Source organism: Podarcis vaucheri (assembly GCF_965113315.1).
Source record: "Podarcis vaucheri genome assembly, chromosome: 2".
NCBI lineage: Eukaryota > Metazoa > Chordata > Lepidosauria > Squamata > Lacertidae > Podarcis > Podarcis vaucheri.
In genome coordinates, this window is record NC_138760.1 from 19,308,152 (window position 1) to 19,424,362 (window position 116,211).

Below are 116,211 nucleotides of genomic sequence, written 5' to 3' on the forward strand. Positions count from 1 at the left end.
CCATACTCTCCAATATTTCTCCAATGAAAATAGGGACATCCTATTCCATGATAGTGAATAACAACAACAACAATAACAATGTTGTTGTTGTTTAGTCGTGTCTGACTCTTCGTGACCCAATGGACCAGAGCACGCCAGGCACTCCTGTCTTCCACTGCCTCCCGTAGTTTGGTCAAACTCATGCTGGTAGCTTCGAGAACACTGTCCAACCATCTTGTCCTCTGTCATCCCCTTCTCCTTGGGCCCTCCATCTTTCCCAACATCAGGGTCTTTTCCAGGGAGTCTTCTCTTCTCATGAGGTGGCCATAGTATTGGAGCCTCAGCTTCACGATCTGTCCTTCCAGTGAGCACTCAGGGCTGATTTCCTTCAGAATGGATAGGTTTGATCTTCTTGCAGTCCATGGGACTCTCAAGAGTCTCCTCCAGCACCATAATTCAAAAGCATCAATTCTTCGGCTATCAGCCTTCTTTATGGTCCAGCTCTCACTTCCATACATCACTACTGGGAAAACCATAGCTTTAATAATAATAATAATAATAATAATAATAATACCCCACCCATCTGACTGGATTATCCCAGCCACTCTGGGCAGCTTCCAACATAATGAAACATAAAACATTAAAAAAACCTTCCCTAAACAGGGCTGCCTTCAGATGTCTTCTAAAGATTGTGTTGTTACTTATCCCCTTGGGTTGGAGTTTGCATAACTCCATACCCTCCAACATTTCTCCAATAGAAATAGTGATGTCCTAAGGGAAAGTGGGACATTACGGGTTCAAGTCAGAACCTGGGATGGCTTCCGTAAATCCAGGACTGTCCCTGGAAAATAGGGACACTTGGCGGGTCTGCGTTTCCCTTGTGCATTATCTGACTAATAACCCACAACTGAGCTACCTGCCTTTGAAAAGTATTTGAGGGAACTGAACACAGAATAAGCCTGTGGCCAGCGTTGGCTGTTTCATGGATACAAATGGTTTGGCATTACAGGGCATTTCACACATTACACAGGAAACATTAAGAGAGCCTACTGGATCAGACCAAAGGCCCATCTAGTCTAGCATCCTGTTCTCCCATTGGACAACCAGATGTCTACAGGAAGCCCGCCAGCAGGATCTGAGCACAAAAGTTCTCTCCTTACCCGTGATTCCTAGCGACTAATATTCGGAGGCCTCTGACGATGGAGGCAGAACTTAGCCATTGATAGATCCATGCATTTTCTCAATCTTTAAAAGCCATCTAAGTTAGTGACCATGTAGACCTCCTTTTTCTCTATCCTGAATCTTCTAACAATCAGCTACTTTAGATGGCCTCTGATTCTAGAATCCTGAGAGGAGAACAACTTCCTATCCACTTTTCCCATATCTTGGATAATATTATGTCTTGCTTTTTCTTGAAACTAACCCCTCCCAAGGGTTGTAACCTTCCCTTGAGGGGAAGCCGCAGCAGCCCCCTGATTGTTTTGGTTGCCCACTTTCTGAAACTTTTATCAGCTCTACAATTCCCCCCTTTTAAGGTATCGTGAGCAGAATTATGCAGAGTATTCCAAGTTTGGCTTCATAGATTTGTAGGATGGTGCTATGATATTGGCAGTTTTAATTTCAATCCCTTTCCTAATGAAACGTGCTCTAGATCATTGATGAACACATTAAAAAGCACAGTCCCAATCCTTGGAGAACTCCACTTTCCACCATCTTCCATCTGAAGAACTCTTCTTTATTCCTATTCTCTGCTTTCTGGACCTTAAGCAATTCCTTCTCCTCTTATTCCATGACTGCTAAGCTTTCTCAGAAGTCTTTGGTGTGGGTACCTTGTATAAAGATTTTTGAAAGTCGAAGTATGCAGTGTCAGCTTCTTGGCACTCTGAAAGAACTCAGAAAAATTGGTGAGACGGGAATTATCCTTCGCAGCAATGCTCATTCTGTTTCAGCAGGACTTGTTCTTCTATATGTTTGGTATTTCTATCTTTAATAATCCTTTGCACCAGTTTTCCTGGAGCAGACGTTAAACTAACCAACCTGTAATTTCCCAGATCCCCTCTGGATCCTTTTTTAAAAATTGGTGTTACATGGGCCAATTTCCAGTCCTCAAGTACATTGGCTGATCTTAGGGACAAGTACTTGTTTTTGGAGTTCAGCAATTTCACATTTGAGTTCTTTAAGAACTCTTGGGCGGATGCTATTCAGACAACACAATTTATCATCTGTTAGGGCTAGAACTGTAGCTGTCACCAACATTTGCCTAAGTAATAGTAATAATAATAATATTTTTTCCCAGACTCTCTACTTGAGAAACTTCAGGCACAGGGATCTATTTACCTGACATCTTCTGCTGTAAAGGCAGGTGCAAATAATTAATTCAGCTTCCTTTTCCTCCTTTATCACACCTTTGATTCCCTTGTCATCCAAAGATGATCTCCTGCCTCTAATGTATTTGAGTAATTTGTTGGTGGTGGTCTTTGGGCTTTTAGCAATGTGCTTCACAAAATACTTCTTTTTGCATTCCTCATTGCCTTCTTGCATTTATTTTGTCTGGGGAGTAGACAATTAAGCAGGGAGTAGACAGAGGGTAGCAATGAACTCCCTGTTCAAGTTTTCATTTAAAACAGAAACTAGCTTTTATTTGGTTTTATACTGAACTGAAAGCTGAAACGTGGACTTGGACTGAGACCTACTGTTTGGCTTCAGCTTATATACTGCACTTAACCTAAACCAGGACTGCTCATACTGAGAAAGGTTGCCATATTTGAAGAAGTGAAAATCCGGACAAATTGCTGCTTTTCGGAAATTTTCCCCGATATCACTTCCACCATTGAAATCTTGGTAATATTGGGAAAATCGGGATGTATGGCAACCCTAATAATAAGGCTTTTAAAAGTGAAACCCACTCTGTAGTTTTAAGTTACTCACACTCTATTTTTTCAAAAAATGAACTAGTTTTTAACAGATTTTAAACTGAACTGAAGGCTGAAACTTACAGCCGTGGCCTTCCCCTGTTCTTTAGCATGTATGCTATTCTTTTTTTTTATTCAAAAGCCCCCAACCCTTTTAACCTATAAAACAGAACTTGTTGTAAAAGCTGTGTCTACCTTTTGGATTCTCAGTAACTAGATCTGTATTACGTGGAACTATGTACTTGCAGTTTTCTTTCTGCATCTTTCTCTCTTTCACCCCACATCCAAAATTGGGATTCAACCTAGGTTTCTGGTTTAGTGTGGCCCCCTCAAGATTTTCCCGCTAAGGAAGAGGTAGCTCCCATGCTTTGATAGAGTTGAAAACTTGTTGTTTAGTTGTTTAGTCGTGTCCGACTCTTCGTGACCCCAAGGACCAGAGCACGCCAGGCACTCCTGTCTTCCACTGCCTCCCACAGTTTGGTCAAACTCATACTGGTAGCTTCAAGAACACTATCCAACCATCTCATCCTCTGTCGTCCCCTTCTCCTTGTGCCCTCCATCTTTCCCAACATCAGGGTCTTTTCCAGGGAGTCTTCTCTTCTCATGAGGTGGCCATAGTATTGGAGCCTCAGCTTCACGATCTGTCCTTCCAGTGAGCACTCAGGGCTGATTTCCTTCAGAATGGATAGGTTTGATGTTCTTGCAGTCCATGGGACTCTCAAGAGTCTCCTCCAGCACCATAGTCCAAAAGCATCAATTCTTCTGCGATGAGCCTTCTTTATTGAAAACTAGGTTTCTGAGCTGAAAACTAGGTATCGGCTCTTAGAGTTAACGCCTGAGCTCTTACATTTTTGCAGGATTCGGCTCCTAGCACATAGTGCCCCAAATGCTGCCCCTTTTTGCAGTTTAAGCTTTATTAAATAGGTTGGTATTTAGCTTTCTAGACACCCAGCTGTTTACCTCGATGCTTTGTCACTGAGGCGACGATGCTTCATCATCTGGGAATCCTCTCTTGCCTGTGGAACGGTAAGAACACCCAGTTTGCTAACCTTTATCTTTCTCCCCATCAGTGGTAAAGCAGCCCAGGGTGAAGGGTTTGATTTCTGGGCAAATAGCAAGGAAGGAAAGGGTGAAGTACCTGAGTACCTTGTGTTCTGCTCCTCGTTTCAGCCTCCTCACAGCTGCTTTCCATGAAAACGCCGAACTGCCCATCACCTGCAGGTTGGTCCTTGTGGCTTACCCACCAAAAAACGCAAATGTGTGAAGCCACCCACCAATACCGAACCAACATTTACATGCCGGCTGATCTCTCACTCCCTTAGAAGTCACTGGAGAGAACCAGTTACAGATAGGTAGCCGTGTTGGTCTGCCATAGTCAAAATAAAAAAATTCCTTCCAGTAGCACCTCAAAGACCAACTAAGTTAGTTCTTGGTATGAGCTTTCGTGTGCATGCACACTTCTTCAGATACACTGAAACAGAAGTTGCCAGATCCTTCTATGTAGTGAGAAGGTGGGGAGGGGTATTACTCAGAAGGGTGGTGCGAATAGGAGATTGGCAGATAGCTGAGATGAGCCTGTTGACGACTCTTAACGACTGTAATAGGTCTTACAGGAAAAGGCAAGGGGTGAGAAGGTGAGAAATGGCTTAGTCATGTATAATGAGATAAGAATCCAATGTCTTTGTTCAGACCAGGTCTCTCCATGGTTTTAAGTTTGGTAATGAGTTGCAATTCAGCAGCTTCTCTTTCCAGTCTATTTCTGAAATTCCTTTGTACTGAAATTCCTTCTCACTATATAGAAGGATCTGGCAACTTCTGTTTCAGTGTATCTGAAGAAGTGTGCATGCACACGAAAGCTCATACCAAGAACTAACTTAGTTGGTCTTTAAGGTGCTACTGGAAGGAATTTTTTTATTTTGACTGGAGAGAACGTGGGTGACTCTTTGTGGCAATCAAGACCACAGCATCCTCTCTGCCCAGATTTCATATTGGCACCGGAGTTTGACCGGTTTTGATGCAACAGCTGCACTGTTGAGCATCTTCTCTAAAAGCCATGAAACAAATATATGCCCCCCTCAGTGTCAAAACTGCAACTTAAGTGAGTGCTGGGAAGCCTTCGGTCTCCCTACACTCTCTCAGCAAGGCAATTGCATCTGATAGCACTTTATCTTGGTTTTAATTAACTAGGGCTGTTACTCTTCCGGTGACACAGTTATGGGCGCTGTGGTTGTGGCGGTTTTCTTCTTGCATATATAGTAGTGGTATCTTGGTTCTCAAATGGCTTAGTTGTCAAACAAATTGGCTCCCAAATGCCACAAACCTGGAAGTAAGTGTCCCGGTTTGCGAAGGTTTTTCGGAAGCCGAACGTCCGACGCGGTTTCCGCTTGAGTGCAAGGAAGCAGCCAATTGGAAGCCACATCTTGGTTTTCAGATGGTTTTGGGAGTTGAACAGACTCCCAGAATGGATTAAGTTCAAGAACCAAGGTGCAGTGGTACCTCGGGTTACAGACGCTTCAGGTTACAGATGCTTCAGGTTACAGACTCTGCTAACCCAGACGTAGTAGCTCTGGTTAATAACTTTGCTTCAGGGTGAGAACAGAAATCGTGGGCGGTGGCGCGGTGGCAGTGGGAGGCCCCATTAGCTAAAGTGGTACCTCAGGTTAAGAACAGTTTCAGGTTAAGAACGGACCTCCGGAATGAATTAAGTGCTTAACCCGAGGTACCACTGTATCCATTCTCGCCAGTGTTATTTCCATGGGAAGAGATGGTCCCTGTTCTATAAGGGCTCACATTTCCTTTCCTTTCCATTTGCTTCAACTCTTTGATTGACACCTCCAGAGGGTAGCAAGGTTTGGCGTTTACCAGGGCCCCAAGACCAGCGGAGTGCCCACTGCTCTAACCATACTACCATTTCCACTTGGAATTGTAGAGTTGGAGGGAACCCCAAAGCCCATCTAGTCCAGCCCCCTGCAATGCAAGAATCTTAGCTAAAGCATCCATGACAGATGGCCATCCAACCTCTGCTTAAAAGCCTCCAAGGAAGGAGAGTCAGACACTGTTCCACTGTCAAACAGCTCTTACTGTCACAAAGTTTTAGTCGGAATCCCCTTTCTTGTAACTTTGGTTCGAATTCTACCCTCCAGAGCAGGAGACAACAAACTTATCCACTCATCCATGAGACAGCCCTTCAGATATTTGAAGATGGCTATCATATTTCCTCTCAGTCTCCTCTTTTCCAGGCGAAACATACCCAACTACTTCAACCATCCCTCATCAGGCTTAGTTTCCAGACCCTTGATTATCTTGGTTGCCCTCCTCTGCACATTCCAGCTTGTCAACATCCTTCTTAAATTGTGGTGCCCAGAATCAGACACAGTATTCCCGGTGTGGTCTTGGCTCCTCCGAGCTTCTATTTTCCCCATGGGGCAAAACCTAAAGGCACACAAGCAAATCTCTCTTCCTCTCCACCCCTCTTTTCCTCTTAGCCATATTGGCAATAAACAGTAATATTCTGGAGACAGAAATTAAACTAGCACTTTTCTGAGGCTTGATTGGGAGCTGTTGACACCCTTGCTGTCAGGCTTTTCCATTGACTCGTAAGCTTTAAAGATAATGTGTGAGTTCAGAACAAGATTGAACACACGCAGGTCAGGAGATGGATAGTATTGCAGTGGAGCTGGGGGTCAGTATAATGCACTTCAGTTGTGTTCTGGAAGAAACAATTGGCAGCTTCCATGCCATGCTATGAAATTCAGTAGCTTCCGTCAATTGGCTGGATGTACCCAATGCCATTCACCCTCTCTGTTTTCTAATACCAAGGGTGGATCTTACCACAGGGGGGGAAACCACTATAAATAAGTCAGAAATTAAATTGTTATAACAAAAGAAAAAAAAACTCTATGTAAAAATCACATAGAATTTTTTTTGCTGTCTGGCGCCATCTGGTGTCTCATGTTTATAACGCATTCAAAGCGTTGTGGGTTTTTTCGCCTAATGTAGCTGAGTCCCAAATGTAATTTATGGCACAGATTCCTGAAAAGAATAACTCCACAAGAACCAAATTTCTGTTCCTCAAGCAAATCTGCAGAAAACATTGGCGGTTGCTTGGAACTTAGCAAACCGCTTCTGGCTGATTAAAAAAACTCAGAAACTGCCAGAAATGAGGGAGGGAGCAAAGCAACTTCTTCAAAACAAACAAACAGACAAAAAAAAACCCCGATCGTGCAAATTTTGTAACTTTTTGGTAAAATAAGCAAACGTTCGTGTTGGTTTTGAGCACCAAATTTTGCATTCCTTTGCATGGAGCATAGTTTGCGTATGTAGCGCTTTGGAGAAGAACTCCCCATAATTTATCTAGAGGTAATTGTGGTAGTATTAGCTGAAAATGGACTGTGTGAAAGACAAGGCTATCTAGCCTGGCTAGAGGACTGCCTCTCAGAACCAAAGGTTTATGTATCCTGGGCTGTTTTTTCCATTCTCGGGACTTCTCTTTTTAAGACATGCCTAGGATGGCACGATGTAAGGTGAAGAAGATGCGACTTCCTTTGTAATGAACATTGCACATCTCACCAACTTAGGGGCACTGCCTTTTTTTTTAAATTGCCCATGAAATAGTTCTGGGGTATGTAGGTGAGCAAATGGAGTTCACGGGGTTGTTGTTTTTTAACCCTTGCCTGTCCCTACAGGTGAGATGCAAGTGCTCACGGAGGTGAGTTTGGCTCATTCACACTGATGGGCGGATAGATGCCGATTGGACATCTGGCCCCTTCTTAAAAAATCAAATTATAGCACTTTTGTGCTTCTGCTTCTTTAAGGTGGAGGTGAGAAGGAACCTAGGAGCAGGTTGGTAGGGTGAATGCAGGATTGGGTTTACAGAGGGGAAATGGGGCTGTTCTATTACTGAAATAATAATAATAATAATAATAATAATAATAATAATAATAATAATAATAATTTATTTCTACCCCGCTCATCTGGTTGAGTTTTCCCAGCCACTCTGGGTGGCTTCCAACAAAATATTAAAAATACATTAAAAGTGAATGATGAAAATGGGATTATTAGTTTAGGGCAGCCTTTCTCAACCTTGGGTCTCCAGATATTATTGGACTACAACTCCTATCATCCCTGACTGCTGGCCCTTCTCACTACAAATGATGAGAGTTGTAATCCATCAACATCTGGTGACCCACGGTTGAGAAAATCTGGTTTAGGGGTGTGGACAAGAGGAAAACATTTTGGGAGAATTGAGTTTTGGAAAGAAAAAATGAATTTGGGGGAATCTAATTCAAGAGGAAATCATTACAGGGGCCCATAACTTGTGCTTGGGTTTCTTTTCTTGGGTGAGTTGTCTGTCAAATTCACTGATTTACTTCTGCAGAACTGATGTGCTGCTGCTGCTGCAGTAGCAGCAGCAGTGTGAGATTTGTTGTTTGGGACTCAAATTCTTCCTATTTCCGCTTCCAACAGCCGTGATCTAGATTCCTTTCAGGAGGCTTACAAAGAATCAGGGAAAGAAAGCAACAGACATCCCTGATTCTTTGTGCCCAGAATGCTGGTATACTGTCTCCGAGCATGGAAGCTCGTATTTTTCTGTCACAGTTGATAGGAGGATTTTGCTATCCACAGGTAGGGCTGGAGCAGGTAGAAGGAAGTGCCGGGTAGATGGAGCAAAGAGTCTGTGCTTAGCAGAGTAAGGGGGACTAGCCATTACTAGTAGCATTTTGGAAACACCAGGATGAGTGACAGGGGAAAGGTTAAACTGCTCCCATATTTACACCATATCTGTGCTTGTTGTGGACTTGTATACATTTACACAAGTCACATCTGAAGAAGTGTGCATGCACACGAAAGCTCATACCAAGAACTAACTTAGTTGGTCTTTAAGGTGCTACTGGAAGGATTTTTTTTATTTTGACAAGTCACAACAGTCACTAATAACTTCAGAAAATTCTGGTTGTCCAAATTTTGGTCCAACCTTACGCAGTCGCTATGTGTTGGAACACACTCACACTGCTGCCAAAAGCAACAGTCTTTTTGCTCATCGTAACTACCATATGTTTTGCTCTATAAGACTCACTTTTCCCCTCCTAAAAAGTAAGGGGAAATGTGTGTGTGTCTTATGGAGCGAATGCAGGCTGTGCAGCTATCCCAGAAGCCAGAACAGCAAGAGGGATTGCTGCTTTCACTGCGCAGCGATCCCTCTTGCTGTTCTGGCTTCTGAGATTCAGAATATTTTTTTTCTTGTTTTCCTCCTCCAAAAACTAGGTGCGTCTTGTGGTCTGGTGCGTCTTATAGAGTGAAAAATCTGGTAAATGCTTTTGACTGCTTAGTTATATGATTGTGTGTGTGTGTGTGTTTAGGCAGTGTCTCGAGAGTTCTAATATGAAGTCACAGGCTCTTTGAAAAGCTGTGGAAAGGGAGCAAAGTGTGTCTGACTGAGCATCATTTTTGTGCTTACTGACAAATGTTGAAGTGTGCCTCACACTCATTTTTGGCATGCAATTTGCTGTTACACCTGTGAAAGCAAGCTAGCTTTTGAAAACAAGAGTTTCAATGCCTGCTGGTCTCTCTCTCTCTCTCTCTCTCTCTCTCTCTTATACCAAAGCCTATATCTGCTCCTTACCTACATGTCACGCGCTGAAAAATCACACACTACCAAAAATAAGCTATGAGGCTGTTGCTCAGTGATGTGCTTTAAGCATGTTGCCAGAAACAGCCCCTTCAAACGTGTGTGGTGGAGAGCAAAATCCACCAAAAACACACAGACTCGCAGCGTGGTAATTTGATGAGTGAAGCCACATTTCGCGATCTCATAGACCCACTCTGACCTCTGCATTTAAGGACCACTTTTATCTCTCCCTGCCAATTAGCAGTTTCCCAAATGGTTCAGATAAAGTCTGAGGCTCCTTATAAGCAGTGCTATTTTATTTTCTAGGAAAAGAGGTCCAGGAGCTCGCCACGAACTTCTCCCTTGATCTCTTAGAGTGGCAATGGTGCCCATTTGAGAGGCGCTGGAGCTCCCAAAAGCCCTGCTTGTATTTGATGAAGATCAGCAATGCAGAAAGCTCTCCCACCACCACCAATCTTTCTGAGCAATGTGCAACTAGACGCAGGAGAGAGTCTTGCTTGTGTCCTAGATTTCCCAACAGTTCTGGCCGGAACTCTGGGACAATGGATTTTGCATTCTAGAATGCTCCCCTCCCCAGAACCTTCTAGAATGCGTAAAAGTTCCTCAGCAAGCACATCAGTGGGGAAAGGAATCTAAAAAGCACCACTCATTGTTTCTAAATCACAGATGGTTTTTTCCCCCGTTGCGTCCACTCCAACAGTAATAGTGGAAAATCCATCATCATTAAAACCCTACGATGCTGGTAAAATTTAGACGATTGGTTTCTCCAAAGGGAGATTTCCTTTGGAAAGAGGGCACAGTCTCTTAATATCAGTCGGGTGCCTTCGAATGTATCTCATAGGTATTCCTAGCTATATACCTCAGGAAGATTGCCTCTTTTTGTTTTATTTTGTTCTGCTCCTCCAAAAAGTGGTACTGGAATTTTGAAGACTTTTTTTTAATTTTTAAATCGTTTTTGACTTTGTACATCCTCTGTAACCATTTCTACCTCATTTTGCAACATATTGTACATGAAAGTATTTAATTCATGTCTTATTAATGTCTGAAAAAAATGCGTTTGAACTGTAATGGTCTACCTCAGAAAATACTGTATTTTAAAAAGAAAAGTATTTCACAGTATTAAAGAGATTACATGGAATGGAATTGTGTTGTATCGTTTTTGTTTTCTAAATTTGGCTTATCACTCTGTCTTGGATTTTTCTGATTTCAGTAATGGTGCTGAGAAACATCCGTGGGGAATGTTGCGCTCTATTGCATGAATAAATACACACTGAAAACATCTTCAGGAAGCAGTTTGATAGAGTAGGAGCAATAGGAAAAAGAATTTTGCACATGTAATACAAAGTTTAGGGTTTTCTTCAACATACAGTGGTGCCTCACAAGATGAAAAGAATCCGTTCTGTGATTCTCTTCATCTAGCGGTTTTTTTGTCTTGCGAAGCAAGCCCATTGACTGATTAGAGGATTAGCGCTATTAGCGTCTTTTAGCGGCTTATCAGCTTATCGGATCAGCTGATAAGCGGCTTAGCGGTTTAGAAAAAGGGGGGGGGGAAACCCCACAGGAACTCGCAAGACATTTTCGTCTTGCGAAGCAAGCCCATAGGAGATTTGTTTTCCGAAGCACCTCCAAAATGGAAAACTCTTTCGTCTAGCGAGTTTTCCGTCTTGCGAGGCATTCGTCTTGCGGGGCACCACTGTACTGTCTCTGTCAGCTGTTGCAGTTACACTTGTAAAAAATAAGCTTATAGATAACAGTGTACTCTTGTGTTCTGCGATCCTTATAAAAGCAATATAAACTCAAATATTCAGGAGATCCTAAAAGTTAATGAAGCAGGACCCCCGGGAGATGGACTCATTGCATATAAGTCCAAAGGTCTCACTTCAAAGCAGAGCATCGCAGGAGCATCAAAAGGAGGTAGATATACTCATGTGTATTATAACCCTTGGCATATTTATTAAAAAATGATCTTCTGAATTCAGTGGGAATTCAGTGTGTTTAGTTCTGTACTTACAAAAAAGACACAAGTGCAGTTGGATCATACGCAGTGAAATTCACCCCAGTTATCTGTCACTCATATCTGATTTTCTGTATTTACAATGCCTCTTTCCCAAGCTCCATAATAATAATAATAATAATAATAATAATAATAATAATAATAATGCTTTTGCGAGAGGAGAGAACCTAATTTACACAACAGGTTGCGGAAGTCAACGCCTGTGTGGGTGGCGCTGTGGGTTAAACCACAGAGCCTAGAACTTCGAATCCCCACAACGGGGTGAGCTCCCGTTGCTCGGTCCCTGCTCCTGCCAACCTAGCAGTTCGAAAGCACGTCAAAGTGCAAGTAGATAAATAGGTACCACTCCAGCGGGAAGGTAAACGGCGTTTCCATGCGCTGCTCTGGTTCGCCAGAAGCGGCTTAGTCATGCTGGCCACATGACCCGGAAGCTGTACGCCGGCTCTCTCGGCCAATAAAGCGAGATGAGCACCGCAACCCCAGAGTCGGCCACGACTGGACTTAATGGTCAGGGGTCCCTTTACCTTTACCTTTAGGACACTTATGGGTCATAAACACACTTCCCTCTCCAGAGCAGTTTTGCATTTAAAGGCAAGCAAATGAGCAAATGAGGAACATTTTAAATGAATAAAGTGGTCTTTTAAAAAATTATTATAAAATGATGTCTGCCTGAATTGATCTGCTTGATCTGCTGGTATGTACATCCCTCATGAGGGACATGGGTGGCGCTGTGGTCTAAACCACTGAGCCTAGGGCTTGCCGATCGGAAGGTCGGCGGTTCGAATCCCCGTGACAGAGTGATCTCCTGTTGCTCTGTCCCAGCTCCTGCCAACCTAGCAGTTTGAAATCACACCAGTGCAAGTAGATAAATAGGTACCACTGTGGCGGTAAGGTAAACGGCGTTTCTGTGTGCTGCTCTGGTTTCCATCACGGTGTCCCGTTGTGTCAGAATCAGTTTAGTCATGCTGGCCACATGACCCGGAAAGCTGTCTGTGGACAAACGCTGACTCCCTCGGCCTGAAAGCGAGATGAGCGCCGCAACCCCATAGTCGTCTTTAACTGGACTTAATTGTCCAAGGGTCCTTTACATCCCTCATATACAGTGCCGGATTTACGTTTAAGCTAAACAAGCTATAGCTTAGGGCCCCAATCTCTTGCCGCCGCCCCCCCCCGCCCAATTTCACTATTAATATACTTCTTCTTTATTGTATTTCACTTCAACAATTACTTTGATAAAATACTTATTTTGTTATGTGCAAATGGCTTTAGATACCTATTAGTTCCATAAATTACCATACAGCATATATTCAACCCAAAAAACAGTGACAATTTGTTGTTGACAAAGGACAGCTGGATATATAAAGGGCCCCATTACCTTCAGTAGCTTATGGCCTCATCGAACCTAAATCTGGCCCTGCTCTGGCCCTAGACTGCAAGCCTAGGAGGGCGGTGGGATCATAGTGGCTGAAGAAATCGTCGTGAATTCTTTCTTTATAATAAGCTCTTCGCCACCCTGACTTGTGGGAAGCGCAAGTATTCTTCATTTCATTTCTAAACCGCTTCCTAGCAAAATCCCCGAAGCCATTTGGCAACATAGACACCCAACTACCAAAAGGTACACAATGACTTTCAAACAGCTAGAGTTGTAGACTTTTGTCTTACCTCTTTGAACATCCCTCCCCACATTTAGGTGGTTGTGTGAATCAAAACCAAACAAGCAAGCCAAGCCTCCTTAAGAAAGAGAGATACAAAATCTGGGTTGGGGGTCTGGGAGGTTTCATGTGCAGCCGGTGATCTGCAGTTGGGTCTCCTGGCTTGCAAATTGGGGGGAATGAGGGCAAGATCCAGGAATCCATATGATGGAATGCTGCTGCCCCCTGGCGGCACAACTACCAATCAAAACAATAAAGATATTTGCTTATACCAACCTCTGTAGTTCCTAGACAGAAAAGTACAGTCATACCTCGGGTTACAGACACTCCAGTTTGCGTTTTTTTTCGGGTTGCGGACCTGCCGTAACCCGGAAGTACCAGAAAGGGTTACTTCTGGGTTCCAGGACTCGCACATGTGCAGAAACACTAAAATCTCACTTTGCGCATGCGCAGAAGCACCAAATCGCAACCCGTGCGTGCGCAGATGCGCCACTGCGGGTGGCGAACACCGCGGGTTGCGAACGTGCATCCCGCACGGATCACATTTGCAACCCGAGCATCCACTGTATGCGGAAACAAGCCTCTCAAATCCTGTCACCTTGCTGATGAGTGCTGAAATTTGGAGGATTGTTCCAAAGTTGTTCCAAAGGGTCTGGCTCCCAGTGGAAATAGACCCAGTTTCTCTATCTAGTCCCTACTAAGGACTTTTGGTTTTGCTGCTACTGCAAACGTTGGCAGCATTGTCAACTGATTGCGTCCTCTGAACAAAGCCTCAGACCTCGTACCATGGCAGTGCTGGATTTACATATAACCTAAACGAGCTATAGCTTAGGGCCCCACTCTCTTGGGAGCCCCACAAAAATTTAAAGGAAAAAAAACACCTGGATGTACATTTCCAAAATATAAGATAAAAAACAAATTAAATAAAACCTACACACAGCAGCAGTGTTTTGTGTTGTGTAGGCCCCTATGATGTACCGTGTTTTTCGCTCTATAACACGCACCTGACCATAACACGCACGTAGTTTTTAGAAGAGGAAAACAAGAAAAAAATATTCTAAGCGAAACAGTGAATGTATGATTTTTGTGGTTCATGCTGTGGCCACAGACATGTGATCTGACGGTGGGTTTGGGGTAGCCCAATGCAAAAATCCTGAGGATCCATGTGGATCCATGCTTTGTAACCACGTTTTTGCGCCATTGTGGCCCCACGAAACAGTGGGTGCGTGTATTTTTGGGTGCAGGCTGTAGCCATGGACATGCTATGTGATCTGATGGTGAATTTGGGGTGACCCAGTGCAAAAATCCTGAGGATCCATGTGGATCCGTGCTTTGAAACCACGTTTTAAGTGGGGAGGGAAGGAAAAGCACTCAAGGGACAAGGAGCACACGTGGGGGGGGTGGAGAAGGATGCTGCTAATAATGCAGAAGAGGCTCCTCTCCGGCTTTGCTCCTTTAGAACAAGCAGGCTCTGCATCTCTCCCTCCTCCCCAGCAAGGAAACCACGATAGTAACCACTCTGAGACAAATCAAGAAAAATTGCGACCAACACTTTCCCCCAACAAGCGCAGTGAGGTCAACACACACACACACAGAGAGAGAGAACTGGCCCTAAAGTCGCAGGGCGCTGGAAGTGGCAGGGTCGCTGGGAGAGTGAATGGGAAGCAAGAGAAGGAGAAGGAACCCTCACACACAGAGAGACACAAAGAGTGTCAATTCTAAAGTCACAGGGGCGCAGGGAGAGCGCAGGGGCGCAGAGAGAGTGAACGGGAAGCAAGAGGAGAAGGAGCCCTCACACACACAGAGACACACAGAGTGTCAATTCTAAAGTCGCAGGGGCGCAGGGAGAGTGAACGGGAAGCAAGGGGAGAAGGAGCCCTCACACACACACAGAGTGTGGATTCTAAAGTCGCAGGGGCGCAGGGAGAGTGAAGGGGAAGCAGGAGGAGGAGAACGATAGCTCAAGCACACACACACACACAGCCCCAACAGTGCCTAATCCAAAATCGGACAGCAAAAAACTGCAGGCAGGGACAAAGAGCAGGGGTTGTTTTAAAGCAGCCAACTCCCGCTCTGCTTCTCTCCCTCCTCCCCAGCTCCGCTAGCTGACAGGAGCCGCTTACACCCGCTTTGCTGTTTCAAAGTGAGCCACGGACTGCTCACGACTGCAGCAGATTCCCCCGCCATCTGTAGGCATTCGCTCCATAACACGCACAGACATTTCCCCTTACTTTCTAGGAGGAAAAATCTGCGTGTTATGGAGCGAAATTTATGGTAAGTAATGGGCCCCGCCTGCTAACCTGCTCCCTAAAATATCACTGTTTTGCTCTTTTCTATATATAGGGTAAAAGGGATGCGGGTGGCGCTGTGGGTTAAACCACAGAGCCTAGGACTTGCAGATCAGAAGGCTGGCGGTTCGAATCCCCGCGACGGGGTGAGCTCCTGTTGCTCAGTCCCTGCTCCTGCCAACCTAGCAGTTCGAAAGCACATCAAAGTGCAAGTAGATAAATAGGTACCACTCTGGCAGGAATGTCCTGTTGTGACCGACTCTGGGGTTGCGGCGCTCATCTCGCTTTATTGGCTGAGGGAGCCGGTGTACAGCTTCCGGGTCATGTGGCCAGCATGACTAAGCCACTTCTGGCAAACCGGAGCAGCGCAGGGAAATGCCGTTTACCTTCCCACTGGAGTGGTACCTATTTATCTACTTGCACGCTGACGTGCTTTCAAACTGCTAGGTTGGCAGGAGCAGGGACCGAGCAATGCGGGGATTTGAACCGCCGAACTTCTGATCGGCAAGTCCTAGGCTCTGTGGTTTAACCCACAGCGCCACCCGTAGCTTAGGGCCTCATCAAACCTAAATCCGACCCTGGTACCGTGGTGTGTGGGTGAGCTGGGGAACAACACCTGCACTTAAAAATAAAACAAGAGACTATTCAGAGAAATTCCTCTGCAAAGTGGCCTTTCTCTCTGGGGCCAAGGGAAAGCGAGGCAGAGAAAAATGGCTGGACTTCCTTCTTCAGAAAAACGGATTCTGCAAAATGTCTCCGCTCCAGGTCCTTCCAGAGCTGCTCTCTTCTCATCTCTACTTCGGTTATTTTATGTGACACCTGAATTGGATCCTTTGTTCTCCTTAGGAACCGCATCTCCTGACCAAACAACTGTCTGTGTGGTGGCCGAATCGTGCTCCACCAACCTCGGTGCTGGCAACCAGTTGGTGTGCAGGCCCCATTTAAAGTCCTGGCCTTATGGGGCTCAGGAACCCACTACCTCAAGGACAGCCTCTCCCCACACAAACCAGTCCAGACCATCGGACCCCTTTCTCCGTGCACCCCTCTGAGGGAAGCGCCGAGAGTGGTGACTTGAGAACAGGCCTTCTCAGTGGTGGCTCCCATTTATGGAAGGCTGTCTTCAGGGAGGCACTTCTGACACCATCGCACTCTGTTTTTAGGCAGCAGGAAAACTAATTCTTTTTTCCCCAGGCTTTTGGATCTTCATGTTTAGTTTTAGTGAAGAGGGGTTGAGTTGGATTTGGGTGTGTGTGTGTGTGATATCTCTTGATTGTTTTATTCTTGTTCCTTTTTTACCCTTGCTTCTTTTTTTCTGGGGGAAAAAGCCTAATAAATATTTTTTTCTTAATCTACCTGTGCTAATTTATTTATTATTATTATTTCTTACATTTACATACCAACCTGTATTTTAGGTTGTTTAATTCTTGTTTTTACCCTTGTTTATTTCCCCCCCTGTGAAACAATGCCTAATAAATATTATTATTACTCTATCTGTGCTAATTTATTACATGCAGGCAGTAGATTATTATTATTTCTTAATAATGTACATACGCCTTATCCTCACAACAGCCCTGTGAGATAGATTAGGCTGCGAGGGAACGACTGGTCCAAGTTCACCCAGTGAGCGTTATGGCTGAGTGTGGCCTCAAACACTGGCCTCCCAGGTCCTAGTCCAGTGCTCTAACCATTACACACCACAGTTTATGTGAAAGAACACTAAAAAATGACACCCCACTTTACCGGAGAGGTAAAATCCAGCACTCTGCTGCCTCACTCACTGTAAGGTGGTGATCAGTTATTATGTGTCCTTGCTGTCATTTCCCAATACCTTTTCCCATTGCTGGGTTGGTTAGAGTATAATGCTGATAAACGCCAAGGTTGCAGGTTTGATCCCCGTATGGGGCAGCTGCCTGCTTTGCAGAGGGTTGGACTAGATGATCGTCAGGGTCCCTTCCAACTCTACAATTCTGTGATTCTCCTGCCATCCAGATACACAGTTCTTTCAACACTCCTCCTTTCAGTGCTCTAAAGGACAGGTTTCCAAATGCCTTGAAATCAGCCGGCGGACATGAATGGAGGGAACCAGGAGAATGGACCAGTTGTGAGCTTTCGATAATTAAAAAACCTTTTGCTAGCTAGGGGGAGAGATCTACTTCTGGCCCCTGACGCAACGGCCAATGAATGCCAGATGTGCAAAGGCCACAATTTTGCCTCAACAGAGGCCTCTTGTCTCTCCGCCACACCATCCAAGCTACAAACTCGCTGGCGGAAGAATGTGCGATCGAACCCCCTGCGATGTGCAAAATTATGGGCCGCGGCATTTCGTCTGCAAGTATCGCACCCAATGAACTATTTCTCCCAGGGAAAAGGAAGGCCCAGAGGGATCGCCTTAATTGCGACTCAATTAAATAGCATTTTTCGAACTTCAGCCCAGCTTGAAGAGAGAAGTGTTTCAAAAGCGCTTCTCTGCCCTTTGGAATCTATGAATGAAATTCAAGGAGGGGACCCTTCGTGGGCCTCTTTGCTCAGTCACAAACCCTGGATTATTTGTTTTCATTCCCCAGCAAGGCAGTAACTTTCTTTTTCTTGCTTTTTTTAAGTGTGTGTGGGGTGGTGGGGGAGATTCTTTGCAGGGAACAATGAAACCACTGTGCTTTTCTGAGAGGCGCTCTGGAGATTTACAGGAAAGCGCTTTCCTACAGCTAGTAGAAGTTCTCCATATATCAGACACACACATACACACACACACAAATCCAAGGGTGCAATTAGAAAGATGCAAGAAACATGAACTTCTTAAAAGATCACAACAGGAAACATCTTCCAAGGCAAGAATGCCCACTTACACCACAAAGAACTCATAACCCACCTACTTTCAGCAGCCAGAAACACCATAACCAGACACTGGAGAAACCTGTCAGGAGTAAGCAGGGACCAATGGTACCAAATAGTATGGGAAACAGCCCTACTAGAAAAATCAACCAATAAACTGAAACTGACATGGGGACAAATAGAAGAAGACGCCTGTTATATACTGAGTTGAATAGGATCCAAAATACAGCACTCTGATTGGTCCTAGAACAATAGGATTCAGAATGCAGCAGTCTGATTGGTCCTAGAACAATGCAGCAGTCTGATTGGTCCGCAGGAGCCACCCAATCCAGCTCCAGGTGGAAGTGACTCCGCAACCTGATTGGCCTACAGGAGAATCCCGGAATTAGCCAATCATGTGCGGCCCATTGTGTAAATTATGTATATAAAGCAGATATTTTGGGGGAACACTCATTCCTCTTCACCACTATGAGCTGAATAAAGAGCATGAAATCCACTCTCAACTCTGAGTATATTTCACTGGCGATGAGGATGGGATCCCGCTGAGCTGACCGCCACACACAGCACCGCTGCACCACTGCCTGCTTCATCGCACTGTGTATCCAGGCTTCAGCTCCGGGACCCAAGGAACTCAGAATGGCAACCGACAGCAGCTTTCAGCGCCTTCGCCCCTTTATCACACACACAGCCCAACAAGACAATGACAAACATCCACCAACAGCATACAAATCAGTATGGCTAACCTGATCCAAAACACCTACCCACCCCACTCACACATGAAAACAAAGACCACCACAGCCAACCCCAAATGAACAGCCACACCCTAGGCCAACCCCAACCTCTCTCACCACCAAAGGAACACAAGTGAATAGCAGAGTACCTGCACAGGCAATGCTGACACAAAACCCCACATATATTAAGTAAAATAGAAACATCACATCGCCACCCCACCCCCACTCATATTTCCCCCCGCTCCACCTCTTTCCCTCTTTTCTTCCTAATGTCTCAGCAAATGAAACTGATTTGTAAAAATGTTACATGGGGGAAAAAACGAGAGAGAGACATTGCACATACTTTTGTAAATCAAGAAACTATTTAATAAAAATACCATATTTTTTTGCACCATAACACTCACTTTTTTCCTCCTAGAAAGTAAGGGGAAATGTCTGTGCGTGTTATGGAGGGAATGCCTATGGGTGGCATGCCTACGGATTTTCCTCCTCTAAAAACTACGTGCGTGTTATGGTCGGGTGCGTGTTATAGAGCGAAAAATACGGTACATTTTTTTAAAAAAGATCACAACAGCGAAATAGTGGCTGAAAGTGGTCATAGGAGAATACTGTGCCTGCCCATGCAGAAATACAATATTTTGGGAGGCCAAATACTACACCTCCCCTTGCACCTTCTATTTTCAACGCTTGAATTTGGATTCTCTTCTCCCTTCGTGCTGAGACCGTCACCCTATAGACACAGACCCTCCAAGTCTCCCCGTTCTCCAGCGACAGTCCTGGATATACAGTCCCGGGTTCTGATTTGACCCTGGAAAGTCCCACTTTTACTTAGGACGTCCCTCTTTTCATCGGAGAAATGTTGGCGGGTATGTGACTCCTGAGCCAACAAAATAAGGAACTATACAACCTTCAGAAGACCCCTGGAGGCAGCCCTGCATAGGGAAGTTTTCCTAAAATGTTTTATTATGTTTTTATACATGTTGGGAGCTGCCCAGAGTGGCTGGGGCATACCCAGTCAGTTGGGTGGGGTATTAATAAATAATAATAATAATAATAATAATAATAATAATAATAATACAGAACCTCTACTTGCCACCGCATTTATTTGGGCCCGATCCAAGTTGCGACCGCGGCAAACCAGGAAGTAAATACCAAGTTTGTCATGATTTGTGCATGCGCAGAAGCACATGTGCAGAAGTGCGCTGCCGCCAAATGCACCTGCACACAACAGCACTTCTACCAGTGACCTGGATCGACTTATGGACGGACCTCCGGAACTGATTACAGTGGTACCTCAGGTTACATACGCTTCAGGTTACATACGCTTCAGGTTACAGACTCCGCTAATCCAGAAATAGTGCTTCAGGTTAAGAACTTTGCTTCAGGATGAGAACAGAAATCAGGCTCTGGCGGCGTGGCGGCAGCGGGAGGCCCCATTAGCTAAAGTGGTGCTTCAGGTTAAGAACAGTTTCAGGTTAAGAACGGATCTCCGGAACGAATTAAGTACTTAACCTGAGGTACCACTGTACGTCCGTAAGTAGAGGTTCCACTGTAATATAAAAATAAAAATGGAATACAAGAATCCACCAACAGCATATGAATTAATATGGCTAACTTGATTCAAACACACACACACACACACACACACACCCCACTCACACACGAAAACAAAGTTCAACACAGCCAATCACAAACAAGCAACCGCACCCTAAGCCAGCCACAATTTCTCTCACCGCCAAAGGAACACAAGCGAATAGCAAAGAGAACTTGACACAAAAACCCACACATACATTAAGCAAAATAGAAATATTGCCTCCTGATCCCACCCCCACTCGCCTTTCCCCCCTCCACCTCTTCCCCCCTTTTTTCTTCCCAATGTAACCCTAACATCTTAACAAATGAAACAGACGTATGGAAAATGTAACTTGAAAAAAGAGACATTGCGCATACCTTTGTAAACCAAGAAAACGTTAATAAAATATTTTTTAAAAATAATAAAAAATTAAAAATAAAAATGGAATAGGGTGTCTCTATTTTCATCAGAGAAATGTTGGCGGGTATGTGATTCTGCCCCTGGTATGGTGACCAGGTATGTACACAGCATTTTACCTGCGGCTTCACCTCGATGGGCGGTGTATAAATATAATAATAATAATAATAATAATAATAATAATAATAATAATAATAATAATATAGTAGCTCATGTGCATTTTGGTGCGTGAGCATCTCCTTTTGGGTTTTCATTTCTTTCTGCGGCAGAGTTTTTTTACACAAACGTTTTCCTCCATCTTTTACTTCTTTCAGCAGCAGCATTCCAGCTATCTCTTAGAGAAATTCCCATTACAGGAATAAACACCATTTGGTTCTATTTCTCAGAGCCTTTTATTATTTACAAAACTTTACACTGGTCTTTAATAAATAAATAAAAAGCAAATAAAGCAACATAATCTTTTTCTCTTTTAGCCATCCGGCCAGAGACCTAATGCTGACTCATTCACATGCTTAGTGTCATCAGCAATCCTGGTCACCTTACCTGAATCTATGGCATCATGGCCAACAGCCAACCCACCTCGAGAGTCTTGAACTGGAGAGAAGATCATTTATAAATAACCAATAAATAATAAAATTATCAACTTTTCTCTAGGTAGGATAAATCTTCGGCAGAGTACTGCCGCCTGCTGGTTGATAAAAATTACAAGGTTGAAAACAGTCAATCTCACCCAGGATTCCTCATCCTCAGCCCTCCAGATGTTTTGAGACTATAGTTCCCATCATCCCTGACCACTGGTCCTGCTAGCTAGGGATCATGGGAGTTGTAGTCCCAAAACATCTGGCGGGCTGGCACTGCCTTATATCAAGTGGTTCAATTACCTCAGTGTTGTCAGCACTGACTGGCAACAACTACCCCAAGATCTGAGGCAGTTTCCTTCAGGGCCGAGGAATCTCCAACAACTGCTGAACTACAAGTCCCATCAGCATCAGTTAGCGTGGCCAATGGTGTTGGGAGTTGTAGCTGAGCTCAGCCACAAGCTCCTCTCCCCGTAGGAAAAATGGAAGTGGACTTCCGCCTCCGTTTATGACATCAGATACTCAAGGAGATTTAAAATTCCAAAGCAATTGCTCTGCGATATTCCGAGAGAGACGTCCCCTGTTCTGGGAGTTAAGCCAGGTAACCCTCTCTCTTTGTCCCCAACTTAAAATCGCTTCAAAGCCAGCCTTCCCTCAGAGCCGAACCTTATATGTAGAGAAAGAAGACAAGATCTCATGATGTTTTATTTATTCATTTCACTACATTTCTAGCTCTCCCACCTTTTCCTCCAAGGATCTCAAAGTAGCATAAATGGGTTCCAGACCCTCCCAGTGTCCCTATTTTCCTGGGACAATCCCAGGTTTACAGAAGCTGTCCTGGTTTCCGATTTGATCCCAGAATGTCCCACTTTTCCTTAGGACATCATCCCTCTTTTCATCAGAGAAATGTGGGAGGGTGTGGAGTTCAGTAACTAGACAACCTTGAGAAGACATCTGAAGGCAGTCCTGTATGGGGAAGTTTTTTTTAATGCTTAATGTTTAATTACCGTATGTTTTTATATGTTGGAAGCTGGCCATAGTGACTGGGGCAACCCAATCAGATGGTTGGGGTATAAAGAAATATATTATTATTATTATTATTATTATTATTATTATTATTATTATTATTATTATTACTACTACTACTACTACTACTACAGTGGTACCTCGGGTTACGGATGCTTCAGGTTACAGACACTTCAGGTTACAGACTCCGCTAACCCAGAAATAGTACCTTGGGTTAAGAACTTTGCTTCAGGATGAGAACAGAAATCACGCAGCAGCAGTGGGGGACCCCATTAGCTAAAGTGGTAACCGTATTCTTCTTCTTCTTCTTCTTCTTCTTCTTCTTCTTCTTTTTCTTCTTCTTCTTCTTCTTCTTCTTCTTCTTCTTCTTCTTCTTCTTCTTCTTCTTCTTCCATCTCAACTACTACATCATATCCCAGAAAGATTTCAGACAATCATGATGGCCAGTAATTACTGTAGTCCTGTTTATTCCATGGACACCCAAGTTCCTGCCATTCTGCAAAATTCACACACTCCACAAACACAGTTGTAAAGGCACTCAGCTGGCAAATTCCCCTTCTCAAAATAGGACACCTTTGCAGTAGAGAAACCGTGGGTGTTTTGTGCGTGCTACAGCACTGCAGAAACACAGAGAAATTTAATTCTCACAGCAACCCTTTGATGTAGGTTACTTTGAAAAGCAGTGACTGGCCCAAGATAAGCGAGTGGGCTTCAGGGTTGAGTGGGGATTTGAACCCTTGTTCTCGCAACCCTCTAGTCCAATCCTCTAAGCAGTACTCCACACAGGCTCTTTGCTCCCTTCTCCAGACAGATACCCATCTCTTTCCTCTCCTGGCTACTCTCTTCCATAGCTGTCAACTTCCAGATTTGAAAATACAGTGGTACCTCAGGTTAAGTACTTAATTCATTCCAGAGGTCCGTTCTTAACCTGAAACTGTTCTTAACCTGAAGCACCACTTTAGCTAATGGGGCCTCCTGCTGCTGCCGCGCCGCCAGAGCCTGATTTCTGTTCTCATCCTGAAGCAAAGTTCTTAACCTGAAGCACTATTTCTGGGTTAGCGGAGTCTGTAACCCAAAGTGCATGTAACCCGAGGTACCACTGTAAGGGATCAGCAGCCTCAAAAATAAGGGATCAGCAGCCTCACCTGTCCCAGGCCCTCCTGTCTTCCACTGCCTCCCGCAGTTTGGTCAAACTCATGCTGGTAGCTTCGAGAACACTGTCCAACCATCTCGTCCTCCTGGTTCGATGTTACTAGTGAGCAAAGTTACCCAGTCAGGATTTGAATCTTGGTCCTAACTTTGGGGGTTAAGTTTCTATTTAGCTGTCCATCAATACTGACAAACCTTATCTCCCATTCATCTCTCAGACCCCCTTGTAAATCTAAAATACTGACCTCACCACATCCTGCTGTAAAATAATTCCCCAAGTTAATTACACATTGGGTGAAGGTAAGTGTGTGAAGCTACAGCATTCCTACTATCAGCTTAAGTGACACATTCTCTCTCTCTCTCTCTCTCTCTCACACACACACACACACACACGCACGTACACACACACACACACACACACACACAGCCCCTCCGAGGCAAAGGCCCAAAGGCAGAAAGCCCAGCCAGCAGCCAAACGAAGCCTCAAGCGGTGGTTCCCACAGCGCAGCAACCCGGCAAAGGGATGCAGCAAGGAAAACCACTGTCACCTCTCCACTGGGAAGCGCTGAGCAAAGGCGAGTCCCCAGGCAATGCGGCCGATTTGATCGGCACAAGGCATGCAAGCTCCACCCCCCAGTCGTTCTTAGACTCCTTATTGGGCAGCCGAGCAACGCAGTCGAGGAGCCTCCCTGGCCGGCGGGGAGCCGGGATGGGGAGGAGCTGCTTCCTTTGAAATCTGGGAAATTTACGGGATAGCAACCATCTGGGATAGCAGCGGGAAACGGCGCTGGAATGAGCGAGTTTCCCGCCAAATATGGGAAGGTTGACAGCTATGCTCTCTTCTCTCAGGCTCCAGGACTTCCTCAATGCTGATTCTCATCGGAACAGCCCTTTTCCTCCTGGTGCATCCTGCCTGGCCCGACGACACGGTGGCCGACGACATTGGCAGCCACATGATGGGCCGCATCTCGGAGCTGCTGTCCCCCGAGGAATGCCAGGCCTTCTACGCCAAGCTCATTGGGCCCGAGGAGAACGTGAACGAAGAGCTCCAACGCCTCTCGGCGGAGAGGAACCCCATTCGCAGGCGGCGGGAAATCGCCACCACTGAGGCCTGCAAAGCCACCCTCAACGGCTGGCTGGAGACGGAAGGAGACGCCATGTATTGGGACCGCCTGTCGAGGGCTCTCCAGGCCGTCGGGCGTCCCGACGTCTCCCTGGAGCTGGGCAAGAACCTCAACCAAGACAAGAGTCTGGAGATCAAGAAGAACGTGGAGGGATATCACAAGACGGTCCAGCGCTTGACCTCTTCGCTGCTCCTGGAAGAGAACGAGATGGGTGGGAGCGAGGGGCTAGGAGGCCGGCTGCGGAGAGAGGGATCTCAGGCCCAGCTGGAAGAGGGGGACTGGGACAAATTGGAGCTGATTATAGAGAGGAGGCCCCTGCCGCCATACAACAGGAGTCTCTTTCAGTGGGTCACTCCACTGGTGACGGGGGTCGTCGGGGGATTCCTCACGTCCTTCGTTGTGGTGGCTCTAGCCGTCTATTCTTTCTTCTGGATCCTGAAGCAAGAAAGCTCCACCCCCACGACGCCCAACTGGGACTCTGTACCCGATATGATTTTTCGCTCCCCTTCGCCCAAGCGTGGGGCCATCTACTACTCATTTCAGCAATTTGATGATCTGGGGAAGCGCGGTGGTGAGACAGAAGATTACGGCGATGACGACGATAATGAGGAAGACTGGGAGAAAGAACCCATTGTTAGGTCTTAAGTAAAGTCAACCTTACTGCAACTTGCTTTATGGAGAATGTAGATTAAAAATAAAACATGTTTGCTTAAGAGGTCCAAAATGTGTGCTTGTTTTACAGTAGCATAACAATTGCCATGCGGGACACGGGGGGCGCTGTGGGTTAAACCACAGAGCCTAGGACTTGCCGATCAGAAGGTCGGCGGTTCGAATTCCCGCGATGGGGTGAGCTCCCGTTGGTCAGTCCCTGCTCCTGCCAACCTAGCAGTTCGAAAGCACCTCGAAGTGCAAGTAGATAAATAGGTACCTCTCTGGCGGGAAGGTAAACGTGTTTCCGTGTGCTGCTCTGGCTCGCCAGAAGTGGCTTAGTCATGCTGGCCACATGACCCGGAAGTTTACGCCGGCTCCCTTGGCCAATAAAGAGAGATGAGCGCCGCAACCCCAGAGTCGGTCATGACTGGACCTAATGGTCAGGGGTCCCTTTACCTTTTAACAATTGCCATGTTGAGCTAGGTCATTGTTCTGATGATGATGATGATTTATTTGTATTCCGCCCATCTGACTGTTTGCCCCAGCCACTCTGGGTGGCTTCCAACACACATAAAAACATAATATAACTTCAAACACTGAAAACTTCCCGATACAGGGCTGCCTTCAGATGTCTTCTAAAAGTTGTGTAGTCCTTTATCTCCTTGACATCTGATGGGAGGCAGCATAAAAAAAACCCTCTGCATGAAAAAAACCTCTGCATGCTAGGTCAAATTTCCAAACACTGTCCTGGGTTACTTAATACCCAGTGTAATCTCAGCAAGACATGAAATGCATAAGATGACAGAAGTCTGGTAGTATTATTAGTGGCACAGAAGGGGGGCTTTCAGTAGATGCTCCCTACATGTCAAATTGCTCCTGCCAGAATTCCCTCTCCTCTTGAAGTAAAATAAAGGACTGTCCTCTTCCCAAGTTTGATCAATTCCTCCTCCACCCTTTGCTCTGAACAGGGCAAGGAGAAGCAGCCGCCAGTGGCGTAGCGTGGGTTGTCAGCACCCGGGGCAAGGCAAGTAATTTGCGCCCCCTAACCCGTGGATTTGCGCCCCCTAACCCTAACCCCCAGATGTTGCGCCCGGTGCGGCCAGCCCCCCTGCACCCCCCACGCTATGCCACTGGCAGCCGCAATGAGAAAAACAAATCAAAACTGAAAAGCTCCTATTTCCAAGCTAAATGTTACTAGCATGCTCTTACAAACTTATTTAAGTGGGGGTGCAATGGAGCGGATGCATTCTGCATATGTAGAAAACAATCACTTTAAAAAAATCTAATCTCTGGCATGTAGTATGTGCAGAGTTAAAACTTTTAAGAGTGGGATTTTAAACCTATTGTTTCAGCTGTAATAATAACAATAATCCTCTCCAAATAACTTATTTACTGGGTGGTTTAAGATGGGCATCCTTAAAGCCAAACTACAGAGGAGGAGATACCAACTGAGTCACAATCAAAGGCAGAATTAAAGTCGCTTCAACCTAACTGTTTCAGTCGATAAAAGTCCTCTTTAAGCTTTTCTCGTCAATAATTGGAAAAGCACAGAGATTTCTTTAAAGAGAAGGAAAGAAGTAAAACAAGTGGGCTTGCGATTTGTGATTAGAAATGACCACACGATTTTGCAAAAATATATTCTGTAAATAGTGGAAATATACTCTCACAAATGTTATGAGAATCTTAAAAGAAACGTTCTGATCAGTAAACCTTTGGGTAGAAACCCTCAGCGCTCTCGGAACGCGCCAAATCTCGAGTTTGAATTTGATTGGCCGATTCAGCCTGCCAGTCACTCACCCAATCGGGGGGATAAGAGGGTGGAGCCTAACTGTTTCATGCTGAAGTTTTCCCTCCGGTCCGATTTCACAATACATAAACACAAATGCAACGCCCAGCCGCTTCACTTCGGGGGAGACGCCGGAAGGAGTCAGTCATGTCTGGTCGTGGCAAAGGAGGCAAGGGGCTCGGCAAAGGAGGCGCCAAGCGCCACCGCAAGGTTCTCCGCGACAACATCCAGGGCATCACCAAGCCCGCCATCCGACGCTTAGCTCGCCGAGGCGGAGTCAAGCGCATCTCGGGGCTCATCTACGAAGAAACGCGCGGCGTCCTCAAGGTATTCCTGGAGAATGTCATCCGCGATGCGGTCACTTACACGGAGCACGCTAAGAGGAAGACTGTCACGGCCATGGACGTGGTCTACGCCCTGAAGCGGCAGGGACGCACTCTGTACGGCTTCGGAGGCTAAACTCCGTACTGAAAATAATCGCTTTCAAAAGGCCCTTTTAAGGGCCAACCACTTTCTCACTCAAAAGAGCTTTATCGCTTCTTTCGAAGCAAATGTGCGTATCTGCAATTTCATGATGTACCTAAAGCCCAATCTTGCCACAAACTTAGAAGGCGGAAGCTGCGTTTTTAAACTAGTGTGCCCTTAAACTGGAAACTACAAATCTTGGGAGCGCGGAGCAATTAATATTCCTTCTGAATAAACCTAGAAGCTGGCTTCAGGGGTGGTTTTGAGCACTGCATACATCCCACCAGAGTCCCACAGACGCAGCCATGCAAATAGCTGATTGGGGCGGTGTGGGGGGGGGAGAGAGGTGATACGCTACATGGACTTTCACGTTTGCACCGCAGAATCGCTGTTCCTATGAAAAACTGCTTCACTTAACCTTAGTGGCTTTTACTAAGAAACTAACAGATTCGAGAGAGGAACAAATGTTTGTAACTTACACCTGGAGCCTAAAATTTTGCTTTAGCTGAGGTGCCTTTTGGCTACTAGGAATGCATCTCACTAGTTGGTACCCCGTGGGCTTTCTCTTTTATAAATTCACATTAATCGAGGTAACTGGCATATTTTTGTTGTTTTATCTTGTGTTTTTATGCTGTAAACCTCCGAGATCTAATTTTTTTAAAAAGCGGGGGAAAGAAAAATTAAGCAGTTTTAGTTTATCAATTCTTCGGGTATGTCTCAGGTACCCCAGTAAGATTCATTTTACATGGCTATAGGGACGGCTAAGGCGGCATATATACTGCGAAAGTACGAAGCGATTCACACAATCGTGGCAGAAATGCGACTTCAGCTTTTTTCTTGAAGGAGTGGCGGCTCTAAAAAGAGCCTTTGGGTGGGTGGGTGGCGGAAAGGGAGAGCGGCCGGCTGCGGCTCCCTTTTAAGCCCTCTCGCCACGGATGCGGCGCGCCAGCTGGATGTCTTTGGGCATGATGGTGACCCGCTTGGCGTGAATGGCGCACAGGTTGGTGTCCTCGAAGAGGCCCACCAGATAAGCCTCGCTGGCCTCCTGCAGAGCCATCACTGCCGAACTCTGGAAGCGCAGGTCGGTCTTGAAGTCTTGGGCGATCTCCCGCACGAGGCGCTGGAAAGGCAGCTTGCGGATCAGCAGCTCCGTGGACTTCTGGTAGCGGCGGATCTCGCGCAGAGCGACGGTGCCCGGGCGGTAGCGGTGGGGCTTCTTCACGCCGCCTGTGGCCGGAGCGCTCTTCCGAGCTGCCTTGGTGGCCAGCTGCTTGCGCGGAGCCTTCCCGCCAGTGGACTTGCGAGCGGTCTGCTTGGTGCGAGCCATTCCTCCTTGCAGCAAATACCAACCTCCCTACCTTCGCCTTCGCCGGGAGTCAAAATGAGCAAGCCGCCTTGCGTGCGGACCATTTATATAGCTCTCTCTCTTTGTTCTGATTGGCTGAAAATAGCCATGTAGCCGTTGGAAACATTTGAAATTCCCGGGCTTGTTCGCGATTGGGTATTTCCTTCATTCTCCCCTGTTACGTCAACCCCCCCGGCATAAGAGATCAGAAAGGGTAGAGTCACGCACACACCGCCAGCTTCCGATTTGATATATTAAAATCTTGCTTTGCGAGGGTCTGAATTCGAGTCAATGGAGCGCCAGGCGTTTCCAATCACATTCAGTCGAGTTATTGGTTTGGCAGGCGTTTGAAGGGACAATTTAAAGAAGCTAGTGTTTTGTTGCAATCTGCTCCCATTGACAAAAGGCAGGGCGAGGGGCGGGGACATAAATTTCACCACCATTTGGAAACATTGCTTAGCAGCCATCCTGATTACAAACTACCCCGGAAGTGATCGGATTTTTGTTTTGGAGATAGGAATTCAAGAAACCGGCAATCGACTTTGCTAAGTGGATTACAGGAAAACAGAGGGAGGCGATGAAGCCCTTTGCTACAGCAACTGGTGTGACGAAAGGGGTCGCAATACTTCTCTTTTTCCCCCCCGGAACGGGTGGGAAAGTATCCAGTGGGGAATAAAACCGGGCTACTGCGAATTCCCCCCCCCCCCAGTCTGCAGTTTCCTTAAATTAAGAATAGATCATGGACCCCCAGCTGACGTGTACCTTGGTAGTTTTTGGAAAGTGTTGAATATTGGGCATCCAATGTTGCTTAGAAACTGCAGGCCTGTGACAACTAGTCTTTGCTTCAGCAGTCAGCAATACGAGGCTAAAAGCGACGGACTACAATGGCAGGGTGAATTTCGAGTGCTTCGTGAACTAGGGCAGGCAGATACATTTCTTACTCAAGACCCAAGTGAGAAAGCGCAATAGTCTTCTGGATTCAACCTTAATCTAGAGCAGAGCTTTCCAAACTTTTTATGTTGGTGACACAGCAATTCAGCTTTACTAGCGAACTCTTTTTAAGTTTGCGCGACACGCCTACATACTGTAGCCGGCACACTAACGTGTCGCGAGTTTGGAAAGCTCTGATCTAGGGTGTGAGGCTTTAGCAATATGAACTCATGAAACAAAACAAGAAAATGGCGTCCGAAGTAACCCGGAAGCCCTTTTTCGACAATTTGGAATTGCTAGTCTAAAGACTATTACTCTCAGTCTTTTTATACTGGCTTGACCCTCTTGGATAACTTAAGAGCCTTAGTCTAACCAAATCAAGTTTCTCTAGCCGCCTGCTTTTGTGTATAAAAACGCACTAAATATCTTGCTTATTTCTACTTGCTCGATTTTAGCAAACCAGAATCGCAGCTCCTCTTTTGACACCGTGGGTGGCTCTTAAAAGAGCCGTTTGGTTTTCAGGCTGCTCGAAAAGTTTGGAGCCTTTACTTGTTTTTCGCCTTGTGGCTTTCGGTCTTCTTGGGCAGCAGCACAGCTTGGATGTTGGGCAAGACTCCGCCTTGCGCGATGGTCACTTTGCCCAGGAGTTTGTTCAGCTCCTCGTCATTGCGAATGGCGAGCTGCAGGTGACGAGGGATGATGCGAGTCTTCTTGTTGTCTCTGGCCGCGTTGCCCGCCAACTCCAGGATCTCGGCGGTCAGATATTCGAGCACGGCAGCCATGTAAACCGGAGCCCCGGCGCCGACTCTCTCGGCGTAGTTGCCTTTCCGAAGCAGGCGGTGCACGCGGCCGACCGGGAACTGCAGGCCGGCCCGCGAAGAGCGAGACTTGGCCTTAGCCCGAGCTTTGCCTCCCTGCTTCCCGCGTCCAGACATAGCTGAGTTCTTCTCTGAGATCGAATCCGACGTACTACTCGCAGCGAGCTAGAATTCGGAAAGGGAGCTTTCAGCTTTTTATGCGTTCCATTGACTTGTAAATCGCGGCCCGTGATTGGCTGGAGAGACCATCGGGTTTAAACCAACCAATGAAAAGCAAGATTCTCGTTTTTGATCAATGGAAAGAGCAGCCAAAGCAGGCTTCCAATAGGAAACGTGTATTTTACAATCCTGTCTTTTACATATGTAAGAGGATGATGCCGAGGCATTAGCTATTCGCGGGTAAAATATAAAACCTTTTACTGCGACCGACCGAAAGAAAAACAACTGTGAGCAAACTTTTTTCTTAGTCTGTGAAAGGTTCACCAAATATTCAACAATCAGATCATATTCACATGCTCCCGCTCATGTGTCTTGGATGCTTTAATAATAATAATAATAAATTTTTATTTATACCCCGCCCTCCCCCGCCAGACCCAGGCTCAAGTCGGCTAACGCCAGTAAAATTACAATAAAAACATAATGGGGGGGGGGGGAGAGACGACCAATTTAAAATACAGGTTAAGATACAATTTAAAATGCAGCATCATTTTAATAGTAGCCCATAGTTGAGATTCCTGCGTTGCAGGGGGTTGGACTAGATGAAATTTGTGTCCCTTCCAGTTCTATGATTCTAAGTGTCCATTTTAACACATCCTCATCCTCAATCCTTCGTTTCAGCCAGAGGCGTGCATTGAATGAGGCAAACATGAAATCCACCTAGTTCCTGCTCCCTGCTCATAAAGCATGATTAGGTAACTAATCCATGGGAATGTCTTTAAGTAAATTCCCTAAATAAATGTTATCTAACATACCTGATTGCTTTTATGCACATCACGCAGCACGGATCCTTATAATGACTGTGCTCCTATCCTGCTTTTGGGAAGGGCAAATGAATATATCGTCAGAAGTTAAAAAAAGGGAGGGGGGAATAAGTGAATATCCGAAAGCAGAAATATTTCATGTATCTATACAAGGCGCTGCATTAGGTGTCCTCTAAACAGGCAACTTAATGCTTTCTTCATAATGCTTTATTGGCATGGAAGTTTGATTCCCATATGGGACAGCTGCAGGGGATTCACTAGATCAGGGGTCAGCAAACTTTTTCAGCAGGGGGCCGGTGCACTGTCCCTCAGACCTTGTGGGGGGCTGGACTATATTTTGGAAAAAAACAATGAATGAATTCTTATGCCCCACTGTTATGTATTCAACTCAGTACATAACACCCACAAATAATTCAGAGGTGCATTTTCATCAAAAGCACATATTCTACTCATGTAAAAACACCACAGGCCCCACAAATCACCCAGAGATGCATTTTAAGTAAAAGCACACATTGTACTCATGTAAAAACACACAGATTCCCGGACCGTCCGCGAACCAGATTTAGAAGGCGATTGGGCCAGATCCGGCCCCAGGGCCTTAGTTTGCCTACCCATGCACTGGATAATTGTCAGGGTCCCTTCCAACTCTACAATTCTATGATTCTGTGATTAATGAGGCCACACAGGTGGCGCTGTGGGTTAAACCACAGAGCCTAGGACTTGCCGATCAGAAGGTTGGTGGTTCAAAGCCCTGTGATGGGGTGAGCTCCTCTTGTTTGGTTCCTGCTCCTGCCAACCTAGCAGTTCGAAAGCACATCAAAGTGCAAGTAGATAAATAGGTACCACTCCCGTGGGAAGGTAAACGGCGTTTCCGTGCACTGCTCTGGTTTGCCAGAAGCGGCTTAGTCATGCACGCCACATGATCCGGAAGCTGTCTGTGGACAAACGCCGGCTCCCTTGGCCAATAAAGTGAGATGAGCGCCGCAACCCCAGTCGGTCACAACTGGACCTAATGGTCAGGGGTCCCTTTACCTTTACCATGCATTTTGTAACATTTGCCACACACACACACACTGATTGGCTGATTTGATAATTTCACCATTTCATTGGTTCAAACTGTGTACAACTTACAGATAGGTAGCCGTGTTGGTCTGCCATAGTCAAAATAAAAAATTCCTTCCAGTAGCACCTTAAAGACCAACTAAGTTAGTTCTTGGTATGAGCTTTCGTGTGCATGCACACTTCTTCAGATACTTCTTCTTATCAGATACTTATCTGAAGAAGTGTGCATGCACACGAAAGCTCATACCAAGAACTAACTTAGTTGGTCTTTAAGGTGCTACTGGAAGGAATTTTTTATTTTGTGTACAACTTGAAAGAGGCAAATGGGGAACAAAAAGCAAGACTACTTCCCCTGTGGCACCTCACTCAACCCAGCTCATTTATTTACTTATACCCCACCTTTCCTTCAAGTAATTAAAGGCAGCTTACAGCCCGCCCTTCCCACCCCCCACCCGGTAAGGCAAGGTAGGTTAGGTTGGCACCAGTCACTTCGTGACTTCGCACTTTAGCCTTGGTCTTGCATCTGACACGATCATTACACCACACTGGCTCTAGAAACCATTTGAGTTTTAGAACCTTCCCAAAGGGCAACTAGATTAGTGTATTTTTTGCCGCACGTTCCTGGATTAGGGTCCATCCCGGAAGTGGGGAAAAATTCTAAAGCTTTAAGCTCTAAAGCAGTGTCTACAGCTCTTTCTAAGGAAGATTTGAGTGGCCCTTAAAAGAGCCTTTTGAGAATTATTATAATGTGCTGTGGGGAGCTTAGCCTCCGAAGCCGTACAGAGTGCGTCCCTGCCGCTTCAGGGCATAGACTACATCCATGGCCGTGACAGTCTTCCTCTTAGCGTGCTCCGTGTAAGTGACCGCATCGCGGATGACGTTCTCCAGGAAGACCTTGAGGACGCCGCGTGTTTCTTCATAGATGAGCCCCGAGATGCGCTTGACTCCGCCTCGGCGAGCTAAGCGTCGGATGGCGGGCTTGGTGATGCCCTGGATGTTGTCTCGGAGAACCTTTCGGTGGCGCTTGGCGCCTCCTTTGCCGAGCCCCTTGCCTCCTTTGCCACGACCAGACATGACTGACTCTTTTCGACCTCTCCCCCGAAGTGAAGCGGCTGAGCGCTGCGTTTCTGTTTATGTATTGTGGAATCGGACCGGAGGGAAAACTTCAGCATGAAACAGTTAGGCTCCACCCCCCCTTATCCCCCGATTGGGTGAGTGACTGGCAGGCTGAATCGGCCAATCAAATTCAAACTCGAGATTTGGCGCGTTCCGAGAGCGCTGTTGGTTTCTGCCAAAAGGTAGAACATTTCTTTTGAGTTTTTAAAACGTATTAGACATTTCCACTTACTTATAGTTTGCCTTCCTTGCCGTTATTGAGGCGAAACACCTAATGGCGCTTATGAAACAGCAAGGTTTAAGCAGTGTTAATTCTGCCATGATATAGCTCAGTTCTCCGTCGTTCCACATGGTTTGATTTCAAAGATGTCCGTACTAAATGACGTTATGAAAATGTTATTTGGAGAGGATTATTATCATTAAAAGAGTTTGAAACTTTGGGTTTAAAAATCCACCATTAAAAGCAGCTGGCTTCTCTGCACATATACACCAGAAACTAGATTTTAGTAACTGGTTACTTTGTATGTACATTTAGCGGTTGGCTGTAGTGGTTCAAAGCTTATTCCAAAGATCAGCAGTCAATTCCTTTCTAATCTTTCTCTCTCAAAGCTCCTTGAGCCCAGAAAAAAAAGGGGGGTAACCCCAACAGAGTAGTACTCAGATACCAGGCTTCTATTGTACCCTACTTTCCAAGGTCTGCAATAATTGCTTTTGCAATTATAACAGCAATAATTGAAATACTTTATTGTCACTTGTACAATTTGAATACAGTGGTACTTCGGGTTACATATGCTTCAGGTTACATACGCTTCAGGTTACAGACTCCGCTAACCCAGAAATAGTACCTCGGGTTAAGAACTTTGCTTCAGGATAAGAACAGAAATCGTGTTCTGGTGGCGCAGCAGCAGCAGGAGGCCCCATTTGCTAAAGTGGTGCTTCAGGTTAAGAACAGCTTCAGGTTAAGAACGGACCTCCGGAACGAATTAAGTTCTTAACCCGAGGTACCACTGTACAGTGAGATTCAGCCTGCCAGTCACTCACCCAATCGGGGGATAAGGGGGTGGAGCCTAACTGTTTCACGCTGAAGTTTTCCCTCCGGTCCGATTCCACAATACACCCCCCCACTCAGCTCTCTTAGTCCCCTTGTTTACTGACGCACACCCACCAAACCTGAAATCAGTTGCCCTGTTGTTATCTTTTCATTCAGCAGCCTAACAGCCCACGGATAGAAGCTGTTCTTTACCCTGTTGGTGCGACTAATCCTGCTTCTATATCTTCTGCCCGAGGGCAGGAGATCAAAAAGTGGTGGCCAGGGTGTGACTCATCACATGCTGCAACACTAAGAGTTTTTATAATTTCCAGTATTAGAATGCAGCAATCCCCTAAGCCCAGAGGTTTTCAACCTTTTGGGGTCCATGGATTCCCTTGACCAACAACCTTCTTTCTGCAGCACCCCTGTGGGGCTCAGGGGCCCAGTTGTGTCACCCCTTTGCAAACACCCTCCCTTAACACTCAGCCTCATCTCCTCTCCCTACTCCTCGGGAGTCTTCTGGGTAGCCGCAGATGCCACCCCTGGTCTCTGAGCGCCACTCCCTCCTGCCCCAAAGAGAGCTGCCTCCTCACTCTGCCCTACAGGGGCCTGAGAAGAACCCCCTGGCCAGCCCCCCGAGGCACCATTCACCTGGGGAGATAGCTGCAGTAGCTGTCCTGGCTACAAACAGGGGTGCAAGCCTTTGGGAGGCAGAGGCGCAAGAAGGCATCAGAAGAAGGAGGGAAGGAAAGAGAGACAGAGCCCAGGGTTGCCCGCAGCACCCCTGACCATCATTCAAGGCACACCAGGGTGCCACGCGGGTGGCGCTGTGGTCTAAACCACAGATGCCAAGGGCTTGCCAATCAGAAGGTCAGCGGTTCGAATCCCCGTGACCGGGTGAGCTCCCATTGTTCAGTCCCTGCTCCTGCCCACCTAGCAGTTCAAAAGCACGTCAAAGTGCAAGTAGATAAATAGGTACTGCTCTGGTGGGAAGGTAAACGGTGTTTCCGTGCGCTGCTCTGGTTTGCCAGAAGAGGCTTAGTCATGCTGGCCACATGACTCGGAAGCTGTCTGCAAACAAACGCCAGCTCCCTCAGCCTATAGAGCGAGATGAGTGCCGCACCCTACAGTTGTCCACAACTGGACCTAATGGTCAGGTGTGATAGGAATTTTGAGGTCTTAGATATATGGTAATGTTCATAAGTGTACCAACCAAACCTGTACATAGATCAGCACAGAAAGACCGACCTGGAAGCATTTTGATTCCTAAACTGAGCAAATGTTTTCTCTGCAAGGTCAAAGTGGGAAACCTCCCCATTTTCTCTTTCTTCGCAAATCCTGTCTTAAGGGCACATTCAAGATATGAATAGGGTGTGAGCCTGTGACCTGGCCCAGGAACTAAGTATTTATCACTACAAAAGACTAGCCAGGCAATCCAATCAAGTAACCTGCCAGACAGGAGATAAACAAGGACAGGAGAAAAATAACATTCACATTTTTGTTTAGATCGCCTTTTTTGTGATATAGGTATGATGTATCTGAGGGGTGGTCTTAGGTTACACCCCTTCTGTGACGGATGTATGATGTTTCTGGGGGTGGTCTTGATCTACAGGGTGGCAATTTCAAAAGTCTTTATAAGGCCTTGCGTGCCATTTTTCTGGGTTCCTCTTCCTCTCCTGCGTGTGAGGGGAGCACCCTGTTGCAACAGTTCAATAAAGATCAAGCTTACTAGCTGCTTTGCTTCTCAATATTCTCTGGTTGGCCTCTGTTATCTTCTCCTACCAATAGGGAACCTATGTAAGGACTCTATATGGGCTCTTGGATACCCCATAAGGGAAAAGGGCAATTTTTTGTTTACAACACAGGGGTACCTTTACCTTTAAGCACAGGACCCAAAAGAAAACCAACAGAAAAGGAGAATATCTACATTTAACCAATTGGAAGCCAAGTTGCTATTTCTATCCAATGGGAATGGGGGCAGTGCAAGCCACTCCATTCATATCCATCAACTGTGAGCCCCAGTGATGGAGTTAACCAATCAGACAGCTGGAATTAAGCTGCTTTCATGTGCATGTTGAGTTAGTATTGTACAAGCACTCCTAGGCTAGTATGAAAATTCCTGCGGCGGCTTAAAAGCTGAAAGTCCGATGCATCAAGTGCATGAAATCCAATCTGCTAAATATTGCACACATGTTTATTGGGGGCTGGGAGGAGGGATACGTAGCGAAGTGAGTTTAGGGGGAAGAAATCATCATCATCTACGACCAGGCAGCGACTGTCATCTAAAAGCAAAATAATTTCACTGGCCAATTAAGAAGTGCATTGTTCCCACTGACTACAATTACCTAACTACCCTGAAATAAGAATAAAAATGGGGTCCCGTCAAGGGGTTCAGCTTCTTAAGGAAGACTGGACCTTCGGGGAGAGCGTACCTTTTAAGGCTCAAACCGATCGGGAAATGAACAGAGACCAGACCAGGATGTACAAAAGCAAAGCGGCTATAAATCTGATCTTTATTAAAGCTGTTGCAACAGGGTGCTCCCCCCAACCCCACAGAAGGCGGGGGAGGGACCCAGGACAAAGGTGTGCAAGCCCTTATATAGACAATTTTAATTCCCCGCCCTGGAGTCCAAGACCACCCTCAGAAACATCATACATACATCACAGAAAAGGCTGTCTACAACAGAAATCTGAGTGCGTTGTTTTTTTTTTTTTCTTTTGTCTGCTAGGTTGCTTGCTTGGATTACCTGGGCATCCTGGCCACTCTTTTGTTACTCAGTTCCTGAATACAGGTCACAGGCTCACATCCAATTCATATCTTGAATGTGCCCTTAAGACAGGATTTGTGAAAGAGACATTGGGAGATTTCCCCTTTCCTTCGACCTTGCAGAGAAATATTTGAGGTCATTTTGGGAGAGAGAAAATGGTTTCAGGACTTTGCTGTGGGTTTCAGACATGTGGTTTGCATATTTGTATGTGTTTGCTTGGTACATTTAGGAACATCTATTTTATATATATAAGTCCTTCAAATTCTTATAACAACCCCCCTAACCATGTGTACATGTGACTGCCACACTTTTTGCCTAGGTTTTAGTTCTCTTAAGACTGAAATTCTTTGCCTCTCACTTGCCTTTGCCTTCTCCCCAGTCAAAGACGGTGAAGCAGATCCACAGACGTGACTGGGGTCAATGGGGAAATTGCACACTCCAGCCGCCGACACAGTTGCACTGCCTTTTGCATGCCACAGCCCTTGGTGCAGTCGCACTGCATCATGTCTTTGGGGCATGGCAATTTAGAGCTCATTTGCCTAAAATTAGGGCAAGGATCAATGCCTTACACAACCTTCATGACAAAGCAGAAATTGAAACAATGAAATACTTTGTTGGCCTTGCTTTTTAGGTGTGAGGAAATTGCCCTGAGGTGTTTGTATGCCACTGCTTGGGTTTTTCCTAATCTGGTCTACTTCCTCTGCCTTCGATAGCAGTTTACACAGACACTGAACGGGCATAGCATTTCCTGAAAGCATCTCCAGACCAGATAAAGGTTTTGCTTCTCAAATGCCTATGCCTTTTTGAGGCATAGGAACAGGGACTGTAAAAAAGATTTCCACGACTAAGAAAGGATAGAACACCCCACAGGCTGGGTCAGGCAATTTTGAACTTGCAGAACCCGCCTCTGAATAGGATTGTCTAATAACCTGTAATCTAAAGGTAATTGTTCTTAAAACAACAGCTCCAGAATATAGAGTGCATTGAATAGTGTCCTAACTAAATGAGCACAGGTTTGCAGCCATGTATCACATACCCTCCAAAAATAGAGATGTCCTATTCTATTATCATTGTTGTTGTTGTTGTTGTTGTTGTTGTTGTTGTTGTTGTTATTAATACCCCACGTGTCTGACTGGGTTGCCCCAGCCACTCTGAGCGGCTTCCCTCCAAGATTTATCTGATGAAAATAGGGACGTCCTATTCAATAATAATAATAATAATAATAATAATAATAATAATAATAATAATAATTTTATTATTTATACCCCACACAACTCACTGGGTTGCCCCATTTACTCAGGGTGGTTTCCAGCATATATAAAAGCATAATAAAGCATTAAACATTTTTTTAAAAGCTTCCCTATACAGTGCTGCCTTCAGATGTCTTCTAATGTCTAGTTACGTATCTCCTTGTTTTAGGGGTTACATAGCTCCATACCCTCCAATATTTCTCCGATGAAAATAGGGACGTCCTAAGGGAAAGTGGGACATCCTGGGATCAAATCGGAAACCAGGATGGCTTCTGTAAATACGGTACTGTCGCTGGAAAATAGGGCCACCTCTCTCCATTGTTTTCAATGCATTTTGACATGCCTAGCTTTGCATAGGAATGGGCATGCAGACACGGAACAGTTTCGGGACATGTCGTTGGTACACACCATTTAAAGCACATGAACCACTCAGATCCCGGAAACTGTAGTTTAGACCTCACAGAGTGACAATTGCCAGAACCCTTGACCAGTGGCGTAGCGTGGGGGGTGCAGGGGGGGGCCGGCGGCACCGGGCGCAACATCTGGGGGGGGCGCTCGCACTCGCAGCTCTCTGCCCCTACCTGGCTCGAGTGCTAAAATCCACGGGTTGGGGGGCGCAAATTACTTGCCTTGCCCCGGGTGCTGACAACCCACGCTACGCCACTGCCCTTGACAAACCACATTTCCCACTTTCCCAAAGGATCTTGGAGACTGTAGTTTAGAGCTGCACTCCCCAGTACTCCTAACAAACTGTGGCTTCCAATGTCCTTTGGGGGCTGTCATGTCCTTTAAATGAATGGTCCGTACACAAAATAAAAAAAATTCCTTCCAGTAGCACCTTAAAGACCAACTAAGTTAGTTCTTGGTATGAGCTTTCGTGTGCATGCACACTTATTCAGATACACTGAAACAGAAGTTGCCAGATCCTTCTATATAGTGAGAAGGTGGGGAGGGGTATTACTCAGAAGGGTGGTGGGAATGGGAGATTGGCAGATAGCTGAGATGAGCCTGTTGACGACTCTTAACGACTGCAATAGGTCTTACAGGAAAAGGCAAGGGGTGAGAAGGTGAAAAATGGCTTAGTCATGTATAATGAGATAAGAATCCAATGTCTTTGTTCAGACCAGGTCTCTCCATGGTTTTAAGTTTGGTAATGAGTTGCAATTCAGCAGCTTCTCTTTCCAGTCCGTACACAGCCGTTGTTACTTTCAATGGTATTTGTACAGCTTTAAAAAGTTGGGTGAGCTAGAAACGATTGTGTTTCTTTTCTTTACAAATAAATGCTAGTCAATAAGAAGAGCAAGTACATAATTTCCTGCTCCCTCCCTCCTTAAATAAAATAGTTCAACCCTATCGAACACATGTGCCCGTGATTGCATGAGTTGGGGATTTTCTGTTCTATTTCCTCTTCATAAAGGAGGTCAGGGAAGCAGAGCAAAAGTGATTCCTGCTCCACCTGTCATTCTGTAAACAATTCAAGGTTCTTTTCTTGAATCTCCCCACCTCTTGGTTCCTACTTGAGAAAATGCTAGATGTTGAAAGAAACTGTCTGGTCCTCTTTGCAGATTGCCTATGTCACAGTCAGGGCTGGATTTAGGTTTGATGAGGCCCTAAGCTGCTGAAGGTAATGGGGCCCTTTATATGTCCAGCTGTCCTTTGTCAACAACAAATGGTCGCTGTTTTTTGTGTTGAATATATGCCATATGGTAATTTATGGTATGTAATAGGTATCTAAAGCCATTTGCACATAACAAAATATGTATTTTATCATAGTAATTCTTGAACTGAAATATATTTAAGAAGAAGTACATTAATAGTGAAATAATTATTAATTGGAAAGCTTTGGTTTTGGAACAGACTCCCGGAATGGATTAAGTTTGAGAACCAAGGTACCACTGTATATAAAGGTAAAGGTAAAGGACCCCTGACAGTTAAGTCCAGTCGTGAACGACTCTGGGGTTGCAGTGCTCATCTCGCTTTACAGGCCAAGGGAGCTGGCATTTGTCCACAGTTTTTCCAGGTCATGTGGCCAGCATGACTGAGCTGCTTCTGGTGGAACCAGAGCAGCACACGGAAACACTGTTTACCTTCCCGTCGGAGCTGTACCTATTTATCTACTTGCATTTTTTGTGTGCTTTCGAACTGCTAGGTGGGCAGGAGCTGGGACCGAGCAACGGAAGCTCACCCTGTTGCAGGGATCCGAACCACCAACCTTCTGATCAGCAAGCCCAAGAGGCTCAGGGGTTTAGACCACAGCGCCACCCGTGTCCCCCTGTCCCACTGTATATAGAAATAAGAAACCAGTGATATTTTAGGGAGCAGGCTAGCAGGCCATTACTTACATCAAAGGAGCCAACACAACCCAAAACACTGTTGCTGTATGTAGGTTTTATTTTATTTGTTTTTTATCTTATACAGTGGTACCTTGTGTTAAGTACTTAATTCGTTCCGGAGGTCCGTTCTTAACCTGAAACTGTTCTTAACCTGAAGCACCACTTTAGCTAATGGGGCCTCCCGCTGCCACCGCACGATTTCTGTTCTCATCCTGAAGCAAAGTTCTTAACCCGAGGCACTATTTCTGGGTTAGCAGAGTCTGTAACCAGAAGCATATGTAACCTGAAGCGTATGTAACCCGAGGTACCACTGTATTTTGGAAATGTACATACAGGTTTTTTCCCCTTCTAATTTTTTTGGGGGCCCCAAGCTATAGCTTGTTTAGCTTTTACATAAATCTCGCACTGGTCATGGTTCCCAAACTGTGGTCCTCAACAGACCACCAGTGGCCTGTGAGCTTCATTTGGGTGATTTGCAGTATATCTGTGAAGAACACTTACCATAGAACTCACATTGCAATCCAATAAAATCCAATAGAAGAAACGGAGGAGGCAATAAAAATGCAATTAAAAAACATACAGCATCTACAATTGCTACAGCAGGCAGGAAAAAATGGTCTCCTACTACCCTCAGCGATTTTCAAGTGGTCCACACATGGGGAAATTTGAGGACCATAGGAGCCAACTCCTAGGGGCCAAGGTCCCTTTGGCTCCCCCAAAAGAATATTTGAGATGCCCCCCCAAGTTGATGGACACTGCCATTCAAATGGTGTGGGTGCACTGTGTCATGTGATCAATTATGCCAGGTACGGCTTACCTGCCCCCTCCCCAATATTTTATTCAAGTTGGCACCCCTGTTGGAAACCATTGGGTTCTTGTGTTTCTCAAACACCTAAGTAGACAAAACTCCTCTAGTAATTTTGTGGAAGAAGAAATTTCATCAAGGGTAGTTTTAAATTATTATTGTATCATATCATATAATGTTTTGTTGTTTAGTCATTTAGTCGTGTCTGACTCTTTGTGACCCCATGGACCAGAGCACACCAGGCACTCCTGTCTTCCACTGCCTCCCGCAGTTTGGTCAAACTCATGCTGGTAGCTTCGAGAACACTGTCCAACCATCTCGTCCTCTGTCGTCACCTTCTCCTTGTGCCCTCCATCTTTCCCAACATCAGGGTCTTTTCCAGGGAGTCTTCTCTTCTCATGAGGTGGCCAAAGTACTGGAGCCTCAGCTTCAGGATCTGTCCTTCCAGTCCGCACTCAGGGCTGATTTCCTTAAGAATGGAGAGGTTTGATCTTCTTGCAGTCCATGGGACTCTCAAGAGTCTCCTCCAGCACCATAACGCAAAAGCATCAATTCTTTGGCGACCAGCTTTCTTTATGGTCCAGCTCTCACTTCCATACATCACTACTGGGAAAACCATAGCTTTAACTATACAGACCTTTGTCGGAAAGGTGATGTCTCTGCTTTTTAAGATGTAAAAAAGGTAAAATACCTTACCTTTATAATATAATATCATACAAAGGCAGCCATGCAGATCTATAAGAAGCTCCAAAACCCATAGATGGGCAATATATTTTATGAGGGTCAACCAAAATATGGTGAATTATTGCAAATGCCTTTGAGTTAAATATGCAGACTGAGCACATTCACATTTTCAAACGATTATTTAAAACATCCTTTAGCTATCTAAATCAAACTCAAGACGAGAGAGAAAATTTTAGGTCCTTTCCTAAAACCCAGACATTTCCTTCACCATTTCAACCCATTTTCTCTATCTGACGGCATGTGTACAGCTGCTGTGTTCATTATTTGAAAATAATATGGGATATTGGATGCTGATGTTCTGTGTCAGGACTTAGCAGCATTAGATTTTTTCCAGTTTGGGGCAAAAACGCTCTTTTCAGCTGTGAGCATACTTTCAATCATCATATATATATATATATATATATAAAGGTACCCCTGCCCGTACGGGCCAGTCTTGCCAGACTCTAGGGTTGTGCGCCCATCTCACTCAAGAGGCCGTGGGCCAGCGCTGTCCGAAGACACTTCCGGGTCACATGGCCAGCGTGACATCGCTGCTCTGGCGAGCCAGAGCCGCACACGGAAACGCCGTTTACCTTCCCGCTGGTAAGCGGTCCCTATTTATCTACTTGCACCCGGAGGTGCTTTCGAACTGCTAGGTTGGCAGGCGCTGGGACCGAACGACAGGAGCGCACCCCGCCGCAGGGATTCGAACCGCCGACCTTTCGATCGGCAAGCCCTAGGCGCTGAGGCTTTTACCTGCGTCCATATATATATATATATATATATATATATATATATATATTTCAGAAGTATTGCTCTTGGAGAAAAAACAGATTTATCTTCTGTAACATTTTGTCAGTAATTCTCATTCCAAATGGTTTTGCAACTTTCCAGCTCCACGAAATACGGTGGAGAAAATCAGCCTCTTTCATCTTTTTCCTACATCTCAAACATACATTACATTTGTGTCTGTACATTTCATTCAACCTTTGCCGGCTCGCAGTACCCACTGTGAGATTATCTTACAGAAGCTTTCTTTAAATGCCACATTCAATGTATCCATTAATCCCGCTTTATAAATATATTTCCATTTTTTTCCCCCAATCTGAGAAACTGATTTTAATATCTTTCCCCATTGCATCTTGAATTTATTACGCTTAGATTCCACTTCCATCAGTATTTCATAAATGCTTGCCAATACACCTCTGCTACATCTAAAATGGCCTAATATGCCTTTGCATCTCATCATTTAACGTCTAACACAGTTCGGTAACGTAAATGTCAAATGTTTATGCGCATGCACTGAAAGTTTGGGGAACTCATTCTGGACTTCTGCAAACCTTCCCCCATCCCCCCAAATATTGCATCTTTTATGCACATCCCAAACAGTTCCTAGGGAGAAGCAGAGACAAGATTGCATCTGATTGCCTACCCACGGATGCTTACCAAAGTGGAAGGTGGGGCAATTTTTTTCCTTTGTCAGGTGCAGACAGAGGCATACCTAGGTCTAGGCCAGGGGTCTGCAACCTTTAAGACAAAAAGAGCCACTTGGACCCGTTTCCAAAGAAAAAAAAAACTGGGAGCCGCAAAACTCGTCATTATAAAAATAACTTTTTTGTCACTTTTTTATTATTTCTTTGTTTGACCCCTCAGATTTACTCCTCCTCATAGAAATAAACGTTAAATTAACAAGTTACCTTTTTGTGTGTGTGTGTTCTTCACTCCCCTTCAAAACAGTGACCAGCGTACATGCCCCCTTTCAATGCAGTGACCAGCGTACATGCCCCTTACAATGTAGCGGGCGGGAAGGTGATGTTGGGACGGTGCGTGACTAACACACGCACCGCCCCCATGCGACATCACAGCCAGTACAGCGTCTGCCACAGTGGGGAGTGTCGGGGCGCACAATGCGTCTCCTCCCCTCGCTAGTATCTGCCCCGGAGCCGCAGCAAAGGTAAAAGAGCCACATGCGGCTCCAGAGCCGCAGGTTGCAGACCCCTGCTCTAGGCTGATGCCTGCCTAGGGTGGAGGCCCAGGGTGTGCCTCTTGCACTCTGGCTTGGAGTGGCTAGGAGCCAACCCACCCGTGGACTCCCCAGGGCTGCTCCTCTGGGCTGTCTGCACAAGGGAGTTAGGGGAGGCAGGCAGGCAGGCAGGCAGGCAGGCAGGCAGACAGACAGACAACAGACAAACAGAGGAGGGGGTGGAGGAGGAGAAGTACCTTGCATTAAAAAGGGATACAGTGGTACCTTGGTTCTCGAACATACAGTGGTACCTCGGGTTACAGACGCTTCAGGTTACAGACTCCGCTAACCCAGAAATATTACCTCGGGTTAAGAACTTTGCTTCAGGATGAGAACAGAAATCGTGCTCTGGTGGCGCGGTGGCAGCAGGAGGCCCCATTAGCTAAAGTGGTGCTTCAGGTTAAGAACAGTTTCAGGTTAAGAACAGACCTCCAGAACGAATTAAGTTCTTAACCTGAGGTACCACTGCAATCCATTCTGGAAGTCCGTTCGACTTCCAAAACATTTGAAAACCAAGGTACAGCTTCTGATCGGCGCAGGCGCCCAAGAAACAATAGCCGACAACCGCATCGGACGTTCGGCTTCCAAAAAACGTTCAAAAACCAGAACACTTACTTCCATGTTTTCAGCGTTCAGGAGCTGAAATGTTTGAGTACCAAGGTGTTTGAGAACCGAGGTTCCACTATACGGGTTGCAAATACTTCAGGTTACAAATGCTTTGGGTTACAAACTCCGCTAACCCGGAAGTAGTACCTCGGGTTGAGAACTTTGCCCCAGGATGAGAACAGAAATCGTGCGGCGGTGGGAGGCCTCACTGGCGAAAGCGTGCCTCAGGTTAAGAATGGTTTTGGGTTAAGAACGGACCTTTTGAACAAATTAAGTTCATAACCCAAGGTACCACTGTATTAGTGATGAGGTGATAACTACCTAACACCATACCCTTCAACATTTCTCTGATGAAAATAAGGACGTCCTATTCCATCATCACCATCGACTGAATAGACTCGAAATTAGTTGTGGAAGGCAAACCATGTTAAACCAAAATTGAGCTACCAGCTCTGGGCATTGTCTGTTAGAATCTTGCCGGCAAAATATATTTACATTTAGCTTTGTAATGTATTTGCATAAGGATTCCAGCATATTTCTAGGAATTCATGTTTATAACCAATTAAAATCCATCACAGTCCTAAGGTGAACGTTCCGATTGCTCCTTGTGAAATGGAATTCTCCCCTTTTCCTGCTGCCCTAAATCTGTTCTTCCTCAACCCTGTCGGAGCAGATCTGTGGGGTGGCAAGGGGCACACACAGCGGGAGAAAAGGGGGAAAGCCCTGTTGCACCAGCAGTAATCCTTGCACCTGCAACTCGATGCACATCAGCCCCCCCTAAAGATGATCAGCAAAGGAAACCGGTGGTCCTTCTGTTTATGTTATAATCCCTGCCCCAGTGGGTTGCTAATGTGCAAATTCAAACCTTGATTAGGTGACCAAATAAGCAGCACACAACCTTATAATCAGCTCCCCATTCCAATTTAGGTCACCTCCAGACCGTCAGTATTTAGTGGGTGGGATTCAGTCACACACCAGAAATTTAGATTAAATTAAATTAAAGCGGGTCAAAGCACTCGGTCACGACAAATCCACTTTTTTTAAAAGGGGGGGTGTAGTTAGGAAAGGGCTACTGTTGACAACCTTAGTTATTCAACATTCGTTCTGATTTGCTGGCACAAAGCTGACTATAAAAGTTAGACTATAACCCCACCTACATTTTACATGTAAAGCAGTATCCTGCCAATTTAAACAGTCATTGCTCGCCCTAAAGAATTCTGGGAAGTGTAGCTTGTTAAGGGCTCTGAGAGTTCCCAGAACTGTATCAATCAATTAATTAATTATCAATTAATCCCTCTTCCCAGGGAACACTAGCAGCTGTAGCACTGTGAGGGGACATTATAGTGATGTTGTTGCCAGTTCCTGGTCCCTCAGCCTTCTTGATGAATATTAATCTCCCCAAAGGGGCTGTCTTAGCATTTGAAATGGGAATAACCTATTCAGAATTACGGCTATCTTTGATTCGGTATTTCCCTGGGCAAGAAAGTGATGCCCAGATTACCCCTTTTTCACCAGTCTGTCCTCGATACGATAATCTTTATTGTCATTGTCCCATACAGAACAACGAGATTGAAAAAATCTACAGAATTCGTCCTAACAAGCCCTGCCTCCTCTCCATGGAGCTCTCAGTCACAGCGTCTGCACACGCCGCCATCTTAGTAGCCTTTTTCCTTAATAATATGGAGCATTTCTTGTAAGAAACAGGTAGTTACTTGGTTACGCCTAGGACACCCAACTGGATAGGAAAACAAAAGTAGCCACAAGAACTTGTTAAAGGCAGAGGTGTGGTGGTCTGGGATCACAGGGGGTTGAAGACCCATTACTGTAACAGGGTCCCCGTCTCCAGCATCCTAGAGCCCACATAATGATATAACAACAACAACATTATTATTATTATTATTATTATTATTATTATTATTATTATACTCCGCCCATCTGGCTGGGTTTCCCTAGCCGCTCTGTGTGGCTTCCAACAAAGATTAAAAATACATTAAAACATCAGTCATTAAAAACTTCCCTAATGAGGGCTGCCTTCAGACGTCTTCTATATGTCAGGTAGTTGTTTATCTCTATGACATCGGATGGGAGGGTGTTCCACAGGGCGGGCGCCACTACCGAGAAGGCCCTCTGCCTGGTTCAGCATGAAAGGGAACCTTTTCATCACTGAACAGTCTTCTCACTCTTTGTGCTGAATGGAGTCAATCAGAGTGAAATGGGGTGAGCTGGAAACTGAAGATTGGCTCCTAGGGTCACTCTGGAGAAGGCACTTTTGGAGTAGATGTGCAGAGTTGCCCCCTTAGCATTAAAAAACAAACAAAACCTAAGTTGTGTAATTTCTTCCTGTTGTTGTTCTCTGGGTCTGAGGATGACAGGCTGCACAACTGAAATGTTCGATAGTTGCCTCCATAGGTAGTCCAACTTGGTGATGGTGATTATTGGTTATTGACAGTGATATGGAGAAGGGCCATAGTCATAGCTGTCAACCGTCCCTTATTTGGCGGGAAAGTCCCTTATTCCAGCGCCGTGTCCCGCTGCTGTCCCTTATTGATGATGTCCCTTAAATTTCCCGGGTTTCAAAAGAAGCGGCTCCTCTCCCTCCCTCCCTGCCAGCCAGGGAGGAGGGAGGCTCCAACTGTGTTGCTTGGCTGCGTTGCTCACCCAATAAGGAGTCTAAGAACGACTGGGGTGGAGCTTGCATGCCTTGTGCCGATCAAATCGGCTGCGTTGCCTGAGAACTCGCCTTTGCTCAGCGCTTCCCAGCGGAGAGGTGACGGTGGTTTTCCTTGCTGCATCCCCTTTCCCGGGTTGCTGCGCTGTGGGAACCACGGCTTGAAGCTTCGTTTGGCTGCTGGCTGGGCTTTCTGCCTTTGGCTCGGAGTGGCTCAGAAGTTGAACATACCTGTGCTCGGAAAATCCCTTATTTTGGCTGCTGATCTCTTATTTTCGAGGCTGCTGGTCCCTTATTTTCAAATCTGTAAGTTGACAGCTATGGCCATAGCTCAGTGGTAGAGCATCTGTGTTGGATGCAGAAGGTGCTAAGTCTGGCTAAGAGAGAGATAGTCCCTGCCATAAATCGTGGAGAGCCGCCATGTTTGTCATTGCATGCAACACTGAGCTAGGTGAGCCAAAGGTATGACTCACTAGAAAGCAACTTCTAACGCTTCCACGGAGCAGGTCCTCTTCTGTTAGCTGCTTAGGTTCTGGTGTTGAATAACCTTGTTCTGTAAAAACTTTGCAGCCCTGCAATGTCATCTCTCAGTTTCACATCCTGGCTCATTAAGCCTTGTGTGTTTGCGTTTCTCACACTGCGGGTTTGTAAATTGACTTTGTCACGTTGCACGGAGAGGTGACATTCCTTCTACTTCCTGTCTCTGTGCAAGGACTGAGGCTGCACTGCACACCAAAGTCTTGCACACCACCTCAATCTCTGAGTGGTGCAAGATTCCAGGGGTTCCTGGCACTTACCCGAAGTTTGTAAGGTTCTGACCTTGAAGGACCAGGTGCACAGCCTGGGAGTCATTTTGGACTCCCAGCTGTCCATGGAGGCGCAGGTCAAATCTATGTCCAGAGCAGCTGTCTACCAGCTCCATCTGGTACGCAGACCAAGACCCTACCTGCCCACAGGCTGTCTCGCCAGAGTGGTGCATGCTCTGGTTATCTCCCGCTTCGACTACTGCAACGCGCTCTACGTTGGGGCTACCTTTGAAGGTGACCACTCATTTTTAAAAAATATTTTACTTTAATTTTTTAACAGTGTTTTTATACATTCACATCGTTTTCAATTGTTACACTCCTGGGATTACTTAGAACCCTTGGACTCCCCCCTCCCCCCCCCCCGGTTTCCAATTTTTCCATATATATATATATATATATATATATATATATATATATATGCATCTAATTACATTTTTCTGTGGGACACGGGTGGCGCTGTGGTCTAAACCACTGAGCCCTGGGCTTGCCGATCAAAAGGTTGCGGTTTGAATCCCCAGAATGGTGTGAGCTCCCATTGCTTGGTCCCTGCTCCTGCCAACCTAGCAGTTTGAAAGCACGCCAGTGCAAGTAGATAAATAGGTACCACTCCGGCGGGAAGGTAAATGGCGTTTCCGTGTGCTGCTCTGGTGTCGGTGTTCTGTTGTACCAGAAGCGGCTTAGTCATGCTGGCCACATGACCCGGAAATACTGTCTGCGGAGTGGACAAACTGCCTGATATACATTTTTAAAATGCTGTAGGTGGAAGTGAGACAACCTTGATAGTTGATGTGCATCCCAACTCTGTGCTGGAATAATTAAATAAGCTGCTAGAGCGTTTGCATATGGAGGATGCAAAACTCAGAATGGCTTTTTATTACCCTAAGGAAGGGTGGTAAGGGGGAGAGAGGCTTATGTCAGCAGGTATTTGCTCTCACATTTTAAGCTGTTCTTATTGAGATTGTCTAAGCCTGCTGCTCTCCAGTAGGTTTCCTGTTGACAATGTATAAATCGGATAAGCCCTTTGTGGGGTAAGAGGTGTTCCCAATATATGGGAATGGCTAATTCTGCACAACAAAGTTACAAACTGTATCGGTGCAACAATATCTCATTCAAATGAGCTGGTGTGGTAGCTGAGCTGCTAGCATGGGGGATATATGGGACATGTTAGTCGACACCATGGGTAGGAAAACTAAGGCCCGGGGGCCGGATCCAGCCCAATTGCCTTCTAAATCCAGCCCGTGGATGGTCCGGGAATCAGGGGGTTTTTTACATGCACAGAATGTGTCCTTTTATTTAAAATGCATCTCTGGGTTATTTGTGGGGCCTGCCTGGTGTTTTGACATGAGTAGAATGAGTGCTTTTATTTAAAATGCATCTCTGGGTTATTTGTGGGGCATAGTAATTCGTTCATTCCCCCCCCCAAATATAGTCCAGCCCCCCACCAGGTCTGAGGGACAGTGGACTGGCTCCCTGCTGAAAAGGTTTGCTGACCCCTGGTCTACACCAAAGATGGAGTACTTGTGGATCTTCAGATGTTAGATTCCTAACCCACATCAGCCCAGCATGGCCTGCAGTCAACCATTCCTTCTTTGGAAGATTGTTTTCATTCTTAAGCAAGCACTAAAGGTATTTCAGCTAGGTGGCCCAACTTTGGTCAAAGTTGGGTTTGTTCTGTAACCCAACTTACATCTGGCAAATGAATTTGTGGAATAAATTCAACGTGTAAAACACGTGGAGTTTCAACAATAGTGGCCAGCCACCCAACTTTACAATCTAACCATCAAGTTAGGGAAAAGGGCTCTCTTTGTTCAACTCTTGCCAACATTACAGATCTCGACAGCAAAGAATTAGAGGTCAGATGGAAGAGAAAAATATGGGCTATAACGATAATAAACAAAATGAACTATGAACAACATGGTGAGATATAAACCACTTGGAGATGGCAGGAGACATTCCATAGAGCTTTTAGAAAAGGTAAAAGGTAAAGGACCCCTGGGCGGTGAAGTCCAGTCAAAGACGACTATAGGGTTGCAGCACTCATCTCGCTTTCAGGCCGAGGGAGCTGGCGTTTGTCCACAGACAGCTTTCTGGGTCATGTGGCCAGCATGACTAAACCACTTCTGGTGCAATTCAACACTGTGATGGAAACCAGAGCGCACAGAAGCGCCGTTTACCTTCCTGACGCAGCAGTACCTATTTATCTAGATAGATAGATAATTTATTACAGTCGACACCAGCTCACATAACATAACACAATAAAAACAGCGTTCATAAAGATAAAATATACAATTGGAGCAGATTGCAGCAATAGCTCATGAGTTAAAATTTAGTTATATACATACACCCGTACAACTGAGATTTGGGCTACCATAAAAAATTGACCCTGAGGCTCCCCAAGGGGCAACTTCAGCATTTCCCTAGTAAGCTATTTTATTCTAGAGGATGATCTGTGCCTACAAATCTGGGCGCAGAATCTGGCTACCAGCCATCTTGTCTTATAATCTTTGCCTAAGAGGAGAGAATTAAGTTTGTTGTTGTTTTTGTTTAGTTGTTTAGTCGTGTCCGACTCTTCGTGAGCCCATGGACCAGAGAACGCCAGGCACTCCTGTCTTCCACTGCCTCCCGCAGTTTGGTCAAACTCATGTTTGTAGCTTCAAGAACACTGTCCAACCATCTCGTCCTCTGTCGTCCGCTTCTCCTTGTGCCCTCCATCTTTCCCAGCATCAGGGTCTTTTCCAGGGAGTCTTCTCTTCTCATGAGGTGGCCAAAGTATTGGAGCCTCAGCTTCAGGATCTGTCCTTCCAGTCAGCACTCAGGGCTGATTTCCTTCAGAATGGAGAGGTTTGATCTTCTTGCAGTCCATGGGACTCTCAAGAGTCTCCTCCAGCACCAGAATTCAAAAGCATCAATTCTTCGGCGATCAACCTTCTTTATGGTCCAGCTCTCACTTCCATACCATAGAGGTATTTATATCAAGCTAGGCACACAGGGGTCTCCTTACAACTCTTAGCACCTTTAGCGAAACTACAGTTCCCAGAATTCTTGGGGGGGGGGCGGAGCCATGACTGGTTAAAGTGGTATGATAACTGCTTTAAATATATAGTGCATTGCTTTGAGTAAACTCAAAGCAAAAATTTGCATTAAAATGGGATGGCTATAGAAGATACATTCAAAAATACAATAATAGTTTTGACTCCGTGCTAGCATTCGAGTGATAAAGGAACTAAAAGGAGGTGGACAACAATTAAGGATTTATTATGTTTTCAGAATGTATTGGAAAATTCATATAGATTGTTTTGTGTACATTTGATGGTAAGATAAAATATGTGCAAATGGACTTGAAGTTGAAGAAAAAAATTTGTAAGATAAAAGGGGGGAAAAATATTTACTTTCATTATTATCATTTTGTGTGTGGGTGTGGGTGTCTGCACATATGTGTGTCTTTGTATGGAATGTTTGGGAGGAAATAAGACGGTAAATAACAAATAACAAACTAAATATTGATGTATGTAATTTTTATTTCTTAATTATATTTAGTGGTAGTATGGTTGTATTGTTTTTGTAACATAAAATCATTTAATATTTTTTTAAAAAAATAAATAAATATATATATATAGTGCAGATGTGACCTGCACTTCAGACAGTGTGCAGGTACACAAGATGGCCTCTTCGGCTGACCTGAGTAAACAGGCAGTGTGGTGTAGTGGTTAAGAGCGGTGGACTCGTAATCTGGTGAACCGGGTTCGCGTCTCCGCTCCTCCACATGCAGCTGCTATGTGACCTTGGGCCAGTCACGCTTCTTTGAAGTCTCTCAGCCCCACTCACCTCACAGAGTGTTTGTTGTGGGGGAGGAAGGGAAAGGAGAATGTGAGCCGCTTTGAGACTCCTTCGGGTAGTGATAAAGCGGGATATCAAATCCAAACTCTTCTTCTTCTTCTTCTGTGAAAGAGGTAGCAGCCACGGGGCAGGGTAGGGAGACTGCCTCTCTCCCCTCTCGCACTGTGCTAATCTCTAGCAAGGGCAGGCTGCCTTGCCAGTAGCAGGTACATCCTTTGCCGCCGTAAAACCTCTTCTTTATGACGCAGCCCACCAGCCATTCAATGACATGACTGTAATGGCTCTTTTATCAAAACTGGAGATGTGTGTGACCTTCAATTTTTCTTTCTCTTTATTTTTTTTTAAAAAAAACCTTTTTCGAACAGGCGCTGTATCTGTTTGTGCTGTCTTCAGTATCGCCAAGCATTTATTTCTGGTGCGTTGAAAGCCAGGGAGTGTGTCAGCTGGGAAATGAATCAAGAAGCAAAGGATTCTTCACAATGGAGGCTATTTTGACAAGTGTGAGAGAGACAATGTTTGCTTCGTGATTGCTCTGTGCAGCCCTTAATGTTTCCATGGTTTTATATTCCTATATACTAGCACAGCGATATTTTATGAGACAGCAGCATATAAATCCTTTTATAATTATAAGAAAAACATATATGCTGAGGTGAGATTTGGAGACTTCCTGGTTCTCATCAACATTCTCTCTCTCTCTCTCTCTCTCTCTCTCACACACACACACACACACACACACACACACACACACACACAATGATGCTCACACACAGACCTTTCTGTTTAGGCGAGTCTCTCGGCAATCCACCCTGCTGTTTCCTCTCCAGGAAAAGCTTTCTTTTCTTTATTCCGCAAAAAATTATATCTGCAATAAAACCTCCCTGTGGTTTACAAGGAGAATGAATCATTTAAATTATCAATAAGCGGCAGCTGAAGACAGGGTGTTTAAAACATTAGAAGCGGAACTGAAATCGATAGTCAGCTAAAACGAAATTAAAACGCATGTGAACTTTATAGCACGTCTGGATTGTCTTTCGCCTAAACGGAAGGATTTTAAGGAGGTGCCGAGTTCAGAAGGTGCCTACTGGCTGTCAACAGGCAGGGAGTTTCCAAGTAGGCACTGCCACCCTAAAAATTTGATTCCTTACAAGTACAGAATGAAATGTTACAGATAGGTAGCCGTGTTGGTCTGCCATAGTCAAAATAAAAAAACTCCTTCCAGTAGCACCTTAAAGACCAACTTAGTTCTTGGTATGAGCTTTCGTGTGCATGCACACTTCTTCAGGTATCTGAAGAAGTGTGCATGCACACGAAAGCTCATACCAAGAACTAACTTAGTTGGTCTTTAAGGTGCTACTGGAAGGAATTTTTTTATTTTGAGAATGAAATGTGTTGTGTTGCCTCTCCCCGTGTTTCCAAAGGGGGAGCCAGCAGCCCACAAATTTCCCAACATCTCCATCCCTTCAGGAATGTGGGCGGTGCCATACAGAGAGGTGGAAAAATAAAGGCTGCTGTGATATAAACCTGAAGTTTCCTGGTCCAGCCCAGTACGTTGCAAACACTCGCTTGTTTTCTTAGTGCTTGAGCATCAGGAAAGGAATCAAGAAGCGAGGCAGAATCCACACACAGAGCTGTCTTCCAACCTCTTTTCAGGATGTGGAGGGAACTGCGGATGGTGGCTTTTTACCGGGCTGTCTTTGCAGAAATCCTGGCCACCGCCATCTTTGTCTTCTTCGGCCTGGGCTCGGAGTTGAATTGGCCAGAGAAGCCCTCTGTCCTGCAGACTGCCATCACCTTCAACTTGGCCGCAGCCACCGCTGTCCAGATCGCCTGGCACGCCAGCGGATCCCACCTCAACCCAGCAGTGACCTTGGCCTTCCTGCTTGGCTCTCGCATATCGTTGGTGAGGGCAGCCTGCTATATACTTGCCCAGATGGTCGGAGGCATTGTCGGAGCAGCTGTCCTTTACGAGGTGACCCCTGAGGACATCCGAGGAAGTTTAGGCACCAGTACGGTACGTCTGTTTCCGTTTCTGTCTTCTGAATGTTTGCCGTTGTCGGGAAAGGCGAGGATGAGGCAAAGCCTGTCTAAAACAGCCAGTCTGTACCTGGGATGTTTCTGTTACTTTTTAAAAAAAATAATATTTCATTAGAAGAATGTCATTCATAAAAAGAGAAGAAAGATGAGAAAAGGAAGGAAGGAAAAGAAAGAAAGAATATAGTTACATCACCATACCTTAATATACAGATGTGTGTATTTATGGTCCAGCTCTCACTTCCATACATCACTACTGGGAAAACCATAGCTTTAACTATATGGATCTTTGTCAGCAAGGTGATGTCTCTGCTTTTTAAGATGCTGTCTAGGTTTGTCACTGCTTTTCTCCCAAGAAGCAGGCGTCTTTTAATTTCGTGACTGCTGTCACCATCTGCAGTGATCATGGAGCCCAAGAAAGTAAAATCTCTCATTGCCTCCATTTCTTCCACTTCTATTTGCCAGGAGGTGATGGGCCCAGTGGCCATGATCTTAGTTTTTTTGATGTTGAGCTTCAAACCATATTTTGCACTCTCCTCTTTCACCCTCATTAAACCCTCATTAAAAGGTTCTTTAATTCCTCCTCACTTTCTGCCACCAATGTTGTCTCATCTGCATATCTGAGGTTGTTGATATTTCTTCTGGCAATCTTAATTCCATAAATCTAAGAGATTGGCAGCTTTGGTGATGGTATACCGTGGTCCCACGAAAGCTCTTTCACTATTTCCTCTTCCTCCTCCCCAGGTGAGGGTCAACGTCTCATCCGGACAAGCTGTGTCCATCGAGCTCATTTTGACATTGCAGCTGGTTCTAAGCTATCTTGTGTCCACCGATAGCAGCCGAAACAAAGGTTCTCCAGCTATCATGATCGGTGTCTCCGTTGCCCTGGGACACTTAATTGGGGTAAGTGGAGGCCCTGGGGCAGTTTAAAAACTACAGGGGATCTGATGAGCAAAGGAAGAAGTAGCTCTTGCTGATGACCAACTAATCTGTAGAATGCTGGAAGGAGATGCTCAAATTACACAGAGTACTCCTGTCCAATGCAAAATAAAAATCAGAAGGGAAAGTTATGTTTAACTAGGTGCTCATTAAAGAGCTGAATGCTCTTTAGAAGCAAGGTGTTAGGTAAAGGGACCCCTGACCATTAGGTCCAGTCGTGGCCAACTCTGGGGTTGCGGCGCTCATCTTGCTTTATTGGCCGAGGGAGCCGGCGTACAGCTTCCGGGTCATGTGGCCAGAAGGACTAAGCCACTTCTGGCGAACCAGAGCAGCGCACGGAAACGCCGTTTACCTTCCCGCTGGAGCGGTACCTATTTATCTGCTTGCACTTTGATGTGCTTTCAAACTGCTAGGTTGGCAGGAGCAGGGACCGAGCAACGGGAGCTCACCCCGTCGCGGGGATTCGAACCGCCAACCTTCTGATCGGCAAGTCCTAGGTTCTGTGGTTTAACCCACAGCACCACCCAAGTTTAAATAGAAAACGTGTTAATTTTCTGACAAACCGCCCAGGTTTACTGGAGGGATTGGTTTATAAATTGCACACAGAGGCAGTGATAAATGGCAATTTTGTTTTGTTGTTTCGTTTTATTGGGGGAATAGTGGCAGCAGGCAGGCCCAAGGCATCTTCACACCCACCCCATGGCGCCCCTGAGTGGCAGTAAGAATGAGCCCCAAAATCCTATGATCATTAGCATTATGGGCCTCCCCGACTGAGAACTTAGAGACATAATCTAGATATGGGTTAACTCTCTAATGGGTGAGATCCTGGAGAGTACCTTACCCAAAGAGTGCAGAGAACACCACAGATTGCAGCGTGTGGATCTTCCAGACATGTGCAGAACTAATGTGAGCCCATTGATTACAAGAGAAGGGAAGCACAGCAGCAATTCTGCCAGTAGCCTAACCTACTCCATTCTCAGAAGTCAGTCACGAGGTGGGGAACCTACAGTGGGGTCTTCTGATCAGGGCTGGATTTAGTTTTGATGAGGCCCTAAGCTACTGAAGGTAATGGGGCCCTTTATATGTCCAGCTGTCCTTCGTCAACAACAAACTGTCACTGGTTTTTGTGTTGAATATATGCTATATGGTAATTTATGGACCTAACAGGTATCTAAAGCCGTTTGCACAGGTTGCCATGCAACCAGTCCATGCAGAATGTAGGCACCCTGTACAGTGGTACCTCTGGTTGCAAACGGGATCCGTTCTGGAGGCCCGTTCGCAACCTGAAAAGAACGCAACCTGCGTCTGCGCACGTGCGGGTTGCGATTCACCGCTTCTGCGCATGCACGTGACATCATTTTGCGCATCTGCGCATGCGCGAGCGGCGAAACCCAGAAGTAACCCTTTCTGGTACTTCCGGGTCGCCGCGGGACGCAACCTGAAAACGCGCAACCTGAAGCAAACGTAACATGAGGTATGACTGTATATAGAAAAGAGCAAACCAGTGATATTTTAGGGAGCAGGCTAGCAAGTGGAGCCCATTACTTACATCACAGGACCCTACACAACACAAAACACTGTTGCTGCTTGTAGATTTTATTTTATTTGTTTTTTATCTTATATTTTGGAAATGTACATCCAGGTTTTTTCCCCTTTACATTTTTGGGGGGCCCCAAGAAAGTGGGGCCCTAAGCTACAGCTTGTTTAGCTTGTACGTAAATCCGGCATTGCTTCTGATGACTAAAGTCCTAATGAGTGAGGGCTCATCCGGACTTCCTATTCTGCCACATTCCTAGGCACAGGTCCAAGCTTTAAAGTGTTGTGTCCAGCGTTTTCCCTGTGAAGACCCACTCTTTATCTCTAAATTGGAACAAATGGTAATCCGTGGGGAACCTGAACTGCTGTTTGCTCTGATTTAGCATTAAAGAATGGATTTTCATGGGGGAAAGCACGGGGGGGACGACGACAACACAAAAAGAAGCACACACCTGTGCCTAGAAAGCATATGGCAAAACGTAATTGTGGGTGAGCCCTGACTGTAGGTGACTTGTAGAAATCTGGATCCGGGGACCTGCTATAGCAGGGATGGGGAACCTGTGGCCCTTCAAGTTGTTTGTGAGAATCTAGCTCCCATCAGCCTCAGCCAGCATGGCCAGTGGTAAGGAGTGATGGGCACTGCAGTTCACCAATATCTGGAGGGCTTCAGGATCTCCATCCCTGAGCTCTTGGCATGTTTGTTTTCTCCAAAATTAGTGCAGCTCGAAGTGGTGCATCTGATGCCCTTCACTTTATGGAGATTCAGAGAAGGGGGGAGGATGAAACTGGAACGTGTCCAGAGGAGGGCAACCAAAATGGTCAAAGGCCTGGAAACGATGCCTTATGAGGAACGGCTAAGGGAGCTGGGCATGTTTAGCCTGGAGAAGAGGAGGTTAAGGGGTGATATGATAGCCATGTTCAAATATATAAAAGGATGTCACATAGAGGAGGGAGAAAGGTTGTTTTCTGCTGCTCCAGAGAAGCGGACACGGAGCAATGGATCCAAACTACAAGAAAGAAGATTCCACCTAAACATTAGGAAGAACTTCCTGACAGTAAGAGCTGTTCGACAGTGGAATTTGCTGCCAAGGAGTGTGGTGGAGTCTCCTCCTTTGGAGGTCTTTAAGCAGAGGCTTGACAACCATATGTCAGGAGTGCTCTGATGGTGTTTCCTGCTTGGCAGGGGGTTGGACTCGATGGCCCTTGTGGTCTCTTCCAACTCTATGATTCTATGATTCTATGAACCCTGCAAAATATGCTTGTCCGGACACATCTCTTCCCATTTCTCCTTCCTAGCATTACTACACCACCTGTTCCATGAATCCAGCCAAATCCTTTGGCCGTTCAGTTGTAGTCGGGAATTTTACAAAGCAATGGGTAAGTCGCCTCCTTTCTGACCCTTTTGCCCCTGTTACCTTGAAGCCAGAAGGGAGCGGGGATTGTGTCCATGGAGTGGAGATTCAGCCACCACCTGGGATGGCCCAAGGCCTAAAAGAGGCCCCGATTCTCCTCACAGAACCTATATAGGAGAGCCCATATGATATTGAGCGACAGAATAATCTGGCCACAATAAGGAAATTTTATCCATGGTATGATTATTGCCCACCTAGTCATTTGACACTCCGGCACCCTATTTGCTAAATTTAACAATTCCAAAATACAGAGGTGCTTTCACTTTCGCAAGATTGTATATACAGTACTGCCTTTGGCTGTCCTTGAGGGTCGATTTCAAAAAATTCCTCTGCAAAAACAGTTAAATGTATTGGATGAATGTGGCCTAATTTCCCTGGATCAGGGCCCCTTCCTTTCATTATGATTCTTTTCTACCCCTATGAAGTGGGAACAAGTGATGTTTTGGGTAAATGAACTGCAGCCTCCTCTAGCCTCCCATCAGCACAAACTGTTTCTTCTCTTTGTCCCTGCAGATATTCTGGGTGGGGCCACTGGTTGGTGCAATCCTGGCCTTTGTGCTTTATTCCTTTGTCCTTCACCACGACCCAAAAACCTTTGCGGAACGACTGGCCATTCTCAGGGGCAGCTATGATGCAGAACCTTCGGAGAACGAGAAAGACCAGCCGACAGACTCTGTATCTCTGCCCATGCCCAGCCTTGTACATAGACTCTAGACTCCTAGGAGCATGCCATGGAAGAACGTCGACGGCTCCTCCTGTTTTTAGGAAGGACTAAGTGAGAAACCACTCTTCTCTCTCTGGCCACGAGAGGGCTCCAAGTGCCTTCTCACTGAAATCTGAAGTCAGGTTGCATATGCACGGTGCCAAATTTGCAACGACTCTTTTAGCGAGAGGAACGCCAGACAATAGGAATGGATCTGTGGTGTTGTATGGCCAGCAGGAGGCACTGCGTTAACATGCGTATGCAATGCAGGGGAAGGGCAGAGAGGAAGCCAGTTCAGAGGCCCATCGCTTTCGGCGCCCAGTGACTGTGAACGCTGGCAGCTAAGGTAGCAATGGTGGTGTTCTCGAGGTTTAAGTCTGCCATCATCTGTGCAAAACCAACTAGACCAGGCTTCCTCAACCTTGGCCCTCCAGATGTTTTTGGCCTACAACTCCCATGATCCCTAGCTAGCAGGACCGGTGGTTAGGGATGATGGGAATTGTCGTCTCAAAACATCTGGAGGGCCGAGGCTGAAGAAGCCTGTACTAGATTGTGAGCAGTAGAGTCTCGACTCGCAGACTTTTCAAGTGTCCCAGGGACAGTCCCAGATTTACAGAAACTGACCCGGTTTCTGATTTGATCCCAGAATGTCCCACTTTCCCTTAGGACAACCCTATTTGCATTGGAGACACATTGGAGGGGATGCGACTTTCAATGGGGCCTCAGTTGACGAGGGTGGCGCTGTGGTCTAAACCTTTGAGCCTCTTGGGCTTCCCGATCAGGAGGTTGGCAGTTCGAATCCCCACGGCGGGGTGAGCTCCCGTTGCTCTGTCCCAGCTCCTGCCAACCTAGCAGTTTTAAAGCACACCAGTGCAAGTAGATAAATAGGCACCACTACAGCAGGAAGGTAAACGACGTTTCCATGAGCTCTGGTTTCCGTCACGGTGTTCCGTTGTGCCAGAAGCAGTTTAGTCATGCTGGCCACATGACCCAGAAAGCTGTCCGTGGACAAACGCCTGAAAACGAGATGAACACCGCAACCCCATAGTCGCCTTTGACTGGATTTAACTGTCCAGGGGTCCTTTACCTTTACCTTTTGCAGTGGTGCCCCGCAAGACGAATGCCTCGCAAGACGGAAAACCTGCTAGACGAAAGGGTTTTCTGTTTTGGAGGTGCTTCGCAAAACGAATTTCCTATGGGCTTGCTTCGCAAGACGAAAATGTCTTGCGAGTTCCTGCGGGGGTTTTTTCCTCCCCCCCTTTTTCCCAAGCCGCTAAGCCGCTTAACAGCTGATCCGCTAAGCCACTTAACAGCTGATCCGCTAAGCCGCTTATCAGCTGATCCGCTAAGCCGCTAAACTGCTTATCAGCTGATCCGCTAATCCGCTAAGCCGCTAATGGGCTTGCTTCGCAAGACGAAAAAACCGCAAGACGAAGAGACTCACGGAACGGATTCTTTTCGTCTTGCGAGGCACCACTGTACCTCTACTGGTGCAGTCACCCACCATATAAATCACCACAGATTGTACATGGTGCAAGCTCATACATTCTACTGAGCGCACCAGTCTCTTTCCTTAGCTTACTGTCAAAGAAGCATCAGGGATGCTCTTAGCTATGGGCGTTTATTGCCATCATTGGTAGTCTTTTGCACCTGCTGTGCTCTTCATGACTCCATGTATGCAATGTTAGCCATGCTCAGCAGAGATCCATTTAAATTAATGGCCATGACTAACTAAGGTTTACTAATTTCAGTGGGCCTACCCTGGGAAAAACTTAGCTGGGTACAACACTACATTTCCAAAGTACTTCCAGAAGGAGCGTATCTTTACGGGATGCCATGCCCTTATCACAGCAGCAAATGGAGTGGTTTTCTAGTCGTAAGACCTTTACTGCTGGCACGGCAGAAGGACAACGATTGAAGGAGGTTCTGCTGTATACTTTGCTGTGCATAATATAAGCCAGTGAAGCCGAATATTCAGGGAAAAGAAGGAGGGGGGGGAATTAAAGCACCGTGGGTTAAACCACAGAGCCTAGGACAGAAGGTCAGCGGTTCGAATCCCCGCGACAGGGTGAGGTCCCGTTGCCCGGTCCCTGCTCCTGCCAACCTAGCAGTTCGAAAGCACGTCAAAGTGCAAGTAGATAAATAGGTAAACAGCGTTTCCGTGCGATGCTCTGGTTCACCAGAAATGGCTTAGTCATGCTGGCCACATGACCCGGAAGCTGTACGCCGCCTCCCTTGGGCAATAAAGCGAGATGAGCACCGCAACCCCAGAGTTGGTCATGACTGGACCTAATGGTCAGGGGTCCCTTTACCTTTACCTTTTATCACACAAAGAGACTTAATATGAAATAAAAAAACCCAGTCTAAATTAGCTAGTTGCATGTTATATACTTAAGCAAAGGCAGTGAAGTATAGGTGGGTTCCCACGAGGCAAGACACAGTGATAACAGCAAGAACCTTTGTTTAACTACTAACAGACCTGGGCAACAGGGGCAAAGCAACCGCTTATATACATTTCTGAAGGCCTGGGCTACTCCCACAACCAATGTGATTCGCTAGCTAAACTTCCAAGCTGCGAATCATAACTCAAGATTTTAAGGGCCAATAGCAGAGGCCCAAATCCTGAATTGTTCTGTGATTGGATATCATGTATCGAATCAGAACACAGGGCTCAGAATCCTTAGTCCAGACTCAAGCTCAGGCAAACACAGACCACTGAATACATAACAGGTGGGTTTCAGAGCACGAACAGAGTTTCTCACAGAAAGTATGGTCTGACTGAGTACCTTTTCAGAATCCTGGTTAGTTGATTTCAAGAGACCGAAACCTGAGAGTGAAGCCTCTCATTTTTGTGGGAAATCTGAGAAGTAATACAAAAGGGTCCTTTACAGAGGTAGACTATTGTTTTGTTGGTGAGTTATTCTCAGTCTCTGATGGTCTCTGTGGCCAATCGGCACTTTATTTAGAAGTTAGATCAACCACCTTATAAACCCTGCACTTAAAAGGGCTAGCCAGTTCTGACTAGAATCAATGTAAAAAAAAAAGGAGGGGTAGATTAACTTGAGGGTGTTTGTTGGGGAATAAAAACAAAACAAAACAGGATGTCTGTCTGTTGCAGATTTCCAGAGAACTGGCCTGATTGGAGATCTTTTAGGGGACACTGCTGATCTTTATAGGAATATAGGATTTGTCATTCTGCCTTCCACCCAGTGAGAAAATAAAAGTGATGTAATTAGTGCTGTATTTGTCCATTGTCCCTCCAGAATAATAATAATAATACAGTAATAATAATTTATTATTTATACCCCGCCCATCTGGCTGAGTTTCCCCAGCCACTCTGGACGGCTTCCAATCAAGTCTTAAAAACAATACAGCATTAAATATTAAAAACTTCCCTAAACAGGGCTGCCTTCAGATGTCTTTTAAAAAGAAGATAGCTGCTTATTTTCTTCGCATCTGAAGGGAGGGCGTTCCATAGGGCGGGCGCCACTACCGAGAAGACCCTCTGTCTAGTTCCCTGTAACCTCACTTCTCGCAATGAGGGAACCGCCAGAAGGCCCTCTGCGCTGGATCTCAGTGTCCGGGCTGAACGATGGGGGTGGAGACGCTCCTTCAGGTATACAGGACTGAGGCCGTTTAGGGCTTTAAAGGTCAGCACCAACAACTTTGACTTGTGCTCAGAAACGTACTGGGAGCCATTGCAGATCTCTCAGGGCCGGTGTTATGTGGTCCTGGCGGCCACTCCCAGTCACCAGTCTGGCTGACGCATTCTGGATTGATTACAGTTTCCGGGTCACCTTCAAAGGTAGTCCCACGTAGAGCGCATTGCAGTAGTCCAAGCGGGAGATAACTAGAGCATGCACCACTCTGGCGAGACAGTCCGCAGGCAGGTGATGCAGACTCTGCTGAGAGAGACCTCAAAGGTTGGGGATGATGTTTCCCTCCAAACACAGCACATAGAAATGCAAGTTCCTTCCCCACTTCTGTGCACCCAGATATCCCTGCAAGATGCTGGCAAACCCTCCATGTTATGCTGGCCACCTTATTTCCATCTGTTTGCTTACAGCCGTTTCCTGATACACATAATGGAGCAGGCAAAGCTTTTAATGGCACAGTGATAAGTGCTGGGAGAGACACTTCACTGTCTTAATTTCTGTGTGTCAGGAAACTGCTAAAAACACAGGAGTTGTGCCTGTGTTGTTAACCCTGCGGCATTCATTTCCTGTCAATCGTGGTGATGGGTGTTTTGCTAGAATGCAGCACTCAAGACATTTAGAAGATGGGATCTCAAGACAATGTTGCTGTTTACATAACAGCAAGACTCACAGCCATTGGGCATTTCAACTCCTGTTGCATTTCCCCAGAATATTAGGTCTTGGCTGGGCTGGGCTTTGCCTGAGGGTAGATATATTCCTTCTAAAATGAGCAAATGTTTTGCTTTGGAATCAAAATGTCCAAGGGCTGGAGAAACCCCCATATGAGGAAAGATACAAACTTTTGACGCTTTTCAGTTGAGGGACATGGTGTTGTTGTTGTTGTTGTTTAGTCGTTTAGTCGTGTCCGACTCTTCATGACCCCATGGACCAGAGCACGCCAGGCACTCCTGTCTTCCACTGCCTCCCGCAGTTTGGTCAGACTCATGTTGGTAGCTTCGAGAACATTGTCCAACTATCTCGTCCTCTGTCGTCCCCTTCTCCTTGCGCCCTCCATCTTTCCCAACATCAGGGTCTTTTCCAGGGAGTCTTCTCTTCTCATGAGGTGGCCAAAGTATTGGGGCCTTAGCTTCAGGATCTGTCCTTCCAGTGAGCACTCAGGGCTGATTTCCTTAAGAATGGATGCGTTTGATCTTCTTGCAGTCCATGGGACTCTCAAGAGTCTCCTCCAGCACCATAATTCAAAAGCATCAATTCTTCCGCAATTAGCCTTCTTTATAGTCCAGCTCTCACTTCCATACATCACTACTGGGAAAACCATACCTTTAACTATACGGACCTTTGTTGGCAAGGTGATGTCTCTGTTTTTGTTTTTTTTTAATAAAATATTTATTAAGAATTTAAACAATAAAACATCATTCACATACACAACCCAAAAAAGAAAAAACACCATCACCGTCAATAAGTAAAGAAAAAAAAGAAAGAAAAAACGAAAAAATATATACAAAAAAAGACAAAGGACAAAAAATCATAAAAAAGACATGAAAAATAGTTCAGTTTCATGAATAAAATTTCCATAACCCTCTTTTCTGACTCCCTCACATCTCCCGTTTCTGTGTTCCCATTTACAAAATCTTATTCAGCAATGCTTCACCTTCTCTCAAAGCTTATTTTAAATTATACGTATCAGCTATTATGTCTCCAATTTTTCCCTTTGTTATCAAATATTTAAGCTTGACATAATATTATTCAAATTTCGCCTTTGTTCTTATAAATCAATTATTTTCATATTCCTTTCAGCTATGTCCCTAATGCCATATTATCTTTATATCCTGCATCGTTCTAACATTCATACAATTTACAATACTTTTGCAAATAGTCCTTAAATTTCTTCCAGTCCTCTTCCACTATCTCTTCTCCCAGGTCTCGGATTCTGCCAGTCATTTCTGCCAGTTCCATGTAGTCTATCAGTTGCATCTGCCATTCTTCCAGGGTGGCCAAATCTTGTGTCTTCCAATATTTTGCGATGAGTATCCTTGCTGCTGTTACTGCATACATAAAGAAAGTTCTGTCCTTCTTTAACACCATTTGGCCAACAATACCCAAATGAAAGGCCTCTGGTTTCTTAGGGAAGGTATATTTAAATACCTTTTTCAGTTCATTATAGATCATTTCCCAGAAAGCCTTAATCCTTGGGCATGTCCACCAAAGGTGAAAGAATGTTCCCTCAGTTTCTTTACATTTCCAACACTTATTGTCTGGCAAATGGTATATTTTTGCAAGCTTGACTGGGGTCATGTACCACCTGTATATCATTTTCATAATATTTTCTTTCAGGGCATTACATGCCGTAAATTTCACACCGGTGGTCCATAACCGTTCCCAGTCAGCAAACATAATATCGATGTCTCTGCTTTTTAAGATGCTGTCTAGGTTTGTCATTGCTTTTCTCCCAAGAAGCAGGCGTCTTTTAATTTCGTGGCTGCTGTCACCATCTGCAGTGATCATGGAGCCCAGGAAAGTAAAATCTCTCACTGCCTCCATTTCCTCCCCTTCTATTTGCCAGGAGGTGATGGGCCCAGTGGCCATGAACTTTCTTTTTTTTTTATGCTGAGCTTCAGACCATATTTTGCGCTCTCCTCTTTCACCCTCAATAAAAGGTTCTTTAATTCCTCCTCACTTTCTGCCATCAAGGTTGTGTCATCTGCATATCTGAGGTTGTTGATATTTCTTCCGGCAATCTTTATTCTAGCTAGGGATTCATCCAGCCCAGCCTTTTGCATGATGAATTCTGCATATAAGTTAAATAAGCAGGGATTATGCAAGGTGTGGGGAAAATGGAGAAAGTGGTTTTCCCTTTGCCTCTTGTAATACTAGAATCAACCCAGCCAATTGGCGGGGTATAAATGATAAAATTATTATTAAAATAAAAAAAATTCCTCCCAGTAGCACCTTAAAGACCAACTAAGTTAGTTCTTGGTATGAGCTTTCGTGTGCATGCACACTTCTTCAGATACACTGAAACAGAAGTTGCCAGATCCTTCTATATAGTGAGAAGGTGGGGAGGGGTATTACTCAGAAGGGTGGTGGGAATGGGAGATTGGCAGATAGCTGAGATGAGCCTGTTGACGACTCTTAACGACTGCAATAGGTCTTACAGGAAAAGGCAAGGGGTGAGAAGGTGAAAAATGGCTTAGTCATGTATAATGAGATAAGAATCCAATGTCTCTGTTCAGACCAGGTCTCTCCATGGTCTTGAGTTTGGTAATGAGTTGCAATTCAGCAGCTTCTCTTTCCAGTCTATTTCTGAAATTCCTTTGTAGTAAAACAGCTACTTTGAGATCTTGTATAGAATGTCCTGGGAGATTGAAGTGTTCTCCTACTGGTTTCTCTGTTTTGTGATTCTTGATGTCAGATTTATGTCCGTTTATTCTTTGCCATTTCTCACCTTCTCACCCCTTGCCTTTTCCTGTAAGACCTATTGCAGTTGTTAAGAGTTGTCAACAGGCTCATCTCAGCCATCTGCCAATCTCCCATTCCCACCACCCTTCTGAGTAATACCCCTCCCCACCTTCTCACTATATAGAAGGATCTGGCAACTTCTGTTTCAGTGTATCTGAAGAAGTGTGCATGCACACAAAAGCTCATACCAAGAACTAACTTAGTTGGTCTTTAAGGTGCTACTGGAAGGAATTTTTTTATTTTGACTATGGCAGACCAACACGGCTACCTATCTGTAACTAAAATTATTATTATTAAGTTCCGCATGGACAGTGATACTGGAGACAATACAGCCATCATGACTACTAGGCTTAACTTCCATGAACTGGTCTTATTCTCTTTGAAAAACATCCAAGTTGGTTCTCTTCACGGCATCTTGCAGCAGTAAATTCAGCTATACAGCTGCAAAAGTACCGTGTTTAGTGTGTTTTAAGTGCATTATACAAATCTGACACTAGATGGCGAGCTTATGGCAAATTCAATATATTTTTAAAAACTTTTTTTTTTTAAAAAAGCATTTTCACACTTTTTTATATGCGTCTGGATTCCACCTTAGCTTAACTGGCCAATGTGTGTGAAGAAGTATGTTATTTTGTTTATTATAAAGGGGCTTCATAGCAACTGTATAATAATTTTTATTATTTGTATCCCCAGCTGCTCTGGGCTGCTCCATGTTCTTTTCACCACCGGGATATAACAGAGAAAATATGGTTAGAAAAGGATACTGGCTCCTTTACCAAAAAGAGAAATCATTCATCTTGATATGATTCAGAGCAGTTTGGAAGAATAAAGACAGCCCTTCCTAAAATCCATATAATCAATGTCAATAAGGGGAAGCATGTACGCTTTTGAGGCCGACCGAATGCCAGCCTTCATTTCGCGATCCACTTACAATCTCTCGCCCCCCGCTTTGTAGATTTCTCTTTTCTTACAAGGCCAGAGTCCTGTTGAGACAGCTTTTGCATGGAATTGAAATTTCATTTGCCCTATTGACAGCAGGAACGGTCCGGGGGCACGAGGACGTTCCGATTGCAGACAATTTATCTCTGGCTGCAAATTCACCCGCTGTCTTCCCAGCTTAGTTCATGTTACAAAAATGACAGCCCATTTCTTTGGAATGATTAAGAAAATGGACTTTTTTGTCAAGTGGCTTGCACCTCTGCCCTCCCTCCTACAAATTCCTTATGCTGTGCCATTCCAATGAAAAATTATTTTTGCTGTTAGTCCAGTTGGTCCAGCTGGAAAGCATTTTGCAAAATTATGTCTCTTCTGTGTACTGGCTGCAACCATTCCCAGTCCATGCCTTTGTTTGGTTTCTGGTGCTGCTCAAAGGCCAGATACCCCCGGGGGGGGCAGTGTGGTGTAGTGGTTAAGAGCGGTAGACTCGTAATCTGGGGAACTGGGTTCGCGTCTCCGCTCCTCCACATGCAGCTGCTGGGTGACCTTGGGCCAGTCACACTTCTCTGAAGTCTCTCAGCCCCACTCACCTCACAGAGTGTTTGTTGTGGGGGAGGAAGGGAAAGGAGAATGTTAGCTGCTTTGAGACTCCTTAAAGGGAGTGAAAGGCGGGATATCAAATCCAAACTCTTCTTCTTCACACAGTCTCTAGAAGCCAACTGAAGTCCTAGCACATTCTTGCTGCCCCTCCAAGTCTGCTTTTCCCAATGTGGTACCCTCCAGATGTATTTTTTTGTAAAAAAAAGACTACAACTCCCATCATCCCTGGCATTCCACCGCCTTGGCTGTGGCTGATGGGAGTTGTAGTCCAAAACATTGTGAGGGGGGGGGCACCAGGCTGGGGGAGGCTGCTCCAAGGTGCTGGAGAGACTGAGGTTAAGTAAGTGGAAGGCCCCGTCCTCTGCATAAGGAAACAGGGCTTGAAGGCAATTCTCTTCTCTGCTGGCTCGACTGCATAGAATTGTGGCGTTGAAAGGGATCACGAGGGTCATCTAGTCCAACCCCCTGCAACGCAGGAATCTTTTGCTCAAGGTGGGACTCAAACCCACAACCCTGAGATTAAGAATCTCGTGCTCTACCAGGTCTGATTTGCAGTAGGGCCGGATTTAGCTTTGATGAGGCCCTAAGCTACTGAAGGTAATGGGGCCCTTTATATGTCCAGCTGTCCTTTGTCAACAACCAATTGTCGCTGTTTTTGTGTGTTGAATATACCGTATTTTTCGCTCTATAACACTCACCCGACCATAACACGCACATAGTTTTTAGAGGAGGAAAACAAGGAAAAAAATATTCTAAACGAAACAGTGGATGTATGATTTTTGTGGTTCATGCTGTGGCCACAGACATGTGAACTGACGGTGAGTTTGAGGTAGCCCAAGGCAAAAATCCTGAGGATCCATGTGGATCCATGCTTTGTAACCATGTTTTAAGTGGGGAGGGAAGGAAAAGCACTCAAGGGCCAAGGAGCACGCGTGGGCTGTGTGGAGAAGGATGCTGTTAATAATGCAGAAGAGGGGTATAAGAGGAGAAGCAAGCAGGCTCTGCTTCTCTCCCTCCTCCCCGGCTCACTGAAAGACTTTGCTGCTATTTAGCCAGCTGAGTGGGGAGGAGAGAGGGACAGAGAGCCTGCTTGCTTTAAAGGAGCCAACCGGACAGGAGCTGCTTACACTCGTGTAAGCGGCTCCTCTCCTCTCCCACTTTGCTCCTTTAAAGCAAGCAGGCTCTCTGTCCCTCTCTCCTCCCCACTCAGCGGCTCTTCTCCCGCTTTGCTGCTTCAAAGTGAGCCATGGAGGAGGGAAGGAAGGGGAACCATGGATCCTCTGCTCACGACTGCAGCAGATCCCTCCCGCCATCCGTAGGCATTCGCTCCATAACACGCACAGACATTTCCCCTTACTTTCTAGGAGGAAAAAAGTGAGTGTTATGGTGCAAAAAATATGGTATGCTACATGGTAATTTATGGACCTAATAAGCCATAATGGGATCAAAATAAATAAATAATGTATTCCATGAAATCAATCGGTAGGCATAAGACTCATACCTTTAGTCTATGCTGCCTGGTCATCAGTCTACAAGCACTCTTTAATATTAGATAACTGGTGCAACAGCTTGGCCAACATTCAACTGGGCTGCACTGCAGTCTGCAGCTGCATGCTACATGTTGCCATGCAACCGGTCCATGCAGAATGTAGGCACCCTACACAGTGGTACCTCAGGTTACATACGCTTCAGGTTACAGACTCCGCTAACCCAGAAATAGTGCTTCAGGTTAAGAACTTTGCTTCAGGATGTGAAGAGAAATCATGCTCTGGCGGCGTGGTGGCAGCAGGAGGCCCCATGAGCTAAAGTGGTGCTTCAGGTTAAGAACAGTTTCAGGTTAAGAACGGACCACCGGAACGAATTAAGTACTTAACCTGAAGTACCACTGTATATAGAAATGAGCAAACCAGTGATATTTTAGGGAGCAGGCTAGCACTACTTACAGTACATCATAGGAGCTGAAACAACACAAAACACTGTTGCTGTATGTAGGTTTTATTTTATTTGTTTTTTATCTTATCTTTTGGAAATGTACATCCAGTGCTTTTTTCTTTTAATTTTTTGCCCCCCCCCCCAAGAGAGTGGAGCCCTAAGCTATAGCTTGTTTAGTTTATACATAAATCCATCACTGTGGCTTGCTATGTGGTGGCCAGTTTGATGCTGCTGCTTTTGCTCCGTTTATTCTTACTGCTTTATTGTTATTACTGCTATTTAACATTTAGTTTACCCTTGCAGGGTGCTAGGCACTGAACAGAATTAACAGAGTCTCTGCCTCCAAGGGGCTTACAATCTACATCCACTGAAGAACAGAGCCAGGAAGGAGAGACCTGGGGATGTCAAAAGACTAGATGCATCAGTTGACGTTGGAGGGTGTGGACAAGCTGAGACTTCCCATGCTCCAGGCACATGGAAGGCTATTCAACAAAGGCACCCGCTCAATAAACAAAGGGATGCCAATGCAACACCCTAGAGCAGGGGTAGGCCAGCTAAGGCCCGTGGGCCGGATGCGGCCCAATTACCTTCTCAATCTGGCCCACGGATGGTCCAGGAATCAGCGTGTTTTTACATGAGTAGAATGGGTCCTTTTATTTAAAATTCATCTCTGGGTCATTTGTGGGGCATAGGAATTCGTTCATTTTCCCCCCTTCAAAATATAGTCCGGCCCACCACATGGTCTGAGGGACGGTGGAGCAGCCCATGGCTGGAAACGGTTGCTGACCCCTGCCCTAGGGAGATGGTAGGAAAAATCCAGAATGAGGGCAGGGGTGGGAGCTGGTCTGTAAGGGATGGTGTGAGTACTGTTTTTGGTCCTTTATCGGCCTGGAGGAGTGGTGCTCCCTTCCACCTTAAAACTTTTTAGTTTAGAGAAAAGACAAGTAAGGGGGAGAAATGATGGGAGTTCATACCATTATTTGTGGTATGAAGAAAGTGGGTGGAGGTATGTTTTTCTCCCTCTCTAGTAACACTAGAATTCATGGGCATCCAGGGAAGCTGGACATTGGGAGGTTCAGGCCAGACAAAAGTGCTTCTTTGCGCAGTGCAAAGTTACTCCCTTTCCAGATCTTGGGAAGTTAATAAAAGTAAAGGTAAAGGGACCCCTGACTATTAGGTCCAGTCGTGACCGACTCTGGGGTTGTGGCGCTCATCTCGCTTTATTGCCCGAGGGAGCCAGCGTACAGCTTCCGGGTCATGTGGCCAGCATGACTAAGCCGCTTCTGGCGAACCAGAGCAGCGCACGGAAACGCCATTTACCTTCCCGCCGGAGCGGTACCTATTTATCTACTTGCACTTTGACATGCTTTTGAACTGCTAGGTTGGCAGGAGCAGGGACCGAGCAATGGGAGCTCACCCCGTCGCGGGGATTCGAATCGCCAACCTTCTGATCGGCAAGCCATAGGCTCTGTGGTTTAACCCACAGCGCCACCCGCGTCTCTCTCTGTTCTGCCTTGGTCAGACCACACCTGTGTCCAGTTCTGGGCACCACAATTTAAGAAGCATATTGACAAGCTGGAATGTTTGCAGAGGAAGGCGACCAAGATGATCAGGGGTCTGGAAAGCAAGCCTGATGAGGAACGGTTGAAGGAGCTGGGTTCATTTGGCCTGGATGAAAGGAGATTGGAGAATTACAAGAAAGGAGATTCTGACTAAACAGGAAGAACTTTCTGACAGTAAACGCTGTTTGACAGTGGGTTTCGGCTGGATAACCGTCAGAGTCCCTTCCAGCTCGACCGTTCTATGATTCTATGATCCTGTGATCCACCAGTTCCGTTGAGTACTTCTGATCATTCTTCTCCACCCAGTCATCTTCAGGTTGGTAGGTCCCTTTCAGAACATCAAGCCTCTCGGATAGGCTTCTTGTGTCAGGAGCGAGGATGATGTTGTAGATCAGAGAGGCCACAATGCCGCCCGCCAGAGGTCCCACCCAAAAGATCTGAAGAAGTGCAAACAAAACATAGGTTTTTGGTGAGTCACTCCTCAGTGGAATCATTCCCAATTGGAGCAGCTACAGAGCTGTTTCCCCCCTTCTCGGCCAGTAGGGGTGCTTTGAGGTATACCACACCATCATAGAGTTGGAAAGGACCTTGACAAGACAGAAGTACTGTTTTGGGGGGACAGGGGGAGGGCAGGTGTGGAGGACTCCCTGGTCCCGAATGGGGTAACTGTGCCCCTGAAGGACCAGGTGCGCAGCCTGGGAGTCATTTTGGACTCACAGCTGTCCATAGAGGTCAATTCTGTGTCCAGGGCAGCTGTCTACCAGCTCCATCTGGTACGCAGGCTGAGACCCTACCTGCCTGCAGACTGTCTTGCCAGAGTGGTGCATGCTTTAGTTATCTCCTGCTTGGACTACTGCAATGTGCTCTATGTGGGGCTACCTTTGAAGGTGACCCAGAAACTACAACTAATCCAGAATGCAGCAGCTAGACTGGTGACTGGGGGCAGCCGCCGAGACCACATAACACCGGTCTTGAAAGACCTACATTGGCTTCTGCCCAGATACTGAGGTCCAGCGCCGAGGGCCTTCTGGCGGTTCCCTCATTGCGAAAAGCAAAGCTACAGGGAACCTTCTCGGTAGTGGCGCCCGCCCTGTGGAACGCCCTCCCATCAGATGTCAAAGCGATAAACCACTACCTGACATTCAGAAGACATCTTAAGGTTCAGGGAAGTTTTTAATGTGTGACATTTTAGTGTATTTTTGGTCTCTGTGGAAGCTGCCCAGAGTGGCTGGGGAAACCCAGCCAGATGGGCAGGGTACAAATAATAAACTATTATTATTATTATTATTATTATTATTATTATTATTATTATTTCCATCCTCTGCTCAGAATGCATAATGGGGCAAGGAGCCAAGATATGCCAACCATGTTCTGCTGCCAAGTGCAGTCTCACTGGGACATAGCAGTTGGCCAGAGCAGAGTCAAATGGCTTTGGAACTGTCTCGAGGCGCTCAAAGGAAATGATTCTGGATCCATGCACAGTGTAGCTATACTCTGACATTCTCTTATGTTTTGTGCTCACCATTCCTGTTACCTATGGCCAACGTCAGCTCCTGACATCACACATCAACATTATCAACTGGAGCTGCTCCCAGAGATAACAGACAATTGGCCGATCCTGCTTGTGCCACTGCCCCATAAACACTGCAAGTATTTTACCCATAGGGAGGAGTTAAGCCTTGAAATGTCTCTGTGATCCCTATAATGCAATTCTCGGGGCACAACAGTACAATTTGTTCCAATTCTGTATAATCACAGGAGACTCTCAAAACAACTCTGAGCCTAACACCCTTTTGTGAAAAAGCATAGTGGAAGAAAAATCCTAGACGCACACCATCATTTAAAGCATGTTACTTCCTCCAAGGAATCATGGGAAATGCAGTTTGTTAAGGGTACTGCGACTTGCAGCTCTATTAGAGGTAAACTACAATTCCCAGAATTCTGGCAACTGTTGTTTACCCATTAAGGAACTCCAGTGACCCAAGATTCTTCTGTTCCTTATTCTGGGTCGAAAGAAAGGTGAGCCGCGTCGAGTCCCTGATCTTGCTAGAGTTGGCTGACTTCCTTTCCCATTACTCCAGCATCTAATTTATCACTTGAGCATGTAAGCAAATTAAAGGCTGAAGCAAACGGAGGAATGATTATCTCAGGATAACAGATTGTCTAAACAGGGGCCCTAAGATAAGGCCCATAGCTCATTTATCAATTTCCACACCCGTATTTCATAAACAACTGATTTGAATTAAGACAGAGCCCGACAAGAATTGAGTCTTGTTTGTATACATCTAATTAATGCACCGGCCATTCATCCATGTGCCAGGGCCTTGAAGACAGGATCTTGCCCTTTCTACGCCCGATTTCTAGCACCTTGGAAATCTGATGCTCATCGTGGTTGAGGGTGGTAGAAAATCAGACCCTACAAGTGCCCCTATTTTCCAGGGACAGTTGTGGATTTACAGAAGCTGTCCTGGTTTCTGATTTGATCCCGGAATGTCCCTCTTTTCCCCAGAATGTCCCTATTTTCATCAGAGAAATATTGAAGAATATGGTAGGACTTTACTATTTTCTTTGGAGAAATGTTGGATAATATGGCATACCCCCCAACGTTTCTCTGATGAAAATAGAGACGTAGTCAATCACCACCATCATCATTTATATTCTGCCCATCTGTGACTGGGTTGTCCCAGCTACTCTAGGCAGTTTCCAACATATATTAAGGCAAAGGTACCCCTGACCATTAGGTGCAGTTGCAGACGACTCGGGGTTGCGTCACTCATCTTGCTGTACAGGCTGAGGGAGCTGGCATTTGTGGCTTCCGGGTCATGTGGCCAGCATGACTGAGCCTCTTCTGGTGAACCAGAGCAGCGCATGGAAACACCGTTTACCTTCCCGCCAGAGCGTTACCTATTTATCTACTTGCACTTTGAGGTGCTTTCGAATTGCTAGGTGGGCAGGAGCTGGGACCGAACAACAGGAGCTCACCCCATCATGGGGATTTGAACCGCCGACCTTCCGATCGGCAAACCCTAGGCTCAGTGATTTAGACCACAGCGTCACCCGCGTCCCTCCAACATATATTAAAACATAATAAAGTATTAAACATTTTTTAAAATCCCCTATACAAGACTGCCTTCAAATGTCTTCTAAAGGTTGTATAGTTACTTATCTCCATAGCTCAGGGCTTGCATAACTCCATACCCTCCAATATTTCTTCAATGAAAATAGGGACATCCTAAGAAAAATCGGGAAATAGGGACACTTGGAGGGTTATGTGACCCCCGAGCCAAAGAGGTAAGTAACTTTAGAAGACATCTGAAGGCAGCCCTGTGTTGGGAAGTTTTTTTTGGTTTTTTAGTGTTTAATGTTTTGTTATGTTTTTATATATGTTGGAAGCCACTCAGAGTGACTGGGGCGACGTAGTCAGATGGGCAGGGTATAAATAATTAAATTATTATGTTTATGGAATAGGACGTCCCTATTTTCATCAGAGAAACGTCAGCAAATGTGGGGGAAGGTGGGAATGTCTACTTGTGTCCTTCATCTCCTAGCAATATCAGGGCCCATCACAAGCCTGATTTTGAAGTCCCAGGTGGCAACTGGAAGGAAGAACTTACCCAGTGATCTTGGAAGTTTGCCATTATGACAGCGGGGCCAAAAGACCGTGCAGGATTCATCGAGCAGCCCGTGAAATAGATCTGGAAGGTAATAATGATGGGGAAATGTCATCGTGTAACGATGGGTAGAGCAAAAGGTCCTAACACCTTTCCATATTTTATTGCAATGTTTTTGTAAGTAACTCGCCCTGGGGCCTAGCACTGAAGGTAAGTGGCAATCTGGTACCCATTGGGACTGGCAGGGAAAACAGCAGGGAGGTCAACTGTAGGTGGCGCCACAGAGCCAATGACAGGCAGAGCCAACTGATGCTGGCTTTGCTTCCATCCTTCTTCCTGCTGAGTTCTATGATGGCAGCACAAAGGAGAAAGAATATGACAGCTAGCGCCACCCCTAGCCCTAGATGACACTTGGAAAACAGGCAGATGGGGGGCTGGTTAGGGGCAGACAGAGGTTGGTGGGGCAATGCCCCATTCACCCCAACGGACCAGCTTCCACTGGGTGAAGGGCAGGTACAAAAATCAAATAGCAACAACAGTAATTGTCGTTATGGGCACCCACAGAGACAATGGAGTGTACCTCCAGGGGTGAATACAAACCGCTGCAATAGTATCACTGACGTGACCTCCCTGGGGCACAAGCCTGGGCCGTGGGTACGGAGGTCTTGGGCTGCCCAGACAATAATACTGTTTTCTCGGCCTCGCAGATGTGATCCAAAGGAAAGCAGAGCAATACGTTTGGCCTCAGCTTGGAGGCAGGAGTTGAAGAGACGTGCAAGACGCCATCCAACCATCTTAGGGACTCCACTCCAGATGTGTGTTGAGTTTACCCCTTAGTCTTTTCTTCTCCTGAAGATATCCCTCAAGGCAGTGGAGGTTTGGGACCAGAGTTTTGCTTCTCCTAGATGGGCTACCTTCCCAGGTTGACTGGCCCCATCTTCTCCTCACTTCCCTTTACAGCATGTGCAGAAATGGCCTCCTTGACCGTTTCACTGGCAAAATGCTGGCTAGCTTTTATACGAAGGAACCAGGCCACTGGTTCTACACACATGGTTCCTCCATACACTTATTACTGGCTAATAGAAGCACCAGGGACCTGCCTGTTAGGATATACCATATTTTTTGCTCTATAAGACTCACTTTTTCCCTCCTAAAAAGTAAGGGGAAATGTCTTATGGAGCGAATGCAGGCTGCGCAGCTATCCCAGAAGCCAGAACAGCAAGAGGGATTGCTGCTTTCACTGCGCAGCGATCCCTCTTGCTGTTCTGGCTTCTGAGATTCAGAATATTTTTTTTTCTTGTTTTCCTCCTCCAAAAACTAGGTGCGTCTTGTGGTCTGGTGCGCCTTATAGAGCGAACAATACAGTAGTTCCGTTCCACCTTAAAAGGAGCAGTCATGACTGGTGTGTCACATGCCTGTTTACTTCCAGCACTTGCTGGGAACTTCCGTTTGTATATAGCTTTCGTGTTACTGCTGTTTTGCTGGAGACGAAGGGAAGCAGACATGTTTTCCTCTGTCCCTGAACTATGCTGAATAAAATGCTGTACATTATGCTTACACATTTCTCTGTCTGCCTCTTCTGCTGTGAGAAGATTTACACACTCGAGCGTGCACGGGTCTCTAAATGTATCTGAGGATCGTGTCGCTGATTGATGCTGTTGCAAGGGAGATCAGCTGCCGGCCGGGGGCTGGAGCCAGCTGGGGGCCTGCGTGATGCCCCCCTCTTCCTGGCAGTATCCCAACACTGCCTTCCCCCACCCCCCACCCCAATTGCCATAGCACCCCCTGCTGGAATGCAATGGTAAATAATAATAATAAATAAATAATATAATAAATAATAATAAAATTTTATTTATATCCCGCCCTCCCCAGCCGAAGCCGGGCTCAGAGCGGCTAACAATAAAATAATACAACATTCTAAAATCATTTCATTATAAAAATTAATTCAAATCAAATTGATGGCAACCATTGGGCTAGAGTTCTGTAAAGATTGCCAAAGCAGAGAGTCAGGCTGTGCCCCGGCCAAAGGCTTGTGGAACAGCTCTGTCTTGCAGGCCCTGCGGAAAGATGTCACGTCCCTCAGGGCCCTAGTCTCTTGTGACAGAGCGTTCCACCAGATCGGAGCCACAGCCGAAAAAGCCCTGGCTCTGGTTGAGGCCAGCCTAACCTCTCTGTGGCCTTGGACCTCCAAGATGTTTTTGTTTGAAGATCGTAAGTTCCTCTGTGGGACATACCAGGACAGGCGGTCCCGTAGGTACGAGGGTCCTAGGCCGTATAGGGCTTTAAAGGTTAAAACCAGCACCTTAAACCTGATCCTTTACTTCACCAGGAGCCAGTGCAGCTGGTATAGCACCGGGTGAATGTGATCTTGTAGCAAGAACCCTGTAAGGAGAACTATGGAGCCATCTCATCTGAGGAACACACCCTGTACCGTTGCTCTGCCCAGCTGAGATAACAACACTCACCCCTAGGAAATGGCCGACCGTGACTGACAGTCCGATAGATAACGCCGGGGAGCCGACAACATCAGTTCTGCGGCTGTCCGTCGAGGCGAAGACGCAGAGGACCAGCAGGAAGGTCAGAATCAGCTCTACTGCCACTGCCTGTCCTGCTCCTGTGTTGTTGTGCAGCTGCAAAAATTAGGGAAATTGTGAAGGAGGAGGCGGCATGGAAAGAGGCAGCCTTTGAGCCTTGGCAAAAGCAGAGAGAGACATCAGACACAATTACCATCCCTCTCCCCCAGGCGGCAGCGTTTAGTGAACAAAAGTTAGGTGGCCCCCATGGGGTTGATTTCCAGGAACAGCTGACAATTCCAAGGGTTGGTCGGGCCACAAAACACCGACTTGCCGGCTTAGCATGGACGGGCTGCCCTGCTGAATGACGCAGCTAATTATGTGCCCATCCGTCTGATCGTCTCGGAAGCCCTCCCAGGCCCAAATGTGTGTTTTTCCAGCAGGATCAGCACCAAAGGAGAAATCGAGAGTCTAGTAATTAAGTCGTGCTGGTGTTCGCTGGAGCCCTGCCAGCAACTAACTTCTAAAGGAAATAGGAGTATCTGGATATAACAAGTCAGCTTAGAAGCTTCTACACTTGCTAACGTGCCGGCCAGCTTCATCATCGCAGGAGCTCCCAGTGCTGGTTCTCTAGGGCATGGGATGGAGAACCCTCTATGCTCCTCTCAGGGGTTGCTGGACTACAGACCCCCATCACTCTCCTGACCGTTGGCCGTGTCGGCTGGTGCTGTTGGGAACTGGAATGTGCCAACATCAGGAGAAGAGCAGGTTGCTTCCACCCCTGCTCTAGGGTGGCTGGATTCAATGGAGGACAAAGACCCCCTGTCCCAGTTGCAAAGAATTTTGGCAAGTGCTGCTTTTTCTCACTGCTCTTTGGCAAGATCCCCTGTTGTTTAAAGGAAAACCTGTAACTGACCTCTTTGGGCACTTTAGAGATAAAAAGGGTGGTTTCTGGTGGTTTCGTTATGTCTCAATAATAATAATTTTATTATTTATACCCTGCCCATCTGGCTGGGTTTCCCCTGCCACTCTGGGTGGCTTCCAGCACATATAATAAAACCTTTAAAACTTCCTGATACAAGGTTGCCTTCAGATGTCTTCTAAAAACCGGATACAGTCATACCTCAGGTTACAGAATCTTCAGGTTGCGTTTTTTTGGGTTACAGACGCACTGAAACCCGGAAGTAGCAGAATGGGTTACTTCTGGGTTTTGGCGGTCGCACACGCGCGGAAGCGCTAAATCACGCTTTGCGCATGAATAGAAGCGCCGAATCGAACCCTCACGTGCACTGTGGGTTGTGAACACAGTGGGTTGCGAACGTGCTTCCCGCACAGATCACGTTTGCAACCCGAGTGTCCACTGTAGTTTTTTATTTCCTTGACATCCACAGGACAGGTGCCACTACCGAGAAGGCCCTCTGCCTGGTTCCGTGTAACCTCACTTCTCACAGTGAGGGAACTGCCAGAAGGCCCTCGGAGCTGGACCTCAGTATCCGGGCTGAACGATGGTGGGTTGTGGAGACACCCCTTTAGCACCTTTAAGGTGATTTGCCCTTTGTTTTAAACTGTATGCATTACAACAACCCTATAAGTATACTGTTTTCCCTTTGCTGTGTTCTTTTGAAAAATACACCACTAATGTACTATTATTGCATTGAGAATACATCACAGAAGATGTCCACAATAAAACCCACTGGTCTGGAGAAGCCCCCCAGTCACTTCTGTGATGTTCCATTCTGATTCTGGATTTATGGCCGCCATTGCCAGAGAAGATCCCTTCCCACATTGTCAAACAAGGGAATGCAGTTCCTTGGGATGGTGATATTGTACCTACCTAAAGATCCAAAGAGAATTGTACAGCGGTACCTCGGGTTACAGATGCTTCAGGTTACAGACTCCGGTAACCCAGAAATACTACCTCGGGTTTAGAATTTTGCTTCAGGATGAGAACAGAAATCGCGTGGAGGCGGCAGTGGGAGGCCCCATTAGCCAAAGTGGTGTCTCAGCTTAAGAACAGTTTCAGGTTAAGAATGGACCTCCAGAACGAATTAAGTTCTTAACCCGAGGTACCACTGTAGTTGGAATCAAGACCATGCCGGTGTGACAAAGTTTTCATAGCACTCTGCTGGAGAGCCTGTAAATGATCTAGATTCGCCGGGCCACTGAAATAACCAGAAGCAACTTGCACTGCTCTGATTATAGCTGAGGACAAGCACAATCCCTTGGCTGAACTCCACATCCCTTTGTATAGCTGCCAAAAACCTTCTGCAGTCAAAGCTCAGGCTTTTTTGGCAGCGCCCCAGCTATCTCCTCTCCAGCCTAACCCTATTGGCTTTAGGCAAGAGGGTTGTTCACACGTTACGATGGACACAGGTTCATCGTACTCTACACCTGCACAAGTGCTTGTCTAAAACAATGTACACTTGTACTCTTGTGCATTTGTGCAGTCCAGCTATTGTGTACACAGGCACACAGACTGCACACTTGTTCAATGTAAGGTGTAGACACCCCTAAGGCCTAGCAATACAGTCGTACCTTGGATCTCAAATGCCTTGGCTCCTGAACAAATTGGCTCCCGAGCGATTGAAACCCGGAAGTGAGAGCTCTGGTTTTCTAACATTCTTTTGGAACCTGAACGTCCGACACGGGTTTTCCACAGCTTCTGATTGGCTGCAGGAGCTTCCTGCAGCCAATCGGAAGTCGTGCTTTGGTTTCCGAATGTTTTGGAAGTTGAACGGACATCCGGAACAGATTCCGTTTGACTTCCAAGGTATGACTGTATATGTGGTGTTGTTGTTGTTGTAGTTGTTGTTGTGTGTAAAGAAAGCAGGAAGAAAACAAAGCACATAAAACACAAAATAATGTATTAAGTACAATATTAACTGTAGAATTAAAAACATTGTAATTTTTTAATAAAAAACAGTGGGAAATATAGAATAATTATATTAAAATGGTAGAAAACAACATAAAGTATTAATAATTTTTAAATTAAGACAGGATCCTGTGCCAACAAGCTTTTGCTGCTGCACAAAATCCTCTAATTGCTGATAATAACTGGCAGTGAGCCACCACTGAGAAGGACAATAGAGGTAATCTCCAGCACTCATCATGAACCCTGATGGATTTTGAAGTCTCCACACTCACAGGACTATAAATTGTCTATAATGCCAATGGGTTTGTAGAATGGCACTTGGCCATGGTGTGCCCCGCGATATGATGTTCTTCCAGCCAGGGGAGGGCATAACATGTTCCCTCCAGGTACCATTAGGGATGGGGAATTTATGGCTTTCCAGATATTTTTGGACTCCAACTCCCATTAGCCCCAGCCAGCATGGTCAATAGTCACAGACCCTGCAAGTGTCCCTATTTTCCAGGGACAGTCCCGGATTTGCAGAAGCTGTCCCAGTTTCTGATTTGATCCTGGAACGTCCCAATTTTCCTTAGGACGTCCCTATTTTCATCAGAGAAATGCTGGAGGCCACAGAGTTATGCAACCCCCAAACCAAGGAGATAATTAACTATACAACTTTCAGGAGGCAGCCCTGTATAGGGAAGTTTTCTTAATGCTTTATAATGTTTTCATATATGTTGAAAGCCGCCTAGAGTAGGGCTGTGATATGTCTGGAATTTCCCAGCCGTAACCAGAACACGGCAGTCAGAAACAGTCATTGGCAAACCCCATAAAAATAACTCAAAAAAATTTCTTTTCTTTTCTGAGATTTTTTTTGGGGGGGGAAAGAAGAAGCTTAACATCTTCAGATGGGTGGGGTAATAATAATAATAATAATAATACTATGGAATAGGATGTCCCTATTTTCATCGGCAAAATATTGGAGGGTATATAATCTACAGCAGAGGTCAGCAAACTTTTTCAACAAGGGGGCTGGTCCACTCTCCCTCAGACTTTGGGGGGGGGGAAGCGGACTATATTTTGAAAAAAGAAAAGAAAAAAAGAGCGAATTCCTATGCCCCACAAATAACCCACAGGTGCATTTTAAATAAAAGGACACTTTCTACTCATGTAAAAACACACTGATTCCCGGACTGTCCACGGGCAGGGTTGAGAAGGCGATTGGGCCGGATCCAGCCCCCAGGCCTTAGTTTGCCTACCCATGAACTACGGTGATGGAAGTTGTAGTTCAGCAACACTGGTAGGGCCTCAGGTTCTCTAACCCTGCAGTAGGTGGTTCAATCCTGCGTATGCTCACCTGGTATTAAGACCCACGAAATTTAGCAGGGCTGACCCCTTGTCATTTTCCTCAGCCAGGACAATAGGAATACATGTGTCAGCAGCACTTACCGCATTGACGGCCAGGGTCCCTCGGATATCGGCTGGAGTGAGCTGGTAGATCACCCCTGCCCCAGCTATCGCTCCCAACATCTGAGCCACAACGTAGGCCACCGATCGTACCACTGAAATCTTTTGTGCCACGAGGAGGGCCACTGTCACCGCTGGGTTGATGTGAGCCCCGCTGACGTGGCCCACGGACTGGACGAGGGTGGCGATGGCCAAACCAAAGGCCATGGAAATCTGCACCATCTGTGGGAGTGCCGACGGCCAATTCAAGGCCGAGCCCACCCCGACAAGCACAAATATCATGGTGGCCAAGAACTCGGCAAAGACGGCTCTGAAAAAGGCCAGCGAGCAAGCTTCATTCTTCATGGCAGAAGCGGCAATGGGCAAGTCGAGCCACGGTGCAGAAAGGGATTGCCACGATCTTTCCTTCTGCCAGAGGAAGGATGGGCGGAATATATATCTAGGGAAAGGATGAAAAATAGGGTGGGACTGGGAACGGGAGATGCGGTTCCTGGGAAATCGCCCATCTCCTGCCTCTGAAACCCTGACCTTCCTTGTTAGTAATACTCAGCTGTGCCATTTTGTTGCTTGGTGATTTATGACCCTGCTTGACTTTCGGTTGCATGCAGAGAAGGATCCTCCTGAATTCTTCCAAAGAAAACTCCCGCAAAGTGTCCTTCGATTTCGATTTGTATCCTCTCGGTCCCTTTGCATAACGCAGACCTGCCCAGCCTGCGGTCCACCAAGTTAAATGCTGCCCGCCAGTTTCGAATGGCTGCTTGCCAGGGACATTAGTGCTGGTTTTGCTGCCTGCCATCAGAGTCGGTAAAAAACACACAAAACACACACACACAAAACAGTGGCGTTGCCAAGAACCTGCCAGGCCACAGTGCACACAGCTAGCAGGCTGTGTTCTGCTTGTTGGGTCACAAGATGGGCATACTTCATAAAGCATATTCAAGGTTGCTTCCAAGCAACCTGTTTCTTGTTGTTTTTCAAGCATTCTTCCTGATGGGTTTATGGGGGAAGTTAGATGGCATTGGACCAAGCAGACATTATGTGCGCATTCCAGCGCATTTCTCCATTACTTTCCTTCCAGCAAACAGGGAGGGGAGTGGGTTTGTTGCGCAAGAGCTCCAATCCATTATAATTGCACAACTCAAATTTGCTAGGTTGAAACCCACCTGAAGATAGCAACAGTCTGTGAGCACTCCAAGAGTCTGGAAATAATTGTGCAAGGACTGCTGAATTTTGCATGACTATTATTATTATTATTATTATTATTATGATGCCCAGTCCATCTGGCTGGGTATATACTCTGCATCCAGATTGATTTTGTTTGCCTGTTTTACGTTTCTTTTTCAGATAGATTCCCAAGGTTCCTGTTCCCCCCACAGTTTTAAGTCTTTGTTAGGAGTCATTGATAAAAGGAATCCTTCTAGTACAGGGGTCAGCAAACCTTTTCAGCAGGGGGCCGGTCTACTGTCCCTCAGACCTTGTGGGGGGCTAGACTATATTTTGAAAAAAGAAAAGAAAAAAGAATGAATTCCTATGCCCCACAAAAAACCCAGAGATGCATTTTAAAGAAAAGCACACATTCTGCTATTGTAAAAACACCAGGCAGGCCCCACAAAAAACATTCTACATTCTACTCATGTAAAAACACGCTGATTCCCAGACCGTCGACGGGCCGGATTGAGAAGGCAATTGGGCCAGATCCGGCCCCTGGGCTTTATTTTGCCTGCCCATGTTCTAGTATAACAGACCCTCCAAAATCCTGCAGAGGAAAATTGGGATGCACATTTTTGGGGGCTCCACTCTTGTGGCAGCCAGGTGACTCAAGAGAGAGAGCACAACCCCCAAAAACGGGTGTCTTTTGGGGTCATGTTCTCATGGGAATCAAAAGGGGCCATCCCAGGTTCCAATCAGGCTTGTGTACGGTAATTCCGGGATGTTCTGCTCAAAGCAGGACAGTTGAGGGGGTATGCTAGCAGTTTTGTTGCTACACCTCTGGGCGGGGACTTCTGCCACCTGCTTCATCTTCAGTTGCCATGTTGCCCCATAATGCGCTTGCTAGCTCCCACCTCAGTCACCATGCATTTGGCAGCTGTGTGAAAGGAGGTCTAGTGTGTAGATCTGGGTGCTTGGAGGGCTCCCGCAGGTGAGCAGGAATGCTACAGGGATATAATAGCAAAATCCCATGTGTAACTGTCTGAGGGACGTGGTTGGCGCTGTGGGTTAAACCACTGAGCCTAGGGCTTGCCGATCAGAAGGCTGGCGGTTCGAATCCCCGCGACGGGGTGAGCTTCCGTTGCTCGGTCCCTGCTCCTGCCAACCTAGCAGTTCAAAAGCACGTCAGAGTGCAAGTAGATAAATAGGTACCGCTCCAGCGGGAAGTTAAACCGCGTTTTCACGCGCTGCTCTGGTTCCCCAGAAGCAGCTTAGTCCTGCTGGCCACATGACCCAGAAGCTGTACTCCGGCTCCCTCGGCCAATAAAGCGAGATGAGTGCCAATAAAACGAGATGAGTCGGTCACGAATGGACCTAATGGTCAGGGGTCCCTTTACTTTACTTTTATTAACTTCCCAATATCTGGAAAGGGAGTAACTTTGCGCTGCACAAAGAAGCACTTTTGTCTGGCCTGAATCTCCCAATGTTCAGCTTCCTTGGATGCCCATGAATTCTAGTGTTACTAGAAAGGGAGAAAAACATCCCTCCACCCATTTTCTTCATACCACAAATAATGGTATGAACTCCCATCATTTCTCCCCCTTACTTGCAGCCTTAAGCCTTTGGCACAGAATTCAGCTCTGCTTTTGGCACCAGGCCCTTGCGTGCCGTTTTAGAGAAAGCAACAAATCACGTCCATAAAGTCCCTCTGTGGGAACGCCCTGGCCAAATACGTTTCGCATTGTGAAAGGCACAAATGGAGCGACCTCGGTGTCCTTGCGGGTGCAAAAGGTAAAAGCAGTCATGTCAGAGTGAAGAGGAAGAAAAATGTCAAGGTTTAGTATGGAGAGAGTTTGCCACAAGTAGCCAACAAAAGCATGGGTATTTTGGTTCCCAGAGATGATTAAGTTCTTCGAATGGTCAAACTGAATTTAAACAGTTTGATGACAGAGATATTTCTGAGTTTAGTAAGGTGGCTGTTATTTAGGCTTAGTATTTGGAGTATGGTCACTACACAATACGAATATCTTGCCATCGAAAATTTATGTGCTCATGGTATTCTTTTATATATTCCCCAAGTATATTTTCAAAAATTTAACACGGTATTTCAGAAGTGTATTTGAGGGACTTCTCCACCTCATTTTTTACTCTTTAAAAATGCAGCTCTCCGTATCGAAATGAGGATTAAATTTTCCCGATCTTAGTTCATACCTGGGTTACCAACCTTTTAGACCAGTGGACACATTTGGAATTTTGAGAGAGGGCATAACACAAAATGGCTGCCATGGGGTATGGGGCATAATACAAAATTAGAGAGACAGGCACCCCCAACAACATGTTTACCATGGGAAGCCAGCTATGTCCTGCTAGTCAAGCCTGTGGAGATCACAAAAATATTTATTTTACACACGCAGACACACTGATGTTGTTGCTGTCAGTATCAAGGTGATTACATCACACTCACTCTCATTTCACAGAAATCACTCAGATTTTGCACATTTTACCCCCAAACTTTCTCATAGGTCTATATACTTTCTTTTTATTATTGTTGTTGAAAGCAAAGTGTCTGGGCCCAGTGGCAACAGTGAAAGCCTTCAGGGTTATATTCCTTATACCATAAGGAATATATTTTTGCTCATACAAGTGATTGGTAAGATTTTCCCCCTGCAAAGACCTCTGCATGGGTGATCACAGAAATGATGTACATCACTTTATGGATGGATGACGCTAGAATCTATGTATATAAAAAGAAAGGAGTATTTCCCCTTGCAGTTTTAGCAGCTGGAAAGGCACTGATTATATTGCTTCGTCAGTTATATTTTGACCTATGTGGTAACCCAGATTTGAAGACAGAGAAGAAAATCTGTTTGAGAAACGGACTCAAAGTGGAATTTATGCATCAGACCAGTTAATAGGATTAGATGGAGTATTTTATTTTTATTTTATTTTTTGCCATTTTCAATATCGCTGTTAAGAAACCACCAGTCCACAAGTGGTGAACGGCAATATCTTCAGATTTACAGCCTTTGGGTGTTTGTTTATGGATGGTCAGCTTTGAGTGCTTCAGTATCTCCTAGATTGCTAGAGGGAATAATTGGATATTTAAAGAACGGCAGATCTGTACTTGTTGTTTATAAATATTTATTGGAATATTGTCTGCCTTTCCTGGACCAGGGTAGTCTTGCTACAATAATACGTGCACTGGTGACTTCCCATTTAGACTGCTACAGCGTGCTCTACATGGGGCTGCCTTTGAAGACAGTTGGGTGCGAAATGTTGCCGTCAGATGGTTGAGCCGCAGAACTAGGTGTGATAATGGACGGGGTGGCATTTAAGGTGCTCATTGTGGTGCATAAAACACTTGAGTACTTAAAGGAGCAGTTCTTTCTGTATCCGCCAGACCGTAATCTGAGATCCACTGGGGAGAGACCATAATTGCAGGCTGAGCCCCAGTGACATCCTCTTCTTCGTTTAATTTATATAGCGTCCTATACCCAGGGATCTCAGGGCGTTTCACGGAATAAAATCAAGATATAAAACCGCAAAATAAAAATAAAAACAACAACCCAATAAAACACAAAAACCCCACATTTTAAAAGGGTAAAGGATCAGATCAACCAAAGGCCTGGTTAAAAAGCAACATTTTTGCCTGGCATCTAAAGGTGTACAGTGGTACCTCCGGTTAAGAACTTAATTTGTTCTGGAGGTCTGTTCTTAACCTGAAACTGTTCTTAACCCGAAGCACCACTTTAGCTAATGGGGCCTCCCGCTGCCACTGCGCCGCTGCTGTAAAATTTCTGTTCTTATCCTGAAGCAAAGTTCTTAACCTGAGGTACTATTTCTGGGCTAGCGGAGTCTGTAACCTGAAGCGTATGTAACCTGAGATACCACTGTATAATGAAGGAGCCAGGCAAACTTCCCTGGGGAGAGCATTCCACAGACAGGGAGCCACTGCAGAGAAGGCCCCGTTCTTGTGTTGCCACCCTCAGGACCTGTTGAGGAGGAGGCACACGAAGAACAGCCTCAGAAGATGATCTCAGGGTCTGGGTAGGTTCATATGGAAAGAGGTGGTCCTTGAGATATTGCGGTCCTGAGCCATTTAAGGCTTTATAGGTCAAAACCTGCACTTTGAACTGGGCTCAGAAACTAATTGGTAGCCAGTGCAGGCGGACCAGGATCGGTGCAATATGTTCAACAGCCTTGCTCCTGTGAGAAACCTGGCCGCTGAATTCTGCACTAGCTGAAGTTTCCAAACTGTCTTCAGAGGCAGCCCTACGTATAACGCATTGCGGTAATCTAACCTTGAGGTTACCAGGGCATAGACAACAGTGGTTAGGCTATCCCTGCCCAGATAGGGGTGTAGCTGGGCCACCAACCGAAGCTGAAGGAAGGCACTCCGGGCCACTGAGGCCACCTGAGCCTCATCATGGCAGGTTCTTCTTGTTGTGGCTCTCTGCTTGGAGATTCCATCCCACTGGAAATATGTTCTCTTCATCCTTTACTGAAGACATATTTGTTCCGTCAGGACTTTGGAGGTTCATAAGAGCATTTGCACTTCCCACTCCTATGGGATTTCATCCTCTGCCACTGCTGGTTTTAAGATAATTGCATTCCTATGCTTTCATGATGGATGTTTCATTCAGTGTTTTTTATTATGATTTGTAGCCCGCCCTGCGAACCTCAGCAGAAGGGAGGTTTAAAAATATGACAAATAAATAAATCTCCAGCCAATCTGAGCTTAATTGCATTCATAGATCACTTAGATTCTGCAGCACGTTGTATGCAGGTCCTGATAATAAACATACCACGGGAGAACAAATTGCATTTGGCTCCTGTCCAAATGAAGCTAGCCAAGGCAGGATCTTGTAGAGGAACTAAGTTATAATGGGAAGGAATTGCTATTTTGTAATTCTATCTCTTAAAAAACCAAAACAAACAAGAATAAGGTGAGATCAGGTAGGATTGTTCAGCCTTGGCAGAAATGGGGGGAAAGGGAGCTGGAAACAATTAATTGCCCTGAAACTTCTGCATTGTGTTGTAATAACACACCGAAATCAGATGGGTCATATAATTACAGCCGTGCAATAATTCTCTGTGCGCCCCAACCTACCGTTCCCTGTGTCTCTTGGGGAGCTGCCAGACAGCTTTTCCCATTTTGCCATTTGTTTAGTGGTTACGTGGCAATTACGCGGGGCTCTGCTTTGACTAATTATCAGTCACGAAAACCATTAGAGGAGCCAATGGATTAAGTAATAATTACAGTGATTCATTATATTCTTCTCCCCTTAGGGCTCTTATTCCCCTCGTTGCCTGCAGAAAGCAAAGTAGTCATTAGAGCGCCGAGGTTAAAAAGAGTGCAGGATGGCCATGCAAAGGATATATATATATGAAGAACCAGATAGACCACATCTTGGCTTCAAACCTCAATGATCATCACCATCAACAACTACCGTATTTTTGGCTCTATAACACGCACCGGACCATAACACGCACGTAGTTTTTAGAGGTGGAAAACAAGAAAAAAATTATTCTAAACGAAACAGTGGATGTATGATTTTTGTGGTTCATGCTGTGGCCACAGACATGTGATCTGACAGTGAGTTTGGAGTAGCTCAATGCAAAAATCGTGAGGATCCATGTGGACCCATGCTTTGTAACCATGTTTTTGCACTACTGCGGCCCCAGGCAACAGTGCGTGCATGGTTTTTTTGGTGCAAGATGTAGCCATGGACATGCTATGTGATCTGATGGTGAATTTGGGGTGACCCAGTGCAAAAATCCTGAGGATCCATGTGGATCCGTGCTTTGTAACCACGTTTTAAGTGGGGAGGGAAGGAAAAGCACTCAATGGACAAGGAGCACGCATGGGGTGTGTGGAGAAGGATGCTGCTAATAATGCAGGAGAGGGGTTTAAGGGGAGAAGAAGCACACGTGGGGTGTGTGGAGAAGGATGCTGCTAATAATGAAGAAGAGGGGTATAAGGGGAGAAGGCTCCTCTCCTCTCCCACTTTGCTCCTTTAAAGCAAGCAGGCTCTGCTTTTCTCCCTCCTCCCCGCTCATCCCCGGCTTAGCGAGCTGAAAAACTTTGCTGCTATTTAGCAAGCTGAGTGGGGAGGAGAGAGGGACAGAGAGCCTGCTTGCTTTAAAGGAGCCAACCGGACAGGAGCCGCTTACACTCGTGTAAGCAGCTCCTCTCCTCTCCCGCTTTGCTCCTTTAAAGAAGCAGGCTCTCTGTCCCTCTCTCCTCCCCACTCAGCGGCTCTTCTCCCGCTTTGCAGTTTCAAAGCGAGCCACGGAGGAGGGAAGGAAGGGGAACCATGAATCCTCTGCTCACGACTGCAGCAGATCCCCCCGTCATCCGTAGGCATTTGCTCCATAACACGCACAGACATTTCCCTTTACTTTCTAGGAGGAAAAAAGTGAGTGTTATGGTGCAAAAAATACGGCACTACATGGTGAGGTTATCAGAGCAACCTCCGCCCACCCAGGACTTGGATCAAGTTGTCCCAAGCAATGCTGCCCCTGAATCAACTATGGGAGATGGATTCAACAACCACCCAATATTCCTCAACATCGCTGTGACCACATGGGCATTCGTGTCTACGTGGGTAGCTGTTTCCATGAGTGCATTTGTGCACCTTTGTCCATGCATGAGTGCTTTCAATTTCATGGGTGGGTTTCTTTCTCTTTCTTTTTGATAACATTTTATTAATTTTCCAACAACAGCAACAACACAAAATCAAATCAAAACAAAACAAATTGACTTCCCCCAGTCCCTTCCTTGGTTCCATTATTAATCAACATACTGCATGTCCTTTGTTAAATTTGCAATCCATTTGTATAACCTGCTATCCATTCATAATCAAATTACAAGTATTTCTAAAACCCTGCTAATGTATTAACCTGTCTACAATGCTTCTGTATATATGCAATAAACATCTTCCATTTTCCCTTAAACTCGTTGTCATCTCTTCCTCTTAGTTTCATTGTCAGTTTTGCCATTTCAGCATATTCCATTAATTTAAGTTGACAATCTTCTTTAGCTGGGACATCTTCTTCTTTCCAAAGTTGGGCTAATAATGTCCATGAAGCCATAGTTGCACACAAAGTTCTTTTGTGATCTTGGTAAATCCACTCCTGTGAGACCTAATAGGAAAGCTTCTGGTTTTTTAAACAAAGGTTCTTTGAAACATCTTCTTCATTTCATCATAAATCATTTCCCAATATTCCTTTATAATTTTACAATCCCACCACATGTGAAAGAATGTCCCTTCTGTTGTTTTACATTTCCAGCACTTGCTTTCCTTAGTTTTATACATTTTTGCTAATTTAACTGGAGTTAGATACCATCATGAGTGGATTTCAATGTAGCACTAATTTATGAAGTCCCTTAGTAGTGTACTAAGCCGAATGGCCTGCACAATAAATGGTGCAGGAGGAAAGCAGAGGTTCTCATAGGAGGTTGCTCAACAGATTGCTGTAGCCCTGATATTTCCAGTTGCACAACCTACTTCCACCCGTGCAACTGTTGAGCTGCATTTCATATTGTGCAACCGTCATTCTTGGCTTTAGGTTAGCACAATAGTCCTTGCTCTGGTCGTCAGGAAACACCAATGCCAGACCCTCCAAGTGTCCCTCTTTCCCTCCAACCTATGGAGGCTGATCTGAAGGACAAGGTATTGGTCAATGGTGCACTCCCAGGGAGAATTCTCCGCTAAGAGCTCCAATCCAGATTAAGGTGGCTGAATCCAGCTGAAAACAGCGGGTCTGTAACAACTCATGTCTAACTTGTTCCATTGGTTTCGGACATGTCATCATGATGAGCTACATCAGGATCTTTGTGCAACGAACTATTGGATTGCTCAAAACTGGCTGATTGTTGCATTTCCCAGCTGCCTTCTCAGGTTTGTGTTAAGTAAGGTGGACAGGCAAACCGTGCTGTTCCTTACTCTTCCTATCCATTTCTGATTTTGTGTGATGCAGGAATGGGGAACATCTGGCCCTCCAGATGTTGCTGGATAACAAGTCCCAGCAGCTGCAGCAACCGTCGCCAATGACCAGGGGAGATGGGAGTTGTACCCTCCCTAAGCTGTGCAGAAGCTACCTGGGCTTTGGGAAGGTGGTGCCAGACCTCTGATAGGATGTTGGGGCCTTCCTACCTTCTTCCCAAAACTGGGTGGGCTTTGGGAAGGTGGCAGGAGGGCTCTTGGACCCCGTCCGAGAATCACACCTGCCTCCCAGAAGCTTCCTGGGCTCTGGGAAGGAAACGCCAGGGGGACATTTAGGGGACTAGTCTAGTAACCATAGGCCATTGACCACGCACCAATGATTGCAAGGGAAGATAAGCAGCGGTGGACAAGTTGCCTGTAGCATTTTCCTCATTGTGGAGCCCTCCATCAACCTGTGGACTGGCAGAGTGACTAGAACACATGTTGGAGAGCCCAGAACACATGTTGGAAAGCAAAGCAAGACCCTGACAGAGAGTCCTAGCCCAGGCGGTGATAGTGATCTTGATCCTAAACCCGCTTTGGGGTAGCTTCCCTAGAAAGACAGGATGCAACAGTGAAGCCCGGCTCCTTTTACTGATCTTTTGTTGTTCCTTTGTCCTGTATGAAATGTATCTGGAACTTCCTTCTCTATCTACACAGAGCATTGCAAAACCTGCTGGTTATATAACCAGCTTCTGCTCTGTATTATTCAGTCCCTTACTTGCCCCAGTTAGATGGCACATGGCATTCTCACTTCAGAAGGTCATGGAGGCCTCTTTTCCCTCCAGGTTGTACAGTGTTGCCTGCATATGAATGTAGATGCAGAAAAAGAACATTAAGGATACAGCATCACATACAGGCTGCTCCCACCTTCACCAAATCCTATTCCTAATCCTAATAATAATAATAATAATAATAATAATAATAATACCCTGCCCGTTGGGCTGAGTTTCCCCAGCCACTCTGGGCGGCTCCCAACAGAATATTAAAACACGATAAAACATCAAACATTAAAAACTTCCCTATACAGGGCTGCCTTCAGATGTCTTCTAAAAGACAGATAGTTGCTTATTTCCTTGACATCTGATGGAAGGGCGTTCCACAGGATGGGCACAGAGAAGGCCCTCTGCCTGGTTCCCCCTGTAACCTCACTTCTTACAGTGAAGGAACTGCCAGAAGGCCCTTGGAGCTGGACCTCAGTGTCCGGGCTGAACAATGGAGGTGGAGACGCTCCTTCAGGTATACTGGGCCGAGGCCACTTAGGGCTTTAAAAGTCAGCACCAACACTTTGAATTGTGCTCAGAAACGTACTGGGAACCAATGTAGGTCTTTTGGGACCAATGTTATATGGTCCTGGCAGTCACTCCCAGTCACCAGTCTAGCTGCCACATTCTGGATTAGTTGTAGTTTCTGGGTCACCTTCAAAGGTAGCCCCACGTAGAGCACATTGCAGTAGTCCAAGCAGGAGATAACTAGAGCATGCACCACTTCTAGGCACTCAAAGCCATCTTAAACAACCCTTCCCAGTCACTAACACAGCTGGGGGTGTCTAGATAAATGACGATTGGCCATTGGTCACCACTTTCTACCCTGTGGTTCATGGGTTGTCCAGCCATTTGGGCAAATTGAGAGATTTTACCACACTAGTTCAATCTTCCCATTGTTCTGGCTACTAGGCAAGGTAGGAATGCATTAGGGTCCAGGTCAGGGGCATCTCAGACCCCGAGATTTCAAGGCCGAAACCTGATGGCTAGGGGCAGCCTCTGGTGACGTGATGGCTGGTAGACCCTGATGATGTCACAGGGCAGCCCCTGGTGATTCCTCCCATGTGCTCTCTCCCATCACCGAGCCCTGGAGATGGAGGTTAATTGGGACAAGGAAGGAGGGAGTGGAGAAGGAGGGACTCCCTAGAGAGTCTATGTAATAATTTGTAGCTGTCTGCTGCCGGACTGAAGCTTGCAAACTGCATGCATAGTGTTCTGCAAACAGGAAATTAAGGCACTCTCACCCACCTAGTGATTCAGGCCCTCCCCTGCCACCTGGAGACACCCAGGGAAGTCTGGAGACTTCAGGTCAACCCTTGGTGGTCTGGCAATTCTACTGTGCAGTGGTGAACAGTTTCTTGCAGACCATCAGGGTGTAGCTTATTACGACCTTAAGAATAAGCAGTAGCCTTTTGTGTGTGTGTATAGGGGCCGGCCCAGCCATTAGGCATGGTGAGCCCGCTGCCTCTGGAAGCAGAAGCTTCTGCGGTGGCACCCCTGCGGGTGCCCTGTCTGCCTTAACACTTCCACCAGGGAGAAAAGGTGGCACTGGCATGATTTTGAATGAGATCGCGTCCATTTTGGGCGAGATCTTCCCTGAAACGGCGTAATACCTTGCTGAGCTCACACTACTTCCTGTGAGATCTCACTCTGGCCTGAAATCGGCGGTGATGGTGGCAGCACTTTTCCACCAGCGGTGAATGTGGTCCCTTGAGCAGTTCAGGTTGTGGCAACAGCAGGTTTGTGGCTTGCAGCAGCAGTGGCTAGGCAGGGCAGCATTTCTCATTTTGCCTTAAGCCAGGAGTCAGCAAACTTTTTCTGCAGGGGGGCAGTCCACTGTCACTCAGACCTTGTGGGGGTCTGGACTATATTTTTTTGGGGGGGGAATGTCGCAAGAGCACCAGGCAGGCTTACGTGTGCCTTGCGAGCGGCAGGGGCTGGCAGTGGTGGTGGTGGCGGCGGAGAGACAACGAGTGGCGCACGGAAGGGCTGGCTCAGGAGAGGGGCTGCTTTAAATGGTGGCCACTCAAGAGGAGCACTCAGTCAACTAGGGCTCAAAAAAGCCCAGCCCCCTTCCTCCTCTAGGCAGGGCAGGGAGAAGCCAGGAGGAGGGAGGGAGGAGGTCCACTGCCACTGTCATGTGAGGGAGAGGGAAGGAGAGGAAAAGAATGCACATGCTGGCGATCCACATGCTTGCAATCCCCAGACCATCTGCGGGTCGGATCCAGAAGGCAATTGGGCCTGATCTGGCCCGCGGGCCTTAGTTTGCCGACCCATGCCTTAAGCGGACTCCTGTGTATACACACAGAGAGAGATACATTTCTGTATCAGGCAGTGTTTTATTACAGTGACAGGAGACTGGTGGAAATGTAGATTGCACAGAGCACATCGTTCAAATTTGCTTTATCGCAGCGGTGAAAAGGTTACTGCTACCCACGGAGATTTCGTTTCTTTTGTTAAATGATGGCAGCAGCAGCAGCAGCCGCCAAAGAACGTGAGTGAGTTCCATCTATCATAAGCTTTTCTGCCTAGTATAGACAGAGCTCCTCAAAATAGGAGCGATCCACACCAACGTTGAACAGAGTGGCAGCCTGAATAACTCTGCCTAACTCCATACAGTGGTGCCCCGCAAGACGAATGCCTCGCAAGACGGAAAACTCGCTAGACGAAAGAGTTTTCCGTTTTGGAGGTGCTTCGCAAAACGAATGTCTTGCGAGTTCCTGCTGGTTTTTTTCCCTCCCCCCCTTTTTCTAAGCCGCTAAGCCGCTTATCAGCTGATCCGATCAGCAGATAAACCACTAAAAGCCGCTAATAGCGCTAATCCACTAATCCGTCAATGGGCTTGCTTCGCAAGACGAAAAAACCGCTAGATGAAGAGAATCACAGAACGGATTCTTTTCGTCTTGCGAGGCACCACTGTACCAACATAAGCAGCACAGGGGAGTGTGACTTCCAAAAATGACCGCTCCCCACATCAAATGGAGGGCGCCCTTTGCGTGCCCGTGGGCAGCACCCCCCCATCCTACATGACTCCCATCAGAGCCCTCCTGGACCACCTCCCCAAGTCGCAAACCTTGAGGTTCCCTCCAAACCTCAGTTCAAACAACCAATCATGACTGGGGAGGCATAGCCAGGAGAGCAGACCAAGTAAGGCAGTGGTTCCCTGTAACCTCTCTTCTCACAGTGAGGGAACCACCAGAAGGCCCTTGGAGCTGGACCCCAGTTTCTGGGCTGAACGATGGGGATAGAGATGCTCCTTCAGGTATACTGGGTGGCAGCCATTTAGGGCTTTCAAGGTCAGCAGCAACACTTTGAATTGTGCTCAGAAACATACTGGGAACCAATGTAGGTCTTTCAGGACCGGTGTTATGTGGTCTCGGCGGCCGCTCCCAGCCACCAGTCTAGCTGCCGCATTCTAGATTAGTTGTAGTTTCTGGGTCACCTTCAAAGGTAGCCCCATGTAGAGAGCATGGCAGGAAGAAGAAGAAGAAGAAGAAGAAGAAGAAGAAGAAGAAGAAGAAGAAGAAGAGTAGTAGTAGTAGTAGTAGTAGTAGTTTGGATTTGATATCCCACTTTATCACTACCTGAAGGAGTCTCAAAGTGGCTAACATTCTCCTTTTCCTTCATCCCCGACAACAAACACTCTGTAAGTTGAGTGAGGCTGAGAGACTTCAAAGAAGTGTGACTGGCCCAAGGTCACCCAGCAGCTGCATGTGGAGGAGCGGAGACGCGAACCTGGATCACCAGATTACGAGACTACCGCTCTTAACCACTACACCACACTGGTAATCCAAGCCACCTTCAAAGGTAGCCCCACATAGAGTGCATGGCAGTAGTCCAAGCCATCAGGTGCAATTGGTGGGCATAGAATAAAAATAAGGGGGTGGTGAAAGCATAAAGAAAAAAGAAAAGTGAAGAACAATTTGAAAAACCATTCTACATGTTTCATCTGTTGTGTAATGATGCTTACCGCCAGGTCGGGCGCTGTTGAAGGGAGGGCAACAACATGTCCCCTGGATCTGGCAGTTGTGCTGGCTGGACGCGAGCGGTTTTCCTGGGCTCGTGTGAACCCTTTTCAGTTTCACCCAGGCCCAGGAAGAGGGTGGCAGCTTGCCTGCCGATTTGGCCATTGGCAGGTAGGATGCAGCGCCGGCCACGCCCCTTTGCTTGAAGAAAGTAGACTTCCAGGGGGATGCTGAGTAAAAATAAATTTCTAAAAAGAAGACAGTAGGCCAAATAAGTTTGGGAACTTCTGTGGTAAGCAGAGGGAGGGGCCTGACACAGAGGGCTAGGGAGCGAAGGGGGAGTTGCAAGCCAGTTCGGACAACTGCTTCAGCTAGACAGCAGCAACCTTTAGATGTCTCTGTGTGTTCTCTGTTCTGCTTCCTTAATAAAGAAACAGAAGAATCAGCTACATTAAAAAAGAAAAGAAAGCATTTTAAATGCATTATAAAGCAGCAGATGGTGACAGCAGTCACGAAATTAAAAGACGCCTGCTTCTTGGGAGAAAAGCAATGACAAACCGAGACAGCATCTTAAAAAGCAGAGACATCACCTTGCCAACAAAGGTCCGTATAGTTAAAGCTATGGTTTTCCAGGTACAGTGGTACCTCGGGTTACATACGCTTCAGGTTACAGACTCCACTAACCCAGAAATAATAACTCAGGTTAAGAACTTTGCTTCAGGATAAGAACAGAAATTGTGCAGCGGTGGCGCAGCGGCAGCAGCAGGAGGCCCCATTAGCTAAAGTGGTGCTTCAGGTTAAGAACAGTTTCAGGTTAAGAACAGACCTCTGGAACGAATTAAGTTCTTAACCTGAGGTACCACTGTAGTGATGTATGGAAGTGAGAGCTGGACCATAAAGAAGGCTGATCGCTGAAGAATTGATGCTTTTGAATTATGGTGCTGGAGGAGACTCTTGAGAGTCCCATGGACTGCAAGAAGATCAAAATTCTGAAGGAGGCGGCGCGAAACAAGTAATGGCGGTCCTCTTCGCGCTGCGAAGAGGGGCTCCGCAGAAAAGGGTCGTTCGCTGTGGCAAAGCGACGACCCACTAAGAAAAACCACGAGCAGAGTGAGCTCGTGGCCGTGGGATCCGGCGGGCACCAAGAGCAACCCCCAAAACGAAGAAGGGACCCCGTAAGGGGCTCCGGAAGCGCGGAGGGGAAGCGGTGCTGTGGATTCATCGCTCTTTCTGTGGGAGTGAAGCCGCGCGGCTGTTACGGATGAGCGCCGACCTTTCTTCCTTCTACATTGGATTACAGACCAACTACTCGTGAGTAAGATCTACCTGAGATTGGATTACAAAATTTAAGAATTTGGCTGAAAGCGGGAGACGAGAAAAAGGAAGTCCGTCTCCCGATGGTGCTTAGTGATCAAAGGCAAAGGATTTGACAGGCTGGAAGCAGCACAGAAGGGCTTTAAACCAAGAGAAATCATACGCTTAGAGAAGCTGGAAACTGAAAGGCAAGTTACTTTTATTTCTTTGGGACTGATTCTATCTTTCTTTATGGGGACTTCCTCCTCTGCTAAACTTATTAAAAAATTCTAAAGACTTTAAAAACCCAAGCCCCGGACTTGCAGCGGGACAAAAGGCTGTTTTGCAGATACACTTACAAATCTGAAATGGTTATTTAGAGGCATCACTGTTGGATACAATTTAACAACTGTACTTTGCACCTTTTAAGAGACTTGTGGCAACATTGTGAGAGCTCTGCTTGAGGGAAAAGGTCTTCCCCAAAGACTATTGTTAATTTACTTAATTGCAGGAACTTTAATGGCGACTGAAACTTTGTTTCTTCCTTCCTGAACTGCAACAGTACTCCCTCTAGTGGAGTTTGGGATTTACAATTTCCTGGGAACCAACTTTGCTTTGTCTCTCTGTGGTTTGGTTGTTTACTCCAAGGCCTGCCTTTCCCAGGAAATTTTTGACAGCCTGACCTTGAATCCAAAGACAGGTGGGGAATGAGCGACAGAGTAAAAACAAGAGCTGCGTCGAAGGCAGGGAAAGGCAAACTGACACAAACAACCCTATTTTCTCAGGGACGTAGATCTTCAGTCCCTGCCGTCTTGCAGACTGCACCCTCGCCAACAACTCTAGCTGAAGAAGCTGAACAATTAACAGGTGAGGATATGGCATCTGGAGGGTCTAACACTTTGTTAGAGGAAATGCTACAACAATTTGCAATTTTGAACAAAAAAGTGGATGACCAAACTGCAAAAATTGATTTAGCCACATCCTCAATTACCAAACTTTCAGAACAGGTGGCTAAGCACTCACAAGACATTGGAAATCTAAACGACGCAACATCTGAAAATCGAAAACTGGCGGAGGCTGCGAACCAAAAAGCAGAGGCCGCAGCAAAAGGAGTGGAGGAACTGAAAGGAGAGGTAAGACCCCTCCACAAACATATTACAGACCAGCAGGCCTACCTGTCTTTGGTGGAACTGCGAAACAAGGAAAATAATCTGAGATTACGCTCTATCCCAGAGATTGAGAAAGAGGACTTGATAGGCTTTCTAACAGCAGAATTCTCTAAATTCTGGGGTATTAATGAAGACACAGACTTTAAAATAACAACGGCATTTAGATTGGGAAGAGTTGTTGGAAAGGACAGGCCTAGAGACTGTTTGATCATCTTAAGGACTAAACAGGAGAGAGACAAGCTACTTGACCTACATTTTAACAAAGCACTTGTGATACAGGACAGAAGAGCACAAATTTACAAGGACATCCCTAAGCAATTATTGGATCTCAGATCTAACTATACTGACCTAGCTGGACTTTTGAGAGGTAACGGAATACCATACAGGTGGGAGTTTCCACAAGGTCTTTCATTCAAATACAAAGGAAAGAAGATAAAAATCAAAACGAAAGAGGATAGCCAGAAGTTCCTACACGACAACGGAGAAGACTTGCAGAAAGGAGCAGCAGCTATTTGGCCACCACCTGAGTCTGGGAAAGAGCCACCACCTTCGGATCCGGACAAAAAAGAAGACACCCAATAAAGAGTAACAACAGATCGATACAGGATGTCCCTGCAGCTGTATAGTTGGAACATTAATGGCGCGAATTCCCCAGAAAAACGCAAAAGGATCTTCCATATTCTAAAGAAAGAAAATTTGGATATAATCTGTTTGCAAGAAACTCATGTGACCAGGTTACACAAGAAGGTGTTAATAAATAAAAGACTAGGCCAAGAATTTATTTCATCAGACAGAGTTAAAAAGAGAGGCGTGGTGATCTACGCCAAGGAGAACCTTTCACCAAAATTCTTGTTCAAAGATGAACAAGGAAGAATCCTGGCTATCGAAATATCGACCCAAGGAGAGAAAATATTGATATTAGGAATCTACGCACCAAATGAGGGGAAATCAGAATTTTACAAGAAGCTGCATGAGACATTACTGGACTATCTGGACTACTCTAACATCATTATGATGGGAGATATGAATGGGGTTGTCTCTACTTTAATGGATAAGTCACAGAACCAGAATTTGACCAAAGATGGAAGACTACCAAAAACCTTTTTCGAATTAACTGACAATATGGATTTAATTGATTTATGGAGGACGAGAAACCCCCTTGGTAAAGAAGGAACTTTCTTTTCTGAGGCCCATCTGTCATGGACAAGAATCGACCAAATTTGGACAACTAGAGGGCTGGCACCTAAGACTACAAAAATAGAAATCTGCCCAAAGACATGCTCCGACCATAACGCTTTGAAAATGGAAATGAGACTAACTACTGCCGACTCCTTCAGATGGAAAATGAATGACAATTTATTAAGAGATCAAGAGATTGTAAAGAAGGCCCAAAAAGCTTTAAAGGACTATTTTGAAATTAATTTGAATACCTCGGTGGAAAAAAGAATAATCTGGGACGCGAGTAAAGCTGTTATGAGAGGGTTTCTGATACAACAGAATACGATCAAGAAAAAGTTCTGGAATGGTAAAAAGGATAAGATATTGGAGAAGATAAGGGATGGTGAGAAAAAATTAAGATTAAACCCAAAATCAAAGGAGACTTTAAGAGAAATTAAATTCCACCAGTCACAATATGCGAAACTGATCAATCAAGAAGTGGAATGGAAGATTAAACAAATGAAACAAAGATCCTTTGAGTCGGCGAATAAATGTGGGAAACTGCTAGCTTGGCAGTTGAAAAAGAGACAAAAATTAAATTACGTTACCAATCTAGAAGTTGAAGGAAAGAACATTCAGAAACCGGGAGAAATTAGAAAGTGTTTCCAGAAATATTTTAAAAAATTGTATACACAAGGATCCGAGGATGCGACTGAGATAGAACAATTTTTGAAAGAAAACGGCCTTCCAGAAATATCACAAGAAAAGAGATCAATCTTGAACTGTAAAATAACACAACAGGAAATTGAGGATGCCATTCAGAATATGCAGCTAGGCAAATCTCCAGGCCCTGATGGACTCACCTCCAAATATTATAAGACTTTAAAAGACTACTTGATACAACCATTAATGGAGGTTTGTAACCAGATTATGGGGGGAGGGAGGGCACCAGATACGTGGAAAGAAGCATTCATCACATTGATACCTAAAGTGGAAACTGAAAAGACTCAACTTAAGAACTACCGACCCATCTCACTCCTAAATGTGGATTATAAAATATTTGCGGATGTTTTAGCAAATAGATTTAAAAAAGTATTAAATGAAGTAATTCATAAGGACCAAGCAGGCTTTCTCCCAGGTAGACATTTGTTTGACAACACTAGGAACATTATCGATATTTTGGAACTTTTACAAACAAATATTAATACCAAAGCAGTGTTAATTTTTATTGATGCGGAGAAGGCCTTTGACAACATTTCTTGGAAATTTATGAAGAAAAACTTGGAAGGGATGGGAGTGGGAAGGGGGTTTGAGAATGGAATAGAGGCAATCTATTCAGAACAAAAAGCTAAGTTGATAGTGAACAATGTGGTGACAGAAGAACTTCATATTGAAAAAGGAACACGCCAGGGGTGCCCCCTATCCCCTCTGTTGTTTATTTCGGTTCTGGAGGTTTTGCTGAATATGATAAGGGAGGATCGGCAGGTACAAGGAATACGGGTCGGAGCGAAACAATATAAACTGAAAGCATTTGCAGATGACTTGGTTTTAACATTACAGGAGCCAGAACCTAGTACAAAAAGAGTTTTGGAATTGATTCAGAAATTTGGTCGGGTGGCGGGTTTTAAGTTGAACAAACAAAAAACCAAAGTGTTAGGGAAAAATTTGACGGTTATTGAAACAGAGGGGTTCCAGAGGGAAACGGAACTAAACATTGTTAAAAAAGTGAAATACCTGGGGGTCAATCTGTCTTCTAAGAATTTGAATCTATTCAAAGATAATTATGAAAAATGTTGGTCAGAGGTTAAAAAAGACTTTGAAATTTGGTCAAGACTGAAATTATCCTTGTTAGGCCGAATTGCAGTTATAAAAATGAACGTTTTGCCAAAAATGTTGTTTCTGTTTCAAGCCTTGCAGGTCGTGGACAGAGTGGAATGTTTTGGAAAGTGGCAGAGGGATATCTCTAGGTTCGTCTGGCAGGGCAAAAAGCCCCGAATAAAGTTTAAAATATTAACTGATGCAAAGGAGAGAGGGGGGTTTGCCCTGCCGGACTTAAGGTTATATTATGAAGCTGCGGCCTTCTGCTGGATGAAGGATTGGATCTTATTGGAAAACACTGATGTCCTAGATCTGGAAGGCTTTAACAATTCGTTAGGTTGGCATGCGTATTTGTGGTATGACAAGGGGAAAACATATGGAATGTTCAAAAACCATATTGTCAGGAAAGCAATATATATGGTCTGGAAAAAATACAAAGACTTATTGGAAAGTAAAACTCCGAGGTGGATTTCACCAATAGAGGCCAAAGCTCGGAAAACAGCCAATATGGAGGCACACTGGCCAAAATATTGGGAAATAATAGAAAACATTGGAGGTAATTGGAAGTTGCAGAGCTTTGAAAAACTAAAGGATAAGGTGCAAAATTGGCTACACTATGCCCAAATTAATGAGGTTTTTAAGCTAGATAAAAAGGTAGGATTCCAGGTGGAAAAATCGAAACTTGAGACAGAGTTGTTAGAACCAAAGACCAAGGTATTATCGAGAATGTACAACTTGCTGCTTAAATGGAACACTCAGGATGAGACAGTTAAGTCAGCCATGATAAAATGGGCTCAAGACATTGGTTACAATATTATGTCCGAAGACTGGGAAAGGTTATGGACCACCGGTATGAAATTTACGGCATGTAGTGCCTTGAAAGAAAACATTATGAAAATGGTATACCGGTGGTACATGACCCCAGTCAAACTTGCTAAGATATACCATTTGTCTGACAATAAATGTTGGAAATGTAAGGAGGCTGAAGGGACATTCTTTCACCTCTGGTGGACTTGTCCAAGATTGAAGGCCTTTTGGGAAATGATTTATAACGAGTTAAAAAAGGTGTTTAAGTACACCTTCCCCAAGAAACCAGAGGCCTTCCTTCTGGGCATTGTCGGCCAGAAGGTGTTAAAAAAGGATAGAACTTTTTTTATGTATGCTACAACAGCAGCAAGAATCCTTATTGCTAAGCACTGGAAGACCCAAGATTTGCCCACACTGGAGGACTGGCAGACGCAATTGATGAACTACATGGAACTGGCCGAGATGACTGCAAGGATCCGAGACATGGGAGAAGAGGCAATGGAGGAGGAATGGAAAAAATTTAAAGACTATTTGCAGAAGTATTATAAGTTGTATGAAACATAAGACGTCGTATGATTGGGAACGTTAGCCCCAGCAATGAAATTTTATTATCTATGAAACTGACAATATTCATGAAAGAATCAAAGTTTAAACGGGTAAAAAGGATATTATGTTATATTTTTAGAGTAATTGGAGAATAAGAGATTTAAACTTAAATTGCAACTGAAAATGTAAAGAAACACATGAAATAAGGGTATAATTTGCTGGCAAATTTCATTATCAAGAATGCACTCATGTGGGAGATGTGGGGAAGTCCAAAGGAAATTTGAAATAAGTTGTCGAAATGGTTGAGATTTTCTGTTTTTTTCTTTCTTTTTGTCTTTAGCTCTGTCTTTTTTTTTGTTCTCTATGTAATTTGGAAAAAATGTAATAAAAATTATTATAAAAAAAAAACAAAATTCTGAAGGAAATCAGCCCTGAGTGCTCACTGGAAGGACAGATCCTGAAGCTGAGGCTCCAATACTTTGGCCACCTCATGAGAAGAGAAGACTCCCTGGAAAAGACCCTGATGTTGGGAAAGATGGAGGGCACAAGGAGAAGGGGACGACAGAGGACGAGATGGTTGGACAGTGTTCTTGAAGCTACCAGCATGAGTTTGACCAAACTGTGGGAGGCAGTGGAAGACAGAAGTGCCTGGCATGCTCTGGTCCATGGGGTCACAAAGAGTCGGACATGACTAAACGACTAAACAACAAAGCTGTGACACCAGATGGCATTATAGAGTTCCGTTTTCCAGCAACGTGATTTCCCACTATGAGGTTTACAATGTATTTTTCTGAAACGTTTTTATATATATATATATATGTCTAGATCCAGCCTAACTGTAAGTTAGCCAAGTGTGTTGCTCTCTTTCTTTGATCTGTGAACGACCTGTTCTCCTTGTCGGCCCTTTGGCCTGCCAGTTGTTGCTGAACTACAACTCCCATTAGAACCAGCCAATGCGGCCAATGATCAGGAATGTTGGGAGTTGTAGTCAAGCAACATTTGGAGGGCCAAGGATTCACCACACCTGTTCTGTGGCGTTCCGGAGGACGGGACAATGAGTTTTCAAAAGTTTCCTTGCTGGATCCTAACTTGCCAGGGGTCCGCTAGTGATTCGGTTGCGACAGCATTGTTTAAGCCAAGAGATTTCACCGCTCACATCCTGGGCTACTTCATTATACCACACCAGCCATCTATAACTGACATTTCCTTTAATTAAGAGGCAAGGGATTTGTCAATAGTTAATAGTTTGAATTCTCTCTGTGGGCTACCGAAGGGAAGATGCAAGGTGGGGTGAGACGATAACCAACGAAACAGCTCATTAAAGCGTTTCTTTGGGTGGGGGGAAGAGAGATAACTTTTGCCTTTAAAACAGTTGTCACCTGAGTGGTTTCCAAACCATTTGTTTAATCAATAAGAAGCCACCGTGTGCAAGTGGGTGAATTAATTAGCATATGCAAATCCAGCCGCTTCCTCTCATACACATCCCCCTCCTCTCGCAAGACAGCTACCATCCTTCAGTCTGTCCCACGTGAGTACAAATTGCACCCCCCCATTGACTTTAGGGTCCTCTTAGATCATCACAGGAGAGATTAGACCTGTTTGCTAACCTATCGTGCCTGGTGCTGAGCAGCCCGAGCTGCAGGATCGCAATGAGAAAGCAGAATTATCGAAATCCCTTCCCTCTAATAAATGGTATTGGCATTTCAATTCCATGCCGGCATTGATCACGCACGCCAGAAGAGACCTCGCGCATCTTTGCGAGCCTCTCTTTCTTCCCTGCTCTGCCTTCTTTACAAATTGCAGGCCTCCCTCGGGTTTTTTAAACAAAGACTAGTATCTCCTGAAAGGTCTTCACATCAGCGTAATCTCTATCATGCCTCAATTGCGACGTTGCCAGGGAGAAAGAGAGCAGGATCGCTCTCTGCCGCTGTGAACAGGAGACAAAACAATTTCTCACTCATCGTTTTTCCCCACCCCCCACCTCAGTTGTATTTCCCCCCTTCCAAAACCTGTTTTTACATTCAGATGGGGGGCTTTGAATATAATGCTTGCTCATAATTTACTTGACTACTGAGGTAATTGTGGCTGGCCTTCAAGAGAAAAACATTGGGCCGCTACAGCCAAGGATGTGTTTGCAACCATACATTAAAGCGCATCTTTCCATAGCTGTCAACCGTCCCTTATTTGGCGGGAAACTCCCTTATCCCAGTGCACGTGTCGCGCTGCTGTCCCTTATTGATGATGTCCCTTAAATTTCCCGGGTTTCAAAGGAAGCAGCTCCTCTCCCTCCCTGCTTGCCGGCCAGGGAGGAGGGAGGCTCCAACTGTGTTGCTTGGCTGCGTTGCTCACCCAATAAGGAGTCTAAGAACGACTGGCTTGCATGCCTTGTGCCAATCAAATCGGCCACGTTTCCTGGAGACTCACCTTTGCTCAGCGCTTCCCAGCGGAGAGGTGACGGTGGTTTTCCTTGCTGCATCCCCTTTGCTGGGTTGCTGCACTGTGGGAACCACCACTTGAGGCTTCGTTTGGCTGCTGGCTGGGCTTTCTGCCTTTGGCTTGGAGGGGCTCAGAAGTTGAACATACCTGTGTCCGGAAAATCCCTTATTTTGGCTGCTGGTCCCTTATTTTCGAGGCTGCTGGTCCCTTATTTTCAAATCTGTAAGTTGACAGCTATGCATCTCCCCCCCCCCCCCCGCCAAAAAAACCCCTGGCTTCGGAACTGTATAAGGGTGCTGTGAAATCCTTCTGCATGTGTGGTGAACTACAGTTCCCAGAATTCTTGGATGGGTGTGTGTGTTTTAAAGGTATAGTGTACATAGCTTCTTGAATGGATTCTAAACGAAACGTGGGTCGTTCTTTCTCTTTGCCTCAGCTTAGGGATGGGGAATTAGTGGCCATGAGGCAGAATGTGGCAGCCACCTCAGGCGGTACGTACTGAGGGGTGAGGAATGTTGTTTGCAACACATGGCCTGATTTGATATCCCACTTTAACACTACTCTAAGGAATCTCAAAGTGGCTATCATTCTCCTTTCCCTTCCTCCCCCACAACAAACACTCTGTGAGGTGAGTGAGGCTGAGAGACTTCAGAGAAGTGTGACTGGCCCAAGGTCACCCAGCAGCTGCATGTAGAGGAGCAGGGAATCAAACCTGGTCCACCAAATTACAAGTCCACTTCTCTTAACTACTACACCACACTGGAGCTGGGTATGTTTGGCCTGGAAAAGAGGAGACCGAGAAGAGACATGATAGCCATCTTCCAATATCTCAAGAGCTGTCATGTGGAAGAGGGAACAAGTTTGTTTTCTCCAGCTCTGGAAGGCAGGACTTGAACCAATGGCTTCTTCAAGAAAAGAGATTCCTACTAAATAACAGGAAGGACTTTCTGACAGTAAGAGCTGTTTGAGAGTGGAATGATCTCCGTCTGAAGGTAGTGGACTCTTCTTCCTTGGAGGCTTTTAAGCAGAGATTGGATGGCCATTTGATGCTTTAGCTGAGATTCCTGCATTGCAGGGGGTTGGACTGGATAACCCTTGGGGTCCCTTCCAAGTCTATGGTTCTATAATTCTCCGTCAGTATTGCTTATACCACTGGTCTTCAGCTAGTGAGATGGGACCTGCTAGTAGGCCGCAGCCTGATCTAAGGTGGGTTGCAATAGGAACACTAACACCATGCAAATATATGGGGGGAAATTAAGAAATGGTGTCCAAATTCATGTTTAGGTTAAAAGTAGGTCCTGGGTTCAAAAAGGTTGAAGATGTCAGGAGCTTGTCCTACACTCGAGTAGGACCCTGGCAGAGACATATGCCCGACTGGCATGTTCTCTCCCTCCTGGTCTTCCGTTTGGGAGCTTCAAAAGCTTTCTTCAGCCCGAACATCACAGCGACTGATGCCAACAGACATCGGCACACTTAGGGATCCGCAGAGTCTTCGCAGTTCGTGTGACAGACCTCAGCAACTCAGCATTTTGGCTAATCTACTTTATTTACATATAAACACACACGGAGCACTGCAACATGGCTCCCTCTCTCTCTAGCATCAGACAGCAAAGAGTAGAAGAAAAAAGGACAATAGTCCCACTTCACAGAACACAGTAACACAAACATCCTCTCTCCGACACTTCCCACACTGTGGAGTCAAAACATATACCGTCATGTGATAGAAAACAATCCCATAACTGCAATCATTGAGCAGGAATTCTAACAGAAGATGCCTGGTCTACACTGACTAGCGATGGCTGTCCAGGGCTTCAGGCAGGAAATCTTCCCAGTCCTCCTTGGAGATTCCAGGGCAGGCGTTCGAACTCTATGGGGCTGAGGCCTCTACAGCCTCACAATGTTTGCGGGATGGGGCTCAGCACCCCCCTCCCAGTCTTGAGGGGGCAGGATGTTGCCTCGGGCCAACCAGCACGGTTTGGTGCACAAATGTCAATTCAGGAGATCTGGTCAGCCTCTCTCAATGTGATAGCCATCGTGCACCAGTGCAATTCCATTTCCCCTGAGGAATTATTTGGTTCAAAGGGATGGCGATGGCTCCAAAGAGTGACTCCCAAACTTTGGTGCTTTGTAGAGCAAGACGGTGAGAAAGACAGGTCCTTATCGCAAACATCCGATGAGCTACGTTTTGAGAGAAGGGAAAGCAAAACAAAACAAGGAGTGCAGAAAACAAGAGACGGGTCTATTAGGCATGTATTTCCAAGTCACTTGAGGTGAGCAACTGCAGTAAGAAGTGGAGAAAATCCAGTGTGAACATGGTCAAGTGTGCACACTTCATCCTTCTTTTGGCTGTGGGTTTTGGCTGGTGCACTTTTGTCTTGTTGGTTTTTGGTGTAGCTGCTGCACCCTTTTTGCATAACAGATGCAGAAATTTATGGAAAAGAGAAAGCACTGCCTCCCCCTTGCTTTGTTGTTTAGTCGTTTAGTCGTGTCCGACTCTTCGTGACCCCCTGGACCAGAGCACGCCAGGCACTCCTGTCTTCCACTGCCTCCTGCAGTTTGGTCACACTCATGATGGTAGCTTCGAGAACACTGTCCAACCATCTCGTCCTCTGTCGTCCCCTTCTCCTTGTGCCCTCAGTCTTTCCCAACATCAGGGTCTCGAAATCTGATAGTTCTTTTGCTTCTCTGGAAGGAAAATACTACTATTAAAATGCTCCTTCTCCTCCTCCTCCACAGTCCAGCCTTATAAGCAGAACTGTGACTACAGCTGCTTTTCATAATGTCGGTCCAATCATAAAAAGCTTGATTAGCATTAGAGGAATTGTGTCCTCTTCTGCCAGGCACAACATAGGGCTCATTCAGACTTCCGCTTGTCCCGCCATTTCCCCCAGGAAACCTTGATCTTCATTGGAACAAATGTCAATTGTGTTTTCACAGACTGATGTTTGCTCCGATTGAGCACTAAAGAGTGGGTTTTCCCAGGGGAAGTGTTGAGACAGACAGAAAGCTGTTCAGACCTGTGCCCAGAAACCACTGGGACCCATGCCTTCTGGGCATGGAACAAGTGGAAGTGTGGAGGAGCCCATAGGGCGAGCACATTCAGACATGGGGAATGTTGTGGTCCCCCCCCCCCCCGATTGAAATGCTAGCACTTCTGCCCTGTTTTCTAAAGTACTTTTCACGCTACCGCTTGCGTTATGGAAACTGATGCAGTACTTCTTGCACTAGGGAACTGTGGCTTTTTGACTGATATACTGGCATGCCAATGGCATAGCGTGGGTTGCCGGTGCCCAGGGCGTGGCAAGTGTTGCTCCCCCTTGGTGGACTGAGTAGCTGGGGTGCAGGTATGGGGGCAGGACAGAGCCTGAGCGGGGGGCGGGGAGTCCTCCTAGTGGTGCAGCAATAAAACTGCTAGCATACATCTCAACTGTCCCGTTTCGAGAGGGACACCCCGGAATTACAGAAACCCTCCCTGGCTTCTGATTGGATACTAGGGTGTCCCGCGAAAACACGGCTCAAAAAGATGCCCATTTGGGGGAGGAGGTTGTGCTCTCATGACAGTCACCTGTCTCCCATAAGAGTGCAGCCCCCAAAGAAGCGCAGCCTGATTTTCCTCTGTGGGAGGTCATGTGCTAGCACAATTGCAAAGCTAAGCAGGGTCTGGTCTGGTTTCAAATTGGATGGGGGACAATGTGTTGAGATTCCTGCATCTCAGGGGGTTGGATTAGATGACTCAGGGTCCTTTCCAACTCTAGGAGCCTGTGAGTTCCCTGCATGGGGCTTGTGTTGCAAGGCTCACTCCCAGACTGACTTTAATTAATATATAGACCTGTCTTCTCTCTTCCGCCTGCCATGATCCCTGCATTTTGGGCCGTCTCTCAGCCTAAACAGCGGCGACACGAGCAGTTCTCATTTCAATAACTTCTCCCGCCATTCTCCCCTCCTGGCCTTCTCCTCTCATCGCAGCGTGCTAGCCTGGTTTCATTTATACTTTTTAATTATTGCCATTCTTTCAAAGCCATAATTACTGTGGAAATCATTGTTCAGCACTAAAGCGAAACTGGGCTAAACGGCACATTACAAGGCCGTCGGTGTTAATTGCGGGGATTCATGACAAAGAAAGTAGCAATAACATCCCAGCTTATGGGGAGATAAGAAGGCCAGCAGTAGACCTTGTATTAAGGACGTGATATTCTGGGGATGGCCTCCTTGGAGAATCAATGTGGCATGATTCTCTCGGAGAAAAGCTGGCCCCATTCAGCCTCCCGGCTCATTCTCACGGCAGGGGATCTGCGTTGATGATAATGCCCCTTGCAGATCATCGCCAAAGCACTTTATGAATATCTAATCTGGCCTTATGAAAGCAAGAGGGATAAAGCAGTTCTGCAGCTGCCCGCTTCTCTTTAAATTTACAGGGAAGTACCGAGATTGCCGAGGGACACGGGTGGCGCTGTGGGTTAAACCACAGAGCCTAGGACTTGGCGATCAGAAGGTCGGCGGTTCGAATCCCCGCAACGGGGTGAGCTCCTGTTGCTCGGTCCCTGCTCCTGCCAACCTAGCAGTTTGAAAGCACATCAAAGTGCAAGTAGATAAATAGGGACCGCTCCGGTGGGAAGGTAAACGGCATTTCCGTGTGCTGCTCTGGTTTGCCAGAAGCGGCTTAGTCATGCTGGCCACGTGACCCGGAAGTTGTACGCCGGCTCCCTCGGCCAATAAAGCGAGATGAGCGCCGCAACTCCAGAGTCGGTCACGACTGGACCTAATGGTCAGGGGTCCCTTTACCTTCACGGAAATTGCCAGCATAAAGGAAGAGGTGTGCCTCAGCAGTTCCTGAGGTTAGTTCTCTCTGGACGACCTGTTTGTAAAGAATTCACTCTGATTACCTTGCACAAAATTGACACAGGGATTATGATTATTATGAGATTATGTCCGGTCATTGAGCTTTCATTCCGATTCATTTATGTAGCAGTTATATGGCAAGGAACATTCATCCTGACTGCTGGGTGCTTATGCAGCTTCCAGTTAGTTCATTTGTTCCTTCCGCATTTCCCTGCATTTCCCTGTCAATTCCAAACTGCAAAAAGTCTGATTGTGGAGGCGGCTTTTATATATATATATATATATATATATATATATATATATATATATATATGCAGGTTTTGGTGTCTTCGGGTGTCTTCCCGTGTAAGAGTCGGGGTGTCTGTGCGACGTTTCGACGAGGTCTCACTCGTCATCTTCAGGCTGGTGCTTTCGGCTTCTTGTTACTGGAACAGAACTCTGTTCCAGTAACAAGAAGCCGAAAGCACCAGCCTGAAGATGACGAGTGAGACCTCGTCGAAACGTCGCACAGACACCCCGACTCTTACACGGGAAGACACCCGAAGACACCAAAACCTGCATTCCTGTACCCGTGAAAATCTACGAAAGCATATATATATATATATATATATATATATATATATATATATATATATGCTTTCGTAGATTTTCACGGGTACAGGAATGCAGGTTTTGGTGTCTTCGGGTGTCTTCCCGTGTAAGAGTCGGGGTGTCTGTGCGACCTCGTCGAAACGTCGCACAGACACCCCGACTCTTACACGGGAAGACACCCGAAGACACCAAAACCTGCATATATATATATATATATATAATGAATTATTGTGCCAGGATGGCAGAGCACTTTGATTACACAAATCTAAAGTTGTGGGAGAAATGTGGACAGAACCACAGTGTGCTGCAGCCACCTGTAAGAGATGTAAAACTTTCAGCCCAATGGCATGAGCGTGTTGTGTGTCTTAGAGTATATCCATTTCTTTTTGAGGGTCAAGCAATCTTGGGAAGAGCTAGCAGGAGTGGGAAAGAGCTGTGGGATCGCTCGGTCTTCTCTGCAGTGGCTCCCCATCTGTGGAATGCTCTCCCCAGGGAAGTTTGCCTGGCGCCTTCATTATACACCTTTAAGCGCCAGGCAAAAACGTTCCTTTTTAACCAGGCCTTTGGCTGATCTGTTTGACATCCTATACCAGGCATGTCCAAAGTCCATTTCGGGGGCTTAATCCGGCCCACCGGTCGGTTTAATCTGGCCCCTGTGGCAGTTTACTTCCTGGGGTAAAACCCTAAAAAACCTCATGGCCCTTCACTTCATCAAATCTGGCCCTGTTTGAAAGAAGTTTGGACACCACTGTCCTGTATCCTTTTAAAATGTGGTTCTTTTCTGGGTGTGTGTATATGTTATTGGGTTGTTGTTTTTATTCTGATTATATATGTTGTGATCTTTTCTGTGAACCGCCCCGAGACCTCCGGGTATAGGGCAGTAAGAAGGTAAAGGTAAAGAGACCCCTGACCATTAGGTCCAGTCGCGGATGACTCTGGGGTTGCAGCACTAATCTTGCTCTATAGGCCGAGGGAGCTGGCGTTTGTCCGCATACAGCTTCCGGGTCATGTGGCCAGCATGACTAAACCGCTTCTGGCGAACCAGAGCAGCGCATGGAAACACCGTTTATCTTCCCGCCGGAGCGGTCCCTATTTATCTACTTGCACTTTGATGTGCTTTCAAACTGCTAGGTTGGCAGGACCAGGGACCGAGCAACGGGAGCTCACCCCATCGCATCGGATTCAAATCGCCGACCTTCTGATCGGCAAGCCCTAGGCTCTGTGGTTTAACCCACAGCGCCACCCACATCCCATAGGGCGGTATGTAAACTCAACAAATAAATAAAATCTTTCCACTTTTTGTCAAAAAGGATAGTTCAGCGACATCGGGGTGGCCAAAGATTCATCCCTGATTTGGAACATGTTCCCCTATTATCACAGAGCCGAACAACACATGACATAGGCGCTGAATAATTGCTCTAGGACAACTTTACCTGCACATGCTGGGTGTAGCAATGGATCACATTGATCCGCAATCACATGGGGGCATTGGGTATCTACAATTTGAAAGGGAACAGAACACCACAGAGCACTTGCTGTGGCTGTGCATTATATCAAGCAAGTTGGACAAGTGCCCAGGCAAACAGAGTGTGGATGCCCGCCAGCTTTGCCCGATCCACTGCCCCCGCTGTGAACTCTTCTGTCTGCCTCATGGGCAATGAATTCCTCGCAGGGGATGGGCTGAATGGATGAGTGACAGGCAGTGATTTGCACCGATCTGAACTCCAGAAACTACCGTTCCTCCCTGGGATGGGCTCTGGGGAACAAAGGCCAAGAGTAGGAGGGAATGGATTGCGAGAGGTCAGGGGAGGGATCCTGGATCAGAGCTCTGATGTGGAGGAAAGCCAGTTCCATTGTTTTCCCAGGAGGGCACAACTGTGCAGGATGTTAATCAAAGGTCAAATATGCATCCTCCTGGACCTAATGAACCTGCAACATCCTATCCCTTTAACTGGCATTACAACTTTCCTTTGCTTGCCTGTTATCCAGTGAAGGGGCTGTAAAGGTAAAGGGACCCCTGACCATTAGGTCCAGTCGCGATCGACTCTGGAGTTGCGGCGCTCATCTTGCTTTATTGGCCGAGGGAGCCGGCATACAGCTTCCGGGTCATGTGGCCAGCATGACTAAGCCACTTCTAGTGAACCAGAGCAGCGAACGGAAATGCCGTTTACCTTCCCGCCATAGTGGTACCTATTTATCTTCTTGCACTTTGACGTGCTTTCGAACTGCTAGGTTGGCAGGAGCAGGGACTGAGGAACGGGAACTCACCCCGTCGCGGGGATTCGAACTGCCGAATTTCGGATCGGCAAGTCCTAGGCTCTGTGGCTTAACCCACAGCACCACCCGCGTCCCAAAGGGGCTGTAGGGTTAGGAAATAGCCTGGTCCAAGGATGGTCAGCAACACTGGTCTCATCTTCTGCATCATTTGCCATGGCATCAGGGGCTTCTGCTTATAGACGATACCCAGCTCTACCTCTCTTTTAAATCAGAACCAGTGAAGGTGCTGAAGGTCCTGTGTGAGTGTCTGGAGGCGGTTGGAGGATGGATGGCAGCTGACAGATTGAGGTTGAATCCTGACAAGACAGAAGTACTGTTTTTGGGGTACAGGGGGAGGGCAGGTGTGGAGGATTCCCTGGTCCTGAATGGGGTAACTGTACCCCTGAAGGACCAGGTGCACAGCCTGGGAGTCATTTTGGACTCACAGCTGTCCATGGAGGCGCAGGTCAATTCTTTGTCCAGGGCAGCTGTTTACCAGCTCCATCTGGTACGCAGACCAAGACCCTACGTGCCCACAGACTGTCTCGCCAGAGTGGTGCATGCTCTAGTTATCTCTCGCTTGGATTACTGCGATGCGCTCTATGTGGGGCTACCTTTGAAGGTGACCCGGAAACTACAACTAATCCAGAATGCAGCAGCTAGACTGGTGACTGGGAGTGGCCGCCAAGGCCATATAACACCGGTCTTGAAAGACCTACACTGGCTCCCAGTACATTTCCGAGCACAATTCATAGTGTTAGTGCTGCTTATCTTTAAAACCCTAAATGGCCTCAGCCCAGTATACCTGAAGGAGTGTCTCCACCCCCATCGTTCAGCCCGGAAACTGAGGTTCAGCTCCAAGGGCCTTCTGACGGTTCCCTCACTGCGAGAAGAGAGGTTACAGGGAACCAGGCAGAGGGCCTTCTTGGTAGTTGCACCTACTGTCACGGCTAAAATGGCTGCTGTTTCTTTAATGCGAATAAAGCTGGGTCAGCATGACTCAGCGGTCTGCACCAAGTTGTATATATAAGTGAGAAATGTTAGTTTGTTGCTGAGGCTGGTGTCTGGAGGTTGGGTTGGTTGGTTAGTGCTGGTGTGTATAGTTATTCAGTCATGTTTTGAACAAAGACTTTTAAGAATAAAACTCTGCAAGGATAATCTCGTGGACTCTTTTTGTGCTGACAAGGGTCCGAGGACCAGGATGAGGAGACAAAGGGAGGTCAGAACCCTTTCCTTCTTTTTTGCTTCTTACAAACACTGACACCTACCCTGTGGAACACCCTCCCATCAGATGCTAAGGAAATAAACAACTATCTGACTTTTAGAAGACATTTCAAAGCAGCCCTGTTTAGGGAAGTTTTTAATGTTTGGTCTTTTATCATGTTTTTAGTATTCTGTTGGGAGCCGCCCAGAGTGGCTGATGGGCGGGGTATAAATAATAAAGTATGATGATGATGATGATGCTTCTACTCAGCACCAGATTATAATGTTGGAATTGGAGCACTCCATGGGCTATGCACGCAAGAGGCCCTTTTGTTTCATCCTCTTTGTGCCTCGGCTCCAGGTGGGATGGTCTCAAATAATAGCCCTTTCCCTCTTCACAAAACCTAAGAAGGGACAAGGTCCTACCAGGTACAGTGGTGCCTCACAAGACGAAAAGAATCCGTTCTGTGATTCTCTTTGTCTAGCGGTTTTATCGTCTTGCGAAGCAAGCCCATTGACGGATTACGGATTAGCGCTATTAGCGCTATTAGCGGCTTTTAGCAGCTTATCTGCTGATCGGATCAGCTGATAAGCGGCTTAGCGGCTTAGAAAAAGGGGGGAGGGGGAAAAACCAGCAGGAACTCGCAGGACATTGTTGTCTTGCAAAGCAAGCCCATAGGAAACTCTTTTTGCGAAGCACCTCCAAAACGGAAAACTCTTTCGTCTAGCGAGTTTTCCGTCTTGCGAGGCATTCGTCTTGCGGGGTACCACTGTACAGGTTTCCATGCAACCTTAAGCCACTTTAAAGGGGTTCAAGTTTGCGTTGAAAGCTATGATACACCAACCTCACTTTGTCACACATTTCTGCTGGGGCTTTCACCAGTGAATCCACTGCACTGGGTAGCTCCCCTCCTCTCTCATCTCCAAAGCTAGAGAAGGACACTTTGCCTGAAACCTCTCTTGTGAGCAATTGCAGCAGGGACCATGCCTGCAAGAGTCCAGGCTCTAAGCTTTCTTAATAAATAAATAGTAAGCCTCTAGTCCTGGTAGAAGGAAAGGTATAAAGCTCGTGTGCTCAAGACATCCATTCTATAAAATATATTTTGCTGCACTGTGCAAAATATGAGCAAGCCAGGGCTGGACTGATATTACCCTTGCTGGTACCTTTCCCGGGAAAATCAGAGGCTCACTGTGTCAGGTTCCTATTGGAAGACCGGACAAACGCTAGAACATAGCAGTGGCAAAGTTTCTATTGGTGGTTGCAAGAACCAATGATCCCTATTTTTAAGCCTGAACAAAATGCTTGTTTAACCTGGAGGTAGGCTGTCTGAATTGTCCATTGCTTTGTAACAATTTGTTGGGTCTCTGGACCATAATAAATATTGATTGATTTATATAAAGCAAAATGTGCAGACACCCTTCTAAATTATTTCTGTAAAATAAGCCAACCATTTTGTTTATTAGGGGTGCCGAAATGTTTTTCGGTTGTGTTTTGCTGAGTGTTTCAAAACTGCATGCGCTCAAAGTATTATTATTATTATTTTGTAGTGCATGAAAGTTAAATTGGTTGGTCTTCAAAACACCTCAGTATATATTTTCTGGTCTCTTATATCATGCATTTCTTTTTTGGAGAAGGGGGGTCCCTAGTTTGGGAACTGCACTAGGCAGGCACACCAACTCTAGGGGCCTGAGGTGTCTTCGGCCCCCTCAATATTTGTCGGAAGGGGACCGTGCCCCTTCCATGTTGAGGGGGCCTTGTTATGTACTGAAGTTCTCACCCTGGGCCAGCAGGGGGGGTACTGTAGATAGTTTTCACCCAGGTCCACATATGCAAATACAGTGGTGCCCCGCAAGACGAACGCCTCGTGAGACAAAAAACTCGCAAAACGAAAGGTTTTTTCGTTTTCAAGTTGCTTCGCAAGACGAATTTCCCTATGGGCTTGCTTCGCAAAATGAAGCTTGTCCCGCAAGCTCCGGGGACAGCGGGAAGCGCAGCGCGTCTGGACCTCTTTTGAAGCAAGGGGCGGCGCGGAGAAGATCGCTTCTCCCCGTTGCCAGCCCTGCAAGCTCCGGCCTTCCCCTCTCTCCCCGGACCCCTTTTGAACCAAGGGGCGGCAAG

At 46.0% G+C, this 116,211-nt stretch overlaps 7 protein-coding genes across 9 annotated transcripts; 3 read left to right on the forward strand and 4 right to left on the reverse strand.

Annotated features, from left to right (window-relative positions):
* The first annotated feature begins 22,126 nt into the window (after positions 1-22,126).
* On the forward strand, positions 22,127-25,613 carry LOC309526569 (transmembrane and death domain protein 1-like). 2 transcript variants are annotated; one of them, XM_082212826.1, is made up of 2 exons: positions 22,127-22,202; positions 24,633-25,613. In XM_082212826.1, exon 2 carries the CDS (start codon positions 24,643-24,645, stop codon positions 25,543-25,545), a length of 903 nt encoding a protein of 300 aa, XP_082068952.1. In that variant the 5' UTR covers positions 22,127-22,202; positions 24,633-24,642; the 3' UTR covers positions 25,546-25,613. The 2 variants fall into 2 exon arrangements, with proteins under 2 accessions (XP_082068952.1, XP_082068953.1); XM_082212827.1 differs by having other exon boundaries at positions 22,138-22,202; positions 24,626-25,613.
* Positions 25,614-27,472: 1,859 nt separating this feature from the next.
* Positions 27,473-28,038, forward strand: LOC309526991 (histone H4). The gene has a single exon (XM_082213408.1). It carries the CDS (start codon positions 27,485-27,487, stop codon positions 27,794-27,796), a length of 312 nt encoding a protein of 103 aa, XP_082069534.1. The 5' UTR covers positions 27,473-27,484; the 3' UTR covers positions 27,797-28,038.
* A 411-nt stretch (positions 28,039-28,449) lies between these two features.
* Positions 28,450-30,224, reverse strand: LOC309526626 (histone H3.2). Of its 2 annotated transcripts, XM_082212935.1 has the most exons (3): positions 30,064-30,224; positions 29,827-30,026; positions 28,450-29,777 (listed from the first exon to the last, which is right to left on the reverse strand). In XM_082212935.1, exon 3 carries the CDS (start codon positions 29,127-29,129, stop codon positions 28,719-28,721), a length of 411 nt encoding a protein of 136 aa, XP_082069061.1. In that variant the 5' UTR covers positions 29,130-29,777; positions 29,827-30,026; positions 30,064-30,224; the 3' UTR covers positions 28,450-28,718. The 2 variants fall into 2 exon arrangements, with proteins under 2 accessions (XP_082069061.1, XP_082069062.1); XM_082212936.1 differs by having other exon boundaries at positions 28,450-30,026.
* A 252-nt stretch (positions 30,225-30,476) lies between these two features.
* Positions 30,477-31,372, reverse strand: LOC309526292 (histone H2A type 2-C). The gene has a single exon (XM_082212210.1). The coding sequence runs from the start codon at positions 31,010-31,012 to the stop codon at positions 30,623-30,625; it is 390 nt and encodes a 129-aa protein (XP_082068336.1). The 5' UTR covers positions 31,013-31,372; the 3' UTR covers positions 30,477-30,622.
* A 2,236-nt stretch (positions 31,373-33,608) lies between these two features.
* On the reverse strand, positions 33,609-34,029 carry LOC309526105 (histone H4). The gene has a single exon (XM_082212019.1). The coding sequence runs from the start codon at positions 34,009-34,011 to the stop codon at positions 33,700-33,702; it is 312 nt and encodes a 103-aa protein (XP_082068145.1). The 5' UTR covers positions 34,012-34,029; the 3' UTR covers positions 33,609-33,699.
* Positions 34,030-51,464: 17,435 nt separating this feature from the next.
* LOC309526583 (aquaporin-6-like) lies at positions 51,465-60,615 on the forward strand. Its single transcript, XM_082212858.1, has 5 exons — positions 51,465-51,485; positions 54,478-54,913; positions 55,678-55,836; positions 58,705-58,785; positions 59,334-60,615. Exons 2-5 carry the CDS (start codon positions 54,554-54,556, stop codon positions 59,532-59,534), a joined length of 801 nt encoding a protein of 266 aa, XP_082068984.1. The 5' UTR covers positions 51,465-51,485; positions 54,478-54,553; the 3' UTR covers positions 59,535-60,615.
* Positions 60,616-71,014: 10,399 nt separating this feature from the next.
* LOC309526581 (aquaporin-5-like) lies at positions 71,015-82,852 on the reverse strand. The gene is made up of 4 exons (XM_082212856.1): positions 82,093-82,852; positions 77,745-77,909; positions 75,283-75,363; positions 71,015-72,105 (listed from the first exon to the last, which is right to left on the reverse strand). The coding sequence occupies exons 1-4, from the start codon at positions 82,453-82,455 to the stop codon at positions 71,908-71,910; spliced, it is 807 nt and encodes a 268-aa protein (XP_082068982.1). The 5' UTR covers positions 82,456-82,852; the 3' UTR covers positions 71,015-71,907.
* Between the last annotated feature and the right edge of the window lie 33,359 nt (positions 82,853-116,211).

Coding starts and splice junctions, on each gene's coding strand:
- LOC309526105 (XM_082212019.1), bottom strand. CDS start 34,011: ATGTCTGGTCGTGGCAAAGGAGGCAAGGGGCTCGGCAAAGGAGGCGCC.
- LOC309526292 (XM_082212210.1), bottom strand. CDS start 31,012: ATGTCTGGACGCGGGAAGCAGGGAGGCAAAGCTCGGGCTAAGGCCAAG.
- LOC309526581 (XM_082212856.1), bottom strand. CDS start 82,455: ATGAAGAATGAAGCTTGCTCGCTGGCCTTTTTCAGAGCCGTCTTTGCC. Junction 77,910..82,092: donor GGACCCTGGCCGTCAATGCG/GTAAGTGCTGCT, acceptor TAATTTTTGCAG/CTGCACAACAACACAGGAGC. Junction 75,364..77,744: donor CGGTCGGCCATTTCCTAGGG/GTGAGTGTTGTT, acceptor ATTACCTTCCAG/ATCTATTTCACGGGCTGCTC.
- LOC309526569 (XM_082212826.1), top strand. CDS start 24,643: ATGCTGATTCTCATCGGAACAGCCCTTTTCCTCCTGGTGCATCCTGCC.
- LOC309526583 (XM_082212858.1), top strand. CDS start 54,554: ATGTGGAGGGAACTGCGGATGGTGGCTTTTTACCGGGCTGTCTTTGCA. Junction 55,837..58,704: donor CCCTGGGACACTTAATTGGG/GTAAGTGGAGGC, acceptor TCTCCTTCCTAG/CATTACTACACCACCTGTTC. Junction 58,786..59,333: donor GGAATTTTACAAAGCAATGG/GTAAGTCGCCTC, acceptor TTGTCCCTGCAG/ATATTCTGGGTGGGGCCACT.
- LOC309526626 (XM_082212935.1), bottom strand. CDS start 29,129: ATGGCTCGCACCAAGCAGACCGCTCGCAAGTCCACTGGCGGGAAGGCT.
- LOC309526991 (XM_082213408.1), top strand. CDS start 27,485: ATGTCTGGTCGTGGCAAAGGAGGCAAGGGGCTCGGCAAAGGAGGCGCC.